This window comes from Simochromis diagramma, unplaced genomic scaffold (genome assembly GCF_900408965.1).
Source record: "Simochromis diagramma unplaced genomic scaffold, fSimDia1.1 OVJJ01000517.1, whole genome shotgun sequence".
NCBI classification, from domain to species: Eukaryota; Metazoa; Chordata; class Actinopteri; order Cichliformes; family Cichlidae; genus Simochromis; species Simochromis diagramma.
In genome coordinates, this window is record NW_024387173.1 from 1253755 (window position 1) to 1379922 (window position 126168).

Sequence of the window (126168 nt, forward strand, 5' to 3'; positions counted from 1 at the left end):
GTACAGTAACAAGTCATTTTCTATACCGGCATTATTGAATGCCTTTCATCTAATACTAGGAATGTTGCCCTCTCTGGCATTATAGGATATGTGCTGTGATATATGATTTCAAATATGTTGCTGTATATTTAAGCAGATAATAACAAGTGCATCTGATCATATCAGATGATAAAATTAGGTTTGAAAATAATCCTAAAAAGTATGGCAATACCAAACAAACTTGATGTGTACACGAGTTTCAGAACTTGAGACAAATCTAGGAACCGATCCATGCAGTCTAACAAAACGGACAACTTTGAGTTAGCCAATCTAACACAAGGCTGTCTGATAGCTGTCTGTTTATCAGACAGTTGTGCAGAGAGCTTCTTGTGTTTTGAAACTGTGCTAAAATAGAGTTTCAAACAGTTTTCAAAAACTCTCAAAATTATCTTTTCGAGTTTTTTTGTTTATTTTTTGTAAGCTGTTCCAGTTATGAAAGACATAATAAGCCATTCCAGCAGTGGAATGCTTCAGAACCGCATCTGGTTAGGCTCAAGTGACAGAATGGTCCAGTGGCCCTAGTAATGATAGGACAAAAGAGGAAATCCATTAACAGTCACAGAGCCACAAAACTGGAATAAGAAGGAGGTCAGGGTGGATATTGAGGCCAATAAAATACATAACTTCATCACAGGCTCTGTGTTTTCTATTTCTAATAAAACTTTCTTTATTTTTAGCTTTCTTCATTTTTGGGTGTCTGGTAACCTGAACAGCATCTATAAATAATATGTCAATCATGAATGTCCTAGGGTCGCAGCAGTGAAACTCATCATACAGTTACTCATAGAAAAGCTGCTCTTAAAACCAAATGTTCAGGTCCAAATGAAATTCAAAAGCTGCACTCATTTACACCACAAGCAGAAGTGTAGTTTTGTTTACCGGAACTGTATACAGAGCAGCCTTCCAACCTGCTTCAAATAACCTTAACATCCTATTATAATAAATAGGTAGGTTTGGGTTTTTTTTGTTTTAAACCATTACAGCGTCACAGCAAATGTTGAAGGGGTTTTAAAGAAAACAATTATGTGACCATTAGTCATTTCAGGAATGCCTTGAAATGATGTCTGGTTTGGCTCAAGTGACAGGACCCTCTAGTGGCCAGGGCAATTTTCATGGGAACAAAAGATGAAGTCAGGTGACTTTGTCTTTAGATCCCCAAAATCAGCATAAACAGTAGGTCAAGGTGGATAGGAGGGTCCATCAAACAACAGTGGATTTGAACAAGAATTTTTTCTTTTGTCAATGATACTATCAGTGAAATGCACCTCCAAGTTTTTTTATTGGGCCTTGGCTTTTTGGTAATTTAATTAGACTCAAAATACTTACATAAGTACATATTTTTAAAAGCAGAGAAGAAGGACAGTTGCATAATTCCCCAAATGTACTATTGACATAATATTAGTATTTAAATAAATATTTAAATTCTTTACCATAGGATCATTTATTTTACAGATTTTTTCTGTTCCCTGCAATTATTACCTTCTCCTATAGAGACATACAACCAATAAGGTGGTTAGAATGGAGGACTTGTTATTATTTATTATTAGATCCCCCTGCTACAGTATTGTTTGCCCTGTTCATGCTGTTAGCTAGTTGATATGCTTAATCACAACAACAAATAAATAAATAGAAAATAGGGGTGGTAGAAATTTTCCAGAATGCAAAGATTATCTCATTTTAGCCCATTACTGGATCTAAATTAAAGGGTTTATCACAAAATACAGTTTTATTCAATTCAATATGTAACTTAGGGGTAATTTCAAACAATTTTATGTAGCAATCCCACTGGTCTCATGTATGGATTTCCTTATCTGAGACAGGCTGGCGACCAGTTCAGGGTGCCCCACCTCTAGTTCTATGGTAGCTGGGATAGCTACCAACCCCCCTGTGACCCTGAATTGGATAAGCAGAAAAGATTATGTATAAATATATCAAATGATAAGCTATGTTTCCAGTGTTAGAAAAAAAAAAAAAACAGTTTGCACAGTAATGTGATACAGATAAAATATTCACTTCTTTGTAAACTTTTTTGATTGCCAGGTTATGAAACTAATTTTGCCGTAGTCTTCATGCATTCAGGTGTGATGTTGTTGTATTAACAAGTAACTGTTTCTTTTTCTACATGAAAGAAGGTTAAGTATAAAACTTCTGCCATTAAAAAGAGTGTTTCATTTTCTATTTAAGCCCATCCCTTTGACTTGTAGGTCAGCAGCAAAGCTAGCGAAGCAGCTGCAGGAGCAGCAATAGCATGACAGTCTTTTGAGAGGAAAGTTTCCTCTTGACAACCAGGATGATAAAAATCCACTACTCACATATTTCACCACTGCTGCTAAGTGGGTGATCTATCACACCTGAGTTATGCAATATCACACACGTACCCTTACACACATACACACAGGCAGAAATCATAATGATGGCAATGGTGATGCAAGAGATAAAGAAGCAGCCCGCATATTACAGCATGGCAGCAGGCCGACAGGCGGTGACAGCCAGGAGAGAGAGATTATTGGAACACACACACACTCTGTCCCCAATACACACATGCAGCCACTCAGAAGGTAAGATATGTCTCCCAGCATCTCTATGCTGGGAGACATATTATTGCTGTAATCTCTTTGTCTACAAGACACACTTAGATGAATGGTTACAGAAGAAAGAGAGATTGTGGGTAACTGCAACCATGTTTAACTGCATGTCGCACAGCCTAGTCTCATAGTTAATATACTTATTATATGGCGATTAGAATAGCTTTTCAGTTAAATATTTTTTAGGATAGTTTGAATTATCCTTCTAGTTCATGCAGTGCTCACCTACTAATGTACAGCAGAAGAGTAAACTGAGAAACCATTCCTTCCTAATGAAGCACTTTATAATAAGTATGCAATGTAGAATGACACATGAGTGAATATCCGAACAGGAGATGAAAACAGGAGTTCCACACAAATCTCCTGCTGTTTATAACCTTTTTATGGCATCAGTATCAGAGGTGGCAAAAGTACAGACACTCTGTACTTACAGACACCCATATTAGAAATACTTTGGTAAAAACTGAAGTACTGATTCAAATTCTTTGCTTAAATAAAAGTGAAAAAGTACACGTTATGAAATGTAAGTAAGAAAGTAAAAAGTAGCTCATTTGTACCAGCAATTTTTTGCAAAGCTAACTGGACCTTGTGCTTTATGAACATAATAATATAATAATAATGGACATGGGAAAACTTTTTGCAGACTTTTTGCAGTATTGCAGACTATAGGAAATGGAGCGCACATGGACCTTACAAAACCAACCAGTGTTTACTTTCAGAAAAAAGAATTTAAAATTGTTGTAAAAACATCAGTAACTAATTCTGAAGGAGGCAAAAGGACCATTTACAATCCCCAGCAGGCACAACAAAACATGCTGCATCTGCAAAGCAAGTATACCAAATTTAAGTTCAGTGGCAATAGCTTTCTAATGTAATATACAGTCTTTACTCCAGCAATATACCTTGACACACTGCATATAGTTAACAGAGCTGTCTGCTAACTATTATTAAACTATTGAAGCAACTCTTCCCTCTTATTTTATTAAGAGAGGAGTGAGCTTGCTAGCAAAGCTAATGACTCAGGTGATGTTAGTAGTTTTAGCTTTTCAGCTACTTATACACAATAGTTAGTATTCAGTAAAAATGCTTTTTTGGATTTACACAGATTCATCCATCCGGCATTTGCCACTATTTTGCTGCTTTTATTGGTGATATATATAAAAAAAAAAAAAAACCACCCAGCACGCCCCTGCGGGCGGTTTATCCTTCAAGCTCGGGTCCTCTACCAGAGGCCTGGGAGCTTGAGGGTCCTGCGCAGTATCTTAGCTGTTCCCAGGACTGCGCTCTTCTGGACAGAGATCTCCGATGTTATTCCCGGGATCTGCTGGAGCCACTCGCCTAGCTTGGGAGTCACCGCACCTAGTGCTCCGATTACCACGGGGACCACCGTTACCTTCACCCTCCACATCCTCTCGAGCTCTTCTCTGAGCCCTTGGTATTTCTCCAGCTTCTCGTGTTCCTTCTTCCTGATATTGCTGTCATTCGGAACCGCTACATCGATCACTACGGCCGTCTTCTTCTGTTTGTCTACCACCACTATGTCCGGTTGGTTAGCCACCACCATTTTGTCCGTCTGTATCTGGAAGTCCCACAGGATCTTAGCTCGGTCATTCTCCACCACCCTTGGGGGCATCTCCCATTTTGACCTTGGGACTTCCAGGTTATACTCGGCACAGATGTTCCTGTACACTATGCCGGCCACTTGGTTATGGCGTTCCATGTATGCCTTGCCTGCTAGCAACTTGCACCCTGCTGTTATGTGCTGGATTGTCTCTGGGGCATCTTTACACAGCCTGCACCTGGGGTCTTGCCTGGTGTGATAGACCCCAGCCTCTATGGATCTTGTGCTCAGAGCTTGTTCTTGTGCTGCCATGATTAGTGCCTCTGTGCTGTCTTTCAGTCCAGCTTTGTCCAGCCACTGGTAGGATTTCTGGATATCAGCCACCTCCACTATCTGCCGGTGGTACATACCGTGCAGGGGCCTGTCCTTCCATGATGGTTCCTCGTCTCCCTCCTCTTTCTTGGGTTTCTGCTGCCTGAGGTATTCACTGAGCACTCGGTCAGTTGGGGCCATCTTCCCAATGTATTCTTGGATGTTCGTTGTCTCATCCTGGACTGTGGTGCTGACACTCACCAGTCCCCGGCCCCCTTCCTTCCGCTTAGCGTACAGCCTCAGGGTGCTGGACTTGGGGTGAAACCCTCCATGCATGGTAAGGAGCTTTCTTGTCTTTATGTCAGTGGCTTCTATCTCCTCCTTTGGCCAGCCTATTACCCCAGCAGGGTACCTGATCACGGGCAGGGCGTACGTGTTGATGGCCCGGATCTTGTTCTTACCATTCAGCTGACTCCTCAGGACTTGCCTGACCCTCTGCAGGTACTTGGTGGTTGCAGCCTTTCTAGCGGCCTCTTCATGGTTCCCATTCGCCTGCGGGATCCCCGGGTACTTGTAACTGTCCTCTATGTCTGCAATGTTGCCTTCTGGTAGTTCAATCCCCTCAGTTCTGACTACCTTCCCTCTCTTTGTTACCATCCGACTACACTTCTCCAGTCCGAACGACATTCCAATGTCATTGCTGTATAGCCTGGTAGTGTGGATCAGTGAATCGATGTCTCGTTCACTCTTGGCATACAGCTTGATGTCATCCATGTACAGGAGGTGGCTGACAACTGCTCCGTTCCGTAGTCGGTATCCGTAGCCAGTCTTGTTAATGATCTCACTGAGGGGGTTCAGGCCTATGCAGAACAGCAGTGGGGACAGAGCATCTCCTTGGTAGATCCCGCACTTGATGGTGACTTGTGCTATGGGCTTGGAGTTGGCCTCTAGTGTTGTACGCCACATCCCCATTGAGTTCCTGATGAAGGCTCTTAGGGTCCCATTGATCTTGTACAATTCTAGGCATTCCAGTATCCAGCTGTGGGGCATTGAGTCATAGGCCTTCTTGTAATCAATCCAGGCAGTGCACAGGTTGGTCAGTCTGGTCTTGCAGTCTCGGCTGACTGTTCTGTCTACCAGTAGCTGGTGTTTTGCGCCTCTGGTATTCTTGCCAATTCCTTTCTGTGTCCCACTCATGTATTGACCCATGTGCCTGTTCATGTTAGCCGATATGATGCCTGACAGGAGCTTCCATGTAGTACTGAGGCAGGTTATTGGTCGGTAGTTGGAGGGGACCGGTCCCTTCTTGGGGTCCTTGAGGATCAGGACCGTCCGACCTTCGGTTAGCCATTCCGGGTGTCTCTCGTTAACTAGCAGCTGGTTCATTTGTGCTGCCAGACGCTCGTGGAGTGCAGTCAGCTTCTTTAGCCAGTAGGCGTGAACCATGTCGGGCCCTGGTGCTGTCCAACTCTTCATACTGGAGACCCTTTCTTGGATATCTGCCACTGTGATGGTTACTGGACCCTGTTCAGGGGTCCAGTAAAGTCTCCCTATATATATATATATATAGTCTCCCTATGTATATATATATATATATATATATATATATATATATATATATATATATATATATATATATATATATATATATATATATATTAATGTAAAGTACATTGTTTAGTGACTGACTACTATTTTTTTTCTATTATTTAATTCAACAAATAAATCTTAGCAAAAGATGATAAAAGGAAGAAAAACACTTTGAGCAAGTAGCAGGATGTCATCTTGTCTGAAATTGTGTGGACCTTTTCTTATTTGTGAAAAGAGTTTCAGCTCCAGTATTCTTTGGGGAATGTCAGACAATTTGCATGGTGCTGGACTGTGAGAGATGTCCCACTAAAAAACTGGCAGAGTTTGCTCTGTTCCTCCTTGCACAAAAACATTGATCCTGAGGCTCAGTTGATGTCTCTGTACAATCCTGTCTTGTCCTGCTTCTTGTAAATGTACCTATGGACATGCCATCCTGGTAAAGCTAGACTACTTGTGCACTGTTTCACAGTAGTAACCTAACAGAATTAAATATTGAGGCACAGGAAGTGTGCTCTCATTGTTTAAGATTGTTTAATTGTTGTCATTCAACCACAGTGTAGTTATGAAAGGTGAAGAATTATATAAAATCAGTTACAGCACCAGTATACTCTTTTTAACTTTAAAAGAAAAAAAACAACTTTTTTTTAACTTTAACTTTTTTTTTTTTTTACTGTGGGTGCCAAATATCATTGGACAAGTAATCAACTCCAAGCTACTCTCCAATGCATCTATTAGAGAGTGAGTATAAAATAGTACATACTTAAACACAAAAACAGTGGCTGTGAATGGGTGAACGAGGCATGTTGTATGAGAGCACTTTGAGTGCTCAGGTAGAGTGGAAAAGCGCTATAAAAGAACCAGTCCGTTTTCTATTTAAGACATAAAGATAAGATTGAATATTTTGACATATACACTATTCACAATATAGGAAGGGTGAGACAAACACATCATAACAACCACACCTACCAAGAACTTTTTCAAGCTGCTCTTACCAAAAACAAACAAACAAAAACCTTAAAAGCACAAAACTCCTTAGTGTGCACATCTCTTAATTTCTTGTCTTTATGGTACAGTGTAATTTAGCTTGTCATAAGGCCTGTGCCTGGTCTTTATACAGCCTCGATGAAAAGTTTAAGACCATTGGAAAAATGGCAAAAAATCATATTTTGCATGTTTGGATCTTAACAAGGTTCCAAGTAGAGCTTCAACATGGAACAATAAGAAATGGGAATGAGACAAGACATTTTTGGAGCACACAATTTACTGAAAACAATGCTTAAACTGAAAAAAGCTGTTTTAAAGCTGATCAGAAGTTTAGGACCACATCCCTTTAAAAGGCCAAATCTGTGTGAAAATGTGGATTCATGAACCTTTGGGGATGGATGGCAAGGAAGGTTTACAAAATTGGACAAAAAGTTCCAAACAGTAGATACCTTTCGTGCTGCCGTCTTCACCACTTGGAGAAATGTTCCCACTCAGCTCATGGAAACGCTTGCATCACTGATGCTGCAATTAATTTTTGAAGTGATCAACAATAATGGTGGAGCTACTCATTAATGAGTTCATGTTTGGAACTTTGATTTCTGGGTGGGTGGGGGGAAGGCATGGGTTTTTTGGAGGTGTGTTCCTAAACGTTTGACCAGCTGTAAAATTATTATTGTTTTCAATAAATTGCATGTTCAAAAAAATGTTTTATCTCACTCCGGTTTCTTATTGTTGTGTGCTTAAAGCGCTACTTGGAACCTTGTTAAGATTCAACCATGCAAAATATGATTTTTTTTTTTTTTTGCCATTTTTCAAGTCGGGACTGTTTTAATGTTAGTTTTTCCTTAAACACTAACAAAACAAAGAGACCAAAGGATTTTCTTGGGAATCTTCTTTTACCCATCTGAGGTCTAAGTCATCACAGATGTTAACCCTAACTCTTTATCACAGAAAACAGATCCAACAGTGTGGATAATTTGAGATTTGTGTCAGAGTGATTATTTTCTTTGCTTGTTGGTTTCCAAGACAAGGGAGAACAATTTATTAAAATGACATTTAATTTTTTTCTGATTTCCTAGGGATATGTTTAGAGTTGGGGTTGGAGTCATTATAGATGACAGTGCTTCTAGACCTCAGAGGGTTAAGCAATTGCTCAATCAAAAAGCTTTTACCACAGCTTTAAATTAAACAATATGAATTCTAGCTGAGTGTCTTAAGAAGTATAGCAGAATTTTTAGCATTGGTATTAAAAGGGTTTGTTTAAAACAGCAAAGCAGTAAAATTAAATTCACAGTGCCTTCAATCAGTCATATTCCTCATGGCTCTATTCTAGCGCAACAAGTGTTTCTTCCTATGTGCTGCTGCAGGGCACAGGCATGGAACTGTGTTTGGGTATTAGTGGTGACACATGTAGACGTTCTGCTCTGGGCAATTTCTGAGCATTAGAAACTAAATTATCTTGCATTCCTGTGGATATCTATGGAGGTTCAAAAGGGCTTGAGAGTTCAGTATGATCAAATAAGAACTATGGACTGTAAGGGTCAGTCCATCTATTAAGCTGCTTCTGTCTATTTTTCAGGTAACCTGCTAAAATGTGCATGTGTCATCTGTTCACACACAAACACACACAGACACACAGGATATGTTCCCATGTCCAACACGTTATGCACATTCTAAACATCTGTATTTTGGGATAATTTGTTATAATTTGTAATTTGAAGCATGGCTGCAGTGTCTGATTCTTCCTCTCTATAATCTAAACCAATGCATCTGGTCGGATATTATATAGACAAACTCTTTACAATTTAACAGCATACTGGAACTGAATGAAAGAAGAAGGGAGACTTTTGTAAAGGTGTTTATATTTATCTAGGTAAGGCTCTAATGGAGTCCTGTTGGAATGGAATGACGTTAGCCAATAAATCTTAAATCTTAAATATTAATTTATTTTTTTTAAAAGAACAATTTGAGTGCTCAGTTAGAATATAAAAGTGCTATATAAGTGTCAGATTCCTTAACTGAGACTTTTGCTTTAATTTAAAAATAAAGGATATGGTGTTTGGATGTGGTGATGTTGAGGTGGATATTGACTGTGTAACGACATTGTAATAACCCCTACATCTTCCCCTCATCATATTTCGTCATCTTATCATATTTGCAAAATAATTTCAGCATGTGACATTGCAGTTTGCGGTTACAGAAAGTGAAAACACAATTGCTACTCAGATCAGTATGTCATTCAGCAGAGTTTTAAGAACAATTTGGATAGCTGATGCAGAACATTTTGATACCAGTGTCAGTGTCTTCACCCAACACTATTGTTAGAAGAATGGTGTTTGTTGTACCTGCTGGTTCCCATGGGAATCACACTTATACATCTATCCATTTTACAACTTGTACTTACATGCATAGACGTCACTTGCTTCTGTCTCTGTTTATTTTATCATTACTAAGACACTGTGAAAACAGTGTTGTCTTTTTGCTGACGGTTACACGCTATACCATTTCCTGTTATTTTTTATGGTGAATTACCTCATTGCACGATTCATGTACATATATATATATATATATATGAATCGTGCAATGAGGTAGAGAGTATATGTTATCAAAGTAAATATAACCAAAGAAGAAAGAAAAAACAGAAAAACAATACAGCTCACCAATAGGAGTTAAGTCAAGGGTTAAAACTCAACAAAAGATCTACTTTATTTAAACCTAGAGTCAAGGCCACTGGTGCCCAAGTGTAACAAATGTGCTGATGGTAAGATGTTAATGTGAAATGTTCTTTACTGACTGTGGCAGGTTAATAATGGACATCAATGCCCGTTAACTTGGGCACATGCCCTGTATGTAAAGTAAAATCTGACACTGGATTTTTAAAAAATTAGATTCTGAAAATTTTTATATTCTTCTAATGACAAAGAAATACAGCTCATACCCACAGACAAGCATGAACAGGACAGTTTTGATCTGTGCAGTTTATTGTTTCAAATAAATAAGCCAAAAATGGTTTAAATTTGGTACAACATATTTATATTTTGGACTTTTTAATTATGTTAGCAACTAATACATTTTATTATCAGATTATAACTTTTATACATTATTATTATTGTGTAATAGAATGCAGCTCTTTTTTTTCTTTTTTCTTTTTTTCTACAATTTTTATATATGTATGTATGTATGATATGCTTTGTTTTCTACACTCAAATAATTATAAAGCTTTTTTTTATTTTGTTGCCATTATCATCTTATACTCTACTTTTTTTCCTTATAAGATGGGAACAGTCAACCATAATCCTTTGTTAAAATAAATATAAAATGTTTCTTCTGTCCTTTCTGCTCGCTGTCCTCACACAAACATCCTGCCTGTCACACTGAGCTGATCATCCTGTAATGGCTGCTACTGCTTATTGTTCACATCCTGCTTTGTCTTCAGCGCCATTTTGACTCCGCGGGAGGAGGAGCAGCTTTGCAATCACGCACACACTAATGGCAGACACACTCATGGTTAACTTCACATTCACATTTTAATAAAGGGACGCCAATCAGGGATTAACTTCCATGTTTACATACTACAGCAGCAGGTGAGCCTTGCTATTCTTCCACTCACTGTCAGTAAAAAAGGCTACATTGTTTTTTAGCACTGCTGTTCTTGCTACTTTGTAATAATAGCTGCTGCTGCTGGTGGTGGTGATGGTGGAGGAGGGCCACGCTGTGCTAACCCTTAGCTTGTACTCAGAGAGCTAGCCGTGCTGAGCTAACACCTGATGAAGGCAAACAGCTCCGGAAAATGTGTTATTTTGCTCCCATTTATCAAGGTTATCTCCATGTAAACACACTAGCTATACATAGTTTCCTAGGCTATAGTCTTTAAGTTGGAAAAACTAAACAAGCATTTTAGGAATTTTAACAGGTCAATTATTTAATCCTTATCTAATAAAAAATAAATAAATTGAAACTGGAATTGAAATGAGAAATTTGAAAAGTGTATTGGATTCAATTGCTTTGGAGGTGGTTATAATGTATAAAGTATCCGTGCAAAAAACACAGCATGTATATAGGCTTTATATATAAAAATACAAATAATTAAAAATAGTTGTAATAAATCAACAAGTAAAAAATTGTGTTGTAAAAAATTAATTTTGTAGGTTGTTGGTCTAAAAACGTTTTAGCCTATTTAGTGTTGTCAAATAAATTAATCCATACTATGTGTTAGGGTTACACACGTAAATGTGCTAATTTATAAATTCAGAGACTATAAAAAAAACATGGGGCACAGTATAAATGTTTGTGTTTTTATTATTATTGTTATTCCACTATGAAAATATATGTACAATAAATAATTTGGATTTCACTATTAAAGAATCTCAATAAATAAACTAGTGTTTAAACCTCCGGTCATCAGCAGGGCTTCCCTCTCTCTGTGTCGTGCCGTTCAAAGAGAGAATTCATTCATTCATTGTCCCATTTGGATTTTGTCAAAACGGTCCAGATATCTGCGCTTACAGACTCCGTGAACAGTTCCTGAGAAGCTTTTAAGAATCCATGAAGCTGCACCAGGATGAACTAGAGGAAACAAATCCACAAACTCATAAGGATTGATTTACACCCCCCCCCCAAAAAAAAGAAGAAATAAATAAATAATAAAAAATAATAAAATTCCAAACCGAGAAAGTCAAGTACAAAAAATACATCCACATATTGTCATATTTTCAAAGGAGGGGAAAAAATCCTTTCGATGTTTTAAAGTGAAAAATTAATTGGATTTCTTTGAAACTATGATGCCCTCCAAAAAAGCAAGAAGAATATGTAAAAAACAACAACAAAAAAAACCCATATTTTAATGGAGAAAGGTTTCAGGAATGTTGCCGAAAAGCTTTAATATTCTTTTATTTCTGTTAAATAAATAAATGTTGTGTCCTCTGCTGGATTTCTCATTAACGCAGGCCCCTCTGCCCACTGCCCCACTCGCTTTTATTTGACCCTACTTTCAATTTGTGTCGAGGTCTCAGAAGTTGAGGTGCTGCAGGTCTATGGTGCACAGTGTGCTTGTGAACAGATCGAAGTCCTCTTCTGAGAAATCCACAGGGCTTTCCAGGGTGCTCTGCAGGCTGGGTGACAGGCAGGGGTCCCCGGCGAAGAAGGTGAGGTCGGGTAGGGTGGACGATGAAGATATGGCAGAAGGAGCAGATGAAGCTGTGGGTGTAATCGAGGAGTCCTGCTGCTCGGGAGCTGCTGTTAATCCAGGCACGGATTCACTCAGCTGCATCAGGCCCGGGTTGTCAGCAGAGTTGGTGACCGCCAACGCCGGCGGAGAGTGACGAGCCGTCGCAGAGTCAGAGCACCCCGATGCCGTAAACAGCGGTGGCCGCTCGGGGATACTCAAACGGTCTCCCTCCTCTGGTGTGGGCTGTGCATTGTCCCCGCTGTCATTAGCGTAGGCGGCCGAAGATGGATTGCCGCCTCCCGGCTCTCCCTCCGAGGCAGTCTCCCCTGTGCCAGATGCTTCCAGAGGCTGGCTTGAATACGGGGAGGAGGCGTCAGCGCCTTCGAGCGGCTCAAAGCCTCCCGTGTCGCTGGATTCATGGCTTCCTCCGCTCCCGTGCGTGTTTTGCCGCTTATGTTTCATCCGCCGGTTTTGGAACCAAACTTTCACCTGCCGTTCGGTTAGATCCAACAGGGCGGCAATCTCTACTCTCCTGGGCCGGCACAGGTACTTGTTGAAGTGGAACTCTTTCTCCAGCTCCAGCAGCTGCGTGTTGGTGTAGGCGGTGCGCAGCCGGCGGGAGCCTGCTCCTCCAGCGTCTAGGCCCGCCTGACTCGGGTCTGGACAGGAACAAAGACAATAAATGAAACCCCATATATATATATTTTTTATTTTTTTCCTGCAAGAAATACGCTACTTCGTCGCCGAGCTCACCTTGGCTCTTCGCCTGTAATAAAAAAGAACTAATACTAATACTAAAAATATACCTTCCACTTATAGTAGCAACCGTCACTCAGAAGAGTGAAAGATATGTCATCATGTCATCAATGAAAGTGTGCTTCTGTGTCTTGTAAATCAGCGAGGGCTATGAGATTCTGCATTCTGTGATCAGAGAGGAACACGAATAAATCACGGAGCTAGAAGGAAATGCTTGTGGAAATGTGGGAATTTTTTTTAAACGAATGTGGTGGTATTTGTCAAAAACACAACTGAAAGCTCGATTTGATTTTTTCGTACTTCAGAAAAGAAGGCAGAAAATTTGCCGAGAAATTCCCATTAAAAATGATACGAGGTAGATTTTTAAATGAGTGGGGATAAGAATGGAAAACTGGAATTTCTTTCTTTCATTATTTCATCGATTTGTTTGTTTGCTTACTTATTTATTTGCAAAATTATTTATTTATTTTGAAAAATGCATTGACTGTTAGAGAGTTCAGTGTGAGAGACAGAAATAACCTGAATCCCACAAAATCAGTGCGTTTCCTGTGGGGACGAAACCTACACCCCCCACCACCACCTCCACAACCAAACGTATTTTGTCCTTATCTCGCCATTATTTTTTCCCACCTCCATCCAACATGGCGACCTTCTCATTTGTGTTATGAATCTATAATAACGTGACCATGCTGCTACTACTGCACATCGTCCAAGAAGGTTGAAAGCGATATAGGCTATAGCAAATATGTAAGCGATGAACATGAAATTAAAAAAAAGAAGAGAAAAAAACTCCCGTGTGTGTTTTTACGCAAGACAAATAATTATACATGGAATTAATACATTTTCGATTCTCGAAAGTTCTGAAATTATTTAGTACCTATGTAAAAGATCTGCCCTCAGTATGGCTAGCGTGCACGTATTGATCCGCACTGACAAGGATTATCTGTAAGACGTTAATGGGTTGTTTAATGCATGATGAAAGAGTGTGCAAAGCACTGCAGCATAATGCAGTGGTCTAGATATGGCTTCCCTGTTGACACAGCGCTGCACAAAACACACACAAACACACACGGAGGGGGGGAAAGACAATGTCATTCAAGTATATCCACGCAGCGTGTAATAACTGTTGGAAATGTGATGCAAGTAAAAAAATAACAGAACATGCCGCACACTCTCTTACTCACTACCACACACATGCATGCAGCTATACACGCTGTTACCCGGCATCCCACCATACCGACCTGTGGGTGACTCGATGCCCGCCGAAGCGTACCCAGAGGCAGTTGACGACGGGGAGGATGAGGCGGGGGGGATGATGGATCCGGTACCGCTGGAGTTGCTCCCTGGCTTGGGGCACTTCTTGTATGATTTCTTCTCCTTCATCCAGGGGAATTCGTGGGCAATCGGGCCGGTCGGGGTGACCGTGGCCGGGGCGGGGGCCTGGCCGGTCGTGTATGGCTGCTGGGCGGCTCGGTGATGGGTCTGGAGGCCATTAGTAGCGGAGGCTCTCCGGTTCTGCTGGCTTCTCGCAGCTGGTCTCGGCTGGCTGGCTGTGCAGGGGCTGAAGCTGGGGATGGTGTGCTCAAAGGGAGGCGGAATTACTGTCGACTCCTTGATTGATGAAGTTTGAAATGACTCCAGGACGGCGGGGAAGGACGTCAGGCACTCTGCTAGGGACGGCTGGCTGTTTATGAAACCGATCTCCCTCTCAAATTCAAAATTCATAGCTCTCTCAAACGGGCTTTTACCCCGAAACGGCGATACCCTCCGAACAGCCCCTTCCCCAAAAATAAAAAAAAGAAGAAACAACAACAAAAACACATACACGCACGCACCCTTGCACACGCACGCAACACACTATGGCTTCACAAAAAAATCAACTGAAAAAAAACCGCACGAACATGTAGGTTCCCGACCGCAATGGCGTAAACACCGTGGCTATATAATAATTGTGTATATTGGTGATATTACTAGCGTGTGGGGACCTGGGTAGTCTAAACTGAAGAACTATGGGGCGAAATTGCAGCCAGTTCCTGGCCACGTGATCCAAATCAGCCAATCCTGGACCCAGGCCAGGCGGCTGTGATGGCTGTGGGAAGCAGCATTATTATTTTTTTTCCATCAAATGTCGTGTCGGGATACTACTTCGCAGGGTAGCTGCCATTGTTGTATTTTAACAGGGCGTGAAAAAAAGACCCGATACGGTGGCCATTCGCCATGTGCGCAGTGTGGGCGACTGGCCGGCGCATCGTGGCCCGGTGATGCTGCACAAACAATAGAGCATCCTCTTCTTGAGCATGTTGTCCCCCTCTTCTGGGTGATGTGGTGACGGTTAGGTGTATGGAGCCGGCCAGCACCGTCTACAATATGTCTCCTGTTTACAACGCGCTGCTCATTAATCTTAGAAGGTGTGACAGAGGGTGGAAATGTCACGCTTAGAACATTCTGAGAGTTTTTTAGATGGCGCAGCAGCGCACGAAGAGTGGACGATGAAGATTTCTGCTCAGCGGTAGTGCAGAGGGAACAGTTTACAAGAGCATAGCTTAGATTTGAGGACAGACAGTGAGGGGAGCCTACTGATGTGTAAGTGTGCGATTTTTATATCTAATAGATATCACGTTTACGTAGTGGTGTGTATGAGAGGGGAGGAAACTTTAAGCAAAGTCTAAATATAATCTTACCCTAAAATAACCTTTCCAGAGAGGCTCCAAAATTCTTCTTGCAAGATACCACGGTTCTTCTCCCACCCTCTCTCCACGGTGTTAAAATGTTCGCCGTGTTTACGCAGAGGGAGAGTTCACAGCGAGGTCGCTTCACCCAGCTGGGAAAAAAGGAGAGAACGCTACTCTACTTCTTGTGATAAAAAAGAATACAGCAGCAGTATAAATGGTAACTGTAAGTGAGAGTGGCCTTTAGACTCAACAGGACGCACATGTAGATTTTGCGAGAGATCAAGAAGTGGTCATTTGTTTAGCTGGGAATATTTTGGGCAGGGCCCGAATAGCCCCGAGTGGAAGAAAACGAAGTGCGGTGATCAATCTTTCTCTCGCTGCAAAGAGTCTGACAGCAGCCTCTCTCCCTCTCCCTAAATAACAAGGAAAAATCCACCCTCACTCTTTCTCTTCCTTTCGGGGCTCGATTCGACGTAGATATGACTGAAATAAAAGACTGAAAAGTTCTTAGCTCCCCCCCCTCCCTGCCCCGTTTCTTTCCAAGTCGCTTTGCCTCACCCCCAGGCTCTAAGAAAGAGAAAAAGGCAGCAAAAAGGCAGAAATGTGTGTGGGAGGAAACGCCATTGAGCGCAGGCAGTGAGTAGGCCGAGGCTGTATCAGCACAGAAAACACAAGCCCACAAGGCAGACACAAGTTGCTGAGCGAGCAGCGTTCATTCTTTCTCTTTTTTAATTTAGTTATTTTTTAAATAATATATATGAATGCACATTTTTACAATTTTGATAAAGAATTGGGAGTTTATATGAAGATTTTGTGGCGAGCAGAAAACGTTTTTCCACATGCCAGTAAAGACCTGAAGAGCGTGGATTGGTCGACTGAAGATGGGAACGTGTAATTTTTATTTTATTTTATTTTATTTTATTTTATTTTATTTTATTTTATTTTATTTTATTTTAATAACGCTTTTGGCAATCGGTTATTTGATTATTATTATCAATTGATTATTATGAAAATACATTTTTAGTTAATCCACTGACAATATTAACATTTTATTCGTTTATCTCAAATACAGTTTTTCATTAATATTATTTGAGATTTTGATTGGCCTAAAGCCCAATTTCTGGTTAAATATGTAACGTGAGAAAAGACTCGTTAACTTCTAATTTTTCATAGTTCACTAATGACCAGGTTGTTGTACTTTTCCTTCTTTTAATACTACCAATACTACAGTAAACACACTTCTAATTCAGTCATGATCGTACAAATACTATTTGCAGTATAGCATTTCTGTAGTCAAATAGTTCAAAACTGGATGATAACACGATAACGGCTTTGTCACATCTTCTGTCTAACAAAACACATTAAATCAAAAGATTCTAAGTGGAGAAATGTGCGTGTTTACGTAGGTGTGAGTGTGCTACACTAATAGCTGTACGATTTTCAGTAGTGCCTGTGCTGCTAAAGCGGATCCGAGCTCTCCGTCTGTTTTTATGAGGCAATAAATTAGATCCAATCTCTGCTTATAGGTGTTTTTATTGTCTGTTAGTCCAACGGAGATGTAAAGGGAAGTGCGGCCATTATTTATGGGAGTCTGATTTATGTCTCAAGTTTTATGTGGCTCTCAGCCCTCCAAGCACGCGGGTGCTAGAGGGAAAGAGAGAGAGAGAGAGAGAGAGAAGAGGGGTGGGGGTCGATCACGTGATAGAGCCGAGGCGCAGTCCTCGGGGCTTTTTTAGTCATAAACACACAGCTGATACATAGCTGAGCTGCATGCAAGATGAGAAATTTTCAAAGAGGAAAGCATTAGCCACAAATGCCTAAGAGAGGATTTGTTGAAAATATTGAAATTGCTCTATGGGTATACATAGCTTGCACAACTCCAGCAACCTCCTAGTCAGCTTCATTGTTCCTATAGCTGTTGTTTGGAGTTTTCACTCACTGGATTTCAGTATTTTTGCACACTAGCCAGTATTTTCTGTTGACTGATTAACATCCTGAGGTGTCAGTGCCCTTATCTGTCTTTTGATTTAAAGCTGGGGGCATTAAATTAGCATCAGAAGATTTCTTCGTCACCTTGGAAAAGTGGTAAGAACAACACTAAATAAATAAGTATATGCATACATACATAAAAGGAATGGAAAATTCTTAGTATTGGTACTGCGTCAAGCCAAATTGTTACTTAATTTGGATAAACACTGATACCTAAGGAGAGCTGCAGTGAAGCAAAATAAATCAAATTGTTTGGCCTGTACAAGTGGCTACTGAATACTTTTCACTCAACTGCCTGCCTGCTATAAAGTGATCTTCATCATTGCAGTAATGACTGGATTCAGCACACCAAAACTGAATGTTTTCTTCACCACTAGTGACAATAATCACTGCTGAACACGAGTCAGAAGCCAAACTGCCAGAGGACAGCTAACTGATCGTGACACCAAAATGCATCTGACTGAAGGGACTGGTGTTCATTCTTTTATTCAACTTTTTGAGCCCACAGAAAAAAACAGCTGCCAGAAGAAAACAAAAACTCAAAACACATTAGTACAGTATCTGGTGCTTATTTTTCAGGTTTTGTAGGATAAGTTTTTGTACTTTAATATTAATCCCAACCCTGATATTAGCAAAAAGGATGGCTGCTGCTGCTATCCCAGCAATTAATACCAGACAACAACTAAATAGCAGAGTAATAGGTGGTGATTTATGCATTTTCATATTCTTACAGTGGTATCAGATAATAAAGCCCTTCTTCTCTCTAGTTTTTACAGCAAAGAGAAGCAGCGAGAAGGTTTTCTGAAAGCTAAAGGTCTTTTCTTTTTTGGACAATTCTGTAAGTTTTCTGACAGTGATGCTTTATCCTCAGACACAGACCCAGTATTCACTACTGGCACCAGAGTCAGGTCATCTCTGAATCAGCGACAAGCTGTTTGAACTAAGTCACAGCCGCACCTAATCTGTGGTTTATGAGCAGCATTTGTTTCTATATTATATCTACATTATATATACTAACTATCTATCAAATTTGACAGTCAAATTTTCAATCTGATTTAACCTTTTGACACTATTATGCACTCTAGAGGCTTTTGAAACAAGTACCAAGTCCTATTATGAGTTTCTGAGTTCAAGTTTTTACTTTCATCTTTAAAAGTATTTTTATGCATATTTATTTCACTTAAAAAATTGGTACTTTTTAGTACGGAATCTTACAGAATGCAAGTGAAAGACTGATGGGATGGTTAATGTTTAACTTCTAATTCTTACTGATTGAGATTATAACTAATGCAACAAAAGTGCTGTTTAGACTGTGTGAAGATTTAGCTATTAAAAGGTCAGGACTGTTGCTCCAATCTTAGTAAAAACTGTTTGTTGTATGGAATGATACAAACACTCATATCACTGTCTCTTAACACATACAACACAAAATGCCTTTAACTAACTAAAAAGTCTAGGCTAATCATAAATACATTTCTGAGTTCATCTTTTATAAAAGCACCTAAAACAATGATTGTATGAAGTGAATTAGAAAGCAAATTTATTTGGAATTTTACTTTTATTTGACACCTTTCCTAAATACTGCACATCTAGAAAAAAGCCAGTAAAATCCATTCCTCTTTTGTGTTGACATTTTTGAGGCACTGTGTTTGCGTTATTTAAGTAAAATAACAAGCATGTCTTTCACACATGTCAGTATCTATAAGATTTGTGTTTTAACTGCTTATTTGTGTGGTGGCTTTAATGGTTTTAGTAGGTTGAAGAATTTTCAATCATACTGAATATGTTGTGATAATCAACATTCTACTTATTTATATAATCATAGCAATTGTAACTTTAGCTTAGCAACAAATCTCCTATTTGTAAATTTGATATTTCATATTAACCCAAGGAAATCCAGCATTAGTTTGACCATAATAATCAAAATAAGAGGAGCAGGATTCTCTGCTGATACCTTCACTGTGATAGTAGTATTTTGCTTGTTTTAACATTATCTGATGCTGACTTTTCAGTCTTTTTTTTTTTTTTTTTACCAAAACAGCATGAATCAAGCTTTACACTCCTGTGATTCTTAAAACACTGAGGCTAGCTCTGAATAACATAACATTTTATTAAAGAATTGTTCAACATTCAACTCTCTCAACAGTGAAAGAAAAAGGAGCTACAAAGGACAAAAGAAGAACTTGTTTTTCTCCAAAAAGACTTGTTCTTTTTTCCATCTAATAGTTAGTCTATATTTTCGCACTATGCATGGGTGGTTCAACAATCCCCACACTTGCCTTTTCCCCTGTACAAGCCAGGACATTTATGTACAAGGGTCAATATAGGAACATAAAAACTACTAATTTTCGTCTAAAATACAAGAACTAAAAAATGTAACTTTAGTACAATGGACAAGAAGAAACAATGTTTTTTTTTCTTTCATAACAGGTAAATACTAAAAAAGTACAGTATTTTTTCTCGATATAAATACATGAAGGATAAATAATAGTCATACAAAACAGAAAGTCTTTTTTTAAACTGGCTATAACAAATAAATATTTTATATGAATGTTCACTTGAACACACATTGGCAAAAGACGCTTTGATTGGAGGGCCTTTCGTCTTCAAAATAAGATTTCATTATTATTATTATTATTATTTTTTTTTTTTTACCTTTAACCATCAAAATGTAAACTCTAAGTGCAACAATGATGCCCAGATGTGGCAAGCTTTTGTGTAAATCATGCACTTTTAAAAACAAAACCAGGGATTCACTTCCTAAACATCAGCAAGTTTAGAGAGAGTCGAGCGCACACTGCTTGTGTTTGTTCCACACTGCATAGGCTCTGTGTGCACTGTATGCACTCACTGATGGTTCAAGCAAATAAACCCAGTAGTTTTAAAAATGTGTTTTACACAGCAGCTCTGACTTCTGGGACATGCATTTCTTGTTCAAATATATACCCTGTATCCATGTTAAAAGTCAAGATATGTGAGAACAAAACAACACAGGAGAAAGTGTGGACTTTTATGCATCGGTGTCCGCTATTGTAAGTTAACTCTTCCAAAGTGATAAAGAGAGAGAAAGAGAGAGAGAGAAAGAGAGAGACAGCAATGATATACCTCAACATAAATAAATAATATTCTCTGCTCTTTCGCATTTACCCTGTGTCAATAATGTGCTAAAATAAGGAATTTTAAATGTTTCTTCCATGTCCTCTCGTGTGTTTGTTTGAAGGTGTCAACAGCTGGAGTACCCTGGCTATGGAGGTGTGTTGATGAAACAGTGCTAGCTTAGCACTGCTGTGTGTGCATGAAGGTGTGATTAGCTAAAGTAGCTTAGCACAGATGTGTGTCGATGAGTACTTTAGCATTTGAGCTCATAGCTTCTTAAACCCTGTTCGAGCAATAGGTAGGCTGTCCATGTGGTGATGGATGTGTGTGTATGTGGTTCGGAAAGGGGGTGGAGGTGGTGGTGGTGGTGGTGGGGGGTAGTCTGTGGGGAACTGTGGGAGGTTTTGCCTCCTTCTGAACCCATGTGCTGCTGCCATAGACAAGAGACAGTGGGTTAGTAAAGACTGGGTCTGAGATGGTTATACAGCAGGAGCCAGAAAGAGACAGTGACCGTCGAGTGGTTTTTGCAGGAGAAGATGTGTTCTGCCAGCTCCAGCTATATATTTCTGCTCTCCATTTCACTCTGTCTCCTTCTTTTCTCTCTCTCGCAAGCTGGTATAGAGACAGAGTCCTCCACATAGCTCAACTTGGCTGACAACAACATGTGTTGTCTGGAGGGGAAGAGAACTCAGCACCATAAATCTAACCACCTTGTTAACTGGCCACTAAAATTTCAACCATTTCATTTAGAAGGGGGAGAGCTGCGTTCATGTATGTGTCCTACTAAGTCTCAAAGTACAATTTTAGACTAAATGCTACCTCCAAAAGAGTCCTTTTAGTACACAGTAGCTAAAATACTCCAGAATTTCCTGTGCTCACGTGCACAACATACACACACACACACTCCTCACCCCACTTCCTACTTGAAAGGCTAAAAATAGAAACATAACTAAGTTCTCAGTTTTTTACAGTATCAGGAGACCTGTATAGGAAAGTCTGGGAAAGCATTATATTAAATTATAAAATATATTAGTTTTAATAATGTTGTACTTATTGCTAAGTGTCTTAAATTCAAAATTTTTAGGGTTTTTTTATGCTGTTTTGAACAAATCTTCCTGTCTCCTGTCTCAATCTGACAAATGACTATACAATGGTGCTCAACGTGGATCCTGTCATACCAAACAGCTGCCAATGTATCTCTGCACCAGTGCCATAAGACAAGCTCCTTGATATGCATTGTCTGCAGCAGCAAAGAGCAGCATGGGGACTGAATGTACGCCTGACCTCTCCCTACAATACACCTCATTTCCCTGGGGCTGTGGAATACTGTGTAGATGGGTTCATTTTTAAAATGACTATACCACTAAAGTAAAAGTTAAATGTTTAATCCAAGTTCAAATATGATTCAATATGGTTTAAAATTTGTGTTACTTAATTTCCTGTATGTGGCACATAAAGTTAGAGCAATAGAAATGATACTAGTTAGTTTAATAAGTTTGAAAAATCTATTTTAAAAAAGAGTTTGCATTATAATACACTGCTGTTGTTTCCAGCACTGGATATGCAGATATGCCTTTCATCAAGTTATTTGACAATATGAAAGGTTTGGGTTCATCTGTGATACTCGATACTGCTGTCTTTTTAAAATTAAATTACCTGCTGTTTCAAGGTAGCACTGAAAGGTCTCGTCTTAATCAGATTTAGTGGAGCTCTTTATGAAGGCAGTGAAAACAGGGCGGTGGCAGAACACTACCCAACACTGGCTGTTCCCCTTTGTGACTTCAGAGCTCAGGACAAACCACTGGACGGCCCCTGTGAGTCTTCTTTTGCCTCTCGTGCTATCCTGCTGCAGCACTAGTCTCCCTATGTGTAAGTCTGTTTGTGAGCCATGATTTGTTCGATGTGGTCTTCACTTTTTTGTATGTTGTCATTTTGTTCCAAACCTGCTACAGGTGAGTGAGCTTGGGTGCTTCCTGGATTCTGCCCTGAGTCGAGGTGTGGTGTGCCGACAGTTCGGTGTATGTCGGGTGTGTAGGTGGGTCACAGGGACCCGGGGGACCCCCTCCACCCACATGGTGCTGGTTGGCAGCCGACATGGGCCCTGCGCCATTGTAGTCCATGGTTTGGTGGTGGGGTGGGGTGGGGCCGAGGTGGTTAAGCCCATACATGGAAGGCCCTGAGCCAGGCATGGGTTCCACATAATTAGCACCCCCCACATAGACTGGACTGGCCTGTATATTGGTGGGTGTCCCATAGCCAGCACTATTAGCCTGCACTAGGCTGTGGTGGGGATGGGGATCACCATAGTCTTGTTCTGGGGTGCCATACTTCTGCTGGGGGGGGCAGCCCTTCATGGGGACATTTGAATAGGCAGTGGACATGGAGTAAGACACTCCCTGGTGGGGCTTGCCAAAGGATGGTGGAGATGGCGCATCATAGCCTGTGCTGCCTCCTCCACCTCCCCCTCCCATTGGGTGCATTGAATTGAGAAAGCTGGCAGAAGACTGCAAGGGCAGAGGAGGAGAGCCTGTTGGTGAGGGCCCTCCAGAGCTGGAACTCAGGCCCTTGTTCTTCTGGTCCTTCTTGTACTTCATACGTCGGTTCTGGAACCAAATCTTGATCTGGCGTTCTGACAGGTTGAGCAGGTTGGCCATTTCCACGCGTCGTGGCCGGCACAGGTACCGGTTGAAATGGAACTCCTTCTCCAGCTCAACAAGCTGGGCACTGGTATATGCTGTTCGAGCCCTCTTAGATGATGCTGACGAGCCACCAGTTGGACTCTTCTCCCCGCTGCTGCCACTCTCAGCTCCTCCTGATGCTGACAAGAGAACAAAAAGTGAAGGTGAGAAAACATGAGGGCATAGCCACCCACAGAAAAATACCTGGTTGACAGTGGAAGAAAGGCAAGAAACCAAGGATATTTAAAAAAGAATGTTGGCATCTTAAGAAGGTAAAAGCTGAGAGATCGAGAAAGGTAGAGAGAATATAACATAATCAGGCTGCATGCTGAAGGAAATTAAAAGCATTCAGGTTCTTAATAAAGCAGAGGGGGGTCTAGCAGGCCGACTGAATCCCTTGATATTAGTTGTCAACACTTCATAACAGTGGCAGTTATTAAGCTGTGGAGGCCCCAGTGCTGGCCGAGAGAAGCCAAATTGCATCTTGACTGGAAAGACAAACCCCCCACAGCAACACCAGCTGCAGCACAAGGACTCATGAGCAGGAACTGAGGTTGACCTGCACTCACTTCAATTTGCTTGCCAGGAAAAGTCAAACTTCTCATCTCATTTATGTCATTATAACAGTGAATTCTAATAGAAACAGAAAGTTGTTTAGAGAAAAGAGATTGAACACATGCATATTTGATAAAGACCTGTTTCCTATCATTTTCTCTCCCAGGAAGTACATTTGTGGATCCAGTGAAGTTATGAGACAACTAGTGATGAAAGTGAAATAGCTTGAGTCTAAAGTTATTTTCTTTAGCTCGGAAGTTTCCATATGGCAATGAACTCCTGTGCTTTTAAAACTGTAGTACCTGATAGTTAAACTAAAACAGTAACACAGGATAATCCGATAGCTTCAACCTCTTTTTTTTCTATCTTGAGTTTTTGATTATGTTATACAGTTGCTCAAAACAATATAACCTCTCTCATCCTTGTGTGCACGTGTGGCACAGTAGCCTCTGATATAAATGTTTGTATGTGCATGCTAGCAGTGCATTCTCATTAGTAACAGCTGATGCAGTACAGTTTAAGGAAACCTAGATCCAGTCATTCATTATGTTTTCTTTGTTATCGTATTTCTATAAACAGAGATGGAAAGAGGAGAGCAGTAACTAGTCTGGAGCAGTGACACTCTCTAAATGATTGTTTGAAATTTTCATTGATAAACAGTCTAATCTCTTTTCAGTTTTTTGTCTGGTCAGCTGAAATGTTTTTGAATATGATTATCACACTCATATTCATTTTTTCTGAATGATAACCACCAAATGAAATAACATATCTGTCTGCCTCAATGACTGTGTTCTTTTCCCGTTATCAGACATGCTGATGGTATTCAAATTTATCATCCAGATGCTAATATCTTCCATTTCAAATGTCTGTTCATCATTCTCTCACCCTCTCCTTGAAAATCTATTTATCTGTTATCATACATGACATTTAAATTCTTCCTGTTAATATCTTTCTACTTAAAGTGGCTTTTCAATGAGCAACAAAAATGAGGAGAAGGAAGAAAGGCGAGCAATCGGAAAGCAAATCATTTTCATGGAGTGATGAAAGGAGAAAGAAGTGCAGGATAGGGAGGAGGAGGTGAAAGAATGAAGAGCGGTATAAGCTACTGGTTGCAGGTTTGTGGCACCGTGTTGGTAGACTATAATTTTACCTTAGTGATGTCTTTAGAGAAGTTTTTAGTCTTACTTGATAAGAAAGTCATCTCAAGATAGCCTGCCAACAAGGTTTATGTAACTCACTTAACTATTATTCTCTTCCTAAGATTTGACACTAATTCCCAGTAAAACCAGGTATTTGTCATCTCTGAATGTCTGCAGAATTTTCCAGTTCAGTCAAATATGAATAAATATACCTTTTGTTATTCTTGTAATTCTATCTATCAATTTCGAAACAGTCAAATATTTAATCTAGTTATTAGAAAATACTTTCTCCGTATTTATGTACAAATTTTGTAGAGTTAGGTAATAAAAATAATTCATTTGGTCTAAAAAATGTCTTGGCTGCCAAGGTGATACATTCTCTCTGTTGAAAGAGTGTAAAGATGTATTGCAGGAATTAAATATATTTCAAATAATTACATATAGTTTCAAAGTCTCAAAACATAATGTTTACAATTTATGCGGATGTACCTGAACAAACAGATTGCTTTTTCATGACTGCTTCACATTTTGTCATTGAAATTTGACTAGCCTAACAACTCCATCCCTGACAGGTTCCAGAAGATCAATGCAAATTCCAACTGTTGTTCATCAAGAAGTAGTTCCAGGATATGACTGTAAAACTGCACAATGTTGTTTTTACCTGTCTGCTATTCAAAACAAAGCAAAATACAACTTATTTCTTTCCTGACTTTTAAAGGTATAGTTGCTCTTAACAGAACCATGCCAGCTGTTTCTTCCTGCTTCAAGTCTTTATTTTAACTACAGGCTAAGTCTAATTCATCACTGGTGTTGACCGTAACCCTATAGCATGCAAACATTTCATTTTTGACACATCACAGAACATGGATTTTCTGCTGCTAATAGAAGTAAATGGGTTTTCCTCCCTTTTCATGTATTTTACTGAACACTTCTTTTAGTTTTCAATATTGGCCAGGCAGTTTTACATTAGACCTTTAGCATCTTTTACTAATGGAAACAAACTAAAGCTGGAGCTTACGTAACCATCCTGTTGGTGAACTGGTCACTGGAAATACTCAGAGATCAATGGCTTTAGTAAACTCCACTTACCAGCTACACTATTAACTACCAAAATTAACTAGAACTACAATAAACTCAGTTACCAGGTACAGAGAGAGAACGGAACAGCCGGCTACTAGTCCCTGTCTCAGCTAGTGCCTGTGGGAACCTGGCTTGCCATAAGAGCCTAAGAAACCTTGTAAATTCTCTGGGGATCTGATGCTGGAAAGAGGATGTTGATAAGAGAGGTGAGGAAAGAGGGATGCGGGATAATAGGAACAAAGATGCTAATGAGGAAGGAAAATGAAAGAGGAAAGGAAGGACTGGGGGAGCCAGGGAAAGCAATAATGAGAGATACAAAGAGGTAGGCTGTGCTGTAACTGTGGTGCCCCATGGGGGAAATCAAAGCAAAGACAGAAAGACCGACAGAGACAGGTGTATTGGAACACACCATTGCCAGAGTTGTTGCTGGGTGAACAGTTTTTCTGCTTAGTCGTCTGACGACACTCTTTCATCCAGGGAAAAATCTGCTTGGCCAGGGTTGGGTTGGGCGGCAGTGAAGAGGATGAAGACGATGTGGAAGATGATGTAGAGGAGGAAGAAGTAGATGACTTATTGGTGCCTGATTTAGAGAGTGAGGAGGACCCAGTACTGCCACCTGGCTGCTGAGCCCCAGTATTACCGTTGCTGGGGTTGGGGGGAAGTGGAGGGGACACTTGGGAGCCAGGGTGGTGCTCAGGTGGCAGACTGGGCCGCATGCAGCTGCCATTCAACTCCTTGGTCTTGGCTAGCTGCTGCTGCTGGTGGCCACCATTACTGCCCAGTGACTGTAAAGAGCAGGCAGAGCGCTGGTATGAATCCACATCCAGATGGGTAGCCGACTGGAAGATCGGCTGGTGGTGAGACGCTGGGACCGGGGCATCATAGCCCCCGAAGCCGTTGGCGGCTGCTCCTGCTCCCACTGCTGCCCCCTGCACTGGGTAGGATGAGTAGCCACCAAAAAGTGTTGAGGAGTTGTCGTAGTATGTTGTTTTCTGCATCTCTGTGAGAAGTGGCGGCGTCTTCTTGTGCTCCGGTCCTTATTGAGAGCCACTGCCGGAAGACCATTTGGTACCGGGGGTCACGTGACGGTGTCTCTCCAACGGTCCCCTGCAACCTGACCTAAAAGGTTAGGAAGAGACAGAAAAAAATAAATGAGAAAGATAAATCCATCTTCCTTGAATGAAAGGCACCATGACGTGAATAGAAACCACTGCTTTTCTTTCCACAGCCCCCATCCCCCTCCCTTTGGAGGCCAGTGCACAGCCTGCAGATGCTCTTCTGATCTCAGTGCACAGCCTTTCTTGTACAAATGCACACACACACACACACACACACACACACACACACACACACACACACACACACACACACACACTGCTGGGTGGGTCCATTATTCAATGTTGCAATTTCTGTTAAAATTGTAATTAACTGCAGTTTTTATTACTGCTGTAGTTTGTTATTATCAATAACAGCCTTTAATCTGTAGTTGTAGATTAATGGCTTTTATTTTTTTATGATTTTAACCAATTATTTTCTGTTTTTATGAAACGAAAATTACGCAATTTACTTAGATTTGTTTTTAAACAGAATAAATTAAAATCCATCATCATACAATTTAAAGATATGTTCATTCTTCTTCCATACATTCCAGAGATATTCGTTATTTTTGAAGTTTTCCTAATAAAGAATTACCCTCAAAAGTGTGCTGTTATTCGGGCTGAACACGACATTTTATGTGTAATGGCGGCAGTGGACACGGCCCATATCTATTTTCCTTTGTGACTGATGTAGGTAGTCTATTTCTGTCAACCTCTACTTTCCGCCTGTGATTTACTGTGTTCTCTCTGCTGTTACCTCACTTGTCTTCACTCACAGGAATCCAAGCGGAAAGGATTTTTGTTTCACTGGGGTTTTTTTTCCCCCATAAAAAAGGAATCTATCTATCTATCTTTCTATCTTAAACGGAGAAAAAAGTAACAAATATTACTAATGACGAAAAGTATTTAAAAGGTGAAGTATAGGTTAGAACTCGGATCTCAGTATACAAGTAATCCCTGGGATAGTTTTATGTATTTACTGATTTATTGATTGATTTACCGTGAGTTAAACAGTAAATTGAAACATATTATAAAATGTAATTGCGCTCAACAATATACGATTTATATTGTTTTATGCAAAAAAAAAAAAAAAAGACAAGAAAGAAAGGAGGCTCCCGGCAGAAATTTCACTAGTCAACAATCCATGAGGGTTAAGCGGTCAGAATGCTCAATCACGGCGCCTTTAGTTAAAAAGAGAGGAAGAGAGAAAAAAGAAAAGGGAAAACAGCAGGGTTAGCCTCCACACACTCTATCTTGCGCTCACCGCTGGTGTGGGCCCGTGGCCGTAAAAGGCCGGCTTGACAGACATGAGAGAACACCTGGCATTCGTTTCTTCTGTGGAGATAAACTGTCTGACGCAGAAAAGAGGAGATGAAGCAGCTCTTCCATTACACACAAGCTGAGCAGCGCTAGCACTAGCTACATCTAAAACTAGGCCTACTGGGGCTTTCCAAGTTAACCCTACCAGTATTTTAGCCTGGTTCCCGGCTCCATATTGCAACAACGGCTCACTATTATTAGCCATCTCTTTTATTTCGCTCTAATGTCGAAGATATTTTTGTATTAGCCCTGCTATAGTGGATCTCGTTTAGGAGAAATGTATAGAAAAAAATAAGGTTTAAAAAAACAAAACAAAAAGAAAAGAATTAGCTAAAGCACGTGCGAAGGGAAGACGATACATTAGAATGACAGATACCAGGCCCGAGCTTCATGAAAGCTGCACCGAAAATAGGATTGTGTGTATCGAAGTCTACTTCATATACTGATGGTTCTGCACACGGTATATATAAAGCACAGGCCTGAATGATATATCGCCAACATAACTGAAGATACTAGAAGAAGGAATTGGAGATAGTACTGCTATCAGCTTGATAACAACAAAAAACATCAAATTTGTTTTATTGATATCTGTCTTCTACCAGTAAAACCAAGAAATCGCAGTTCAGTCACCAATAACTTTATAGATTGGAAAATTGTGCTAAAATAATATAATTCACTTTTCAACTATTTTAAAATGTGTTCCCATTTTTTTTCTCAAAATCAAATAGTCCAGCCTTTCTCCGGCTCTCAGCACGTCACACATGTCACCCATTTATCTTTCTAGTAGACAACCTGGAATCCTAATTATTTACTCTAAGGAATAGTCCCAACGAGAGAGGGAGAAAGATGGAGGCGGGGGGGGGAAGAGTGGGGGGGCATGGCAGTCAGTGTAGGAGGAATATGTTATTAAATCATATCGCTGTTTCGCCATTAAACGGGACACGTAATGTCTCTGCCCCTGGCTTGTAGTGCTACAGCTTAATACAATCACCAACTTTGCTAGACGCCTGCCTGAATAATCTACTTACACTGACAGAGAAACAGCCACCCAAACAAAAACAACACAGGGAGGGAGATAGAGAGGGGGAGAGGGAAGAGAGAGAAGTGGTGTGTGTGTGTGTGTGTGTGTGTGGGGGGGGTAGAGAGGAGGCGGGTCGGCCTTGGTGTCCAGTGTCTGTGTTTTATCCTGGGATATAAAATTACAAATGGCGTCTGCCATGAAGAGCTATGTAGACAGTGAGACAGAGAGAATGCATTAACTTGGACAATCCACGTATTCTTTATCCCATTAACACACACACACAGAGAGAGAGAGAGAGAGAGAGAGAGAGAGAGAGAGAGAGAGAGAGAGAGAGAGAGGGGCCAATTATACAGACTCTAAACGACAAACAATAAAGGATTGGCCATATCTGAGCTATTGTTGCTATGTTCACGGTCTCATTTTAGACTGAAATCGCTAAAAGCGCTAAATATTCATGTGTGATTAAAATTACACCATCAAAATATTTTAGGAATAATTACAATGCATCCCATATACCCACATGATAATAAAACAGGAGCCTGTGGAGGGACAAAAATTGAACGAGAAAAGTGCATCACCCATTACAGAAAAACAGCCGGCCATCGCTCCTAAATATAATTTAAGTGAGGAAGAGGCGTGGAAAGCGTAGTGGAAGAGATGAGGACGGAAAAAGCTGAACAGAAAAGGACCGAGATGGACGGTCGAAAGAAAAAGGGGGGTTGCTTGTGGCGGGTAGCTACGGCAGTTTAAAGCATTGTGAACTCTTCTTGAACCGGGATTGAAGTCATACAGGCCATAAATCACTGAGCCAGCCACTCCGCGTCCACAAACTGCACAGCGAGCAAACACACTATGTATTTCTGGCTTGTTGTTTGAGCTCGCGCATGACCGGCTGGCCTGCTTGCCCGCCGATGATGTTCCTTACCTGCCTTAGCACCGGTGATCCCAGTCCAGTCCGGCACGGACCCAACAGCACCGCATCATAGATTAGTCCTCGCACGCGTTCAGTTGGTAATCAACAATAACAGATAATTAAATAACAAATCCGCTCGTTTGGTCATCCGTTTTGCTCTCCTCTTCTTCTTCTTCCTCCTCCTCCTCCTCTCCTCTCTCCTCTCCGCAAACCCCGCTACTCCTCCGGTGCTGTCTCGAGACTAGCACGGCTGCTCGCGACCACCACCTCAACAACACCTCCTGAAGCCCCAGCAGCGGCAGACCGGGCTGCGCGAACAGGACACCTTGTGGCATGAACGACTGGCGGATGAGAGAGTCGGAGGGATCCAAGACTATCGGCGGGGGCTCAGTGTGCGGGCAGAATTAACAGACGGGCTCGGTGCACGCTACAGGCAGGCTAGTTAGGGCATGAGCTGAACGAGCTTACCGGGGAGCATGCCTGCTACCCCCCCGCCTCCCTCCATCCCCCCACCCCACCCACCCTCCACCCCAGCGCCAGCGCTGCCTGCACCGCTTCTGGCTGATAACAATGGCCTCAAATTTCTTTCTCTTTTAGCCACTGTCCTTCACACGGCTGCCAGTCATTCACACAGCCACAGAGGAGTATGTCCGCCACAAAATGTCACTTCATCTTATTTTAGGTAGTTTTCTATTCTTGTTTTTTATTTCCTTACGGCTCTTCTTCTCTAAGTCTCCCCGAGGCTCATTTTCCCCTGGTATTATTCCCGTCTGCCCCGGGTCTGTGCTCCTTGCTTCGGTCTTAGGTAGGCTATAGGTGTGTGCCTTGCACACGGCTAGCAGCAGCACCAGTTTACAGCCTACAGTCTTCTTTGTGGTTGTGGTAATAGCCTAGATATTCTTGTTATGATGGTGAAAATACGCCCCAGTATCAGAGACCCTCACAGGCCCTGTAACGAACGGAATAACCAGATTGACGGCTGGACGAGATGATTCCCTCATCAAAAAGTCACTCAAGAATTATGTTAATTGAGCTGGATCTAACCATGCAAGCAGGCAGTAATTTTGGCTCTACAACCACACATGTAGATTGTTTTTTTCCACGTGTCACCAGAACTTTAACTCTAATAAAGTCTTTGACTTTTTTGTGCTTTTCACTTTCTGTTATATTGGTTATATATAACCTAAAAGTTTATATTTTAACAAATTGAACTTTTTTGAGGGTATTGAGGCAATACCCTCAATAAACCTATATTTTAGAGGTTTGTATAGAAGTATTTTTTACATGTTTTAAAAATCCCACTTAAAGGCTGTCTATATGCTACTATAGGCCACGTGGGCATTCTCTAACAAGGCCCAGGTTAACTAGTAAATGTCCAAACAGTGTCACTAACGATGTGTATCATTATTAATCATAAATTATATTTTATGGTCTATAAAGTCTTGTTGACTGAGTTAACCTGGTATTACATTTAGCTCTAATTTTTTATTTTTGAAATTGTAGAGAGCATCTGTGTACAAGTCTATAGGAGGCTACAAGCAAAAAAAAAAAAAATCCAACACGTGGTGAGGTCAACATATAAAACAAGACAGTCGCTCACAGTAAAAGGTTTATTGAAATTGCTGACCTCATCTGAAAATACTGCTTGGGACATATCATCGACAAATGCAAAGTTTGTGGGGAAAAGGCTTAAGCTCCTGGGCTAAGCTCCTGTAGTCTTCTCTTTCGGCAGGATGACTTTGCTATGTGTTTTTGTTTACATCAATCCGACTCTTTTAAAGCATGGATAAAATATTAGCATTCATTTAAATGTAAATTTCCTTCATCATAAATAGTTTTCAAGATTTTTTCAGAATATTTTTTTCAATATTTCTGCTGCTGCTTCGCTGCATAAATGTCACTTAAGACGTAAGTAACGGAGGCCAGAGTGAGAGGGACAAGACTAACATAAAAGGTGCACATTACGCTAACATTGTAGCAAAAAAAGATTGTATGTGATCAACTTGGTTTTAAAGCTTCACTAACAGGTTTTTAAAGAAAGCATTTAAAGAGTCTTGCGTTTTGATTTGAAAGCACCGAGGTGGAAGATGAAGCAGCAGTGCAACAACACTTAAAGAAAGAAAACTGAAGTGGGCTTAAAAATAATAACCAACTGTGAAAAAAAACCTGAGAGAAAGAGAGGGGTGAAAGAGAGAGACCTAAATGGAAATGAAAATATGAGGGGTGTCCTATGATGTTGTCATTACGCCCCCTCACCCCCCACCCCCCAACACACACACACACACACACACACACACACACACACACACACACACACACACACACACACACACACACACACACACACTCTTCTCTAACTCTCTCCCGCTCCCTCTATTTTTATTATTCAGGACGCTACTCCTGTCGTTTATGGCTACGTAAGATTTATGAGTTCTCTCGCACCCAGCAGTGTGTGTGCGTGTGTGTAAACAGCCCGACTTTAAAACAGATAGCATTCGCTGTGGGCAGCAGAAATGAGAGGATGAGCTCGGTGTAGGTGGAAGGTGGGAGCCTGAAATGTGTCCATCTGGAACTTTTCCTTTAAACCAGCCTTTGTGTGGACTGAAGGATCTGCTAACCAACCTCATTACACATTAACCAAACAGCTAATCAGCTACTTTTTTGTCTTTCTTTTTTTTTCCATGTGTGGGAGAGACGTGCATGTGGAGAAATAAGCAGAACGGATTACACCTATGCACTGACTTGCAAAAGCACGCCAGTGCTTGTGGAGGACGGCTGTTTTTCTCGGATGGAAGACGCGCATCGACTCTGCATGTTTCGGATTGAGTCACGGATATTGGGTTTCACAACTAAAACGCGGTGCCTTCCTGCGCCATGGAAATCTTCTTTCCTTTTTCCACTTTCTTTCTCCTTTGGGACTATAGATATGTAGGCCACTGAGGATGACACAGGAATTCCCTTTGATTCTGTTTTTCAAACGATTTGAAAAATGCCAATGTGAAAATATCGTGCACAAGTGCAGAATGATTTTCACAGGACTCCAACTGTGAACTATTTAATTCATCCGCTGTCACTTTAATTGCTGTGTTATGTAAATATAGCAGTATTAATAGGCTATGAACAGTGGTAGCATTAATGCCATTACCGCAGTTACAACATGCAGTTTTAATAACTGTCTATCAAATGATGAACTGACCCTCCATGCTTCTGCCTATAACCCGCGGCCATCATACACTTCCTTTCACACCTCAGGATTATATTACATAAGCACGTGTCATTACACGATATTACATCACTCACACACGTACACGCGCGCACACCCGTAGAATTTCAACATTACAATCACTTTCAACTTTATAAATATTTTCCATATATATGTAACTGCATTTATGCTTAAACGATATAAATTAAATTATAGAGAGAATACTTCTACTACGAATAGACAAATCAGTTCCTGTAGAAATAGTATACATTCTACACATCAATATAATATGCACAGGATACTGTTTTTTTCAACATATGCAGCGTCCTAATTGTCTAAAAATAAAGGAAAAACTACCCTTCATGCACCTTCCAGGTTGCAAAATCGTCACTGTCTTCTCATCTTATAATTCTATTAGCGTGTACACAGCACCCATGCACAAACTTCAGACTTCGTTCTAATGCAGGCTGCATCATGACAAATAATGCCAAAAAAAGTCCGAACTTACCGGAATATTTCCTATTTTCCCCTGATGTTTTAATGGAGGGAAACGGCTTCCAGAAAGCTCCTAAGAACTGACGTATATTGCGGGAAAAGGGGCATGCGGAGGGAATGGGAAAAGGGTAGGAAAGAGAAAGAAGACATATGCAATCAAACACATCTCGGTAAAATCAGATACAGAGGTGGGTCACCTCTTGTACTCGAATCGAATGGTTGGGTCAGCAGCAACCGCTTGACTTCAAACCCTAAATAATTCACAAAAAGAAAAACAAAAAAACCCCAAAAAACAAACAAAAAACCAACAACAACAAAGAACGAGGCAATGCTGTGCCTAACACCTTTCTAAAAGTGACCTTTGTGCTAGAGGGTGTGAGATGTTATTGAGTCTGGTTACCACAATTACACATTTGTCTTCTTTCCCTCAAAGTAATTAAATAAATAAATACAACAAACAAACAAAAACACGCATGATTTCATATTTAATAATAATCTTGCTTATCCCGTCAGCGTACGAAAATGAGTTATGTAGGGAATAGAGTTATGGAATATATAGAATGCATTAGAAATGTTTCATTTGTAGCAATGGCCTAGAATATATAAACATAGACTTTGTTTAGGTTAGAAGGATTTGTGCAATAAATAAATACATAAATAGCTAAACTGTATGCGTAAATCATAATTACCCAACAGAAATAATGCTCCAGTTAGCACACACGCGGATTAACACAATTGTATATATATATATATATATATATATATATATATATATATATATATATATATATATATATATATATATATATATATATATATATATATATGAAATCTAAAAACTGCAATCGAAATCGAAAGGCATGCCCCGATTGCATCAAAATTCTGATTCTTGCTATTAAAAATGATCATTAGAATTTAATGCAGGGTCTCGTTTAAAAACTTCAAAGGTTAAATAAACTTCATAAATATTGAACACATCCGAAAAAAACAAATTCCCAAAGTCATAAATTCTGTTAAGCACCAAACGGGGACTTAAGAGAAGCAAAAAATAAGGGGGAGAAAAAAAACAGAAAGAGACAGAGAGAAAGAGGAGCGAACCAAAATGAGAACAGGCCCCATAAGGCAAACAGCTGTTTGATCCACGCGGCCCATAAATAACTCAAGCATCACTGAGTGAGAAAACACTCATCCTGGACAGTCCTGTGGACAGTCTTACTACCGGGCTGAGGACCCACAGTAAGAGATCACATCTAGCTCTGTCCACAGATAAACACATATCCATCTGCTGCTGCGCGGGGCCGTAAACACTGCGTAAAGCGGAACTGTATAATTATATAAGTGGATCACAGGATGAAAAGCGTATTCCATGTTGTTGGCTATTATTTTTAAAGTGCTGCAATAAAATCTCAGAGCCGTTCTCCTTCTGCTTCTGCTCCTGACAACTTCACACAAACACATAAATCAAACGCAAAGGATCCCCCGACCTCCCCGCACAAGCCTACATCACTACTACTACTACTACCACCAGGCTACTACCGCTCCTGCTACTATAAAGTTATTTATCGTTTCCATCCAAGAACTCACGCACCGCTCTGGCTACTGTGCATGCCCATTGCAGCTCCTTCAGTCTGGGTCTCCTCAGTGTGCCCCCCTTCCCCCTCAGCCCCGCCGGTTACGGTCTGATTTTTGCAGCCGCAGAGCAGGCAGGAGTGGACTAGTCTAAAGTTGCCCAGAAAGTGATGCAAGGGCCGACTAGCTTAGCCAGCTAGCTTGTACGCCAAGACAAAGACAGGAGGCCGCCTCCAGAGCCCCTAGAGCCCCCAGAACAGCTGATGAGCGTTTTTTTTTTCTTAGAGGAAGAGGAGGCTGGGGGAGAGAAGGGGAGTTCTGGCTGCAACCAGGACTCAAAATACTACAATATGGATGGAAGCTTTTCTCTGTAAAAGTTTAAAAGGAGCGACAAAGAAGCAGCAGAAAAAGGTGTGCAACAAAGGCTGTTGGCCTATAATTTATAAGAATGTGAAGTGGATGTGAACAGCAGGTTTTAGACTCCAGGGAGATGGAGACATAGAGAGGGAAAGGAAAGGAGGAGCGCAAAATGAAACAAGTGTGTGATTTTCTCTTTCTCTTTTTAATAAATACAGCAATACTGCAGCATATTGTTGGCTGTAAACATTCATGGATTAGGATAACAAAGGCATTTGTTTTTCTGAGACTCCATTGCATCCTACAGCTAACAGGTCTACTACTTTTTACGAAGATGTATTTTTTTTAAGGCTGAGAGGGTTTATGGGACCTGATGCTGCTCACTGCTAGGCTTCAAAGTTTCGTGGTGTGCCAAAAGTTTCGTGCTTTTCGGCTTTCTCCTCTTATCTCTGCCGGGTCTGGTGGTGAAATCACCAGACCAGTCTTGCACCCCCCCCTCCCCCAAACTTACACACACACACAGAGTTTTTTTTTTCAGAAAACATATGCACACACTGAGTCTTTAGAGATACGCGTTTAGTGAGATTAGTTGGACATAAAAAATCTTTTTCTTTTTCTGCTGCAATTTCCTTAGTGCTTGTTTTCCTCTGACCTCGGACATGATTCAAACACAACTGAAACACATCACACTTTGTTATATTTTTCAATCCTGCGCCTAACAGGAAAAGCTGAAAGCTCTCGCTGAAGCACTCATACAGTGACATATTGGGTAACAGCTTTCTAAAAGTGACCTTTGACCCTGGAGCAGCAATGGATAAGCTCTGCAATGATCAACCAACTAGTCACAACTAGAATTCCAGTTTCTGCTTTGAACACTGACTCAGACTCTGATAACCTTTAGCACTCAGCTTTATTTTAAGTTGCAAGCATGAGCAGTCGAGGCAGACTCAATAAGTCAGTAGACTTTTAAAGTATAGGTCTTCAGTCAGCAGCAGTTATTGAAACAGCATATCCATACTGGCACTGGCAAATTTATTTTAGTTAGAATGTCATTGATAATATGCCTGCAACCCACCTGTTTCTATAATTATTCAAACTAGCTTGATATTTATCTATTTAACCACATCGCAATGATTTTTTTTTCCTTTGTCAGTGTTTGGTGTCAGCTGTGAGGTTTTAAATAATCTCTGTCTATGATGTCAGATAAATATAGCTGACTGTTCAAATGAAGTCCACATCATTTGAATAGCTTAGTACACGCTTGTCTGCAAATGCTGCTAGACGCCTGCTGGTAACTCTTTTGTGGAGCTTTCCATGACGAGGTACCTAAGAACTTTAAAACAATCTGACCTTACCTTAAACAAGCTATCTGCTGAGCACATCCCCCGTGTGCATCCACTTTCTGGATTTGACATCTTGTGCAACTTCAGCGGGCTTCCGGCCACTTGCATTCTTTTCAAATGATCATAGTGGTTAGCATTTTATTTAGATAGCAAATGGAGTCACAGATGAGAAGAAGAAGTTCATGCTTTCTAAGATGAAAATATTAACATCAGAATTTTTGCATTCTGATTTCACATGATGATTTACTGTTTGTCGGAATTAATTTATATCTGATTTTCTTCCATGTTTGCTCATTTTACTCTAAAAGATTCAAAGTTCAAAACATTATTTACACACTAAACCCAAAATTAGTCAGTTTTTAAATTTCACACATGCTTTGTTGAATAAAAATACATTTTATCACAATGACACGCACCTTTCTCTAGAACAGATGGAATACCTGTTACTCTATCACTTTGGGATACTTCCATGTCCATAAGGACACCCACTGCCGTCACCACCACCTTCCTCAGAGATCAGTCAATGTCCATACTCTTTGTGTCCAAAAAAGACTTTTTCATCAAGTCTATTTGCAGAGTTTCTTCAAGTGTAATGAGCTCGAACAGCCATGCAGCATTGATACCGACATCACAGACACAACAACAAACCTAGCACTGCAACACATTTCATCTCCTCCCCTCTTGCAGATGACATACCACTTTCAACACCATTTTTCAGAGGGCAGATATGCACCAGGGAAAGAAACAGAGAGAGAGAGAGAGAAGTCTTACATGTTCATCTGCTTCCAGTTTGTTTAACTAAGGAGTGGGTCTCAGAGGGGGTGAAAGGACTTTTGGTTTGTTTCCCATATTCCATTCTAAATTTAATACAAGAACAAAATGCCTGAAAGGTTAAATTAATCAAATTCAAACAATTCAAGTGCATGAACAAGCATTTTTTTTAAACATCTCAGCCAAGGAGCATGTTTGTGTAACTGTGCCATGTGGAAAATTACTAATTCATATCTTTGGTGTTGTTTTTTTATTGGTAAGGTTTACAACCACAAGCCACTCTGTGAGAAAACGCTAAACCTCCATAGGTGTGTACAGCCAAATTTGTAAAAAGTGTTTTTTATGTGTTGTACACCAGGGTGTGAACTAAAAATTATTAGTTCACATCTTTGCTGGTATGCACCTAGTGAATACTTTCTTGTTATTCAGGATTGTGAAATCTGAATAAACCTACTTAATGTCTGTTGCTGTAGACACATAACTGAGGCATTAACTCTTCCTGTGTACAAAAGACCTGTTTGAACTCTATGTAAACCACGTGCTTCTGCTGAAGCTGCTTTCTGCTTCATGGCCCCTCAAATTCAAACAGGGATTATGCACAAACATATCCAACAACAAGAGCTGAGCTTAACAAGTTCTTACATCCCTTATACCCTTTCATTGTATGATTTTTTTTCTTTTCTACACTTAGCTACTTGTCTATCATTTTAGCCCAGTGTTACTCTCCTTTACTGCTCCAGGCAGGGTCGCACAACTTCCCAAAGAACTAACCCCATTTCACTAAGAGTCCTAAATCAGAAACTCATACCATCAACGCCTTCCTTTGACACAGAGTTAATCTTTATCAGAGATGCTAATCTTTGACCTCAAACTAAAAGAAAGCCCTGACACCAGGAGAAGGAAAGAAGGGGAAGGGGGGTTCTTGGGGTTTACCAGAAGGTATGATGTGGGGGTCGAATTGTTCTTTCTGCTCCTGGGCCATGAAAAGTGCCAAGCTCACCAAGCCTGTCAGGCATAGGTTGAACAGGGATGGATGTGATCTCCCATGCACGTGTGTCTGTTGGGAGGGGGGGGGGGGGGGGGGGGACAGGTAGTATTCACAAAGTCAATGGTCAGCTAATTACCTTTTTACCTAAATGTGTAATATTGAACAAAAGCTCATCGCGATAGGAAAAAGCTGGCAGTTAATGATACAGTCAGCAATGTCTCAAAAATTTCCAAGATTTTCCAAATATTTTTTTTTAAATGTAAGATTTCACGTATACCTATAAATATCAAATTGCTCTTAACAGTATGTAGACTGTAGGTACGAGGGAATAAAACCTGGCAGTTATAAAGCAATTACACTGTAAATGTTACTCATGGGGAAGGAAAGGACATACATTACTAATAGTGGTGCGGGCTACTGAGCATATTAAACTCCACTTCTTACATTGTAATTAAGCATTACTTTTAGATGTGTAGACTTCCTGACTTTTATCTAAATTCATAATCACACACCATATAATATAAATACTGCATATTAAAATGAAATTGTTTATCTGTAAATATTACATTCAAATGTAATAGATTTCAAAAGTGACCTAAAATTTGAGTCAGTCTGTAATTTGTAACGTTTTCATTTTGATTCATATGTCTAATAGGTGGAACCTGGTTATATTTCATTTTTAATATTTCTTTATTCACATCTAAGACAGACGCATAGATGGTGATTATATTGGTCAGTATTGTGCACTGCTGAAACCTGTTACAGGTAGTGACATGCAGGTTTGGTCTGCTGCTGGGCTTCTCTCTAGGGAATGCTTCAGGTGGAACAAAAATTCAATAACTGCAAAAAATGTATACAAGACCCACCAGTTAAATAGTGATGGGTGGGTGGTGGGCGGGGATAATGGTAGTAGTGGGATTACACAGTCGGTTCTTTCTGGATCATATGCTGAAGACCAAAAATAATGACATCACAGAGTTTTGTACCACATCAATATTTAACTCACTTTGACATAGATTATTTATTAATGCAGAATAGAATGCTGCCACTTGTAGAGTTCCATTAGATTTGGTGTATTATTATGGATTAGAGGAGAATAAACGTAAGGTCTCGTTTGACCATGTTTTTTGTAGAATTTGTCATTGTTGGTATGTAGGCTTTCTGGACATGCAGCCATTGTGGCTGCCTGTTGGTCAAAAACAATCATTTTCTGCATTTGAGAGTTAGTCCATCTAGGGACAGAAGCATTCAGTGATATGTGTCTATAGTAATTTGTGGTTTGGCAGGGCTTTCAAAATGGATTTTCCTAAGTTGTTATTATATAGCTCTGAGGCCTCATTACGCTGAATGTTGAACAACCTGCACCACTATAAAAGGCCTGCATCCATTTCCTGACAACATGGTCCTCTTATGATGCAAGTTTCAGAAAAAGAAGCCAGTGACTCTAATAGAATCGGGCCACTTGGCCTAGCAGCAGACAGTAGTGTGTTACAGCGGGAGAAAGCAGCTTTATGGATGTCAGCCAGACCTGTCAGGCTTTATACACAGCAACAGTGTTAGTTGTGCTTGCCCCTACTATTTTACTATGATTGTTATTCTGCCCATACTTTGTTAGTGATACACGAGGAAATCGATTAAATCACAGCTGTGCTAGACTTGCTGTGGGTTTTCATAACTTTTAAATCTCTATACCTCTATACTTAGCAAAATACTTCAAGGTAAGTCCAGAGGATCTAACCACTGTTACACGAGATGGCATAAGCAACTCAGATTTAGCCTGGACGATACAGGGTGGGAGTATTTGATATGTTCAGCATTTTAGAATATGGCTGTTTTTTAAACTTGATTAAAATCATATATCAGTTGACATTAGATGTAAAAATACACAAGAACAAACAAGCTAGGATTTTTGAAATAACTGCTTTCTTAGAAACAACAGAAGACAGCACTTTTGCTTTTGGCTTTCCAGACTGGTGGATGTGAGCTCTCAGGAATAGCTCTTCTTATAGTTACCAAACCTTTAAGTGCTTCTCTTTAATAATAATAATAATAATAATAATAATAATAATAATAATAATAATAATAATAATAATAATAATAGCATAGTCTACTAGTGGGCTGTTTTCCTTGGATGACTGCAGTTATTATATCTGCAGTTCATAAACAATATGGAGACTACATAAATGAATAAAGTCACAGTTTTGACTCTGAAATCTTGTTCTTTCGCAATAAATGTGTTAAGGGGTTCAAGAACTGATGGTTGTATGGTAAATCTATATTTAATGCACTTTTTTATGGACCTTAATTTCTCACCTCAGCCATTGTATAATTTGATTGTGATCCAGTTTTGCTTATGGTGTTTTCATATCCTTGTGATCACTCAATAAATGGACCCACGTCTTGGTGTAAGGAGGAGAAAGGCAACGCATTAGACCGAATAATTTCTGTTTGTAGTTATTTTACAATAGTTGCATTTGTAATTCGACGTCTATTGATAACCGTTTCGTTTAAAATTGGTTGGAGCTAATATCTGTTTTGTGGGGCCAAAGGGTGAGATGGGGGTTGATTTTTTGAGTAAGCAATCGTCACACTATCCCAAATTTCGTCGTGGCTAGCATGCATCTTCCTTCTTTATACATAGCAGCCATGTCCCTAATCGCAGAGACTCATTCTCTCTGCCCTACGCACGCATGCTAACATGCACATACTAACACCTCAATTAGTCTAGCAGGTATACTGCTTTCCAAATGTGGGGCGAGTGAGCAGGGAGGTTGAGAAAGTAAGAGACAGAGTTCGCCCTATTTTCTGTTACCAATTCGGATGCATCTGTCTTCAGCTGCCTACACGCACGCGCGCACAGAAAAAGTGTTGGCTAGCAATAGAGCTTGCACGCGGTTTCACCCCATGGATGCCTGTGCGAGTTTGAGAGGGACCGCGGTCACACAACAGATAATTAATGACATGTCGAGCGGTGGAGTGTGTGGAATGGGGACGCCTCGGGAATAAGCACGGGGACACTGAGCAAGAAGCAGCCCGACAGACCTTACCTGCGCTCTTGGCGTGTCTTTCCAGATGGATATCCTCCTGGTGTTCGGTTTTTCCTGGGTTCAGTCTGTTTTGGACACGGACGGACACACTAGCTACAGTTAGGATGACCACTGAATCCTCTCCGAAAGGCTTGGGCGTATTTTCTTTTAATTAATTGTACTTAAATACAAGCAGTCGCTCCTAGAGGTTGGAGTCCAAAATGGCACTAAAACGTTATTTATGCCAATTAAAGCCGACGTTTAAACTGCACCGTTACCTGTTATTATAGCACTGGTGAGCTCATTATGGCGCTTCTGTGACACGGCGTAAAGGAGACGCCAAGCGTTTGCACGACCGGTTTGGGAAAAGACATAAATCTGGAGCGGCTCTGCTATAAATCTCCAGCAGTCAAGCCTACAGCAAGCACGCTGACGGAACCTGCTTGGTCTGGGGCTCGCGGTGCTACTTTACCCTAAACGACACACCGCATGCACGCGCTCACCCCCTCCGCCTTATGGTGTAAAACTCCCCTTGTAGCGGGCTGGTACGTTCCTGGTCAGAGCCACATCCAGGGCTCACGTTTGTCTGTTCTGTCGTCCGAGTTGACACTGTCCACTCGACTAACGTTTGGGAGACTGCTGAGCTCCGGTGGGCCTCTTTCTGAGCTGGACTTCAGAATAAAAACGGATAGAGCTTTCCTGGATTGAGGGTGACGCTGTATTCCCTGGGCTGCTTTTCGCTGCTCCTTCCCTTTCTTCGCTTCTCTTTCGTTTAACTAAAAAGAGGGTCACGCAGTCCTCCTTTGCCATTCTCTATCTTCGTCTTCATCTTCCCTCGCTCTCTTTTGGTGCACGCTAACAAAATTCACCATTATTATTATTATTATTATTATTATTATTATTATTATTATTATTATTATTATTATTATCTCCTGTGCTACTACTAGCAATGAGTAACCTTGGTGAGCTAAAACCTCTGCAGACCAAAGCAATCTACGTTTAAGCCTAAAACACGTATCTTCAGGCGCGTCGTAACTGCTTCTTTGGTTACCGCTGGAATATAGTCTCTTCTCTCGGCGGTCCCTGCTTTTCTGGACAGGCGGCTTGACACTGTGAACTGTTCCTGAAGCAGTTTGCAGTCTGACAACCTAGACAACCTGGGGAATCTGGGAGGGAGAAAAGGGAGTTCTGGTTTTGTTCCTGTCCAATAGGGGAGTGTGGTTAAGGTGCACCAGAAGGGTTAGCGAGGTTCACCGTAACCTGCCTGTTCATACTGCCTGCGCAAAGGCCAGATGTTGGTTATTACATGGCGTCAAACTGAGCGCGATCAGAGGAGAGGAAGAGGGAGAAGGAGGCCGAGAGAGCAGAAATTCCGCTGTGATTTGACCTGCGCGTTCACAGAGGGGAACCATGTCCACCTCGCTTGGTTTTACACATTTAGTGGGCGATTTTAGCCTATGCGCAATTACTTTAAGATCTCCGATGTATTCATTATTAATGTTAAGGTTCAAAAGTTGCATACAACCACGCAACCAAGAGATATATGTCTATTTATGTGTTCAAATCTATGATGTTGATGTGATATACAACGGTGACTAGATGTGAAGCGTTATAGCAACAGTATTCTAATCTACTTTGTACGTGTGGATTTTAAATCCTGTTTATCTTTACTTGCTCCGATACAAACAGATGCACTTGCCCCCCACCACCACCACACACACAAAAGGGAAAAAATTCGTGTGCAATTCACGCTTGTAAAAGGTACACGTGTGTCATCTGCCCACGCTTGTAAACATGCCCTCTACACACACAATGAGAGATAAAGAGAGAGAGAGCGCGAATGAGTACGCGAGAGACAAGTTCAATTACACAAAAGTAAAGCCGGTATTTTTAGTTTTCTGTTATGATAGAAGAAAGAGAACGGAGAAAGGAAATCAGTTCGCGCCTGCTCTCTCCCTCCACTCCTGGTGGAAACATTTCCGCCTCAGCAGCTCGGGCTGTCTTATCGCGCTTGTGCTGGCTCTCCGGCCCGGTTCAAATGGGTGATGAAGGGAGAGAAAAAATGGAACTCTCGGGTTTTGGATACGGTTTCAGCGTCTCATTTTTCACAAGCTTCGAATCACTACCTTCACGCAGACGTTTATAAATTAGCAGAAGGATTCTTACTGATTTATTTTCGAACTGGTAATCGTCTCCGCGCAAGAAAGAGCTCTGGAAGTACCTGGCGCGCGGAGCATGAGAGTGGTTAACTCCGGCCAGTAAGAGATATGGGATTTTAGGTTTATTAATAATAATAATAATAATAATAATAATAATAATAATAATAATAATGAGATATCGTCGTGCTTACATTGGTTAATTGTGTGTTTGTACTGTAATAAATCTTTCATGTTAGGGGTCCTTTAAAAGAATGTAACCGGTTTTTGTAAACATTATTTTTCCCACGCTAAATCTCTCCCTCGTTAACGTCCAGCAGCTGCAGATTTATGAGGCCGAGTATTCCTCGGATTTATGTTTTGACTGTTTTTGAGGAAACCCTACTCTTCTCTGTCTTTCGATTTCCATTTTCGTTTCGTTTTTCGTTTTTTTCCCTTGTTTTTCGCTTTACCCGCTAGCAGGCAGTTAAACTGGGATTTTCTGCAAGCGACTATTGAGCACGATATATTGAAAAATACAATTAAAAATTAAAAAAAGAAATCAGTTTAACTTTAGGCACCAGTCTTCTGCTAGAAGTGGGACACATTTTGAGCACTGTTCAGTTCAACAGTGTTGCTTCTTCATTTGGATTTCATTTGCATGAACAGAGTATTTTAAATACACTTTATGATTATTTTTTTTAAATGTGGTCACAACAAAAACATTTTTGCTATGTAACATACATATGTATAATTTCACAAAATCCCACTGTCTCTATACGGATGTATGTGCCGCACAAAGGTTACATGTCATTTTATTGCGTTAATTTGTGGCTACTATATCTCTAGCTTGTGTGTAAATAGAGAGGGCGTTAAAACTGAACTAAATAATTTAAATACAATTTTTAAAAGAATGATTCACTCTTTTCAGAATGGTCGCTCCCAGGACTGAAAATATTTCCTGCTAGGGAAAAAGAACAGTGAAGCAGTCAATATGGCTGCCAGTCTCAGCAGTGAGTGGGAAGATGCCTTGTGTGAGGTCTTGTGTCTTGTGCCTACTTGCTTTTGCTTCTCTTTAAGATGCGTAGGATTGTACCTTGTCTTTGAACATGTGCAATAAAAGGATGCTTCAATCACAGTGAATATTAACAGAAACGTAGGACGTAAGAGCAACACAAGAAAACAAGCAATGCACCGATAAAGGATGAAAAGGAAGGTACTTCGACAAACTGCTCTTAATGAGAAAAAATACGCGTATCACCAAAACCGCGACCGACAATACCAGTGATATTGAAACATGTACTGTAATATGATAACGTTAGCTTTGAACATCTGTGCCGTCTTTTGTACAGTTGCGGACTCTCCATGCATAGGTATTTCACATTTGGTTAATTGGCCAAAAAAGACAGTTAATAGTTAACATATTATGATCAAATATTGTCTTTACTTTTTATTTTTCTGACCATTGTAATTATAGAGTGGAAAGCAACCCGTGAACAAATGCTTATTTTTTATTCCAATAGCATTTTAGCTGCCTCTTTTATTCTCTGCTAAAACGAGCTGCCAGTGTTACAATTGCCCTGCAGCGGGTTTCGGTGTAAACATTAATTTCAGCGTCAGTTATTTGTGGTCTTTCAATAGAAGGCACGCCTCAGTAACACATTAATGCCTAATATTATCTTCTTTACACATTTGTATTACAGAACATAAGGCTACACAAATACCGGACCGAGTGAACACAGTTCGGTCTCAGAGAAGTTAAACGTGGATAACAGCAGCAGCTTGAATGGATGTCAGACAGGGCGCGATATCATTTCTCAGCACCGTTTCAAACATTTCAATTATTTCAGATGAGTCTGAGCTGGAACTATCTTGTCATACCAAACATACCTAACTGTGGACACATGGCTGAGATAAAATAAGATAAAATAATTCAAGCACTATTTCAATGCTGCAGTTGTGGAAACGTCATCTACATACATGTGTGTGTGTGTGTTTATGTGCGTGTATGCGTGAGGGTATTGGGGGTTGGTGCCACCATCCACCCCCTTTTCTGTCTACAGAAATGAGGCGAGATATTGTTTTTGACAGGGCTGCGGAGAGCAGGAATACACATCTTGAAAAGCACCGCCTTTTGTTGCTGCTGTCGTTATTATGTGATGGGAGGCCGGCGGAGAAGCTCTAATTTGGTTAAGCTAAGGTTTACACTGCTGCTGATGGCCAAGCGGGGAGCGAGACTACTGAGGGAGAGAGAGGATCATGCTGCAAAGGGGCCCGGCCTTAATTGTAAAACGATTCGAGGGGCACATCCATCAGTTCCAATACCAACCCTATTGTTTTGTAATTTGTAATAAAAATATTAATAAAATAATATTAATAGCACTAAAATCTGTAAAAAAGTCTTGCAGTTCGTTGTTTGCAATGTTGCAAATGTATCACACCAAAACAACGCAGCAAGCCTAGTACACTGTGTAGAGCCATTGTGAGCTATGAGATTAGCCGATGAAATTTACCTGCCCTGCTCTCCTTCCCTCCCTTCTCTCTCTCTCTCTCTCTCTCACACACACACACACACACACACACACACACACACACACACACACACACACACACACACACACACACACACCTACTGGCAATGGCAACGACAAAAAATCGGAACATCTCATAGTGTCTGACTTTCCATTACAAGAGGGCACACGAAATGCACCCAGCTTAATAGCAGACACGTGTGAATATAAACATGGATGGGGAAATAGAGAGGAAGGTCCTCCCATGTCTGCATCTTATTTTGCTCACCACATTAGAAGCTCTGACTCACGGTGGAGGATTTGAGCCAAAGCAGAGACACTGAGCTCTGACATGTGTAATGGCGAACAGCTCCATTCCGACGGGCATCCACAGAAAATTGGCAATAAGGAGAAACAAAACTTTATTTGTTGCATTAAGTTAAAGTTGATGCCACATAGCGCCTAACAGTAGATAATTTAAAATGTACAATAAGATGCAGTTAGGTTTGTTGGTACGTAAAAAGTCCATCTTCACTGCAAAGCCTGTTTCAGTGCAGAAAGCAGCCTAATGATTGCATTTCATTTACAAACCAGGGACTTAATGAAGATCAACAAGGTTTCCTTGTCATTTCCATCTTTAGTCCGAATTCCTTGGCTGAGTTACTTGGATTCATTTCTGCCTCCCGGCTAGATAGATGAGCTTTTCCTGGCCCATTGGTCCTTTTTATGAGATTTCATGCCGGCCGAGCCGTGCCCCAGTGTGCCAAATTTAAACAAATCTCCCGTTAATTGGTCGTCTCAGTAATTCAAGACCTGAAAGCTACAGCCAAATACTGTCATACTGAAGCGGGAAAACCCGAAACGCCCGGAGTAATAATTAAAGTGTAAAAACAAAGCTAAAGGACAAAAAGAATAAAAAAGAAAGAAAACACAGGGGCGTGCGTGGGGGCCGAGAAGGACGAGAGAGGTTAAGTGGAAATTGAGCCGGAAGAGGAGGAAGGGGAAAGAGGAGCCAGTGGCGCAGCCGTGGCGTGAACTCTTCCTGCTCTCCTTCCTCTTTCCCCTGTACCGTCGGTCCATCGACCGTCATTTTCCCCCGCCGTCTTACACACAGCGCAGGAAACCGTGATTTATCGTGGGCAGCGCCATAAACAACAGCGCTCCCTCACAAACACACAACGGCAGCCCCGGCCGCACGCTGACACCGAGCCTTACAATAAATCAAGAGAAGTAGCTAGCTGGGAGAGAGAGGGGGAAACGAGAGAGAGAGAGGGAGGGAGAGGGTGAGAGAAAGAGAGAGAGAGAGAGAGGAATGGACAGAGAGTCAGACAGATAGAGAGAGATGTAAAAGCAGACATGAAGTGATGGACGAAAGATGGAGAAGAATATCCAAGTGTTTCTTAAAATATAAACAGCCGTCGGCTAGCATTGCACCGCTCTCTCTCTCTCTCTCTCACTCTCTGGTTTGCAGGCTGCTCGGCTGCACGCTACAACCCATAAACAATGGCTGATGGTGATGATGATAGGTGGGGGGTGATGTGTAAACAACACGACAGAAACATGCACGACATAAAAAACACACGGCGAAAGACGAGTATTTGGGGGGCAATATTTACCACGATGTTAAAGTAGCCTATGATTCACAGAGAGGGATGCGGGAGAAGGCGGCGCAGCGGCGGAGAAGATGAGGAAGGAGTGTGGTTTCCCCCCATGCAGTTCCTTTCCTTCCGCAATACTCACGGTGTCCACAACGACCCGCAAGATACACGCCCGTCCAAATTTGTTTTATTGCAGCCTCCCTCTATCTTTTCTCTTTTTCTCTCTCTCTCTCTCTCTCTCTCTCTCTCTCTCTCTCTCTCTCTCTCTCACTCCCCCTCTCTCTGTTGGTGTTTCTTGGTGTCTCCTCTTTTCCCCCTCTCTCCCCCTCTCTTTCTATTTTTTCTTCTCGCTCTCTCTCCCCGCTGTTTTTTTTTTTTTTTTTTTTGGGGGGGGGGGGGGGGGGGTGAAAGGACAGTTCTACGTCAAGAGCAGCGGCACGTCCGCCGTTATATTCCTGACGAAGACATATCCATTCTACAACCTCTGCATTAATTATTTAATGAATCACGTGACGTGTTGTTCGGGGCGGGAGGTGTTTGGCGGTAGTGGTGGTGGGGGCTCTCTCCGTTTGTGGGACCTACACGGGCCCGTGGTTGCATGCATGCATGCAGGAGTCCAAATGAAGTAAAAAAAAAAAGAAGAAGAAGAAGAAGAAAAGGAAACACTTGTGTTGACTTTTCAGTCGGAGGATGTTCGTGTGTAGGGTAAAGCAGTGGAGGCCTGGGACAGACACACAGAGGGGCCGATAAAAGATGAATTCGTCTTTTAAAAATGACTGCACGCCTCACACTCGTTCTTCGTTATTGCTCACTGTCATCTCTTTCTCAGCTCGCCGTCAGCCGACCAAAGAAGCGGGATTCCTTCCGTTGCTCCGTCTTACATTTGAGCCTGTGCTATATTTCAGTGTTTCTAGAAAAAGGAAATACCCGATGATGGCGGCAATAATTTATCAGATACACAGCGCTGGGGGGGGGGGGGTATTTTTCTTGTTTCGGTGTCATATTCACGCCAGTCTTGAAGCTAAACTAAATATTTAACGGTAGCAAAGACTACCTGCCATCTGTGTCAGTGGGAACAAATTTCCTCAAATCCGTTTGTTTGATAATTAGGACAGACATCCTGTTAGGCGTCTGGAAACTCAAAACTAAATATAAGGCAGGCTTTTCTCCTAACTCTATATGATAATAAAATTCAGAATTAAATATTTTGCTTGGACTCGATTATCCAACTTCACCTTACTTTTTTTAATCCCATTAAGAAGATTTTAGTGCGGTGGCGAAGTGTAATTCGATTAGAATGAGATTTGTATTACTTATTTCGAGTTCGGTAAAGTAGCAAAGAAGAGAAGAGAGCTCTCACAAAAACAAAACAAAAAAGAGAAAGACACCGCAGAGGAAGAAAGAAAAGAAAAGAGTAGATGAAGAAACAGCGAACTGACAAAACCCCCGCCGTGAGGCCGACTGAGCTGCAACAATAGAACGTTGGAATCCTTCTATTGCGTGCTACCAAAGCTCGAGCCGACTCCAGCAGAACAATAGAGACTTGGAGTAGAAAAAAATGTTGAGGCTCTGAAGGCTAACCTAGCTGCTAAGTAGCAAATAAGAAACACTTCAAGGTCAAAGCATGGGCCTCGGGATCCTCAAGAAAGCGCTGATTTTCCCCTCATGGCGATGGAGAGACTTTTAAAGAGCTTTTAGAAAATCATCCTTTAAAACATAAAGGATCCTCTTTTAGGGACTTACCAAAACCGTCAGGGAAAGGTAAAAATATTTCTATTCAAGTGACAAAGGACACAAAAGAGCAATATTGGCAAACAAAGAGTAGCTTTCTCAAAAGTGCAGTACAGAAATGCAACTGGCCAGTTTGCTTTTAAAAATGCAATCTACCCATGACACGTCTCCAAATAATTGGCAAAAGGAAACAAATGTGGCTGTAAACTATTATCAGTGACAGACCTGCTTGGACGTGTATTTATTTCTTCTTTCTGATGCACTAAAAACATGCAGATACTCCTTTAAATTTACGCTGCCAGCACCGCGGAGATTTTTACCCACAACAAGATTGAAATCAAACATTTGCCGTGGTGATGATGGCGTCTTTAATGACGGCCATAAATTATAGCAATCACAGTTTGAAACAACAGCTAAGATAAGCAGCAGCGAAGACCTGGGCCGGCCTGACAACAGCCATACGAATCAGCCCTGTAAACTTGGCACAACCGCATGCAAAGCCATTACCGCAAAACACCAAACCGTTTCAAAACGTCCCAAAAGCAACGAGCGGAGGAATTTTCACTCATCTGCATCTTTATCCATTCATATCATGAGAACAAAATGACCCATGCATTATTTTACATTTATACTCCTCGAATAATTCACTTATACTCAGCATTACAACACAACACCGCGCGATCCACGCTAGCTTCAAATGGCTAGTTTAAGATTTATCAGTAGAACTGAGAGTTGGCACTTGGAAAGACTGAGTTCTTTGAGATCCTGGGGCTTTCTAGGTCAGTGATGGTAGATAGACAGGTAGATTCTTCCTCGTCGTTAATGATTAACTAAGTTTTGAATAAAAAGAGAGAAATCTTTTGTTAAGATGGATAATGGCCTGAAAATGAAAGTGCCGAGATGTGATTTATCGCTCACATATTCTAGGTGAGAAAATGTCTAATAATAATAATAATAATAATAATAATAATAATAATAATAATAATAATAATATCAGTAGTCGCAGTAGTAGTAGTAGTAATAGTAGTGGGAGATGTGTGTGAGAGAAACAGGGGAGACAATGAAAGGGAGAGAGAGAGATTGATTTAGCCTGCCCCGACACGTTGCCTTTTACTGCGCCTCGTAAATCTGTCTCGAGATAGCAGTACGCATACAACCATTTCCCCCCCTAATATTCTTCTGCACATGCGAGACGTGAGGTCTTCCCTCCGCTCTGAGATTAAAGCGGTGACGTCCCCGGGTCAGTTTCACGAGTATAGTTTTAAACATCCTAAAACAGAAGGACTATCTTCTTTTACTCCTCCTTCTTTGTCTTCTTCTCTGATCTATATAATGAACTAAGTCACATTATTATTTATGGCAACATTATTATTATTATTATTATTATTATTATTATTATTATTATTATTATTATTATTATTATTCAGAATCCTGTTCGAACCTCGCCTGCATGGAATAATTAGAAAACACAACCACAACTGTGTGGCCGTTTTTTCATCAGACAGGTGGGCTAGTGGCTCACTTTAGTTCATTTTAAAGGGAAAATGGAAAAAGTATGGATTAGTTTCATATTGTAGTCTGTTATGGCTTCACAGTAATTTATATCGTATAAGATATTAGCGAGCAGCTAATATATCCGCGTACAGTTTATTTATTGTGTTGTAATATCAATAATAGAGCGTGATATAAACTGCAGGGTTGATTGATATGGGGCAGGGCAGTCGAAGTTGGCTGTCAGATTTTCACTTTACAAGATTGTGAGGAACAAATCTGTAAAAACATCAAAATGGAATGGAATGGAAAACTGGACAAAAAAATTAAGAGCAATATTTTTATCCGTCAAATTCATGGCCAACTTTGCTTAATGTGTGTTTGTTTTTTAGGAAAAATGAATTAAACTCAAATTTATATGCACATGATGGTGGTCAGAGAGTCCGTAAAGAAAGCATCCAAAAGGTAAAAACATGCAAAAAGCATAATTAGACAATTATTTATCATATCATTTATCATACACATTTGATTTTTACTATCATCCTTACTGACGATAGAAAGTTATAGTGACCCCCCCCCCCCCCCCCCTTTTAACGGGGTATTTAATGCAGCATTAACCTGCACCTCAGACTTATTTTGGAAACAATGATAAATATTATAGCATGAAAAGAACTGATAATACTACTAAATGTACCTTATTTACAACTATCTTTGTTGCCCCTGTGAAGTACTAGCTGTATTAAAGACACATCATTCATTGAAATCCTCACTGTGAAATTGAGGGCAAGCCAGCGTGTAAATGATTGAGATCTTTAGAACATGCCACTCAGATATCTTTTTTTTTTCTAAAATGCTTGAAAACGATTATAAGTGACTTATAATAAACGTAAACAAACGGCAGATTTGACCAAATCCTCATTCTTACGTGTCTCCGATTTGCTGCTCTCAGTGCACTATTCCAACTATACTTTATATGAAAAGGCAGTGAGTCTTTGTCATTAGGATGCTGCAGTAAAAAGTAAAGAGAAGTTGGTTAATCCAACAGTATAAATAGGCTTGTATGGGCCTAATGCTCCGCCATTAGTCATACAGGCAACAGAAAACTATTTATCACTCACATGTAACGGATATGAGAGCTGCATGCTGTATCGTGCAATGGTAACTTCATCAGATTGCAGGCCTGCTTGTCTTCAAATTTCACTGGAAGTCTGACAACACTTGGTCACAAATTGACACGTGATTTCTTCATTATACATTTATTATCAGGGACGGGAACATTGGAGTTGAATACGAGCCAGCTGCAGAGCTGAAACAAAAACCAAGCAAACAAATGATTATCAAAAGTTGTTTAAACCCCATTAGAATCATCATTCCATCATTCCTTTTGTTCTGCAGTGAAGTCCACTCGAAAGCTCTTCTGCCGTCCTTGCTACTAATAAAGTTATTATTGCTGATAAAGGCAAGACACTAGCAATTTCTGTAATTCTTCATTGCCTGGGTTAATGATATAATAATATTTGAGCTCGTGATTAATTGGCACATTATTGAAAAAAAAGTATTTAATTATTTAGAAAACCCTTTGACTAACCAGGCACGGCCACTGCAGACTGGAATCCACAAAGAGCGTGTATGCGCGTGCTGCTACTTGGCAGCCGCTATTTGGCTCTCTCTTTTTAATACTTAATACGTGTCTACTTTTAAATTGCTCCCCCGCACGCGCTCATGCACGCGCTCAGCCCGTGCAGCAGTAAAAGCCTGGCAACCATATATCTCTCGTGACGACCTCCTCCTGCAGCCCGCGCGCCTACACTGTGACCTCTTCGGCTCCTCGAGCTCTCCAGAATAATAAATTTCTCGGGCAACGTGGATGCTGGGAGATAGAGAGAGAGAGAGAGAGAGGGAGAGAGACAGAGAGAGAGAGAGGACGGGGGGAAAGGAGCGGGCGATTTGTCTGGCAATTAGCAAACGCGGGCCATAGAGGGAGGGAGGGAGGGGAGGAAAAGACAGAAGTTTGTGTAACTTTTGTGTATCTGTGTGTCTTCCAGTCTATGACGATCGCTGAACACATGCGCTCATATTCGGTGCCTGGCACTTGAAAACTGATGTTCCACTGCATGTGTGAGTGTTCTGTTTCCTGTGCAAAGCTGCTGTTGAAACATCAGTTCCATCGGTTGGCTCAGAGCCTCCAAACAGCGTGCAAAGCAAAGAGCTGCTTGTCTGTAAACTGCAGGTCACATCTGTCTGTATGATCCCCGGCTGTTTCATGCTTTTACTTTATAGTTATTTACATGCGAATCCCCCTGACACTACAAAAGAAGTCTTCTTTTGGATTAAGTGAAGCATCAGGAGCAAGTAGTCAAGCTACAGAGAAAACGCTTCACACAAGCGTACAGGTATAAAGTATCTTTCAGTAAAGGAAAGTTCAGCAGACCTTTGCGATATAAGAGAGATACTGTTTGTTTGTTTGTTTGTTTGTTTGTTTGTTTGTTTGTTTGTTTTTCAGTGAAACTGCAAGAGCTCAAAGTAGAAATTACATTAAGTCACTTGAAGAATTGGTCCTTTATGAATCATATTATAGTATTTTAATATCCATTAACACTCAACATTAACATCGAGGGATGGATCAAGTTTGAATTTCCCTACATAATTGTAATATTGTATTATAGATTTATTCACCTGACTGCAGTATTTGTTACCAAAATGCACAAAAACACTTTTCTGTCACATGCTGGAATGGCTTTCCTATTTTTAAAACTGCATCCGTTAGTTCTTACGGGACTTGACAGAAATGTAAGTTAAAACAAAAACAAAAAATCCTAACAAAACAGCTGGTCTACAGCTTTTGTACGTTTTCCCACATCTGTGTCTGTATGTACTGTGTCCGACTCATCGAATGTTGCACTACTACCAAAATAAGCATAACATGTTTAAACATTTCAAACCTTAAAAATTGAAATGGTTACTCTGAATACTTTTATAGTTAACTGTGATTGTACAAACCCTTGCCAACCCTATAAACCTTATGTAATAACTAGAAAACACCAAATCATTTAAAAAGATATATTTTGCTAACTATCAGCTGGGTCACAGGGAAAAACAGATTGTGGAAAAAGAAATGATAGAAATTTCCAAAGATTCCCAATAATACTCAGAAAATCAGAGTTCTATAAACTTCAACCTGTCCTGTCCTAAACTATTTGTAAACTGTGGCATTGAAGCACTCCAGCTTCACATTTGCTGTAAGTGGAAAAACTGTCAATTAACGATCATCTTATCGTTACGCTATAGTACATGGCTGACCTGAGCCAAAGGTTTTCCCGATGCAAGGCAAAGTGCATATCACAGTTTTAAGGATTCCACCACCAGTGAATAAACAGCAGCTCATGTATAAATATCTGACTACTTCTTAGTGGTTCATTTTAAAATGTCCTTTGAAGTTTAATGTAATTGAAATGTCTTATAATTTTAATAAATATACACAGACACTGTTATGACTGATTCCCAACTTCTTGTTCATATACTTGTTGCTTTGCTGAATCAGTACTATTGAAGACACACGCACACACACACACACACACACACACACACACACACACACACACACACACACACACACACACACACACACACACACACACACACAGGCGAGAACGTCCACTAGTTAAAAGACTACTAGCAGCTTTTGCAGCCATGCAGACAGAAGGGGCATGCTGTGTTTACATTATCATCGAGGTCTGTGCAGCATCAGGCCTAACACATCTACGACACAGTTTCGCACTTTAGCTCTCAGGACCAGACGCAGAGAGCCCTGGTGTTATATTCTCTAAACGACAGAGCGTTCAACGAAGGAAAGACATTTCCAGTAGTTTCAGATGACTCAAACCTCTACACCACACTTCAGTTGAAGTCCCAGTCAACAGTGGCTTCTTACTGACCCCTGTAGAGGTGGATGAGTTGTCTGCTGTCTGTCTGTTTGGGTGTGGGAGTGGAGATATCACTGTTGTACCCCTGGGTTACAGTGCCCTGAACTCAGTCTGTTATGACTAAATGGCCTGGTGGCTCTGGAGGTCTGGGAATGTCCGAGGGAGCGCAACCTAGTGAGGTCAAGGGGGACAGGGACTAGGAGGGGGTAAGTGTGGTGTGGAGGATGAAGAGGGGAGCCACAGGTCAGCCTCTGGTTTCAGAGCCACTGGACCTCATCGGTCAGAAAAAAACGTGTCCCCTGGCTGAACCCTCTGTGGCCTTAGCTTGGCCATTCCGTGTATGACCATTGATTTTTTTCCCTCCTCCAACTCTCCTTCTCTTTTTTCTTTCTATTCCGTTTTGTCCTTCCTTTTCACACATCGAATCACGCCGCACCACGCGTCCCCTTGAGAGGTTGAAGGCCCATCTAGCAGAACGCTACCCCTTAATTTGAATCGCTGGCAGATTGATTTCTGAAGGGGTCAAACTGAAGTGAACGCGCTTCTTGAGGCCGTCGCTGTTAGGCTCAGCAGATAGCAGAGGCCCTGAGCTCGCATCGCGACCGGCGATCATTGGCAGTTCATTTGAAAAGCCTCGCGAACCGTTTGTTTTCGAGCTAAATTGTTTTGAAGCGCAACCGAGACAGTATCCATTAACCAGCGCGCCCCCTCAGTTCGCTTAATTCCCCCCCCCCCCCCCCCCACGCCCCTGTCTAACTGAAGGCCGTATTATTCATATTCCCACTGCAGTGTCTGTAGCCTGCACCTGGCAAACAAAGTACACACACACATACACTAACAATATCTCATTATAAGGTATAGGTCCTAAACCACAGAAACACTTTATAACCGCAGAAACGCAGCTAAGAAAAAATGCATAATAAGTTCCAGGAACCAGAAATTATTCTCGTGGGCCTTTCTGTCACATATTAGCAACAACATTTATAATTTTCCTTGAGTAATACGGGACTCCATAGGCATCCTTGTTAAGTTAGCAACTCGATAATATTATATAACCTATAAAAAATTAAAGATCAGTCTTTTGAAAAAGCACACAAAAACTGGCTCTTTACAAATACCATGCGTAAAAGACGCACCGTAGCACGTTCGACGCACAACAGCAGCTGTTTAGGAAGCGTCGGATCTTGTGGTTGACAAACAGACGCAGAGTTGACACCAATGGTTGCATAAACTGAAGGAAAAAAAGAGCACAACACCGGCCCGTCATCTGTGGCCGTATAGGTGGCCAGCAAACACGCACAGGCTCATTCCAACACAAACACTCCCAAAGCGCTTGCAGTCAAAGACCCCACGGCCGTAAATGCTCTTACAGCGTGACCTCGCCAAATGCGCGGGGGGCAATAAAACCATAAAACACCACAACACAAGGCAACAGAAGCCAAAGCAGAGAAAGAAAAGACAAAATTTAGTCTCAGGCCCTTACCTTTCTTACTTTTATCGACCCGTGAGCCATCTTCTGCTTCGTCGTGAGGGATTTCTGAATGGTTTGTTGGAGTTTCTTTGGAGAGATTTTCTTCTTTCCAACGAGGAAGAAAAAAAAGTTTTTCTTCTTCTTCTTATGGAAGCATATTTATGTAGAGTAAAAAATAGCTTGGGTGGAAAGGGGAGGCGTGTGTGTAAAGGAGGTGTGTGTGTGTGTGTGTGTGTGTGTGTGGGGGGGGGGGGGGGGGGGGGTGTCTTCGTAGTGTCTTCCAAGACGTCTCCTTTTTTCTCTTCTGTCTCTCTGGCAACCCCCCCAACCACCACCACCTCCAGAAGGGGTCTTGTGTGTGGCTGCCGGATGACAATAGAGAAGAAGAAAAGTAAAAGAAGTGTTTAAAGAAGAACAAGTGATTAATGATTGTTTCTTGTATAATTTTCGCATTTTTCTTAAGGGGCCGTCCCCTCTGTCCTGTCCAGAAAATAATGGCGGTGAACATTTTTTTTTCCACAGAGATTTGATATGTGTGCGGTGGGGGTTGGGCATCCTCACAAAAATCTGCTTGCTTTCACAGAAGCAGCAGAACGTCCCGGTTGATAAAGGAAGATAAATAAATAAATAAATAAATAAATAAATAAATAAATAGTAATAATAATAAGGATTTTTTGGTGGATTTTATTATGCAAAATTGTCAGCCTGCACGCAAATCATTTATTTTAACTGAGTGCCCTGGGGCTTTAGGTCGTCATTGTGTGTGTGTGTGTGTGTGTGTGTGTGTGTGTGTGTGTGTGTGTGTGTGTGTGTGTGTGTGTGTGTGTGTGCGTGTGTGTGTGTATACATGTGCGAATGTGTTCAGATTTCCAATATGGGACAACTGATGTGTAGCAGATATTACCACATTTGGACACAAATATCATATTATAAGGAGAGGTATACAGCCTCAGGGTGAAGGAGGCGATATTAAACCACTATTGTTCTCACAATATAGGAAGAAAATGTTTGCTTACTTTTAACAACTGGAGATGCAGGCCTAATATCTTTGGATTAAATCACGTTGTTTAATATAGAAAAACAAAAGACGAGATTAAATGTGTCACTAATGACACAGTGAAATGTACGATTTTACTGTTTTGACTACTCGAGTGGTTGCCCGAGCACATCTAGGGGTACAGTTTAATTGGAGGTGGCTTTTTGCGCTGGAAAAACCTCTCATAAATGGGAAGAAAACAGATAAATGGGCAACGTGAGTCTGTGTGGCAAGAAGCCCAGGGAGAAATCAACCAACAAGTAATAGGGAATCTTCTCTGGGCCGAGGAATACGAGAGAACCAATTTGGGGGGCACACTTTTTTTGTTTAAAGTTCATCGAGAAGAATGCTATTTTCTCGTGCCCCCCTCCCTTTTCTCTATATTTTTCGATACCTGTTCTAACAAAAGAAAATGAAAATTAATACGGGAGCCGCGCCTTACAAAAGAAGCCATTCGTCTTGTTGATTATCTATTTGGTTGTCAGAGTTTGAGCTATGGCGCGGGCCCGTTCCCTTTTTGTAATATATATATATATATATATATATATATATATATATATATATATATATATATATATATATATATATATATATATATGTGTGTGTGTGTGTGTGTGTGTGTGTGTGTGTGTGTGTGTGTGTGCGCGCGCGCGCGCTCAGCAGTCCAGAAAACAACGAAAGGAGCAGAGAGAAATAAAAAACAGTGTGGTGCAAAAATTACACTCATTAGTACATTAAGAGACCACGAACCGAGAAACTATTTAATTTTTTTCTTCAGAACTACACACAGAAAGGAAGAAGGGAGGGGAGCTGTCACCTATGGTGTGTCGGTCCGGTGCAAGCGCATCTGAGCAGCCGTTAAATTAACCGGAGGACGGCCGCGAAACGGAGGGACGGTTTGTGATTTAAAACGAGATTACAGGATGTAATGTACCAAGATCACTCACGGCCGGGACAGATTAATCATCGCAGGCTCTTGATTTCGAAAGACAGGTTGCTTTGCCTTTGCAGGAAAAACCAAATTTGAAATTGTATGAAACTGTTGTGTATGGAAGCATTTCTTCTACTACTCAAATCTGGGGAGGTGAGCAGAAACAGTAAAATTCAATAGGACTCCAAACTGTTATTCCTAGAAAACCCATTTTACATATAGAAAATAGAAAAATAACAAGTAATAATAATAAGATAGAAAGGGTACGTTTTCAGTCATTTATTTAAATGTCTATGGACTATTTACAAATAAGAGGACGGAGCAACATACACATCGGGGGATGTAACACATGTTCACCAGCACCATTTCATCAATAACGATCGAAAGGGATCTTTGGAATGTTAAGAAAATGGCATCAGTGGAAAGAAATAACACTTTTAGAATAAAATATCCAAAAAGAGACACAAAGTGAAAGAATAAACGAGGAAGGGACAAAGAGAAAATGAAGTGCGCGCGCATTTAATGCGCGGAGAAGGAACAAAGGGGGATCTAAAAAGAAATAAATCACTTTTCATGCAGAGGATACTTGTTTGTATGAATGTCTCTGTTGCTGCACAGTTGTGGAATTGTCTTTTTAAATGTCCACAAGATTTTTTGTATGGCAGGTACTAATAATAATAATAATAATAATAATAATAATAATAATAATAATAATAATAATAATAATAATAATTTTTCACACAATTTTAAAAATATAGGAGCTCAGAAAGCTTTCACTTCATTAAACGAGCGAAAAAAATTAAATAAAAAAATAAACTTATCAATATCGTCCGATCCAGCGCGTATAGATAGAGACACAAACGCACGCGCGAGCACACACACACACACACACACACACACACACACACACACACACACACACACACACACACACACACACACACACACACAGAACTGAGGTAATAGGTAGTACATCGTATAGTGCTGTGTTTCTGTCATCATTAAAGTATCTGTACCGGGATTTTGGTGTGATCATTAGTGTCTTTTGTAAGTTGATGGAAATTACTTAATTTCACTTTAATAACCCTGTTACACTGTTTGCTTGTATACAACATCATATTACGAACAATCAACTGATCACAAAACGCTCATCGTCACTCTCAGCATCAACAACATTTTACATTCAACACTAAATTCAAAAAGAACTAGAACTAAAAATGAAGAACTATAGTTCGCCGTTTAACAAAACAAAAGCACCAGAAGTTTAAACAGCAAGACGGCAAACTGCCTGGTGTTACTTTGGATCATATCGTGGTTTATATCTTATGCTAAAGTACTATAAGGACACATAGAGGTAAGCGAGCATGTGTGGCTTTTCTATGAGTGTGTATGGAGTGCAAGAATGCTTCACTTGACCAAAGGAGAGTTCAATATATTACACGTGCGCCTTAAGTGTAACAATGGGGGAGAGGGTGGTGGTGATGGTGTGTGTGTGTAGTAGTAGTAGTACGGATGTCGTAGGGAGTGGTGTATTGGGAAGAGCAGTTCACCCTTTTGCTATATACCCACAAAGTAAACATTACAAACGGGGGCAGAATTTGGCATGATTAAAGATGAAAACGAGGATACATCTTTAAATTAAAAGAAGTCTTGAATAGTAAAGGAACAGGAAAAGAACCACACACGCGCTGGGAACAGTATCTTCAGCCTACCGCCCCTTGCTCTGTCAGAGGGAAGGAGAGAGAAAGAGTTAGAAATAGAGAGAGAGAGATGGATAATAGAGAGAGAGGGGGGAGAGAGAGGATTATAAAAGGACCAGTACAGCGAGGAAGGCAAAGAATGAAAGCGGGCGAAAGCAACGTTCTCTTAGTTCTTTCATCTTCTTCGGGTAGTTTTGATCATTTTCATATATAAAGGAAATCTCCCTTGCCATCCCTTTTTACATCATAAGGTCATATTATTGTGAGAAACATCAGCGCAGATCAGGGCCAGAACGGCGGCTATGACATCTCTCTCTCCCCCATACCAAAAACATTCCGGCCCAAAGTGCAGGTTCCGGTGGTTGCAAGCGTGTCAGGCCCGTCTTTTCAGTATGGGATTCAGGGAGCAAAGGGGGAAGGACAAATTGCCTGCATCAGACAAACAGCCAAAGAATGGGCTATAGTGGTCCGGAAGAACGGCTCTGGGATCCGGCTAGAGCCTGGGAGTTTGTATTGTTGCTGCCTGTTCCAGAGCGGACCTTGGTGTTGGGCATCTTGTGGTCCTTTTTCCATTTCATCCTCCGGTTCTGGAACCAGATTTTGATCTGCCGTTCCGACAGACACAGCGTATGCGCAATCTCCACCCTGCGCCTGCGCGTCAAGTACCGGTTGTAGTGGAACTCCTTCTCGAGCTCTAGAACCTGCTGGCGCGTGTAGGCCGTTCGCGAGCGCTTCGGCTCACCCCCAGTGTAGTTTGAACTTACTGTAGAGAAATAATAACAATGAACGTTATAGCATTAACATGTAATAATAATAATAATAATAATAATAATAATAATAATAATAATAATAATTCGTTTGGATCTACAAAATGGGACATGACTGCCCCTTTCATCCTTTCCTGTCAGACGCCGAGCTTACAGCCTGGCTGGTTTATTTTACAGTGTCTCCTTTGAGGGGGAGATTATATTTTGAAACGTGTTGTCAGGTGTCATTCTGGGCCCTGCGGTGGTGGGAATCCTGGCAATACTGCCAGCTTGCAATTGATGTCCAAATGTTGTGATGTAAGCTTGAAAAGCGGCGTTGTACTGACACGTCTGCGCAACGTACGACCGGCATTGCAATACAGGATCATGGCAAGCAGCAGGGCCAATTGCACCGTCCCTTTCAGCATGTTATGCGAGAGATTGTAGCATCGTCTATTACTTGGTGTTTAGGAATAAAAGGTGGTGGTACAGCAATGTTTGCGGTAGGGGTGAAGGGGTGGGTAATATGTACGACAGTCACTGACAGATTAGGTAATGATTCAAAAAATTTCAAAAACTGCAACATACAGTTTTTACGCAGCCAGCAAACAGAGAAAGCAGAGAGAGAGAATGAAAATGAAAGAAACAAAGCTTTCTTCTTCTTCTTTCTTGTCAAGTATACAGCGAAGCGGAGTGAGTGCATTACGGTGCAAAAGTGACTCCGCTTATCCCAGTATGCAGCAAGTATGTTAGAGCATCACAGATAAGCTATAATAGACTGCAGCTATTCGGTCTTGCATTAGTGTTTTACGACCGGATCCATAAACATGAATATTTCAGCTGCTATAAAACTTTCCCTCCCATGGAACAACGACTGGGGAAGGAAGGCTAGACAGAGTAAAGTACACCGTTTATACAACCCGGCCACTTAAAATCAAATTATCACAGCATAAAAGCTAACTTATGGGCTCGGTCTGAGTTGTCATAAGGCGACGAATTAGAGCCGACGAGCGAGAGATCGGACTTCAAAAGGCACCTCAGCGGAGAGGTGTAATAAAAATTTATGGAGGGTGTAATTATATTGGCTCCGCAAACAGACGATCGTAAATCTTGACCCAAAGGCTACTCTCCTACTACTCCTAAGGAAAAAAGGGGGATCTTTTCACGGTGGAAACCTAGCTGACTATACACGGGCACAAAGAAAAAGAGAGGGGGGGAGAGAAACAAGTTTGTATGCTTCTCTTACCGATGTTTACATGAACTTTCTTCATCCACGGGTACACTACGGGGTCCTTACGAGTGCTTGTTGGGGAAGAACTGCTTTGGCTGTGGGGTGTTTGACCGCAAGACGGAGGTGGAGGCGGGCTCGGTGTCACGGAATCACAGCGGTGGCTCTGCTCCGGGAGTGGAGTGGTCTGCAGTCCGGTCGGGGCGACGACATGACCTCGTGGGGACATCACCACCGAAGCGGTCTGCGATCCACGCTGGCACTGTGTGTATGGCGGCTCGGCTCGCTGCTGCTGGTTGTGGTTCTGGTGCGGGTGGTGCTGATGGTGGTGGTAAAGAGAGTCCGGCTGGAAGGGAGCAGGCTCCTCTCTCTGGGAGCTGTAATAATCCGGAGAGTGACTGGGCAAATAGTCACTCTGTGAGTATTCCTCGCAAGGTGGAAACTTGGGGTCCACATAGTTGGAGTTGATCAAATAGGAGCTCATGGCCATTAATTTCTGTCTTTTTGTGGAACTGCACCTACTTGGAAAACATATAACTAAAATTTATATCTCATCCCTTTACTCTTCGGTTATTCCTGTTCCGTTGAACCCTCCTACTTTTCTGTCAAGTGAACAAAGTTAAGACACCACGTGACTACAGTCGGCCAATGGCGCACATCCAGAAGGAACCCCGGATAAGGAAATAGGATTAAGGATAAACACGGCCCCAGCACGCGCACTATTATATGCCCTCAGTTCGTGAGCGCTCAATACTTTTCCCGTCTCTCTCCATATGTCTCCTCTTTATATCTCTCCACCTCAGCAGACAGAGAATTATAAAATTAACAAAGTGCGTCACTGACGATAAAAAATCCACTCTGCTTTGACAAAGTCGAGCAAAAGAGTACTGCGCAGATGAAGAGTACCCCCCCCCCCCCCCACGACACACACACACGATGTCACGCACACACACGCCCCACGCCGCATTGCAACTGAACCCTCTCTGCTTCTGATGCGTCCGATTGGAACTTTAAATAGACAAATACAGTGGAAAAAGCAACCGAAAGAAAGTGCTGGGTAGATTTAAAGTTGATGTGTGTGTGTTTGGATGTGCTTTTTTTTTTTTTTTCCTGCTCTTCGCTAATAACGAGAATTGGAGAGTGGCCCGGCTCTTCTATTGCGCCGCCACCCAGCAGCAGCACTGTGTCAGAGATAAATTTGGCTTGTTTGGGATCGATAGAAAATTCATCAACTAATTCAGGTTACATACCTCCTAAATCACCGGCAGACCTTTGCATTAGAGACGAGACCCACCACCCCCTAAAAAAGAATAGAGAAAAAACTTGCTCCTACAGGCTTCCATTCAACATTTCACATTTTTAACTGGCCTCGCATAGTAATTCTGCCTGGACCGGGATAGCATGAATAAACAGGACTTGTTTCCACGCACTTCCTAATATCAACTTCCGTGGCATATTGAGTCCACGCACTCCATGCGTTTGCCCTTGAGTTGTTACTGAACAGAGGTACGACGCTCTTTGTTTTGGAACCCATCTTGCCAACTTTGACCATCTCACACAAGTTGCCACAGACTTTGAGAGATGTGTTTCCTCGTGTCAGATACTGACACAGTGTCATGTAGCACAGTCTCAATCTCTGCTTGGTGTCGCTTCTTTTTACTTTAACAAAACAGCGAAAAACAAAGGTTTTTGCTTGCAGACAAGGGAAGCAAGTTCCAGCATGCACCACTGATAAATCTGATTATTCTCTATAACTACCTTTTGCACAGAATTGCTTTTTCTATAATCATCAGCATCAAAACGTGGCAAAACACATTTAAAGCAAAAGAAAACACAAATATTGCGTTCGGTAGATTGGAGAAGTTGCAGTCCGCTTTCGCTGGTGTTATACGATAAAAGGTTCATGCTCAGACCCGCACACAAACACGGGAATGATGATGTAGATGTCAAAGTCCTTTGTTTCGAGAAAATTGACCGTCTCGAAATCCCCCCCCCCCCCCCCACCCCCTCACGCCTTCTCGAATGAACAGTGAAGCAGGCAGCATCATTTTTCAACAAGAAATAAAAAGTCCAATTCAGCCTGGAGTTGGGATTGAAGACAGCAAAGCGTTCTGATGACCAGAATAAATAATAGTTGAGTTTTACCACCGAACAGACACAAGTGGTTTTAAATGCACGTCTGTATTTATGTGTCCAAATGCATTTTGAAAATTACAAAACTCCCCTTTCCTTCCTTTCTTTTTTCCCCCTCTTTTTTAAACGAACGAATTTTATAAAAATCTAACTGAACAAAAGCTGTAACAGCCAGGAACCGTAGCTGAAGGCCTCTCCTCACTGTATTGGATCCTTCGACGCCGTTGTGTATAAATCCACTATATACTCCCCTAGAAGCGAATTTGTGATTTTATTAATGATTTTTACACAAATCCGGATCTACAGGGTAGATATAGAAGACATTGACTGACAGTGACGGTGTGGGGGCGGATATCTACGCCGTCCACAGGATTTTATTGCTTAGAGAAATTCCCGTGTGTTGCCACTATAGGACAGTTCCATTCGTCAGTACTATCTCTGACCCGTGACCCTCTCACCGCGGGTGGGGAGTTGGCAGATGAAGTTATAATACTTTCACGCTTCATGTAACTCGACGGTGTCCAAAAAAGCAAAGAAACAAAAGAAGAAGAAGAAGGAAACCCAAAACCAAACAAGCAATATTATATATATATACATATATTTAAATATATATAAAGTCGTGAAATAAGGTATATGTGGTCGGAGCAAGCAATATAGGTGGACTCCAGTACTGAAATTTCACTGTGGAGCTGCAAGCATAGATATGGCCTAAAAAAACAAAAGAGGCCTTACTTTGTTTTAATGGTATGTGCGTTAAATGACTGCACACACACACACACACACACACACACACACACACATATATATATATATATATATATATATATATATATATATATATATATTCATCAACTAAATTTTTTGGTAAATGAATCCTAATTCATTTACCAATGCTAATGAATGCTAATTTTTTTTCTTTGTCTTTTGACTTTGAAATTAAAAAAAGTTTGATTGAATCTCAAAATATTCATGAACTCTACAAAAGTAACTCAAATAAAATTTAATTAGAATTAAAGTTCTAATTAGTCACAAAAGGGGGCAAAGAGGAAAAGAAAGAAAAAAAGAAGAAGAAAAAAGATCCTGGCATCTCCAACTGTGCAGCAACTAACAGAATGAAAACAAATTAATGAAGAAAAGACAAATCACTTGGCACAGGGAAACACAGTCCTATCAGAAATAGTTCTGAGCATCTGACTGAAGAATGAATGGAGTGGTGAATAAATGGATGATTGTCCGTTCACTGTACTAAATGAATTGCAGTCAGTCTTCAAAAGTCTGATTTAAATGAATCAAAAAATGATCTCATCAGCCACCATAGAGAGGATTGCATAGGGAGGACCTATATATATATATATATATATATATATATATATATACATATATATATACATATATATACACATATATACATATATATACACACACACACACACACACACACACCACACACACACACACACACACACACACACACATATATATATATATATATATATATATATATATATATATATATATATATATATATATATATATATACATATATACATATATGTGTGTGTGTGTGTGTGTGTGTGTGGTATTGTATTTATTGTAAATAGTAAACCGTTGTAACTGTGACAATTACAAAATAACATTATTTAAATTGTAGGTATTTACCCATAAACCACAACTAATCTTCCTATTATATCCCAGCAATCAGTTCCTATAAATAAATCATAAATAGATCATAAATAAACAATTTAAATGCAATTTATAAAGGAGTGACATGCTGTTCTCGGTCACATGTTTGTCCTGATATAGTGGTATTTTCTGTCACGCTGCTCCCACGTAGGTTTTGTGACTCTAACGCTCGTTGTGCACCTAATTAAAACAACTGAAATAAGTAACTTATTTATTTATGATCTATTTATGATTTATTTAAAGGAACTGATCGCTGTGATATGATAGGAAGATTAGTTATGGTTTATGGGTAAATACCTACAGTTTAAATAATATTATTTTGTAATTATCACAGTTACTACGGTTTACCATTTACAATAAATACAATTAATATATATAACATAAAGTATATGTATTCCTACATAGAAAGGAAATACAGAATATCTATCTATCTATCTATCTATCTATCTATCTATCTATCTATCTATCTATCTATCTATCTATCTATCTATCTATCTATCTATCTATCTATCTGTGTTTCTTTTTAACCTTGACCTCTCTCTATGCTTTGCAGGTCATCTCAGGTATCGATCAAGGTGTGTTAAGTCTGACTGGGGCACTTCCCTTCCCTCTGTCAAGTCTGTCAGCAGTAGCCATTCAGTAGACGGGCGGCCCATTGTTTGGGGCTACAGGTAAAGGTCAGTGTGAAGCACAGATCCAGACACACTCACAGGTATTAAGATACAAGCAGACAAAAGCAAAGCGATCTTGTTGCCAGAAAAGAGTCTTATGATCTAGACATCATGCTATGCAATAGTAGCAAAACATGATAAGGATCCGTCTCGCCTATTTTACTAGTTGTAAAATACACTGATTTGATCTTACAGTTTAGATAAACATTATAAATCCTAACCTGTCGGAGGCTAAGGGCCACTTCACTTGCTGCGGCACTCCCATCTGAAACAACCAGACCGTCCTGTTTTCAGTCCACACCCGAAAATACTTCATTTAGTGCTACACAGTCAAACAATTAAAAAGTCATGGTGTCTCTCTAAGCTATAGCATGTAAACGTAATATAAGCGCATATTTCAAGAGGGAGAGTGGAGCTAAAGGAGGACAGCACGCAGTAGTGCGAAATAAAGAGAATGGAAAAGGTCAGCGATTTGCATTTCAGCATGTGAGTTTTATTGCGGGTCAATTCCTTTTACAGCTGAAACACCACATAGGCTCAAGTGGTAGCTCAAGAAGTTAGGGGTGAAATGAAAAGCAATAAAATATTCAGGGAGCAGGAGAATAAATACGTTTAAAAGCCGCCCCCATTACAATTTACGACTTTCAAATGTTTTCGTCTCAGAAGCCCACAATCTCAGCTACCGCTGAAAGCTGTTAAAAACACCTGTCGCACAATGCTTGTAGTTAACAGTAAACTGGGATTAAATTCTTATTTGAAAAGAGTTATGTAAACGGACACTAAAGTATGAGTTCACATTGAAGGGATAGCAATAGTGAGATTTCACAGTAGAGACAGATGAAAAAGTCTTGTAGGCTATACTTGTGTTAGAACAAAATCGTGCGCTTCGTATACAATACTATCCTAGCAGAAAACTGCTATTTTGAGAGGGTTTTTTTTATTTACTTTAATTTATTTATGTTTTTGGGGTGTTTTTTTTTACATTTTTATAAGTTCTTAGTATTTTTACATTTTTAAACTACTAAGAACTTTCCCACAACACAAGGTCTTATATGGTTTAAGTCTGGTAAGAGAAAACTAGAGCGAACATACTGAAGGGTTAAACGGCCCTATTATGTGCAGCGACCGGACTTGTCAGTGTTCTGAAATATTACCGAGGCGAAAAAGCTACAGGGACAACGAAGAAGAAGAGAAATGTGCTTTACTTCTTTGTGCAGTTTGAAAAATAAATTGAGCTCCATTCCCCTGGTTATTGTCATGCAAATTAACGGACAGAGAGGAAAAAATGAAGCGTTGCAGCACGTCCCTCCCTGTGGCAAGTATTCGTCTGGAGAAAAAAAAAAATAAAAAAAAAAAAAAAAAAAATATATATATATATATATATATATATATATATATATATATATATATATATATATATATATATATATATATATATTTATATATATATTATGTGGAGACTGGACGCTCGTCTGTGAGAGTAAAAGATAATTTCACAAACTGACGGTAGGTACAACTGGATAGTGCTAAAAGAACTAGATAAGCGAAGTAGGTTGAGCCAGAGCAAATATAATTATTTCCCTCACATTTCCAAAACATCCCTTCTTCTTCCCCTGATACAGCGAAATCATAAGCCTTCTCAATACTCAACATACTAAAAAGACAAGTAATAATAATAATAATAATAATAATTTAGACTAACAGATAAAGCTTGCAGTAACTTAGGCTACTTTTTTGTCCTGTTAGTAGCATATGATATAGGACCAGGAATAGCTTCTCTGTACAGACAGACAGAGAAGCAGAAAAGAAACAAAAGAAACAAATTATGGCTCCGATTATGCTCCCTGCATAATCGGAGCCGTTTTATCCGAATACAAGCTCACAACCAGAGGAAGAGAGAAACAGGCGGTCAGTAACATACACCTGAAAAACTGTGGCATTTATCGGCCCAAGCTTCATATACCACGTGGTCGTAGGAAACAGCATATGAAAAAAACTGCAGCGATGCTAATGGTGAATCAAAATAACTCACATGCATCTGTAGTAGGGTGCAAGGCCTTCACCCGTGATGATCTATCTATCTATCTATCTATCTATCTATCTATCTATCTATCTATCTATCTATCTATCTATCTATCTATCTATCTATCTATCTGGTTGAGAAGAGTAAAAACTGTGCTTCTTGGATATGTAAAACCTCAGTCACCCTAAATTGTATAAAATGCACTCTCAAGTAGGATAGATCCAAGCTTAATTAGGCTAGCAAATTAATAGCCAGGGTATTGAAAGGAAATGTAGCTCTCACAGATGAAACACACAGTTCATGTCCCCGCAATGTGACGTGCACAGCCTCCAACAGTCCAAAAATATGAATTGATAAGGTCACTATATCGTAAAAAAAATTCTTGCGAAGGGTGAGTAGGGTGGGAGGGGGGGGGGGGGGAGAGAAGGGTGGCAGTGATTGAAGGTAAGGAGGGGGTTTTGCACCAACTCTTACACGTGGTCTTCCCCTCTTCCCTCCCAGCGTGGGCAAAGCACCTGCCACACAAATACACGGTGCGAGTAAAATGCGGGCATACACATATGCAGATGTTCTTCTACAGCGCGATTTGTACTCACTCTTCTGAAGCTCGCGGATCCTCCTTTCCGTTCTAGCGTCGTCACGTTAAGCTCAACCATTTTTTATGTTACCATTATCTTCTTCTTCTTTACATCTGCAATAATTCGGCAGCTGCGTTCCACGTTTTTCCCCCTCCATACTGCGAAGCCTCCCTCCTAATTCAGCTTTCACACCTCAGTCTCCCTTTTCTCTCTCTCGCTCTCTCCTCTCTTTCGACGCCACAGATGTTTTTGACCTCTTCGAAAAAGAAAAAAAAAGTCCTTGTCATTTCCGCGGACACCCCGCTCACGAGCGTGCCGGCACACGGGCAGAGATAGACCCTGTGGTGAGAGTAAACAAGGATCTGTCAGACCAGCACGGTTCACAATCCGTGCCTAAATGCGGTGATAGTGTTAGAGCAAGGGCCAGTGTAATGGCGACAATCCAGCGCAAACAACGGCAAAGCTTCACCCTGCGACATCACAGCCAAGCGCTAAAAATGTTCAGTGATAAAGCACTCTTCTTTCCCCCATCACCGGTGGCCGTTCCCCGTGTTTTCCGGTCCTACAGGGAGCTGTTTGGGGCTGAGAGAGCGCGAGAGCAGGGCTTCTGTGAAGACTGTGGGCTCTTTAAGGCATTAAGTGTTGTGTGCGTGTGCATGAACTCAAGTTTTCAAATTAATCTGCCAGTTTGGCACACTCTTTGTTTAACGGGCGAGGCGTGTCACCCCGCGTCCCCGGTACGCATTTTAATATTGGTGAGACGCGCTGACCTCCCGTTCACCCCGAGCAAAGCCAAGCCTCTCCCTCTCTTTCTCACTCTCCCACTCCCTCCCCTTTCCCCACCCTTTCTTCTGCCATTTCCACCTCTCTTCCACTCCTTTCTGTGCCTCATCCCCTCTTTCTGTCTTTCTTCTCCTCCTCTCTCTCTGTCATACTAAATTGAGTTGGAGTCATTAATTCGAAGAAAAATGGCCAGTACATGTGGAGGAAGAAGGGGGGCTCTCTCTCTCTCTCTCTCTCTCTCTCTCACACACACACACACACACACACACACACACACACACACACACACACACACACACACACACACACACACACACAGTCTTAGTCTTTTCTTCCAGGATCATTTCTCCTTTTCCTTTTGTTGCATAGATATAAATAGTGCACGGTGACATGTGGACCCAGATCGTATAACGACACCGCCTCTTCAGAGAGTTGTAAAAGAATATTTTGTCCAAACAAATGCAGTGCACTGCAGCGGGGTTCGTATAAACAGATGCTTGTATTGTGCTCAACTGTCTTGGAACCTGCGGACATGGGTATCAGGTGGATTTATGTTGATATTATTACTCTCTGCAACCCGCCAATAGATTCTTATCGAGTTCACGGCAGCCACATGTCCACAGAGCGCTTAAATTTGAAAATTTTATCGGTAGAATGTAGGTTTCTGTTCGGTACCTGTTCAGTTTGGGTTATATTTTCGTATGTATCTGGATAGATAAGGACCAAGGCAAAGAAACTGGTACTTATAGACGGCCAAATGGGGAAGCTAGATTATTAAAACCGTTCTGCTATAGGCAGACAGGCGCGTGGGCTGCGACAGACACTGAATTAATGAGGTGAACTCTGGATGAACCCAGAGAAACGCAACATTTTTGAACTGAGTTATTCCCCCATTACCTTCAGAGGATGTGCGTATGTGTACTGGTGGAAAAGGCGAAAAGTCAGCCTGTTTTATGCCAAAGTTGATTCATTGTTTATTCTTTAATTTATTGAGAAAATCAGCTGTTCCAAGAGTCCACATCCTTTCCCTCTCTACACTGCCCTGTTCTAACAGAAAAGGTTCTGTTTAAAATTACTTCTAATCATCATCTTTAAGGTTAAATTTATTAGATTATGAGAAATGATTGAGCAGCATCGCCCGAGTTGGACGAATATCCGAATGTAACACTGCAACAATTATTAAATTTCCCTAGATTTTCTATAAAAACTTTAGTTCATTTTATATTATAATTATTGCTGTTATTATTAGCAGCACCGGAAAGAAAGAATGAGAAAATGAAAAAGGCGTCTGGGGGAAATCCAAGCAAACGGGACAGGACGTTAATCTCGCAAAGGAAAAATCAGATAAGGGGAGTAATATTTTTTTGGATGTAGAGCGAGATAAGAGTTTGATTGTTTTTTTGGGTTTTTTTTTACAGGGCTGTGCCTATAAGACTCCGGAGAGGAAGAGCTCTGCTTTACTAAACTTGCATCCTCAAACACACATCAACATATCTTAGTATCAAATATAAAACCACTGCTTGAAGACCACATATATCTAGTTATGCAAGTGAGCGCGCGCATGCACGCGTGTGCCAAATATTCAGAAATCTTTACATTTATTGCAAACGGTATTAAGGGTAATTCATCTCAGTTTAAGGGTGTAAAAAAAGCAGAAAAAAATAACGTAAATACTTAAAACAAACTCTAGCTGGTGTGAACAAAATGTGTACCAAACACCTGTAATCCCCCCAGACATCCATTTACCTCCTCCCCTCCCACCACCTTGAATCCTCCATTTTCTCTACCCGCCCGCACATTATTGTTGCAGGAGGAGCTTTGCTGTTATTACTGGAGAAGAGAAGGCAAGGTCAGGCCTTCTCCTCTCCTTTGCCTCCTGCTATCATTTCTCTCATCCGTACCCCCTTCCCAACCTCGGCTACTCTGACTCCCTCCCTCCTCCGTTTTTGCCTTTGACATACAGCAATTGGTCCAGGATGGAGTGAGTGAGTAGAGACGAGGGCGGAACTCACGCAAGACGGTGAACTTTTGACCCTTCAACTCAGTGACCCTGTCTCTACAGGCTGGGTAGTAGCTCGGACATCCAGTTATGTTTTTCTCTTGATAATAAGACTCCTCGTCTTTGCCCTGGGCCGGAATAAGACGGAGGAAACCTATAGTAGCTAAAGGCTTTAATAACTTGCTTGCTGGACTGAATGTTGCCTGGTTTTGTGTTTTTACCTGAGTCTGCTGCTACTTAGCAATGCAGTTCAAAGGAAATGATAATTAAGTCCTTAAATGACATTTTTTATTTTACTTTTTGAACCTTACACTTAATGGCACAGGCTACTTGTGTGTTTTTATACAATCACCATCAATCAGCTTCAGAGAAGCGCGACCGCTCTGACAGTTGTATATTTTAACTGAGAGAGAGATAGACGGGAGGTTGTTGCAGGTTATCGTCAGTTAGGATTCAAAGGGATGCGTACACGTGCTGGGAGGGAGAGAGGTACAGGCAGAGCAGAGCAGGGCACGTGGGGGTCTTTTGAGCTCATTCTCGTCCTCCTAGTGGTCTAAAGCGGGCTCTGGTGGCGGCGCGAGAGAGCTGCATTCTCAGGAAAAAAATATGACCTCCCCAGGCATGTTGAAACCACAGAATGGAGGTAAATAGAAAGAAGAGTACAACCTCACCACCACCCAAAGCGCTCTAAAAATATGAATTAGCTCAGAAGGCACAGTAATTATTGGAATGGCAAAACGCCATTGTGATGGCAAAACGCTTGATGGTGACACACTGATTGTTGCAACAAGTTAATGTGTATATTTCCTTCATTGTACATATGTTGCATGTTATTATAAGCTACTTCCTATCTGCTGTTATTTAAATGCATACTTCTCCATTATGATAACTATTATGTGACTGAACTATCTAAAATGATCGCAACTTCTATACATAAAACTTTAACAAAATTAAATTATATATTTGAAAAGAACAAATATTGACATAACCTGAACTTTCTCATAACCCATTGCCAAACAAGTCCGTTCTGGTGTTATCCGGGCTTTATTCAAATTGCACAAAGGGCCACTAATAAACGCCTTTTTAGTGCAAACACTTAGGAAGTCAGTGAGAGCATCTTTCTGTTTATTCCCAGCATCCAGCGCTGATTGTAGGTGCCGTTCAGTGACTTAGACAGGCTATTTTCAATTAGCAACTTTAAATCCAAAATAAGTGCTGGTTTTATGGCTATTGTATTATTGGTAGTGTGTTTAATAGTCAACCTTTTGGTGGTGGGTTAATTGAACGGTCTATTTGCCCAGTGCTCCGCCTGAAATTGTCGAAGTTTGACGTTTGGCTTAGGCAAATTTCCCTTTTTTACCATCAAAATGGAGAACACTTTAAAGCAACCACCTGTTCATTCCACCCGCCTACTATGTTGGTGAGGTAAATATACATACACTTGAATTCGTTAAAGGGGGGGCGGGGGTTGTTAACGCCGACCTGCAAGCCTTTCTTCCTCCAGAGCAGAGCCAGGTCAGCAGAGCCTGTCTGCTGACCTGGCGGTGACTTCTTGGTATGCATTATTCATGAGGCTTGGCCGCGTGGTTCACCCCAAGACTATGCTGAAGATATTAAGGCCGCAAATACCTATTTAAATGCAGCGCAATCACACCAAGTGACACGAGGGAAGAAAAGACACAGGGATTTGCGGAAAATGGGCAAAGGTTGACAGTTGGTCTTTGTTGTTGTTGTTTTTCTTTTAGTTATTTATTTTATAACTTTGTCTCACAAGCCAGTGATTTCTTCATAATTTGAAAATTTTCCCATGCTCAGCCCCCCCCCCCCCACACACACACACACATATACATAGCTCTCTCATGCCCTTCCAATAAATCTACCAAACACAGCAAAACACACCCCACTTACTCCTACACAAAGCAGCCGCTCTCACACAGACACACACACACCTTTGCAGCGCAATGGGAAGGAGAAAAAGGGCCGATCGCATTAGTTACTCACCTCACTCATCATCACCAACACAACACACAGGCTGTAAAGCCAAACTCAGCGCCTTTTGACAGTTTGGACAGGTTCAAAGGAGCAGCAAGTCTCTACACATAATACACATATTACACATGATACTGAAAAGAAGCGCGTCTGTACACTGGAGCTGCCCTGTGTACATAAACGGGAAACACACACACACACCAAAAACAAAGGAGCCCATACAAAGCCATTGCTGCGCCTTCCCATGTCATAGCCTCTCTCGCTTACCCGGACAAGAAAAGGAACTACTTTGTGTCACGCGTGTCATGTCCTGTCCCTGCGTGTGTACAGGTTTTGGAGCTATAGGGAGAGTGTAGGCTCTTGGTGCTAAAGGGAGGTGTTCCTGCATCATCACTAAAAGGAGGAAATTGATGAAAAATGAAATAGGGAGGTTTTTTTTGCCTTCCTGTTTATCGAACTGAAACTTCCTCAAGGACCTAGGCCGTTCCCGAAACGCTCGTGTGTATGTATTTATAAACCGACGGGAAAAGGAGCAACATAATAATAATAATAATAATAATAATAATAATAATAATAATAATAATAATAATAATAATAATAATAATACATGAAACCAAATAAAACGGACCTACATTAAATTACATTACATTACATTTAAATAAAATTCTTTTAAAAATAAAAAATCTTCCTTATTTCTCTGTTTTTGGAATTACGTTCGACTGTGCTTAACTGCGCCACAAACTAAAAATGGCTTGAAATAAAAACCATTGCGATTTTGGGAAACATTCTATTATTTTAAGGTAATTAATCAACTATATTTTTTTAATTAAAAAAGGAATTCATTTGTTTTATCAGATAAACGTTTACACTGAGGGAAAGAGCCTTCTTGCTTCACTCCCCTATCCCTGTCTTCCTCCTTCAACCGGTGCCTCAATAATTTATGGCATCCCAAACATGACTTTAAATAACATTCTTGTGAAGCTCATGAAAAATCATTGCGATGGCGAAGGGCAGCGCCAGGAATCCCCAGACTGAAAATACATCGGGCCAACCAGCCAGCCGGACTTACTTCACATGTAAAGTGAACATAATAAATGAGAGTTTGAGCGGAGAGAGGGACTTCCGAAAAGTGGAATTCTCCTCTCTTATTAGAGCAGCACAGAGGCCACAGGATTAACTCTGTGGTGGTGGTAGGTAGGAGAAATAGGCTCGTACTTGAAGGAGCCTTGTATGTATAAATATTGTAAGAATAGGTTTAGTTCAGGTTTACTTCCACTGCAAAACACTTTGTAAAACAGAGTGGAGAATACTTCCTTTGAGAGGTTTTATTAGATTAAAAAAGCAGACAAAATAACTGCTTAAAAATAAAAAAAAAATCAAACTACAGAATAAAAAATCCTTCTGTGAACAGATTACATTTTGTCAGAACATAAACAGCGTATCTTGGCCTTGTTCTGCTTTATTCCAAATTATGGTTTCTTAATGTGACATGTTTCTATTAAGCGTAATAATAACTCTAAACAGATATGAATTTTTTTAGCAGACAGCATTTTCTCTTGTGCCTGGGAATCATCTTCCTCATGTTGTCACCGTCTTCAATGCAGAAATCTGTTCATTTTATGGAGTTATTATGGCGTCGCTGCTTTAACTGACGCCATGGCGATCTAAACCAGTGGACACTGACCTCTCAAAAAAGAAGAACTGATAGAAACAAGCTTGGACTTGATATGTATCGAAATTTGAGCTTCAGTTCTAACATATTAAACAATTTACACGATGGCTCAAAGCAACAGGGTGAGTGCGTGCACGGGACAGAGGATGGCTCGTGTGACAGCTTCAGTCCCACTCTAGACAGAAGAAGAGCTAGATTTGGAGGGTCGGAAAAAGAGCTATACAGTTACCACTCTTCTCCTAGTTTACTCACAACACGACCAGCTTGTATATTTCTTGATAAAATTGTACTGGTGTTCACCAACTAAAGGTTTAAACTACGATTTTCCGTGTCACAAATAAAACAAAAGTACAACCCTGTTCATTTTAGAGGATAAACTATGGCTATATGCTATAGCGTGCTAAATCGATTAGTTCGCGTTGTATTTTGTGTGAATCTTATGTTCTGATAGAATAAATCATGTTTGTGTCATCTACCTTCGTTAACATTTCCTTAAAATATGCAATAATTCTGTTCTGTCAAGGACCCGTACCAGAACTCATTTCTTTACGAGTATTTATTTGGGTATCCGTTTAACTTAAAGACCGATAGAGGCTTGCTAGCTTAAGTAAAGCTATCATGTTTTGGTTTGGTTAAATCTAAAGTTATATTTTCATCAAGGGTGCTTTAGTGTCATGTGATGAACGCTTAGTTCGTATTAGAATACATGACTGATGTTGCATTTTTAAGCGTCTGTATTTGTGTCAACAATTTCACCAATATTCGCTCCAGCGCCTGCACCTGTGAAAGTTGGTAACACTTTGGTCAGAGTAAAATAATTCGTATGGGGTCTGGCAGGTTTGGGTTAATTTACCAGCATTTCCGTGTGTGTGTGTGTGTGTGTGTGTGTGTGTGTGTGTGTGTGTGTGTGTGTGTGTGTGTGTGTGTGGCCTAAGCCCCGGCGTAAAACCAATACCTCTAAGGACTTGGTTGGCGAACCTTGTTTTCATCTACAAAGCTGTTTCACACACATGCATCCCGCATTAAAAACAGAAAAACATGGGGGCAAGGTCTTGTCCCCAAGAACGCCTATCAGCACAGCCTGTGTATACACGCCTGCGTGTTCTTCTCCATCAGTGTAGTGGCTGATTTTTCCAACTCATAATCCTTTACAAAATCCATTTTACGCACACTTTGGCCGTGGGTAAAAATGTTATTTGATCACAGAATGAACGGAGTGAACATATGAGTCACAAGAGTTTTACGCTTTCAAAGATCACATAAACCGAAATCTGCAACATTTGCTGTTCGGTGTGATTTCATTAGCCTTTCAGCTAACGTATTATCAAAATAGTTCAAGTAAATTCGAAAATGCAAAAAGGAAGTGGTAAAATAACGCGCACAGGTTTTCCGTCTTATTTTCCTAAAGTTCAGCATATAACCCACATACACACAGATTTAAAATCACTGTATGAATTTAGTCTCTTTGTGTTTATTACCAACCACCTCTCCCCACAGTAAACCAAATAGTAATTGCCATTCTTACTTTGCGCGTCATCATTATGCACAAAATGAAACGCGTATATGTGAGGATACTGGCACACAAAGACAATTCTAATCTTGCGTCATCTGTGAGGTAATAACTCTCGCAGGTCCCGAACCGGCGACGACAAGGACTCTCCGAGTCTCTCCGAGTCCTAATTGTCGCTGGCAAATACACCGGAGCTTGGCGGCACTCCGCCAGCGCATTAATACCCTAGAACTACATAGTGAGTGACAAGGTAATTATACCCCCCACCTCCACACCCTCCCCCGCTCTCTCTCCCTTTCTCTCTCTCTCTCTCTCTCTCTAACACACACACACACACACACACACACACACACACACACACACACACACACACACACACACACACACACACACACTTTACCGACTCCTCTCCCCACTTAGCCCCCACTTGCAGACAGCCGTCACTACTTACTGTGCTGTGAGTCCAAGCTCTTTCTCTCCGGCGTCCACAGAGCAAAGCAGAGCGGAGATCAACGGTCTCCGAGTGTAGTGTGAACCGGAGCTGGAGTAGCGGCCGGTAGTAGTGGCCTGCTCTCTCTCACACACACATACTCCCTCTCTCCCTTTCTCTGTCTACTTTACTGACCTCTTTAGGATCCCCGCGAAGCAGTTAAACCGTCACTTGCTTTGGAGAATGCGAAATATATAGTACATTGTCAACTCCCCAAAACCATAAAACTAAGCTTATGGGACCCCACGTGACTGCAAGCGAACCAGTGAGAGGTATCAGTCTGAGTCCAGGCTTGACCTTTACGATCCAACTTGGAGATAAAAACCCTTATTTGTTTGACATGTAAATGTCAAAGCCGCCTTCTTTTTTTACAGTTTAGCCCAACGTAGAAGGGGTTAGCTTCAAAAATATATCTCAACACACACAGAGGAGAAGCAGGAGATAGAGGCTGTGTCCAGCCCCCACCCCCACCCCAGCAACTCAGAAGGAAAGCCTTGTAGGAGTAGGGAAACGGCAGCACCATGAGCCGGTGAGTTTAAAAGTTCAGTCGCTTGTTTACAGGAGAGGAAACTTAATTTGCCCGGGAGTAGCCTTCGTTCGGGCGGAAAGGAGAAAAAGTGACCAATTTGTCCACCGCGGGTAGTTTGTTGTCTTGTCAGAGTTGGTCAGCAGAGTCGAGAACTGATTTGTGAGTGTGTGTTCTGTGTATACTTGTATTTGTAATTCTCTCTCTTCTATGTGTGTGTTGACCACTTTTGATGTTCATTACATATAAAAGAAAGAAAAAGAAACTGTCAGTAAACCCAGTGATTCTGTGTGTGTGTGCGTGTGTGTGTGTGCTTGCGTGTGTGTGTGGCCCCCATAGTGATTGCGCGCTTGATGCTCACAATCATGCTTGATGTGTTGCGTCTTTATGCATGGTGTACCTATTGTGCATTATATGTCAGAAAGTGCGTTAAAAAACTACAAAAAGAGGCGAAAATAGACACTTAAACTCGGATTGAAGAGTTAAGCCAGATCTACATAATGTAAAATCAAACAACTTGATTTCAGCCTAAGTCAGGTAAAAATAGGAAATGGTTTGGTATTGTTGGCACAATACATAATACTGCTTTAGTAAATAACCACACACGCCACTCCTAACTATTGAGGCACATTGGTACAGCACCTATGGATATGCAAAGAGAGCAATTTGGTGTTCAGTATCTTGCCAAAGAAGACTTCCGCGTGCAGTTTGGAGAAGCCACAGCCACCAGTGTTTGGCAACTGATGCCAACCAAAGCCCCAGATTTGCATAAAGATATATGATATAAATATGGTATAGATGAGGTAATATGCAAAAACGATATGTGTTCGAATCACTTCTTCAGTATGTTATACAAACACACACACACACACTCACAGACACAGACACACACAAAGCCGGTATCAATCTAGATTCCCCTTAAGCTGTTTGTGGAACTGTTTCTATTATGAGCAGTTGCTTCAGTCTTTCTGTTTAATAAGTACAATGAACTTTATTGGGTTTCTTGTTTGCTTTTTTTGTTTTTGTTTTTTTACTTGAAGCTACAAACAAATACAAAAAGCTCACTGGCAGACAGGTTACAGGCCTTAATGGACGGTAGCCATTAGCCATACACACACACACTCATATAAACACGAACTCGCACACTGCACCTACGAATAGCCAACTGGTCACATTTAAAAATGTCAATATATATATATATATATATATATATATATACATCATTTGAGAAGCATAGAACCGATAATTACAATTATAATAACAATATAATACAGTTCCGCTTTTTTTGAATAGTAGAGCTGTACACAACTTTTTGGATGGATAAACAGATACAGGCAAAGTGATTTATTTTAAGTTTCAAACTCGGACACACGCACACACGTACGCGCGCGCGCGCACACACACACACACACACACACACACACACCTTTTCTGCTTCAAATAGCGCAGAATTTAATGGTAAGACAGCGAGTATAGTGGGTTTGGGGTAGGCGAGGGTATACGTGCCTTACTGGATGTAAATAACTTACAATAAACGCTCACATGCTAACTTTTCTAGAAAGCACTTGGTCAGTTACAAAAATTCACACTTGACACATAAAACGATACGTAGACATTAAACAATAGGTAGGTAGCAATGTTGTAAGTAGGACATAAGGTAGGTAGCATATTTATCCGTGACTCCCCTCCTTTTTTAAAGGAGGACAACATAAAGAAACACTTTTTTTGTTACAAGAGCAAGTACCACAGTCATTATTCTTTTTTACGTTGCCCTAAAACACCAAAGACCGACATACCGAACAAATGAAAAGTGCTGCGCTGCTGTACAGTACTCTTTAGTGTTTCTGATTACATTTTGGAATATTTTTTCTTCGTCTTCGTCTTCTTCTTTTGCTGGCCTCTCTTTTGCTGTTTTCTTCAAGTTTTTTTATTTCTGGTTTGTTTCTTCCCTCCTCCAGAGAAGCGTGTACATGGTAGTATCATCTCTAAAGAGATGAACGAAGACAGATTCTGGTTTAAAACAAAGATATTTCTAGGGTTGGAAGGCGCTGCCAGCAGTGGCGAGGCTCATGCTTTTCAATTTGTTGTCCTTCTTCCACTTCATCCTCCGGTTCTGAAACCAGATTTTAATCTGCCGCTCCGTGAGGCAGAGTGCGTGCGCGATCTCTATCCGCCTCCGCCGCGTGAGGTACCGGTTGAAGTGGAACTCCTTCTCCAGCTCGAGAGTCTGATAGCGGGTGTACGCCGTCCGTGCCCGTTTCCCGTCGGGGCCCGTCATATCTGAGGGTGATGAGAGGACAAAGGGCTTTTAAAGATGCGCCAACACGCGACAGAAACGGGCTGTTATTGAGTCCAAAAATAGAGTGCGCAATATATAGTCAGTATTTTACAGCGCTCTAAAGTACACTCCAGTATAAGAGAACTACTTGAAAATATCAATCTAAAGGCACGAACGCCTCTGTTAGGGTGATGTTTTCTATGATTCAAAGGATTCTCATAGACTGGAGCCACAGGTGTTTGTTTTATTGTATCAACCTCTAACGCCCCCACGCATACACAAGGAATTAAACTTACTGTTTTATCAAAATCACCGAGCGTAAAGGCAGGCCTACAGCGAGTAAAACTGTCCATCATCCTAACCACAACCTTTCTTAACACATTTTATTTCTGCTATTTCCATTCCACAGCCTGGGTTAAAACATTTGCTTTTATCTGTCACATTACTTTTTTTCCCTTTTTAACCACCCGTCTTCACCATCACCTCTCTATATGCCCCATTTTTTTACACCCTTCAGGGTTTTATTGCCCCGTCCTGTACCTCACCTTTTTAATAAAGTTCCCACCCGTAATAAAGCTTCACTTTTCAAAGGAGCAAGCCGCTTCCAAAGCCTTCCTGGCCTCACTTTCTGCTTCTTTTTTCTTTCTTTGCCCGGCTCTGTCTGCAGCTTCCCAGCCCTGCTGAGTTTTTCTTCCCTTCGTCTCTCCCCTGACAGATTTATGACGCTTTTGTGGAATTTGCTAAAATAAAAAAGAGGAGACAGAAGGGGCAATTGTCCGGCGTTCCTGATTTCTAAAACACGAAAATGTAATGGGAATTTTCTACTAAGACGTTTTCTGGGGTGTACTGCTTCGATTTTTTTAGATCTTCATATCAGTATTTAAAACATGAATACATAATTTAAAATGAAAGCATCAATATTAACCCTATGCGCACGATTAAATGGCATTCATTTGAGATTCATAATCTTGACAACTGATTTCTGACTGCCACATGAAAATATGAAATTGACACAGTAGAAAAAAGTCTGGTAGGGTGCAGAGAAAAACGAAGAACCGTGGCTAATTGGGTATCTTCCTGCTGTTCTCGAGCATCCACTTTACACAGAACAAAGCAGCAATAATTCTGCACAATCATTAATGTGCATTTTAAGAAGCCCCGCTATAGGTACAACAAGCACTAAACTGTTACCAGTCCCATGTGTCAACACGGAGGCTATTCTGCTGAACCAGTCATATGAATGTTATCGCCCGAAACTTCTAGGATACATGGTAAATAAGTTGTAAACACAAGAGCAATGTGTACCATGACTAATGTGTAGCTTTCTCATCCAGGGGAATATCTGTGGTGTCTGCGCCTCACTGCCAGTGTTGCCAGAGGCTGATCCCGTCGGACCGCCCTCCTGCTTATGCCCGGTCCTGGGTGGCGGATTGCTGGCGTGACTGGTGTCCCGGTTATGCTGCAAGTCCTCGGTCTCTGGTGACGCGTCATCCAGCTCGGTGAAACGCTGCACTGTGCCGCCACCGCCGGTGGAGGAGGCGGAGGACAGGTTTGGTGAGCAGAGATTACCGCTTCCTGCTTGATCCGAGCGAGGAGACGAACTCCGGGCGCCCAGTTTTGTGCTTTCGTTGCCGGGTGACAGCAGGGAGTCCGCCGCAGAGGCGAGGGAGCAGCTAGATGGTTGTCTGAACCCCCTGTCCGGGGCCGGGGAGCCGAAACCCCGCGAGTCCCCACCAACTGAGCCGCCCCCGAAGTGTCCTCCAGCGTTGGCGGTACTGTTGGTTCCCCCTCCCCGGTTATTGACGGTCAGGTCCATGCCATTGTAGCTGTAGCCGTAAGAGCCCGTCGCAGGGTGCATGGTGGCGGAGGAAGAATCCCTGTACGTCCCGCCGTTCATTGCGCCGCTGCTGCCTCCATAATTTAGCAGTTGATATTCGGGGCCATTTGGGTAGCGCCCCGAGAACGAGTTTACAAAATAAGAGCTCATTTAGGTTGTTTTAGAGACTTGCAGGTTTATAGTTGAGTACTAAGGGGCGCTTGATTTGTTAGATTTCTCTGGGTCGTTATAACGCTGGTACTTTCAACGATTTATGATGTATTAGTGAATTATGGCGTTGCACTGTACTTCGTTTTTAGCTATGTATGCGCCGTCCAAATATGGGGGTGGGGTGGTGTGTGTGTGTTGGATGGAGGGGTGTGTGTGTGTGATGGGGGAGGTGAGGGGTGAGGCGAGGGAGGAGAGAGAGACACACACGTAGTGAGGAAGGAGGAGGGGGACGGTCACGTGCTTTTGTTGACCAGTCGTAAATTCTCGCCGATGACTTTAGAGAGGTAATTTATGCTCGGAGGTTTCAAATGATAAAGATTGGGCGGAGGAAGCTCTCCCTCTCTTTCTCTCCGTCTCTCTCTCTCTCTCTTTATTGCTAGAGGTGTCGGGGGTGAGCTCAGAGCGCCACCTACTGCAGATATAATTTATTGCACAGAAAGAAGTGTTAAGGGAGAAAGGACACACAAGAGTCCATGACAGCTGCTATAAAAAAAAAAACATTGTGTGTGTGTTTGTTCATCACTCAGCTCTGTTAATTGACCTTTTGCTTAGTCTCACAATTAAGCGCCGTAAGAACCGTAAAATCAAACGTTAATAATGAACACCATGGTAAAAAAAATAGTAACTAGCCTTTCTCCACATACATCTGATAGCTGTTGATATTTATCCCGGAGTTCTGCCAGAAAGCGGTCTCACCGATAAAATACACGTGTTTTTTTGTGTTATGCAGTGTTTCGATTTGCTGCACTAATTGTTTGTACCTCAACTTCCGGCACAGGTACAAAACACCAGTAGGAAATATAGTGCAAAATATCACAAAAATTAGGCAAAAACAAACAAATAAATAAATAAATACATCACAGACCAAACTAAACAGTCAACACTACAAAAAATGTTTGAGTTATGACAATTCGACTGGCCTGCGACTGTACATTCTTTCTTTCTTACTGCAAGCCTCCCTTGCAGCTGCAGACGAGGAATGTTAAACCTGATCTGTGACGTCCACACTGGATGGAAATCTGCTGATTTATGATTTGTTGATTCCCGGGTTTGGATGCATTTCAGCCGCGGGAGTGCTTGTGTGTGTCTAAGCGTTTGCGTGTTTGAAGTAGGCCTCAGTGTGCGCTCGGGTGTACACGCTTTGTTGTAACTTCGGCACAGCAGCTAGAACAGGCGACAGATGAAGAATTCCAGAGCTTTGTGTGTATGTGTGAAATGATACAAATGGATGTACTCAGTGGGGAAATGTGTGCAGTTTGCAGGCCACATTTCAGAGTGTCGGCTAAAGAAACCAGCAGTTGGAATGGGATTCATCTTGAATATTACAAAGTAGCAGGCACATTTAAAACACACGGGCAAGCACAACATGGGGTTTAAAGCCACAAAAGACCCAGCTGTCACACTGCTCTCAGCACACTGCCTTTGGTATTTATAGATCAGCACAATCGCGCTGAATTTGTTCCATGAAAGAGCTCACTGAACGAAAAACATTTAAATATTTCAATAAGGCCAGTTTGTAGACAATCATCATTCAGTTTTAGCATAGAATAAAACTATCTGTCCGTCCATCCATCCATCCATCCATCTCTTTTCTTTCGCTCAACCTACCAACCTATCTCTTCAGCTGTACATGTTTTGCGTTTACTTTCTGTTATATTGAATTTGTCGCATTCTGAGTAAGAATAAAGGAGAGTCAGAATTTAAGGTATGAGCCCAGATTAGAGCACATTTTGCAACCAGTGCCTGCGCACAGATGCAGTTCCTTTTATTCTAATAATCTCATTCAAAGAGCCACGCAGATTTCAATATGCTTCATTTTTGGAGATTTTGATATTTTAACCAATTATAGATTGTGGTCTAAGACAAACTCTTTCTAATTAATGTTCAGTTGTCTTAAACAGACAAATAAACAAAAAACAAACAAACAATTTTTCTTCTTCAAAATTGAGACTTTCAGTAGAGAACAGCTTTCAGTAGAGATAGAAAGAACAAAACAACATGAAACATTTCCTCTTCGTTTTTCTCTCCTTAAAATATGTTAAACACAAAGCACGTATGTGCAATATGTAAAGACGAGCCCCCCTGATTCACAGTAAAACCATTTCCACTGTGTTTAACATAGAACATCTGCCAGCACGTAGTCATACAACTGATTCAAAATGGGAACGAAATCGCCAATCGAGTCATATCCGCAACACAAAAAGAAACCAACGTACATTGAATATGTCTGTGCTGCAGAATACGCTTTAATAGATTTTCTCTTGAGGTAATTTCATTGCGAGTCTCACTGTATTCTCAATTTGTCTCTCAAAGTATTAAATTCAAACATAGCATAACTAAAAGTATCATTAATTAAATCATGTGAAATCTTTAGTTCTTCGCCTCGCACAGAGGCGAGGCTGGTTTTTCTAGGTGTGCTTATTAATTATTTACTACCAGCTTATGCCATCTTTGTCTTGGCAGTATTCCAACAGGATTTTTTTTTCTAAACTTAAAATGTGCATGCGTTAGATACATGCTATAATAACAGCACTTGCTTGGTATGACTTAAGACCGTCAAATAATAAATAAATAAATATCTGTTCTCTGTTATGCTTATTATGTGTGTTATTATGCCCATAACTCGAAAATTCAGAAATATATCTGGAATGTTCCGAATGAAAAGCCGGCAAATGAAATCATTCTAAAGTAACTCTGATTTAGACCATATTTGTCTTTATGGTTTTCATGTTTCATGAGATAAGCTAATGTGCAGAATGGTGTGTGTGTGTGTGTGTGTGTGTGTGTGTGTGTGTGTGTGTGTGTGTGTGTGTGTGTGTGTGTGTGTGTGTGTGTGTGTGTGTGTGTGTGTGTTTGCAGCCGCATCAGTGAAACTTCCAAGATGGATACAACGCGCCGGTCACTCAGGGGACAAGTAGAGTTAAAAGGTCACGAGGACATTGTCCACTTTGTCTGCGTGAAGTGTGTGTCTATGTGTAACGTGTCTGGCTGCAGGGCTCGAGGAGAGGTCAACTTTCTCTGCCTCGCTCTGGTCATCATTTAGTTTGAGCCCGCCATCAGCAGCGCACTCTCCTCGTCGCTTTCCTTCCAGATCGTCGCGTGCGCCTGTTTGGCCGCAGCCTCGCGTTTAACACCAGTAAGAGGCTAAAAGGCTCAAGCGTGTTAAAGTTGTCCTCTAAATCATAAAATAAACCAATCTCAAATCCAGTAATGTTGAGTTTGACCAACCTTTACTGCGCGTTAATTAATGTTAGAATAAATGAAAATTCATTTCATGCCCCAAGACACACACAAACACACCCTATCCCCGTTATAAAAATAACCTTTCTCCATAAATTCCTTTACATTTTATTAAACATTTGTCATAGGTAGTATATGTGATTACTTGACAATAACACATAACCAAAACATGTAAAAATCGATAAAATATACACTTTCCTGAATGTTTTAGGTAGTTTGGCGAATAACATCAGTAGGTTAACAACCGCAACCCCACCCAAAGCTTCAACAGGTTTCCCGATATTGAAAATTTCCCCGCAACCGTAGTTACATTATTTTCACCATACAAGGCGTTTTTCCCTTGCTTATTTCTGTACAGTTTAAATATGAACACCATAAGACATACATACCTCCAATAGTTTTTCCTCCCTTCGTGTATATGCAGAGCATACTTGCACGTGTACTTAAAGGTATTAAAGGCTACACACATTTACAAATAATAAGAAACAAAATCGGGAAGGAAACAGCCGGAAGTCAAGTTCTAAAGCCCCCAAAACAAGTTATAAATCCTAAAACAAGTGCCTTACATGGTGTCTTTGAAAGAATAAAAAATAAAATAAAATAAATTAAATATGCATAGCCATAAAAAAGTACAGTAAAAAAATCGGTAGGCGGAATGCAGCAATAAATTGTGTTTCAAAACTACTTGTGGCCTTGTGTTGGTGGCCTTTAAAAAAAGTGTTCATTCATCTATTGTATTCTTTAATTTAACGCCATGTTCATTTCCCCTCCCAGGTTTTATCGTATCTGTCCCTTTCCACAGTTACATAACCCTTGCTGTAGAGTGTTTTACAAATTATTACCAAATATCAGACCACTCAAGTACAGCCTACAGAAAGAGTTGATGTAAGAGGGATAAAAATAAATCCCCCCATTCCGTTGTTTCACCACCGCTCAGGTGAGGGGAGAAAATAAAGAAAGAAAAACAACAGAGGGAGAGAGAAAAAAATGCGGGGGGGGGGGGGGGGGGGGTGCTCTTGAAAAACTTGGAGGCATGAGATTAATCAGCATGTCTTCTCTTTTATTCTGCCCTTCCTTTTACGTGTCTTACATTAGTTTATTTTTGGTCCTGTTTTACTCAGTCCGTTTCTCCTCTTCATCTGCACCGTTCGCCGTAGAGGAAGAAGAAGAGGATGTAGAAGAGGAGTTGATCAGCTTGTTCTCCTTCTTCCACTTCATCCTCCGGTTCTGGAACCATATTTTAATCTGTCGCTCCGTGAGGCACAGCGCGTGCGCAATCTCGATCCGACGTCGCCGCGTGAGGTACCGGTTGAAGTGAAACTCCTTCTCCAGCTCGAGCGTCTGGTAGCGGGTGTACGTCTGCCGACCGCGTCTCCCGGGGCTACTGAAGGTCCCTGAGAAGCAAGGAAAGAAAGAGACAGATACATTTGAACCAAGATAACAACACTGAGGCGTTAACTATTCTGTTAAGAAAAAGTTACCAGAAAAGTTCATCACATGCATATTCTATTCTATTCTATAAGTTTCCACAACAGTGCCTGTTTAGTATTATCAAGGCTATTTGCCCCCCGCTTAAATTAAGAATTAGTAATGTTCACATTAAAGAACAATGCAGACGATGGCTGCCATCTAACAATGTGCGCCATCCCTTAAGGACACTGTTTTAATGTGAATTTAACATTGTTTTACTAAAATGTTTACTTACTCTGACTGCGAAGCCGCGGATTATTTTTGGCTTTGTGAAAAGTGAAAACTTGGATTTCTTATTTTGTTTAATTAAAAACAATAACAATCATTCTACAGGAAAGTTGAACGTCATGGTTTATGAAACACGGAGAGTAACTATGTTATATAATGTTACTGATGGTAAGTAGCAGTAAATTCAGAAAAAGAATTCCCGTTGTGGGGTGTATACACCGATCTTCACTAATAAGGCAATTAAGGCAACTTCAGTTTATGTATTGATTTGAAAGTAAGAGCATGGATTGCATGCCACAAGCTATTCATATCTAAATCCAAATGACCATAAATAACTCTCCCCTCTCTCTGGCTACTATTTTCACCTTTAACTGTCATTTATAACGCGCTCTTTGTTTTCCTCCATATATATTTATTTGCGGCGAAGTATGTTACCACCTCATCTGTCATAACTCGGAGTGTCCTGCAGGGCTTTATAAAACACTAGCTCTGCATCATCTGCTATTACTCATTCTACCCTCAACAGGCCGTTTTTCTCTCTTAAGGATTGTTTGCAGCACAGGACAGTGTTTAACACTTTAGGTTAAATCATGCAAGAGTGCAAAAGCACAAACTTTTAGGAGAGCCGGCTAAATGAAACTATTTCACATTATTCCCGCCACGGTTCGCCTCACTTTCACTTTAAACTTTAGGCTATATCTATATACGATTTGAATCAACAGTGAATAACACTGTCTACGCTGCAAAGTTAACTCCGGAGGCTCAATAAACGATAAGATAGAAAAGGTCAAAACCAATAATAGCAACAGGAAATGTGATATATCTTTATCAGCACAGAAAAGAAACGTTAGCAAAAACAAAACAGTGTTTATCGCATCCTATTGGTCATGTCTCAAAGCAGAGTATGTCTGAGAGGAAAAGCGTTTTCAAAAATAAAAGAGATGAACTATTCAGACACATTTGAATAAACGAATGACTAATAGAGTGTGGATATTTGGACTTATCTCTGTATTTCCTCTATATCTACATCATTAATTTTTTATCTGCTCCTTGTTTTCCCCCACACTTTGCTTTACTTGGTAGCATCGTCACGGGTCACACAGGCTACAGTAAAAGGACCCGCAATGCAAACAAACCCGTTTTATGACGGACAATAAAATACAGCGCACATGACGGACTGACAGGTCAACAAACGGGGATCATAAAGCAGCTTCTGTGGCAGGAGGAGGGAAAAAGGAAAGGAAATCTAACAGAGGCTGACAGAGGAAACAAACGTCATTTTTATGACTGGGATCATAAAATATGCAAGAAAGAGAGGAAGAGGAAGAAGAAGACACTCACCGTTGCAGGCGTTCATCCGCTGCATCCATGGATAAATGGGCACTGACGCCGACTGTTTGTCTTCCATCGTTTCTCCGAAAAGCCCCTTTGCACTGAGCCCTACGCACTCTGTTTTACGCTGCACGCCGTCCTGACTGAGCGCGAGCTGATGCTCCTCCAGAGCGCACGGGTGTTCCTTATCCCTGTAGAAACTCGTGGCTGCAGCTGCGGCCGCCGCTGCCGCCGCTGCAGTGGCGTAGTCGCAGGCACCGGTTCCGGTCGCGCCCCCAACACCGACCCCCGCCGCTGCTGCTGTCGCCCGGTGTCCGGTATATGCTCCATTGGCCGCCTGCTGGTAGTAGGTGGATGCCGGGTACGGTTTGTCCTGGTGTGCGCCGGGTCCGCCGGTGCTGTATGCTACGGCTGCGGTAACGGCTGCTGCCCCCGGGTAGTGCCTAAGCGGGTGGTCGGCGGCGTATCCCGATGAGTAGAGAGGTATCTGACCCAAAAACGACTCTGCTGCCGCCGCCTGCCCGCTTCCACCCGTTCCCGGTAGCGTCACCGGGAAAGAGGAGTTGACAAAATAGGAATTCATCAGGAGAAAGAAGAAAAAGAGGAGAAGCCGGAAAAGAGGAGAAGAGGAGAGGGGAGGACAGGAGGGGACGAAACAAACACAATAACAACGTTCACTCGATGAAGAAGGAGAAGGAGGAGGAGTAGGCAGAGGCTAACGGCTAGCAGCTAACGGTTCTCCCTCCCGTCCTGCTTCCTCTGCCTTCCCCTGCCTGCACTTTATGATTTGTTGTGTTTTATAGCCGACAGTCCGACGGGCTGCCGCTATCACTTAGTGTATCGCAGATTGGGAGGAGGGGGGGGGGGTTGTATTAGGTGGGCTGAGTGCCAGTGTGGGACGGAGGGGCGTGTGGAGGGTGGGGGGCAACAGAGAGAACCTCTCCGTGTGTATGCGATCGGAGAACACGGGACGGGGCGAGAAGGGGTATCGGGTGGGGGGTTGGGGGGCAGACACCAGCTGACCTCGAACTGACCAATGGGACGCGTCTGTGCCTGGCATTCGTTCGCTCTTTTCCTTTCGTTGGAGAGGAAAAAGAAGAGGAAGAGGAGGAGGTCTGGGAACTACCGAATACACCCCCACCACCACACACAAACACGCTCTCTTCCTTTCTTTCCTTTTTAATTCGTATCTAATCTCTCTTTCTAATCTTCCTTCTGTTCCCGGTGACATTGCGCAATCACACCGGAATCCTCGGCGCGTTAAATTGATTCTTTTCTCTCCCCGTGTGTCTTCCTCCGTCTGTTGTTGGACCCATAAAAACCAGCAGTTCTCACACGTATGCGCGTTTTCCCCTTGGGGTCGGGAGAGAAGGCAACCGAATAATAAAATATGTTTCCCGGCGCTTTGGAGATAATACCGACCGCATTAAAATGAATTTGTGGAGCGTAAATCACAGCCGGGAACGTGCGCGCGTCTTGTGTGTGGTGCAGTGTGTGTGATGCTAGTATTAGATTCAGCCTACTATATAATATGGGCCATGTAATTGGAGTGTTGTATATTTGCAATTGGTATATCTGGTGATTGGGTAGTTTATGTCCCTTCTTTGGTCAGTGTGTGTGTCCTACTCCTATCGCAGGCTGCTATTTTCTAAAGCAGAAGACTAATTTAGTAATTTGGAAGGGATTTTCGGCACATAATCTGATAGTTAGAAATGTTATATATATATATATATATATATATATATATATATATATATATATATATATATATATATATATATATATATATATATATATATATATATATATATATATATACACACACACACATATGCTGCTATATGAGTACCATAAGACTATTCAGTCAGAAAAATGTAACTCCTATACTGTGCCAGAGGGTGCTGGGTTTGATCAATGTGTGCAGTGATTTATTATTTTCCTTTTTTCTTCTCCGGTGACACTGATTAGCCTGAAATGTAAAACAGGAAAAAGAAAAGAAGTATTTTTTTTTTCTTTCTGCTTTTTTTCTTAGCGTCATCTTGACACTCATTAGACCCACGCACCTGAAGCTCTTTCATTATATATATGGCCACGTCCATGTTTATATTGAACCGAAATATATTGCATTGTTTAAAAAAACAATTAGAATGAAAGTCTTCGAATAAAAAAACAAATAACAACAAAAACGCCGTTATTATAGATTTGTTAGTTTTACCACTAACAAAAAACGTACTGCATTACTACTGTAAAATTAAATTATATTTTTTCTCAGTTTTACACTATATGGAACGATAATTATAAATGTAGAACGATAATTATAAATGTAAAAGAAAAAAAACATAGCTAATGGGTACACTAGTGTCACAAATTATTATTATCATCCCTTAGAATAATAAAAACTAAATTTACACAGACACATTTTGCACTCCTTTTGCAAAGAAACATTAGAACCTCCCTTTCCTTCTTCAAAATTAGAGAGGAGAATAAATAGGGTCGAGCTGGGTGGAGGGTGGGGGTATTTCGGCGTGCTTTTCATTCGCGGTCACAAACGGAATATGTGTCGCTGAGGTCGTAAAATAACCGCAGTCATAAATAAGTCCCCCCCCCCCCCCCCCCCCCTCTCGGTGTCTTTCTGTGCTTCCTCTACAGGCTCTGACTTGTCTGAATGGCCAAACTGTAGACAGTTTGACTACCGATAGAGACAAAGCCTATTTTTACTTTTACTTCACCTCCCCACTTCATCAGTTCCTCCATCTCTTCGTTTTAAAGTAATACTGTTCGTCGTAGGGGGACAAATATGAAATTTAATCCCCGAGCCGCGCGTTCTATGCAGGATTACACAAACTGATGGAGAATCTGTCTTCTGAACTTTTATTTTGACCTCTCGCTCTCTCTCTCTCTCGCTCTCTCTTGTTGGCAGGACGCTCCGTTTCCTCTCCACTTTGTGGGAACGGGAAGCAACAGCATTGTGTTGGAGCTGACTGTGGTGTAATCATTAATGAGCACTAACAGTCGGGACAGGACAGGCATGGCCTACAGCCTGGGATACACACAAGACGGTAATACTATTATTATATATACAGCCTATTTGCATTAGCACGGTATTAACGTGATTGTGGCTTTGGTATTATATCTGTGGTAGGCCTATACCAGCAGCAGCCCACAGAGTAAATATGAAGAAAGAACTTTGAAAAATACAAATAATAATAATAATAATGATAATAATATAAAGGCAGAATCATAGCTTTTCCTGATTCGAGGTACAGCTCTGCTTAAGCTAAGAATATTGTCAAGCCAATTGAAGTGTTGGTATAGTAACATACCGAAAGTTTTGTTACGAAGCATCTATGTATTTTATATGACAATTTTGCAGAGATTAGCAGTTTATTTAAAGTATAGATTAATGTAACATTTTAAGAATAACTTCAGAGGAGATCTCATGAACTTGTAGTTTGGTTCTAATGCTGGAAAAGCAACATGAAATATCATCATCTTATCAAGTTATATCATGTGACTGCATGGAAATATTCATAGGCAACACTGCATGATGACATTGTCCTCCATGTTGCAAGTGGACATATATTTATGTGTCATTGCAGATGCAATTGCAGTTGGGAGAAGCGAGCGGCAGACGACACGAAAGAGCAGAGCAAAGAAAAGAACGACCTAAACTTTGGAAATATTTTGCTATTTGAGAACCGGATGGTTGGTCCCTGTGCGAGTGTGTGTCAGGGAGAGGAGTGGGGTGGACATAAAGGAATAGCAGAAGGACATAGTCTGCTTTAAAGCTAGTAAAGAAGTCACATTTTATGTCACATGACCTTATGCTTTGTTGTGTTTTACTGCCTGATATTTCCTTGTGTCGATGGGGATATTGAAGTCTACCAAACTTTAACTTGCCGTCCACCAGTATTGAAAAAAAGGGAACGGGGCTGTGTACCGACGCTGCTGAGAGCATTACCATGACATTGGGTGTGCTAGACCTTTGTGCCGAAATTCAACGAATTATTTATTTGAGTAACTACAATACAAAATGGGAGACTTAAAAGACCACAAATAACATAAGCTACCTCGGATGGCCTGTTAGCTGCTTTAACCACCCCAAAATCAGTAGGCTAACAGCCTTCCAGTCATTAGCTATATAGTTATTAAGTTTTTACCACTGGTCCAACACTAATAACAGGGTAATGACAAGAAGCGAAATCTGTTTTAAGTATATGAATCATAATGACACAAATAAATAGAAACTGTAGAGAGATGGAATGGTCTGGATTATATCAGAAAACAAAGAAAGAAAAAAGTTAATATTCTGGGACATTCTCCCACGTTAAAAATTGGTTGGATGACAATTACAAATCCCATCTTTTTTCTAAACGGATATGCGTTTTAAGCCTGCTGTATTCCTGCACAGTAAATTTACTGGTGCAGCTTCAGAGTAAACAGCCGAGAGGCGCTGAAGGAACTCCAGGAATCCGGGAAACTTCAGAGATTATCGACAATTAAAGCTGAAAGAGTCAGGCGGCTGCTTTATGGCTTTATGGGTCCCTTTCACCTTTTGCGTGTGTGTGTGTGTGTGTGTGTGTGTGTGTGTGTGTGTGTGTGTGTGTGTGTGTGTGTGTGTGTGTGTGTGTGTGTGTGTGTGTGTGTAAGGGGGGTATGTGCGAAGGAGAAAGAGAGAACTCAGGACTTTTATGGTTTTATGACTTTTTATGACTCCTTGTAAAGTCCGAGGAATGGCTACGAACTGAAAAACAGGCCCGCAGCAAAACAGCAGATGAACAAATGTGCTGTTCTCCGCACAAGTAACGAGCACTGTGCAGCTCACCTGTGGTTTATTTCAGCCGTGGCAGTGATAGGATCGAGTGCATTTCACGGGTTAAATAATTAACCGTCTATGAAATTAAAAATTCACTGCTTATCCTACTAAATTACTCTTATGTGTCATTTTAGTACGAGTTATTTACAAAAAGGAGTTCAAAACTCTGCGCGCATCAGACTGGTCCTTGTCTGGCAGAGCAGACATTTTAAGTAGGTGGTCTGTTATAATGTCATTCATTTAGATATTTTATGGGTTTTACCCATGTCAGAAAAAACGGGGACATTTTTTGACATAAGTAGAATACTTTCGCTCTTAGGATCGTATAGAAGATTCCAGAAGTTGCGATGCTTGGGGATAAAAAGTTCATGTGTTCAGAGTTTAGATACATAGAGTTTCTATTGCTAATTCTCTCGCTCTGTGTGTGTGTGCGCGCGAGAGAGAGAGAGAGAGAAAGAGACCTCTTCTGCTGCACCAGTTAATGACAAACTCCAAAAAACTGCCTGACTAGTACTTTCTCTTGTTTAATATATTAATCGTTTCCAGGCAGCGCGAGTCGACTCGCCGCGTCCTTCAGGGTACTGTGAGCACGCGCTCCAGGTCAGTTCACTGGACTATTACCGGTGGACGCGAGCCCTCAGCCACAAAAGGCCTCCGGACCAGTTAAAGTTTAACGGGTGGGTGAATGCAGCATCAGAAAGAGCCGCATATTTTTCGGCTAAATAAGAAGACTCGAGCTTGATTATTCAAACTGTGTTGTTCGACATCATTTGGTCAGACGAATAATAATAATAATAATAATAATAATAATAATAATAATAATAATAATAATAATATAAAGGCACTATCTGGTACTATCATCCTGGCAATCGTTATTCTAACTGCACAGAAAATCCTGTCGAGGTATTTATCCGCTGCGCAGACCACAAATAGGTGAAGCGAAAACAAATGTTGTATCTGATCTCAATACTCTGAAGTTGAATACTCAATTTAAAGTGAGACTATGCTAAAGTCATAAATTAAACAGAACGCCATAGTTTTCCCTCCATGAGGGTCTTTCAGATGATTACACACACGTTCACAACTGGAAACATATATCTGAGTGGGGCTGCACAACAGATTTACAGATAAGCGCAAGTGATAAAACCACAAAGCAAGGACGAATTAATATGCTTACACACACACGAACACGGTGAAGCACATGCACTCACATTCCCTGCTTGCTGCTCTATTCCGAAACAGCCCTCCTGACCAATCAGCATAAATTTTGCATCCAGAATTACTTTTCCTTGAGCACATCCAGTGCTCGTGCGCACGCGCAAACACGCACACAAACAAGCACAGCATTCTTCTGGGATTTTGTACACACACGGTTTTCTCCACGTTTCATTCACCAGTGTAACAGCACCCAGCCTAACCTTGGCAACAAAGCAGGACGGAGAGAAACACCCGTTTCTCTACCTCAGTGCTACAAGTCGACCTTTCCAACCCTACATCAAAGACAAAGAAAAAAAATCTTCAGCATACACTCTTGTGAAAGCACACAAAAGCTTTTTGTGCCACTCGCTGGGGTTGACCTGGTATTATTTTTCCAGAGGTAATACATAAGTAAAATTGCGGGCATGGTTTTTGTAAATCGCATTGACACTGACCCAGGGATGTATAACTTGTGTTTCCGAGTCTTGAGAAAGAAGAACCTGTGTATGTGTCTATGTGCTCTTTGGTATTGTTGTTAACGGAACACTAGATGGCACCAGAGTGTCTTGTTAAGTGCGGACTCTGGGCTGCTCTGAAGCTTCATTGTAAGGACTGCCGTCGAACACAAACAGCCTCCGGATTGTGTCTGTTTATAACCGTTGCTCCCAGAGCTGTGTGATCACAGCTTTACAGGAAAACAGACTGTTGGCTTCAACTTATCTACCAAAACAGAGAACACAAGACAGAAAGACACACATTGCTCGTACCTTATATACCACTCTCTAAATGTTACTGTCTTCATTTAGTATTATATAACAATTATATTTGTGTTAAATTATCCATTTTAGTTCCAGAATTTCAAGACATACATTAACATCTGTATATGATCCAAATTGTTTGACGGTTAAATATAACTACATCTGTAGTATGTGAAAAATGTATAACTAAAAATGACACTTCTAAATATGGTAAATAAGACCGTAAACATCTCTCGAGTCCGTGATTATTACACACACACATAAACACACACGCATACTGCTGCTCTAAACCTAGTCAATGATTATAATAATAAAAATAATACTACACTGCTGACAATAATGAGTGTCAATAGCTGATTTGAGATTCTGCGTGGTCTTTCTCTGTTCAATAATCTCAATACTATATTGATATCTGCGACAAAAATATAAATATTTTAGCATACGTGTTTGTTAAAACCCATAAGTATGCTTAATGCATTTCGGTAAAGTCACGTTTTTAAAGCAACTGTTTCACGGTACCTGGGACCAAAAAGAAATTCAATTTCAAATTTAATTAAATTTTATCTATACAATGCCAACTCACAACAGTCTCATAAAGGCGCTTTATATTGTAAGATAGGCCCTACAATAGAAATCCCTTCTAATCGCAAACAGATTTAAAAAATATACATAATTTATTATACATTTTATTTCTCTGTTCTATGTTTGCGTTTGTTTTACTTATCACGTTCAGCGTACCCCGTAACTTAACGAATGCATGATTAATTTATGTTCCGTTTACCACTACAGACGGAATAAAGAATTTGAAAAGTGCCGCAGATCTGTAGCCACGATTTAGTGTGATCGTGGCTTTAGAAAGTCCGGCACGGCGTATTGCATGTGGCTCACAATATATCCCTAAAACGAGGCAGTGACTTTATCTTAAAGAACTGGTGTTTATTGACAATACTGAATTTCTCCCAAAGCAAGACTTTTGATTCTAGGATATATGTTCATCATGCTACAGCTTACTATTAGGCATATCCTTGTGTTTACTGTGTGTTTTAAACCATCCTGCATAAGAATGATTGTGTTAGCTGTTCATCTACAAAGCGGAATTGGAAACGACTCGAAATATGGTTTAACTGTAAAAATACATGTGCATACATTTCTATGAATGGTTTGTGAATAATTTGACAACAACCAAATAAATTACTATATGGTAAAATACAAGTTGTTAAAGTGTATATTTGTCCAGCGAAAATTTCCACAGCCGTTTGCAGACTTGCAATGTTCTTAGATAATCAGTCAGACCCTGTTTTGTATGAGGAGGAATATCAAGGTTACATATGAGCACATATGAGCGTTAGTAAATAACATGTTACAATAAGAAAAACCATATAAGCTTTAAACATTGGGTGATAATGATTTGTCAGACAAGGGTAAAGATAAAAATTAAATCTTCTTTTTTTGTCCTTGTGATCAAGTGTGTGTGTGTGTGTGTGTGTGTGTGTGTGTGTGTGTGTGTGTGTGTGTGCTCTGAGATGAAAAGTCTGGCTTTTTGATATTTGAGACGGCAACAAATTGGAGACCAAGGAGATGACACCTACAGATGTGTTTGTGACTGTGGGGTTGTGATTGCAGGGAAAGAAAAAAAAACGTCTGCTCCAGGGAGGAAATGAGAAGGGAACCAAAGTCATAAAAGTGAGACAGACAGACATTCCTGTGCTTGTAAACTATCTCTCTCTCTCTCTCTCTCTCTCTCTCTCTCACACACACACACACACACACACTCACACTCACACACTCACACACACACACACACACACACACACACACACACACACACACACACACACACACACACACACACACACAGACTCGCGCTGTCAATCTAATGAAAAAAAAATCGAAACAGAAAAACCTACACGCTGGAAGTAAAACACTGACAAAAACCCCAGAAGCTCATTTCAATTCACCTGCAACCAGATGCAAACCCCCAAAACAGAAAACTGTTGCTTTTATCTTTAAAAGTCATAGTAAATGAGGGACTTCAAATTCTGCCAAAGCCATCAGATCAAAGCCAGTCTTTTTCATGTGCACATTTGCCCCCTTCCTGCAAACACAATGCGCAGCTTTTGGAGGAAAAGCTGGAAGCTAATCTTTCAGTTCTCAAACAGCCGAGTTTCGAGCAATAGATGGCTCCTCGACAGCTAATACCACTATTTAAACTAACCAATATATCTGTATAGATCCAGCTAGGAAACCGTTTATTCTGAAATGGCGGAGCAACGCTTCGTTTAGAAAAAACAAACAAAACAAAACAAAAAACAAATGAATCAACTAGATGCTGCAGAATTGAGAAAAGCTGCACTGACTCATTTTCTCTGCTCCTTTAACAATGCGCATCATGCAGGGTTGCGTTAAACGTGCGTGGACGGCTCTTACCGTTTGTTGATAATCCGTCACGAGCCCACACACCTGCCGGTCACTTCCTTGCGTTCGAACAAGTCAGGCACTCTGGAATGGCACGAGACAGCCCTGCACTGGGTGGTAATTAGGTGGATGTAATGTTGAGGAAGTGCAGGAAATGGGGATGGGGGACTGCTGTCACCCAGGCGTCAAACCACCACCGTAGTCTTCATCATCCTTGCAGTGACAAGTTACAAATCAAATTGAAATTAAAAATGTAAATCATGAGGGCATGCTTTCTCCGGGTTGGGTCCCACTGCTCGCCCCTTCTTTGTCTCATCACAGCGGAACTGTCCTCATCCAGATCCGCCAATTTGGAATAGACAGCAGCGGCACGAGACCAGACGGAGCAAGAAGCCATAGCGAAGCAGGAAGAGAAGAAGCAGGAGGGGGAGGGGCGGCTTGTTGTCGGCGTCTCGCCGTGCCGGTTTCCACAGTCACAACAAATATTCTCATTAACTCGCCCGTTTAATTACAGCCGGGTGTTCATTTCCTGGCGGTGGCCGGACTCCGAGTGGAGCCTTGCAGGAGCAGGGAAGGACAGGCGGCAGCTCGGGCCGGAGCGGAGTGCTGCAGCAATATAGCCACTTGGGAAATCATAAAAAGTTCATGTTCACGTTAAGCGCGTCCACATGACCCGCCCGTCGGCCAATCCCCGCGCGCGGTCACTCATAAACTTGTATCACAAAGTTGTAAATTTTCATAAAACAACAAAGAATTTATTGCATTTCTTCATGGAGTGTTGTTAGAACCGAGCTGCTCCTTCTCTTATTTCATTCTCCAGGCCGCCATTTTCTTCTTCGACCGCTTCTTAAAAAGCAAGCTAAAAGCTTTCAAAGCACTGGAGAGCGTGAAGAATTTTGCCACGCGTTATTGTGGATTTTTCATGTCATGCTTTATATTTATTTGATTTTTGTTCGTTTTAGATAATTAGACAGAGCTTCCTTATTATCTTCACTGGCATATTTGCATCATATTTTCATTAACGACACGTGACAATATTTAGACCCAAAATGTTTCAGAAACCAGATGTAGCTATATAAAGACAAGGTAGGAGGAATAATTTGGAGCAAACAAGTTTCTGTTTCCATACTGCATTTGAGATTTTTTTTAGTACAACACCAATACTCAGTGTTCTGCTGTTGTAAGACCTGGTGTCAAAACACAGACAAGTTTTCTTTTGTGAAAGTGCACGAACGTAAAGTCTGCGTCCCTGGTGCTGAAATATGAATTAGCTGAATCAACAGAAATTTCTCACCTTTTGAAGCCGCCTATGCGACATTTTTTAATCATTAATGAATTAGTTTAAACGTCATTCTTTGCGTTTAAAGTGTTATGACACAAGGGATTGAACGCAGTGTATCGTAGCCTACTGTGGAAATGTATAAGTGAAAATCAGTTAAATGAGAGATCCCTAGACAAACAACAACAAAAAAAAAAAAAAAACAGCAGTGGAGTGTAGTACCTGTCCCGGCTTGAAACGTTGTGAGTAAAAGTGGTTTCGCAATGCGGCAAGGCGTCACCATTTAAAACCTGCAGGCCCGAAACCGAGGATAGCCAGAAACTGCAGCGAAAGTATATTAATGTTTTTACAGATATACAGTTAGAAATCGGAAATGTTCAAGCACATCAGAGCTTCATTTCAACGACGAGTGTCTGGACTACACCTGACGTAAAGTCTTTGAACGCATCATTTTATTTGGTAATGCAGGTCTTGTTCTCCCACAAAGAAGTCCAAATCCAACGCTTCCTGAATCTTAAAGAGGTTGCAGTCTAAATTGCTGCAGTATGACGAACCATTCCCCCATCTACTACAAGAAGATCTCTTCAAAGAATATAAGACCTTTCAAACGTTTAAATTAGGTTTCGTTGATATTAAAACCCAGCTTATAAGCGAATTTGCTTTGACAGCAGACTGGAACCACATCACATATGATAAAAAGCGCCAATATTAGCAGAATTAGTGTTTTCTGTGTTGTTTGTCAAGTTAGTCTGCATTTATCGCTGTCATCCTCTGTATGATGCGTCCTATTTACAGGCTCGACGTTTGGCAGATTTCAGATTTGCTTTTAAACCCTCACTGACCCATGTGTGACCTTTCCAAACCAGCACACTGTCTGGTTAGCAGGAGAAGAGGATCCGATGCTTCCTCTATCTGAATAGCTCGAGTTAAATTTTAACTGAAAACAAAACAACTGCATAGAGCAGATAGAGCAGGACGAAGAACTAGTCCATCCTCCCTCCCATCTGCTTTATTCGTCTTGTCTGATGCCTTTATTGGAGTTTTTGGCCTCTTCATGGATGCAATCCCCCCCCCCCCCCCCCCCCCCCCCCACACACACACACACACACACTCATGTTATGATACTGGGTGGCTTTTTAAGACGAACACTCCTTGAAATGTCTGGTGATACTAAAGGCGCACACTTGATATTTTTGGCCGAAGAACAATGGATGTAACAACAACACAAGAAAGTCCGTTTTTTTTCTTATCTTAAGTAACAAAGATTTTCTGCTGATGCTAAAGGACTTGGATTATTGAAGCACGTTTTTGTAAATAACACCCTTTTCTTTAGTAACATAAAAAAGATTTTTAAATATTGAAATGGTGATGAATAAAAAGCGTTAGCCTTTATTGATGTTATAGATCGATGTATAGTCAATAATGTTTGGTTGTTTGTTTTAAAATCAAGCAAACAAACAAAACAACTGAGTTTTGTACAAATATTTGATCCCACTAGATACCAAATCTTGTATTTTATTACATTATAATTCCATCCTTTAGTTTTACAGGGCTCGAAGAATACTGTGCTAGCATCAATTATAAGCACATCTTTCAAAATAAGCGACTGTTAAAAATTAAGTTTAGGGGAAAATATTATATTCAGTCTTCATTTGTATAAATATTTGTCACTAAAATTATGTTTTCAGTATATAAAATTACTCAGTAACACACACACACTGAGATATATATATATATATATATATATATATATATATATATATATATATATATATATATATATATATATATACACACACCCAGCACGCCCCTGCGGGCGGTTTATCCTTCAAGCTCGGGTCCTCTACCAGAGGCCTGGGAGCTTTAGGGTCCTGCGCAGTATCTTAGCTGTTCCCAGGACTGCGCTCTTCTGGACAGAGATCTCCGTTGTTATTCCGGGGATCTGCTGGAGCCACTCGCCTAGCTTGGGAGTCACCGCACCTAGTGCTCCGATTACCACGGGGACCACCGTTACCTTCACCCTCCACATCCTCTCGAGCTCTTCTCTGAGCCCTTGGTATTTCTCCAGCTTCTCGTGTTCCTTATATATATATATATATATATATATATATATATATATATATATATATATATATATATATATATATATATATATATATATATGCACTAACATCACTGGCGTGCACAGATAGAGACGAGGTGGTGCTGAAGCACTTGCCCTTTTGCCCTCAGTCCAAAAAAGTGCCCTTTTGAAAGAGGTGATTTTTTTTTTTTTAAAGCTGCGCGATTTAAAAAGGTGTGAAAATAATGGCTTGATTTGTGCCCCTTCTTCAAAGACACCCGAACCCTGTCGCTTTTTCACTGTCACCGTGTCACGTGAACACGCTTGCAGTTCATTTGTTGTGAGGCGTGTAGCAGCGGCATGACATAGGACTACTTGGAGTAGGAATAGTAGGCTAACTATAGCGACTGGGAGCCACGGCAGACAACACGGCAGCTCTTTCCCTTCCCAACCAGTCAGGTAACCCATGAATCGAGTGAAATTATTCTGTTTGCCCTCTAAGACCAACCTGCAATTGTTTTGTTGTGAAGTAGCCTGTCAGAAACTGCACATGACAAACTTTGCCAGCTTGCCCCCTCCATCCATCCATATGGATAAACAAAAAAACGACACATTTAAAATGTAACCTAAACCATTTAGGCAACCCCACTCTCCATCAATTCCGACCTTTTTGCATACACTATTGAAAATATCACGTTATGCTATAGGCTACATGCCGTTAGGCAGAGGGCTCTTTTGAGCCCATTTTTCGTTACAAATTTTAGGATGATCTCACGGAAATCTGTGAATAAATACAAAGTTTTCAAACTGAAGTCAGTGACGGGAAGACATCACACTTTTTAGAGATGGAACTGCAGAAAAACCTAAAACCTTGACATGATTATGAATAATAGAATTATGGACGTTTCTCCGTTTTTGTGGATTAGCCTTTCCATAACTAACGTCAACTACTGTCCTACTTTGGTAAGATTGAAATTAATGTCTTTGACTGTCTTTAGTAGGTGTCTCCTGTGAGAAAGTTAGAACACCGTCCAACTGTCTAAAGATGCAGTCTTTAGCCTAACTGGTTGTTACTGACTCAGCGATGCTCGCAGACATTTACGCACTGTGTTGTGACCTGATTGTGACAGAACAGTGACGTTGTTATTGGTAGTTTGAAGGGTACGGTGTTGGGGGTGGTGCATGTTAAAAGTTTTGAGAAGCACTGGTTAGACATGTTAATTTTTTTTGGTGTAACATATTGGCAACATTAACACATTAATTTGCTAAAGGAAAAATAGGCAGTTCCCAATTGCCTGTGAAAACGACCATTCTGCCCTGTTCTTGTAATGACCACAGTCAGTCTTATTCGTTCTCATACATTTTGGTCTATTTATTTACTAATTTCAGCAAGCATAATGGAAAGAGAGGCTGAGAAAGGAGAAAATAAAAGTCAAATTGCATTTAACCTGTGCGATTTTTTTATTATAAAAAGAAAAGGTTTTCCACATATGCAAAAAGTGCCCTTTTTTCCCCCTGGAGCACTTGCCCCCCAAAATGTCTGTGCACGCCACTGACTAACATAAACTGTATATGAGCAACTAAGTAAGGAAGCACTGGTGCAAACAGTCGATTAATTTTAATTTTATTTTAAAAACGCGATCATTTAAAATAAAAATCAGCCTTCTGCTGCAACGAAATTTGTTGGAGCACCTTACCACATGAATGTTTCATATGAAATGTCTCTGTCTATCTTCATATATTTATGGTAACAACGTCTTATAAGGTAAAACAGAACTTTCAGACACTAAATAACACAAAACAAACAGGAGTATAATGCAGTACTGCTCGCGGACAATTCTTCCTACCGTAGATCAGTTTTCCCATTAAGCAGAATACCTGCTGAGTCATTAAAAAAAATAAATCTTACTGTTTAATCTATTAGTAGCATTAATATATGGGGCGCGGGGTGGGGTGGGGGGGGATATAAATTAACCTCTTCCGCTAAATATTGAGGGGACAAATCAAAATATTGAGGAGGGGATTGCCTACTTTCGCTTTGAAGTGATAATAAGAACAATAATAACAGAAACAAAAGGCTAGGTAGGTATAGCTCTTGGATTTTGATTTATGGGCTCAGACTTTTTCAAACATAAAAATGTATACATACATAATTGCACATGGAATAGATATTACTAACACGAATCCACAGAAGTCACAAGTGCTGCTGTTTCATTCATTGCATCAACAACCATCTCGTGCCTTTCTGCCGCAAATCACTTGAGGCAATAACACGAAGGAGTCTAGGATTCTTGAATTGTAACAGAAGAGTTCTGTGTTGAAAATGGTCCTATCCTGTAAATTCTGGTACATTTTTTCTTATCTCTTAAAATCTATGGTCACACATCAGTCCTCCTCATCGACCGCCTCCTCTTCTTCTCGACTCACTGCTGTGGGGGCGCCGCTCTTCGTCACAATGTTCTCCTTTTTCCACTTCATCCTCCGATTTTGGAACCAGATCTTGATCTGTCTCTCTGTGAGGCCGAGCGCGTGCGCGACCTCTATCCGCCGTTTACGCGTTAGGTACCGGTTGAAGTGGAACTCCTTCTCCAGCTCGAGCGTTTGATGCCGTGTGTACGTCTGTCGGCCTCTTCGTCTGTCAGAGCCTGGACAGAAGAAAGCACATTCTCTTTCAAAACAAAATCTTCCTACTCGAAAGATTAGGAAATATGATGTAGGTTAAAAAACGCTTGTTGACTCGTCGGTTAGTTTTCGACTCCACTTTCTGGCAAACCCGAAAAACTTCTAAATGATGGGGAAACGCGTAGTTTCAGCTTCTGCCTGTCTGAGATATACTTCTATCCTTTTCACCTACAAAAATAATGAAAGAATTTAGAAAAACGGGCATAATCAGTCTGACTGTGATTACTGATGTGTATTTTTTAACTAATTAATACAGTCAGTGTAAACGGACACGTGCACATGGCAATGTTGGTAGAGAACTGTTAATTCAATTGAAAACTAAAGAAAAAAGCCTCTTCTTGTGAAAAATGCATGAATCAGTGAAACTACATTGACCTCCTGTGTTTATGAGGTCACACGTCGCCTGAAGGTTAAAAAAAAACTAGGTCACATTTTTAAATCTCAAAGGTCATTTGCCGGCCACAAAAACGTCCAAGCGCATTTCCTCTGCACATCTCAGTAAAAGAAAGCTTCTTGTATTGCACCTATGACATTTAGAGATCAGTGGAAATCTATTGTGTACTGGACGATTTTCAATTGGGATCACAGTGAACGACATTTTTAGGTGTACCCAGTGAAAATCTAGGTATAGCAACCGAGAAGGTATTTTACATGATTCCTGTAAAATATTTACACATGATGGACGGATCACAATCTGTATCAACATCATTGTCTATAAAGACATCATTAATGGGGCAAATATATATTTATCATTAGGAATGACTGAGTATTTATATGTACTGAAAATATAATTTTTGTGAAAAACCTTTAGACAAATCTAGTCCCCTTATTGTAATGTGTTCTGTACAGCTTCAAAACAAACTATTCAATTCAATTCAATTTTATTTATATAGCGCCAAATCACAACAGTCGCCTCAAGGCGCTTTATATTGACAGTAAAACTACCTCTTCCAAAATGATCATACAAAAAATAAATAAAAGTTGTATTGACTAAACGTTTTCTTCTGCTATGTGAATTGTAGGTGAACCCAATAAAGTTTCCAGCTGTAGCTTGAATACCATTCAAGACAATGAAATACTTTTAGTGAATATATATAGATAAAATCTATTAAAGGTTAGTTTTTTTTTAATCAGAATGTCTGGCCTTCTGATGAAGGTGTTCTTATTCTGCCTAAATGACATTGACTGTATGACATGGAAGCACAGCTCATGAATCTTTGTCTGTTGTACTTGTCACTATACAAGAATCATATATCACAGATGTGCAATCATAAAATCTATATCAAAACCAAAATTTAAGAAATTACAATAAAGGATTTGCAGTGCCTGCCTGTGATTTGCCATCATTCCTTTCTGTGTATATAAATTTCACCAAAAAGCAAAAATTAAATACATACTTACGAAAGGTAGGTGTGTGTGTGTGTGTGTGTGTGTGTGTGTGTGTGTGTGTGTGTGTGTGTGTGTGTGTGTGTGTATGTGTGTGTGTGATTATGCATGATGTGATTTCATTTCCTAATTATATATAATTAGGAAATAAAATCTTTTGGGTAAAAATCAGTCTATGAGCTTGTAAAAGAATCTTGACTCCATCCATTTCCTTCCACTTATTCGATTTCCAGGTCTCACAGGGCAAGAAGACGGATATAGCTTGGAAATACTGCTAATCTGTGACAAGGTAACACAGACAAATAACATATAACAATTCATGATCACACACACCTGTGGTCGGTTTAAAATGGCATAATGCCATGCACTGTTTTAGTATGAAAGAGTATCTGAAGAGAAAGACACAGAGAGTACACATCACGGCGAATGTCCCTAGAGGAGATTCAAGCGCAGGGACATCTTGTTGTGAGACAACACTGCACCACTGTGAATGTCAGCTCACTCAGCCAAAAGCCCTCAATTTCTTTTTTTTTTTTTTTGGTTTGTTGTTCTTTCTTTCTTTCTCTTCTCTCTCTCTTACACACACAGACACCAACCTTGTCACATTCAAATGCTAAAATAGAATATGATGTTCTGATGTTTATTTCCTGTCCACGGTTATTTGTTTTTCCACCTTTTTAGATGTAATTATTAAATACACATTTTAGGGAATGTATTTATGAATGTAATCAATACATTTAATTAAAAAAATACTTCCAGTTACTTCCATCCTTGCAGCTGCTATTTGTATGTGAGGACATTGTAATAACTGGCTGGTTCATGTGTTTATCTGTTTATTCTTATTCATGTCAGTGGATATCTCACTGTTTTCTCCTGTTTCACGTATACACGTTATATGGTATTTTTCCCCCTTAACTCACAGTCCATATCAATAATTAATAATGATTGAAGGAGAGTAATTACAAACATAAACTCATATTTGTTTACATATATGCCTACATACACATTGCTCTCATTGTCCTTAAAGAGAAAGTCGATTACCTGCATTTAAAGGCTCACCAAGAATATTGTCGAGTATCTCAGTGTCTGCAGTCTCCTCTGGGTTTGTGCCACAGATCAGTATGTGTAACTGTCAGCACCTAGACGTGTTTTGCTAGTTTGTGTGTGTGTGTGTGTGTGTGTGTGTGTGTGTGTGTGTGTGTGTGTGTGTGTGTGTGTGTGTGTGTGTGTGTGTGTGAAAGTGAGAGTGAAATCCATTTTCGCTGGTAATATTTTCTGCTCAGCAGTGATTTGCTTGAGCCAGATTTGGAATTCTCTGGCAGTCAGTGCCAACAACAAGGGGATTTGCTGTTGCTTACTCTCTCTCTGGTGCAAACACACACACGGGAAACCAAAACGAAGTAATTAAAAAGAAGTCTGTTGGTGTGCTTGTGCGCACATACACAGTCGAAGAGAGAGGCCAGCAGTCTCCTTAATCAACACTATCAACGGGAACATCCGGGTCTTCTCTGTCCAGTCATCTTCGGATGCCTGGATCTAAATCAACATCTATAAATTGATTGGCTGATTCGACCTCAGAACACTCGGTCTCTCAATACACATTAAATAAAAATAGAGAAGACTAGGAATAACAACAATACGGATTTTGCAGTGCCTCTGCAGTACCTGCCTGTGATTTCCCACCATTCCTTTTTTTAAAAGATTTTTAATTAGTCTTGGTAAATTATTCTAATTATATTTGTAGGCCACAATATGTGGGCTAGTATTTTATTTGTCCATTACTAAGTTTTTATAATTCTATATGACACATGTTGTTGTCACTTTTCTGCCTGAAAACGTGAAACTCCAAAATAATTTCTTCATTCTTTACAATACGAATGTCAGTTTAATGTTTATACATTATGGAGCTTTTGAAATGAAAGACACTTCAAATTTTTTGTTATCCTGTCAGTGAGATAAGCACCCACACGGGGGCTGTGGGACAGGAGGACTGTATGGTGACAATAAATAATAGTGAAACCTGGGTCCCCTACACACGAAACTTGTCTTTGCTTTTTTCTTATCGTAAAAACATAAAGTAAAGCACAGAGTAAGTGTACATTAATTATTTAACAAATACTTGGTTATAAGATTTCCTTTTATGACAGCTTTGACCATACATCTTTATAATAGTGCCACTTAAAAGCGCAGGAAGAACCTTCAGGTTCTCACCTGCGAGGCAAGGCAAGCTTTAACATTTTTCACTTCTCTCCTATATGATTCCACGTGACTGTTTACTGTGGGGGGCAAAGATATCTTCAGCGCTTTTACGGAGGTTTTACGCAACAGTATTCCTAACCTACATCCCATATTGTATCACATGTTCAATTTTACCAGTTATAAAAACAAAACATTGTATCTTTGTTGTAGTTCGAGACTCAGTATCCATTTTGCATACAGCTCGATGTCGGCATGCCAGATCAGTCGGTGGAAAAGAGCAAGCATTCAAAGATCTGCTAGTTTATAGTGTTTATAGTGGTTAGCTTATTGTGTGACAGTACAATAGCACAATGGGCTTTCAGCGGACTGGTTTGTGCAGACAGTGAAACATAAGGATGAGGTGAGCTGAGCCAAACACTGACTGTGATGATTCCACTCGTGACGGCCAGGTGAAAACTATTTTTCTTCATTTTCAAACAGTCAGAATAAAGCTCCACCCTGCCCCCCTTTTAAACACAATATCACCTCATGAATATTCATAAAGTCTTAAATTCTGGTTTTATGGCATTATGGCAGAGCCATAAAAGAACTGCAGAGTGGGTAGGGGTGCTGTAAAATAGTTGCAAAAAGACCCTGACAGGCATAGTTCATCAACCCACAGTGGCCGCTGCGCAACCGGGCCAACAGTTTAAAGACCGTTTAACGAACAAGGACACACACACACACAGCTTTCTTTCTTAGTTCACCTCCCTGTGTTCCCAGCTGACGAGAGGGGAGGGCGCCTCATCACCTCTCATAACTTTCTATCCCCATCTCTCCTCACCTGAGCTTTTCATCCAGGGGTAAATACGCAGTCTCTCATGGTTTAGCCTTCTTTGATCGGGGCTGCTCTGCCTCCTGGAGGTCGGCTCAGGAAGCCTCGGAGCCAGCGAGCATAACTTAGTCCGATTGAGTGGGAACAGCTCTGCGGGGAACCTCAGCGGCCGAACTCCCAGTGAGTTATAACCTCCTGCTGAGCATATTTCTGTAGGCTCAACACCCCCAATGCTCCCGTTTAGTCCCGAAAGAGAAGACCCAAATGATAAAGGAGAAGAGGAAGAGGGAGGAGAAGAAGAAGAGGGAGGAAACTGGACTCTGCTGCTGCCTCTCTCACTGGATGCATAATGGTGGCGATATCCTCTGGACACAAAGGCGCACGAAGAAGACACGGCGGGAAAAGGAGAGGAAGACGGACAGTGAGAAGTTGAAGTGTCCGCTGAAAGCAGTCCACAGCTCATTGTGGATTGTTGGTGTTTGGTAAACAGCGCGTTGGCGAAGTCCAGCGAACTCATAATTTGGCTCCGGTGATTTGTGGGCCTGGGTGGTTGAATGTCGATCTTTTTAGGAGCGACAGTGAATTATTGGTGGGGTATTACTGTCTATAGTTTTACACACACACACAATCACCCCACCCTGTATTTCTCATCCCCCACCTCCCATTGCCTCCAAGAACACGTGACGGAGGGTCCATGTGATGTGAAGATGTCCAATGGCGGACGGGGTTTCCCTCCGGATGCAAAATCATAAAGGGATCACAGGGAGTGACTCCTACAACATGTACAGCATTATACAAAAAAGTCGGGGGAACTCAGAATGTTCACCAATCACCTAGAAACCAAGAAGACTGAAATCTGATAAATATTCAACTCAAAGTTAAATCATTAACTGCCATACTTGAAATGGGCTTCAAACAAACAGCAGAGGACACTATTAGAAGAAGAACACTGGTTTAATTGGAACGTATGCGAAGCAGCCGAGCAGACTCAGTGTCTTGTCCCGGCTCATGGTTTGAGGGGACCACACATGCAGAGAGCAGAACAGACGAGCTGTTGTGTGCCTGCAGTGGACCGCGGCTGTCTGGTCAGTACAGGCAGAGTGATAGACGAGGATGTAATGCAAACAAGAGAGAACGTTTAATGGAAGCAGTCCAAAGGTGTCACTTTGAAAATAATTCTGTGAGCCCACGGTGAAAGATGAAATCTCTCCACTAATATATATAAAAAAATTACGGGTTAATATTGCTCATACCGTATCACGCTTCTTAAAAATACTCCAGCTTTAAAGCAGGCAAACAAAAGTTAACGAGTAATGGATATGGTTTCAAGAACAAGCATACCGAGTCTTGATCTTATACAAATTCACCGAAGAACACAAAGCGCACCTCTCTAGGCCGTTTCATAAATCACCTTTACTCGTGAATTCAGCTTTAATGAATCCTGCGCCCTCGTAGATTCAGAGAAACTCACCTAGCGTGCAGGTGCTCTGCTACGTCCTTAGATGTTCAATTTCCACGCAGCATTCAATTCAATCAGGATCAAATCTGCGCGTTGAGTCTAAATAAGAGTTATGAACTGGAAGAACGAGGGAGAGTTTGAGGATTGAGAAAAAGAAGATTTGTTTTTGGTGACTAGTCAGACATAATCGGATGTAGTACGCTTCAACCTCTGAAAAAAGGTGGCATCTGTCTCGGTTTTAACTGTTCATATAGCAGGACAAGATCGCAAAGCATGGCTATGACGTTTGCATGGGCAGTTGTTTAACATCAGGAACCCCCCGCCGAGATTAGATATTTTAATAGTATGCTTTGATCATACTTAAAGTGCTTATCAAATCAGAAATATATCAGTCATGATTACTTAGCTCACCAATCAGATCTGATAAAAAAAAAACTCCTTGGAAATGTTGTCCAGTGTGCCCCAAAACATTTATATTTTGACAACTACAACTGCCACATCCCTCCTTTACAGTGTGTCTCTATCTCCTGTTGGTAAAATATTATTGGACATAAAATATCTGAATTTCAGAAGCGGGACCACATCATTATCCCAGTTCCACAAGCCGTTCGTTCTCGTTTTGGTGCCCCACTCTCCCTCCCCTTTTTCAATTCTTTCACGTCTTCACTTCTCATTAGTACATGAGTATCTGCCAGGCCCGGGAGCCGCCACGGGTGCCCTCCAAGGCCTTCTCCAAACCGCAGCTTAATTCATGTTTGAGCCGTTCGCCTTTATCTACTTAAACGCTGTCAAACCTAAACTGAGGACATAAGCCCAGCTAGTGAAATGAACAAGTGCAGTCTGTAAATGTGTACTCTGAAATTATATTTTCAAGTACAGGCTTCTTAACTGTGGTTCATTACTTTAAAACTAAAAATGACAAACAGAATGAAATATTTCGAACATTTAGGTATACATTAGTGCATGTACTTTTATTGTGGAAACTGCACATGTGGTCCACTTTGCCTCAATATGTCAAAGCCTGTTAGATTTGTGCAATTATTCGAAGCCTATTTGTCTTCCTATTAAAGCTTTACTCTGAATCTGTCTTCCAGCCAACGCCTGAAAACCCGACCAGCCAAATATTCAGTGATTTGATAGCATTCAAACCCAGACTTCAAGGATACGCTACAGTTTAGGGGAATGCGGACAAGCGCATGCTCCCTGAATTTGAGCTTCCCATATGGAAACAATCGGATCTGAAGTATCACCGTGATGATGATGGAAGACGGTGTAATGATAACTTTAGAGGTCTCTAATAATGTAAATGCAGGTGGAGTGGCACGCCATAAATAAAGTAATGTTTGGAAGGATGAGGATTGTGCGCGAGTGTGTCACTGTGAGGGTATAAGAGGGTGGGTGTCTGTTGTTTTAAGAAGAGATTTCCGAGTCAAGGCTAAATGTTTGGCCTCGTGAACTGAGCGGTCTGGCAAGTCTGCGTGGTGATAGAGTGAAGAGGGATAAAAAGGAAAAGGATGGAAGGATGCAGGAAAAGATGGAGAGTGCCACACAAAAGAAGAAAGGCGGGGATTATACGATTATACGAAGACATAAAAGGAACCCTCAGCTTCGACTTTTTATCACATTTTCCCATTTTTATTCTTATAAATGTTCTTGCTTTTGAATCTGCACTGCGCGCATGCGTTTAACCCCCCTCCCCAAAGAGAAAACAACATAAGACAAACACCACCAATCAAAAAACAAAACAAAACAAGAAAACAAACAAATAAACAAAGGGGAAAAACGACAGTTAGAGGGTGTAAAAAAGAGACCCGACCTACTAAAACGGCATAAATAGGCAGTTTCATGTTGTTGGAAATTTCATTAATTGCTACGTCATCACCATCATCATCAATCATTGCCATAACAACAACATAGAAGTGAAAAGTACAGTAAAAAGTGCACCATTATCATCGTCGTCATCATCATCATCATCATCATCATCATCATTTTAACTTAAAAACTATACAGCTGCCAAAGATAAAATTGTTAATGATTAACTTCTAACAATATAGAAATGTTTCCACGATAATTGTTCCACAAAGAAAGAAAGCTATCTTTTTTTTCTTCTTTTTAAGTTTATTTTAAACACTAGTGTAGACTATGTTTTCTTGCTTCATTGTCACGTTTTTTTCCTCTCAAGTCCATCTAGTTAGCCAGTCACCATTTTTAGAAACTCACGTTCCCTTCCAACGATTGAATCGTGGAGACAGCAGGGGAGTCCAGTGGCCTCAGTTAAGAAAAAACAGCCCATCCCTCACCCCATCCTGCCTAACATTTACACCCACCCTGTCCCCATTTACCCCATCTTCTTTCTCCCCTACATTTGCTTGTGGCTTTTCTCGCAGCAATCGTCGTTCACAGAAGCCTGTGACCCCGCTGTGCCTGCCACTGAGCCTCCTCCACCACCTCCTTCTCCACTTCCTCCTCCTGCACCACCGCCACCTCCGCCGCTGACGCCATCCCGCAGCTCCTTCTCCCTCCTCTCCCTCTCTACTGCCTCCTGTTCGCTCTTGCTACTGGGGAACTTGTCCTTGTTGTTCTCCTTCTTCCACTTCATCCTCCGATTCTGGAACCAGATCTTCACCTGCCTCTCCGTCAGCGCCAGCGCGTGCGACACCTCGATACGGCGTTTCCGGGTCAGGTAGGGGTTGAACAGGAACTCCTTCTCCAGCTCCAGGGTCTGGTAGCGACTGTAGGTTTGGCGGCCCCGCCTCCTGCCAGCAGCTACTGGGGGAAGGTGGGAGAGTGAAGAGAGAAAATTGTTAGACACAAAACTTCATTCTTCCATGTTTAATAATCAACTTAACACCACGCACACACGCACTCAAATGCACTTGCGCGGAAACCTTCAGAACTTTCAGGTTTTCGTGAAAATTTACCTTCGCCTTCGTGATATTTTTGAGTGTTTCTTTTTCTTATGGATTTGGTAATGCTCTCATTATTTCTGACATATTACTGTACCTTTACCAATATCAACTGACTGCGAATATTGTAGTGAGTGCACCGTGATGTTAGCAAAGTCCCCTCGGTCATTTTGAAACGCCTCTGATTTTAATACACAAAAGAGTGGTGGATGTGGATGAAATTTAATTTAAGCAAACAAAAAACGTTTGATGACTTTGCCTGAAAATAAGTTTCCAAAGTGTTGCTAAATTCTCCCATCTAAATCAGTGCTTTTTGTCTACTCGCTATGGCTCCTTTCGTGTTGACCTTTAACTTATAATGTTTGCATGTCTATATTTCATATTGCTCTTATAACAATTTCAACACTATACACAAATTGCCACCTTGTACGTCTAAACCTCACCTTGTTGGAGGCGTCTACTGGCATGTACACTCCCAGGTCATCGCTTTTCCTCCAACAAGTTCTTTGTTCTGCTAATGATGGGGAATTAGCTTTCGTGCCAATTACAGTAGGCTCATTTACAGACAGAAATGAACACGACTCACAAAGCGAGACATCGTCCAGTGTTATACAATTTGCAGTCTGGATCAAATACGCATGTGCCAAAGGAAAAAAAAACAGTTTTAATACAGGCGCTGTGAAATTATGTGACAGCCGTACGTGAAGTTACAAGAGCACAGTAAAAATGGACGCACGCGCTCTTTGAACACGAGTCTAAAAACTGAAACTCTATACCGCTCAGCCGCTTTTACTGCAGTAATTAAGACGTCTCTTATGTAGACAAATCAACTGAAGACTTCCCCTTGTGCATATGAATATTTAGTACTATAAATGCATCGTAAATGCTTTCCAAACGTGAAAAATACTCAGCGTATTTGAGAGGAGCCTAAAGGTCTTTTCTAAGGACTTTAAAAGATGCCCACAATGAAATTTTGGAATAAGAAGGAACTATTTCTCAAAACATTTGCTAAATGCAGGTCCGCATTGTGCTGTAGTCTATTGATATGGTTTGGTTTTTTTCTGCGCATTCATATCATTTTATATAAACCCTTGCAAGGTACATTTTTCAACAAACTGGGCGATGTTTTAAATTGAAATAATGTCTAAAGGTTAAGCTAAAATGCATCCAACATGACATCTCGGGGCTGTTAATAAACTCCAAGTTGTTTCAGCGTAAAGTGGACGATTAAAACGACACATTTAACCATGACAGCCTGGCAGCAGTATCTCCACGGTTTATACAAAGAGGACATTTGTGTAAGTGATTATATTTCCATAAACATGTTTGTCTTTCGCCTTTATTATTATGTCATAAAAAGGGAGCGCCGTGCCATGGACAAAATATGCCAGTGGCCATAAAAGCTTTGAAGTAAAAAAGGCTGGGTCCAAATTATTGCTCTGAAGGGAAACTCAGCTTTTACAAGTTTTGTATTGATTATCGCTAATCGTGCTCGAAGACCATCGATCTGGGAACACGTTGAAACCTATGGGACTAATAAGAATGTTTTATGAGAGAGCGAGAAAATTCATATTTGGTGTTTTTGTTTTTTGGGGGCGGGGGGTCGTCAAGCCTCTAATGGACTTCTAGTGGACTGTGGGTCTACAGCCCCCATTTCACACGCAGACAACTATCTCTCCGCAACGCTAAAATGTAACGGTTTAAGTAAAGTTTGAGGGCATAGTCTCATGTAGTCGATCACTCTGATATAGGGTGACACTAGGGGTGACTAGGGGTGGATGTAAATGTTGAAATTTCCTGCACTGTATCAAGAACACATCTTACCGAAACAGTAGTACAGGTTGCGGTCTAATTTTTAAAAAGGGCACAAAGTTTACATGTCCACAATATGGGAAGAAGCCGCGGGAGAAGATTAGACATGGAAATGCAAAAAGTTGTAAGCGGTTTAGAGGTCCTCTGTGTGTGTTGTCAGAGGAGTGTGACAGTAGCCGTGCTATACAGTTTCTTACGACGCAACACCACGAGGAACTGAACCTTCAATCCTCGCCGTTTACGTACAGCCTGTGTTCGAAGAATATATGTGTCTATATGAGAAAGATGTGTCTATATGAGAAAGATAAGTAGAACAATAGTTCTACTTATCGTTCTCATATAAATGTTAGCTTGTGTTTTTTCCATTAAGAATATATGCTACCTTTGTGGCATGCTGTATTGTTGAAATGTTGTTATAAGCTTACAGTAATGAAACAAATTTAGTTGTTTTCTGCGAAACCTTTACAAAGCCACTGGAACAAATACTAAATAACTGTACGGGAGATGACATTTGAGGAAGGAGACAGCAGATGCCAGTGAAAGCTGGGCCAACGGGAGCTAATACCATTACACATAGACATTTATTAGCTGGCCTAATCACATTTCTGTTCTCTTTGTGTCATGTTTAAGGTCGTACAGAGAAATCATTTATCAAGACTTCCAACCACAGGGGTGAAGTCGTAAAACTGGCTCATGTTCGCAAGTTTACAGTCAAACTCTGATATTACACCCCTCCTTTGGAATATATATATATATATATATATATATATATATATATATATATATATATATATATATATATATATATATATATGTGTGTGTGTGTGTGTGTGTGTGTGTGTGTGTGTGTGTGTGTGTGTGTGTGTGTGTGAAATGAAATGAATGAAATGGAAGGGGAAGAAGAGTAAAGAGACTAAAACCTAAAACTTTACCCTCAGTCCGCTCGGTCTCAGGTGCGTCTCCATTTTATCATTATTTTATTTTGTTTCTGTTTTTGTAAAGTGACTTTACACACACAGTTATGGCAAGCCGGGAGTCAAGCAAGTACAACGTTTTAAGATGTAAAATACCAGAATTTACACTAACGCTGAGGCGGAAATGTTGTAGGAAACGCTTTACTAAATCGTGCGTAAATGTGAATTGCCCGCTATTATTATTGCTAGGTTCTTTAGCAGCTGGGTAAAAAGCTGCATCCTGTAAGGATGAAGAGAAGGTAGCTTCAGATTAATACACATCTGAGTTGTTGTTTTATTTATTTATTTTTAATTTTATGATCATAAGCTTGAAGTCACAAAAGTTCAGCACAGGTCATAACAGCGTCTGCAGCCCTACTTTGAAAATACAGCCGAGAACATAAGCCATAAAATAAGCGCGCGCGCGCACACACACACACAGACTCACACACAGAGTAGGAGAGAGAGATATGGACTCAGACAAAACAGGCTACTATACATGCCAGTCCATTCACTCTCTCCCTTCAAAGCACAAAAAACAAAAATGCCAACTTGCACAAGTCTTTAGGTCTGACTGTGGTGCTGCTTTACGTTATAAATTAGAACCCGGCTCTGCTTTAAAACAGTTATTTCAAAGAAAGTCACATTTATGCATCTTACGTGATTTATAATGTGAAGGAGTTGAACCAATCCGGCCTCATCTATATATCAATGGCTTTTTGCACCACAAAACACAAAAGCGAATTAAATATGAATCCGAGGGACTTCTGCTGGGGGATAATTGTGTTACGCGAGGTCTGTGAATTTAGAAACCACAGACGTTGTGCAAAGGCAAAAAATGCTCTCTCTGTTCTCACATGCATTCTCTGAGCTCTGTAGACAACTGACCACCGTGTAGCCAAATAATCCCACCACAGGCAAGTCGTAAACCGAAAAAAAAACAAAGCCCAGTAAAAGTTTAACCGGGGTCAGAGCTGCATGTCCAAAATGTGTCGGTGAGGCTGGAAACAACTACCTTCAACATCTCGGTATCTTCTTCCCGTCGGTTGAAACTAAGATTTTCTGCGTTTAGTTCTAACTGAAGGCACTGAGGTTCAGTTCCCCCTCGTCAACCACCATTTCTCCCCGTTTCTTGTCTATTTTCCATCACCCCCCTTCTTATCCCGGGGCTTTTCCTCTCTCTGTTTGGGACGGTGCAATTAAACCCTAAAGTCATTCACACATGTTTTGCTGCTACCAATAAAACCATAAACGTGCTATTGTTTCCCCACTTTGAACGCAGGAACCTCTAATTGTTCTCCCTAAATTGCTGCTTTCAGAACAACTTCTCCAACTTTCCCCCACTATTTCCTGCTCCCTGTATGATTATATTTTCTGCCTTCGTTTCCTGGAGGACAAGCAGCTTTGCTCTTACTGCAGACTGCTTTGTAGGAGTGAAGTTCTATGGTTTGGAGGGGGAAAAAAGAAGAGAAAAAATTTACTAGCCTCGCCATTTCCTCACCTTGCGGCCTCATCCAAGGGAAGAGTTGCGTCGGCGAGGGACTCTGCTCGGTGCCCTCCGCGTCCTCGCTCCCGAGTCCGGGCGCGCCTCCCAGTTTACAGTCGCTGTACTGAACCAGATCCGCGTCCTGGGCGCCGAAAAGTGTCTGCCGCTGCAAGGCGTCGTATCCGTAGAAGTTCCCCGGTTCACCGTGGCATGTGACCGCGCACGGGCTCTGCTGGTATGGGTTGCTGGGCAGCGTCGAGGCGCTGTGGTGGTAGAAGTCCTGGATTTGCGGAGCGTGCTGGAAGGTGGCGCCGGAGCTCGGGCCGTACACCACGGTGGGCCGGCTGCCAGCCAGGTCCTGCGCGAACCCGCACTCGTAGTAGTTCGGACGTAACGAGTCCCCGCTTTTATATTTGGAGAAGAGCGAGTTGACGAAATATGAACTCATCTTTTGTGTTGTTTTCTGTTTTAATTTGTGTTCGGCTCGGCAGAGTCAGAGTGAGGGTGAAGGAAGAGACCAGTGGCTTTCAACTGTTTTCTTTTTTTCTGCTGCTTCTGTGGTACGGTTTGAGGCAGACACACACACACACACACAGATAGCGAGCAGGGAGAGTGAGGCAAGTCCGCCGCCGGTGTAAGTGACCGTTGTTGTAGTGTTTTCCACCTCACGGCGGCAACAGACGAGTCGGTTGCGGTGTGAGTAACGGTGACGGCAGCCGGAAATGTGAGAACCACAACCAGCACCACAACAACAATAATATAACAATAATCACAGTGATTCCATAGAATTTCCAGCCCAGAGGAAGAAAAATAAGAGGAAGGAGAAGAAGAGGATAAGGAAGGGCTCGTGCGCATCACAATTCCGGTGTTTGCGCTGTAAGCCCTGTCGCGCTCTCAAACGGCTTTTCCGTGATTTACTCCCCTGCAAATGAGTTGTTTCATATTTTTCTCCTTCTCTCTCTCTCTCTCTCTCCCTCGCTCGCTCTCTCTCGCTCACACACCCCCTCTCTCTCCGGCTGTGTCTCACGCGCCCTCTCTTTCTCTCGCCTCCTGGGCCAGGGTGTGTGTATGTGTGTGTGTTTCAAGGATAATTTGCATCTGTTATCAGCTCTTCATCCCATTGGGTTTTCTAGGCATACAGACAAGTGTGCACCAGCCCACGCGCAAACCACACACACACAAACACATGCGGAGTCTTTTTTTTTCAATTTCCCCCTTTCTTTTTGCGCACGCACGCGCTTATAAACTGATAGATGATAGTTTCCGTCTGACGGAGCCTCTGTGCGCCTGTGATTATAAAAATGTAATGAGAGAAGGAAAAAAGATGGGAGAAGAAACGGGGGAAGGAGAAGAACAGGATGAAGAAGGTGAAGAATATAAAGCAAGAAAAGAGGACACACACACACGGGCGCGCGCACACACCGCTCCTCTATCCAACCAAAATAAAAAGCGATGCCTTACTTGAGTTTTGCACAGGTTAGTGTTGGCTGCACCGGTGCTGCTATGTTTATGTGTGTCATTAATGAATCGTTCTTATTTCTCACCCTGATTCCTTCAAGTGGAGTTGCAGTGGAAGCGAAGGCGTGAAAATATCAGGGAACCCGACAGAGAGTGTTTAACTCACAATGAAACGAGAGATGGGGAGGGTAGATGGGGGGTGAGTAGACCAGAGTTTCCCTATAAATTTAACTGAGGTTTTAGAATTATTCTTTCCGTTTCGACTGCTGATGTTTGCGTGTGGCCAGAAAATAAACACGTCTTCTTATCATCATGTGCTTGTATAAATATGCAAGGATGACCAGCAAATGTAACAGGCGAGGAGAACGTGGCTGCTAACGCTGAGACAAATTATAAAGCAGAGGGGCTTGGTTTGCTTGTTTATGTCCTTTCAGCTGAGAAACAAAAAGGGGGCTTTACGACGCGCCCTTTGCAAAACTGGAGGCAATAAACGCCCTATCCTTGCTACGTATCGTAATTTTCGTCTCGTCTTCCTTCAATTCCGGCACAATAATAACAACAACAACAATAAATAAATAAATATTTGATCTAATTACCAAGACTCATCCACATATGAGGACTTTGTGATGGGAGTTCCAGTACAGCAGCTGCTCTAAAGTCGTTTTCAGACTCGGTTAATATTATTTTATTTTCGAGCTATCGCTGCTAAAAGCAGCCAAAATAAACATTAAATGGATTAAAATTACCAGAATTGATTTTATTTAGGTTTCACTGCCATGACACAAGAGGCCAAAATTCCGGCAACAGCCCGAATTACAGACTGGGCTCCTTTAAATCAGCTGATTGTCTGCCTGACTTTACGAGGAGTAATTGCTGCCATATTTTATTTCCCGAATATGATCTTATTGAAACTTCTTCACTCCGTGTTTTACACTTCCAATAAAGAGTATGATTATGAGATTTGTTATCTACATGGTGAGATGAGAATGTGGTTCTCAAAAAAACCAAAACCAAAAAAAAAAAAAAAAAAAAACAGCTAAATGTTCACACACTGTGCAAAACAGCACGAGTGCTCAAAGAAAAATAGAGTTCAGTTCTGCTGTAAACATCTAGACATATGCGTTCACACTCACAGCAGCGCATTTAGAGCGGGATTAACTAAATGAAAAATAACAATGCTAACAATTCCTACGTATTAAATCTACTCTGATCACAATATCAGAGAATGGGTAGAAGAATATGATCGCAAGAGGTAAGGCCTTGATGATATTTAAAATAAAACGTTTCCATTAAGACAAACATATATATTATATTCACCTTTTACAGCAAACCTTTACAACCCCGCAGCAAGGTCTTCAATGAGAATTCTGAAAATACATATCCTGCATACCTATGGGTTATTAGTTTTTTCAAGGCCTCAGCCTCTTCCTCTTCGCCCACTGCGCTGTAAAACGCCCTACAACTACTTCAGATTTCACTATTTGTTCTAAAGCAAAGTGAAAAAAAAATGTCTTCAGGTGTCCGAATTTCCTAAACCAAAATCAAAAAGTATCATCTTCTTCTTTAAAATAAATCTTTACAAAACATCAAAATGGAATAGGCCCAGTTTCGCCCCCTTCAAATGAATCCTTTGCCCGTCAAGGCAGGGAAAGCCTCAGGGAGAATTGAAATATCCGTGAAGCAAGAGTGCCATCAAGCGGTCAGCTACAGTAAGGCCGCAGGGGAGGAAGACAGCCTCTAATGTGGCTTTATGGTTCTATTATGTCGGCACATAAAGCTAAATAAGCTGCTTTAAAATAAAACCCTGCGTCGTAATTGTGAGTCTGATGCGAGGGTCGATTTGGGATTTGTGGCGAAAAAAATGAAGTGAAATGAAAACAGATCCGTGGCACGTTAATGTGTTTCTGGAAATTAAAGGGGAAATAATCCGCTTAAAGCAGCCAGTAGCTGATATACTTCATTTTTTTCTGGCATTATGAAATTTACTGTACTTGCCTTACTTTCATACCACAAAACACTGCCCCAAAAGCAAAAGTGAACTAAAGATAATAGATTTATTTTTCTGTCCCAAGGACACCTCTTTAACCAACAACAAACGAATAAATTCAAACCAGGAACCTCCACATTAAATGTAACACGAGTAAAAACTATAATTTTTGAGATTGCAGCTTTTGATCTGTGCTCTTTACGCCACACTACACTTTTCTTTATGTAAGGTTTTATAGCCCACCTAAAATAGATTACGTTTAATCCCAGGACGATTAGCTTCTAGACTTTATGTAACGGTTTGCATATAATAGATTTACTAATGTACACATAAATATACAGTTTATGTGTAATTTTTTGTAATATAGTTAGAGGGTTTTTTTTTATCATAACCGCGATATATAAAAATACAAAGGCAACTTGCCAAAAATGTGCATAAGATAATGTCATAAGTAACTATGTATATATATGTTGTACATATAAGGTTTCAGACCTTCTCGTCAGTTATAGATTCTCTCAGATTATAAATGAATGACTGATACTATATGGATCGTAATACTATAGTTTTGTGACACTTCAGTCCACTATTTACAGTTAGTTAAGAGAGGAAGTAAGTAGGTTAATGATGAAGCGTCAAAGAAAATAGAAAGCTATTTTCATTTTTAATGGTATTTTGAAATTGTGTTTTGGTTACCCTGATTTTCTATTTTCAAATGAGCAAAGCCGCAGTGATGTAAAGTGAACAGTGTGTTTCCCACTCTGTATCCAGTTCAGTGCAGACAAACCGGTTTTATTACAGCGCATGATTGCTTCTTTAATGTTTGGCGGGACCTGTGGCGTGATTGTGTGTGCGCGTGTGTGCGCGGTGGCTAAATTGCAGGTTGTAAACAGACTGTAAAAAGCAGTTGTTACCATTATCTGAAGAGACTGCCGCCCAGATCCTCAATTTCACCTCTGTGGAAATGTGAACACTATAAGCTGCCGAATGGTAAAACCACAGAGAAATGAATAGCATAACATTATTACTTAGCATAAGTAATAAAAGCATAAGACTCTGTCTCTGAATATAACTTAGCACATGTATCACAGGTTTATAATCCCCTTGAGGGAAAAACAAACAACGAAAGAGAAACAAACAAACAAACAAAAATCCTCTTGCAGCTCAATCCATCGGTTCAGCAACATGCGGAGATTGCTCTGCCCTCCCACCCTGTACAGCCCGAGCTCAAGCCCGATACTTGGTCAGCTCTCAATCTGTCTGACGGAGTCTGCAGTCTGCGTTTTTTTCTTTTTGTTTGTGGTGGTGGCTTTTATGGCTTCCGCTGTAAGTATGCATCTGAGAGAAACAAAGGGAGATGGGATTGAAGACAACACACACACACACACACACACACACACACACACACACACACACACACACACACACACACACACACACACACACACACACAAGGCTGCCAGAATAGGCCCATAGAACCAAACGGCTACAGAACCATAAAAGTCCTGAAGCTGAAAACTAAAAAGGAGAAGGAGGTTGTTTTTATTTTTATTGTTTTGTCTTTTTTCTAAGTTTTTTTCTCTGTTTTTTATCTATAAGCCAGGAAGTCTTAAATATAGCTACAATTTTTCAACGTTTGGACTAACATTTGCCTTCATCTCATGACTCCAGCTTCTATAAGTTCACAAAAGGCTTCAAATAAATTATCAAGCAGGGAGATTTGAAACTTTCCTTTCATATTTCCTCCGTCTTTGTGGCTTTCCTTGCTTCGCTGTTCTTCTTCTCTAGGTGTGTTTGCTTTACAGCCGTTTAGTTCTTAACTTTCAGAAATTTATAAGCTATAAACTTTTATTGCCGTCATATTCTTTTATTGCGCCGCACCGCCTTGAATCTTTTCTCAGTGTCTCCCGCCTATTCTCCTCTTTTCCATCTTCTTCTTCGCTATTTTTACGACAGTCGGTGGCGGCTTCTTCTAACGCATCCGTTCCCATTCACCCCCCCCCCCCCAGGCACACACATAGCACATCCTGCTCCTCTTTTGCTGCTTGTTTCCGTGTTTGAAGATAGGAAGTGTGTAAAATAAGTTATGTGACAAACAAGAAAAAGAGCCGCAATAGAAAAACGCTGCTCGGACATTATTGGCCTTAAATGAGAAAATACCTTACGATCAGATATCTATTTGTCTATCAGACAGATATATGCACATCATTCAAAAACTTTTTTTTTTTTTTAGTATTATTACTGCTACTACTACTTACTACTACTACTGCAACTACTACTACTACTACTACTAATAATAATAATAATAATAATAATAATTATTATTATTATTATTATTATTATTATACAGTGGGTGTTGGTCTAATAACTTTGTTAAGCACTGTATTTTTTTTAAATACAGCTTTTTTAATCGAGGTTAAAAATTCAGATAATAAATATTATTGAAAATATATTAAATGATGAAATCTGCACATGAAATTTGTCCTGGGAAGTTTGATATGAATGACTTATTTTTCTCAAACTTTCTTTTTCAAATCTTTCCTTATTTATGATGTAAGAGTTGTAAACATAGCACTAGTATTATTATTGCTCTTTGTATTCTTATTGTTACTTTTTGTCGAAACAGTAGTAGTAGTATCAGTAGTTTTGTTATTTTCATTGTTCTTGTTAATTAATTTTTGCCCCAGTCCTATTAGTTCTTTAATAGTTTTGTCAGTAAGAAACAAGCAGCATGCTCAGCTTTCTGAGCAGTTCTTAATTCCTCTGTCCTATATTCTTTTTCTCTACGTTTTAATAGGCAGTTGTCACATGTGCACATACTGTTATTATTTCTGTGTTTGATGTTATTATTATTATTGTTGTTCAGCATAGTCAAAGACAGCTGTGACATGTACGATGCAGCCAACAGCACTTGGCTTGCTGTCCAACTGTTAATGAGTCCATAATGGCTGATACGATGTGATCCATATAGTCATTTATATCAGCAGGACCATAACTCTTTTTAAGTAAATTTATGAATATGAATGATTTCCTCTACAGCTTGATGAATTATAGAAGAATCTCAAAGCAGGGGGGGGAGGCAGGTCTGCTACACGTTCAGATCCACCCAGAATGTGTCAGCAGAGGCAGTTATTATCTGTGGACTTAATATGAGAGGATAAAGTGAAGATGTACTGGATTGGCCACATCCACGTGGGCTGAAATATGATTTCTTGCCAGCAATAGTACCACGTGCTTTGTCTTGTTCAGCCCATTTAGTTCCTGAAAATATCACTGAAATGATGAGACCTGTGCCTACTTTCGCCACACAGCTAAATCACTGCACAATGAGCAGATCTGAATCTCTACATTATCTAACTGCTGGGATACATTACAGACAAAATAGTAGAGTTAGCAGTGGAATTTTATGGTGGAGTGGATGGCTTTTGGATTACAATTCAACACCATGACCAAGATTGACTCCAGACCAAAGAGCTGGAATTTTATTAAAAACAGATCAGTAAGAAAAGGAATTTCTTCTGGTGCACAAATCTACATAGACAGTGCAAATTTTAATGAATCTCAGAAAAAAAATTGTGCTACTGCAAATGTTTTGCTTGGTACACTACCTGCAGTTTATTCCTTAAAAAGTCCAGTTTTGCTACTAAGTCTCTCTTATCCGCAATAACTGTACTGCTTCCTTCTTTAGATGTAACCATAATATCACCCTTGTGTTTCTGCACTACTATTCCGAACCTAACTCGATCTTTGTGCATGTTGTTATGGGGGACTCCTGCTTGGAGTATTCTCTTAGATTTACTGTGCCATGTGTCACAGTTCTCCCCTCAGTGTGCACACATACACACTAGGTTGAAACAGTCTGCAATTGCCTTCCCCAGCAGGCTAAGGCTGGAAGGAGGCCTGATGCAGGAGACCAGGCGCTTCTGGATTTAATGAAGCTCAGACCCTGCCAGACCTCAGAGAAGTATCACAATCATCTGCTGTCGAGTTCACAGATGTTTTATGGGTTGTCTTTGTTGGGGCCAGAGTCTAAATCTGCTTAAATCCCCAGGCTTCATTGGTTGGGCCAAGAGGAAGCAGAAAGGCTGTGCTCAAACTGCAGTCACCATCACAGTTCTAACCCTTTCCAACAAGCTGTTTCCACTGCTCCTCCTAGAAGCCTTTCATATTAGAACTATCACAAAAATATCAACAATTATTACCATTCTTCATTTTTATTAACTAAAAATGTATGTCATAATTTAATTGGTGTACTCAAAATTAAATGGAAAATATGTTAATTAACAAAAACTCAAATCTAATGAATGCAATCAATATATAAGAAATCAGCAGACAGAAGATTGTTAATATATTTATTATGCTGTGTTATGTTTCTTTTGATAACTATAAGCTGTCATGCATTCTATTTGCTGTTAGCCAATATTATAGGATTATAATTGTTATCATTTTGACTAACTCATTTAGGCCATGAATTTAGTTCCAGCACAGCAGCTAATTTCACTGCCAGCTAAAACCTTGGGTTACGCTGACATTCAAGCTATTTTGTAACCTACCTTCCTCCAAGCGCTTCCTTTTTGTCTTAATCAGTGTCATATATATTGTCAGTTATCCTGCTTTGCACAAGGATTCTCGCTGCTGCTCCTCCAGGATTCACATAACTCTGCAGAGTTCCCAGAACTGCCTTTTATTTAATTACAGGTAACATATTGTGTTCAGTGGTGTTTTAAGCAATTTAATATCTTATGAATGCTTTAGCTAAAGTGTTAACATTACATATGTCCAGAAGCTGTGCTGAGCTTATTAATTGTCCTACTGGTTACAGGTTAGGCAGTTGGGTTTCTAGATAATTTGTCCTATATTTAAATTTGTCAGTGAGTTTCGAGATGCTTTTAATATTATATGACTCAATAACTTATACATTAAGTTATTACATTAAATTAAATCTAATCCCTATTTGTTCTCAGTAGCCATTTCCTGTACAACACCAATGCGACTTAGTACACTTTTTCAAGGTGCCTTGTATTTGTTTAACATCTGACCTTGCC

The 126168-nt window shown here is 40.9% G+C and overlaps 7 protein-coding genes and 1 long non-coding RNA gene across 20 annotated transcripts; 1 reads left to right on the forward strand and 7 right to left on the reverse strand.

The window, feature by feature from the left end:
- Nucleotides 1–11352: 11352 nt before the first annotated feature.
- On the reverse strand, nt 11353–18741 carry hoxb2a (homeobox B2a). The gene is made up of 2 exons (XM_040049269.1): nt 14236–18741; nt 11353–12897 (listed from the first exon to the last, which is right to left on the reverse strand). Exons 1-2 carry the CDS (start codon nt 14717–14719, stop codon nt 12080–12082), a joined length of 1302 nt encoding a protein of 433 aa, XP_039905203.1. The 5' UTR covers nt 14720–18741; the 3' UTR covers nt 11353–12079.
- Nucleotides 18742–20299: 1558 nt separating this feature from the next.
- Nucleotides 20300–99281, reverse strand: hoxb3a (homeobox B3a). Of its 12 annotated transcripts, none has more exons than XM_040049258.1 (5): nt 98656–99281; nt 57177–57526; nt 34265–34331; nt 26613–27322; nt 20300–23569 (listed from the first exon to the last, which is right to left on the reverse strand). In XM_040049258.1, the coding sequence occupies exons 4-5, from the start codon at nt 27199–27201 to the stop codon at nt 22698–22700; spliced, it is 1461 nt and encodes a 486-aa protein (XP_039905192.1). In that variant the 5' UTR covers nt 27202–27322; nt 34265–34331; nt 57177–57526; nt 98656–99281; the 3' UTR covers nt 20300–22697. The 12 variants fall into 12 exon arrangements, with proteins under 12 accessions (XP_039905192.1, XP_039905190.1, XP_039905194.1 ...); XM_040049256.1 differs by lacking the exon at nt 98656–99281 and adding an exon at nt 69912–70714; XM_040049260.1 differs by lacking the exons at nt 57177–57526; nt 98656–99281 and adding an exon at nt 69912–70714.
- Nucleotides 59396–65722, reverse strand: hoxb4a (homeobox B4a). Its single transcript, XM_040049278.1, has 2 exons — nt 62824–65722; nt 59396–61594 (listed from the first exon to the last, which is right to left on the reverse strand). The coding sequence occupies exons 1-2, from the start codon at nt 63293–63295 to the stop codon at nt 61290–61292; spliced, it is 777 nt and encodes a 258-aa protein (XP_039905212.1). The 5' UTR covers nt 63296–65722; the 3' UTR covers nt 59396–61289.
- On the reverse strand, nt 80756–86281 carry hoxb5a (homeobox B5a). The gene is made up of 2 exons (XM_040049272.1): nt 82446–86281; nt 80756–81142 (listed from the first exon to the last, which is right to left on the reverse strand). Exons 1-2 carry the CDS (start codon nt 83125–83127, stop codon nt 80895–80897), a joined length of 930 nt encoding a protein of 309 aa, XP_039905206.1. The 5' UTR covers nt 83128–86281; the 3' UTR covers nt 80756–80894.
- On the reverse strand, nt 87471–91185 carry hoxb6a (homeobox B6a). The gene is made up of 2 exons (XM_040049273.1): nt 89467–91185; nt 87471–87821 (listed from the first exon to the last, which is right to left on the reverse strand). The coding sequence occupies exons 1-2, from the start codon at nt 90038–90040 to the stop codon at nt 87541–87543; spliced, it is 855 nt and encodes a 284-aa protein (XP_039905207.1). The 5' UTR covers nt 90041–91185; the 3' UTR covers nt 87471–87540.
- On the forward strand, nt 92079–97437 carry LOC120744733. The gene is made up of 2 exons (XR_005698446.1): nt 92079–92516; nt 93057–97437. It is a non-coding gene; the product is annotated as an uncharacterized LOC120744733 (long non-coding RNA).
- A 4165-nt stretch (nt 99282–103446) lies between the features above and the next one.
- Nucleotides 103447–111394, reverse strand: hoxb7a (homeobox B7a). The gene is made up of 2 exons (XM_040049279.1): nt 109075–111394; nt 103447–104629 (listed from the first exon to the last, which is right to left on the reverse strand). Exons 1-2 carry the CDS (start codon nt 109580–109582, stop codon nt 104370–104372), a joined length of 768 nt encoding a protein of 255 aa, XP_039905213.1. The 5' UTR covers nt 109583–111394; the 3' UTR covers nt 103447–104369.
- A 107-nt stretch (nt 111395–111501) lies between these two features.
- hoxb8a (homeobox B8a) lies at nt 111502–118644 on the reverse strand. 2 transcript variants are annotated; one of them, XM_040049276.1, is made up of 2 exons: nt 117697–118644; nt 111502–113293 (listed from the first exon to the last, which is right to left on the reverse strand). In XM_040049276.1, the coding sequence occupies exons 1-2, from the start codon at nt 118127–118129 to the stop codon at nt 112884–112886; spliced, it is 843 nt and encodes a 280-aa protein (XP_039905210.1). In that variant the 5' UTR covers nt 118130–118644; the 3' UTR covers nt 111502–112883. The 2 variants fall into 2 exon arrangements, with proteins under 2 accessions (XP_039905210.1, XP_039905211.1); XM_040049277.1 differs by having other exon boundaries at nt 111502–113290; nt 117697–118643.
- Nucleotides 118645–126168: the final 7524 nt, after the last annotated feature.

What these genes read in the sequence shown, in the direction of transcription:
- hoxb2a (XM_040049269.1), bottom strand. Translation starts at nt 14,719, where the DNA reads ATGAATTTTGAATTTGAGAGGGAGATCGGTTTCATAAACAGCCAGCCG. An exon ending in GGGCATCGAGTCACCCACAG is followed by an intron (nt 12,898 to 14,235) that starts GTCGGTATGGTG and finishes GTTCCTGTCCAG; the next exon opens with ACCCGAGTCAGGCGGGCCTA.
- hoxb3a (XM_040049266.1), bottom strand. Translation starts at nt 27,201, where the DNA reads ATGCAGAAAACAACATACTACGACAACTCCTCAACACTTTTTGGTGGC. An exon ending in CAGCAACAACTCTGGCAATG is followed by an intron (nt 23,570 to 26,612) that starts GTGTGTTCCAAT and finishes TTCTCTTGTCAG; the next exon opens with CATCAGGAGGAGCTGAGAGT.
- hoxb4a (XM_040049278.1), bottom strand. Translation starts at nt 63,295, where the DNA reads ATGGCCATGAGCTCCTATTTGATCAACTCCAACTATGTGGACCCCAAG. An exon ending in GAAAGTTCATGTAAACATCG is followed by an intron (nt 61,595 to 62,823) that starts GTAAGAGAAGCA and finishes ATTTCTCTACAG; the next exon opens with TAAGTTCAAACTACACTGGG.
- hoxb5a (XM_040049272.1), bottom strand. Translation starts at nt 83,127, where the DNA reads ATGAGCTCTTATTTTGTAAACTCGTTCTCGGGGCGCTACCCAAATGGC. An exon ending in AAAGCTACACATTAGTCATG is followed by an intron (nt 81,143 to 82,445) that starts GTACACATTGCT and finishes CATCACCCTCAG; the next exon opens with ATATGACGGGCCCCGACGGG.
- hoxb6a (XM_040049273.1), bottom strand. Translation starts at nt 90,040, where the DNA reads ATGAATTCCTATTTTGTCAACTCCTCTTTCCCGGTGACGCTACCGGGA. An exon ending in GCGGATGAACGCCTGCAACG is followed by an intron (nt 87,822 to 89,466) that starts GTGAGTGTCTTC and finishes CTTGCTTCTCAG; the next exon opens with GGACCTTCAGTAGCCCCGGG.
- hoxb7a (XM_040049279.1), bottom strand. Translation starts at nt 109,582, where the DNA reads ATGAGTTCGCTGGACTTCGCCAACGCGCTGTTTACCAAACACCAACAA. An exon ending in CCCCTGGATGAAAAGCTCAG is followed by an intron (nt 104,630 to 109,074) that starts GTGAGGAGAGAT and finishes TCTTCTGTCCAG; the next exon opens with GCTCTGACAGACGAAGAGGC.
- hoxb8a (XM_040049276.1), bottom strand. Translation starts at nt 118,129, where the DNA reads ATGAGTTCATATTTCGTCAACTCGCTCTTCTCCAAATATAAAAGCGGG. An exon ending in CCCTTGGATGAGGCCGCAAG is followed by an intron (nt 113,294 to 117,696) that starts GTGAGGAAATGG and finishes ACCTTCCCCCAG; the next exon opens with TAGCTGCTGGCAGGAGGCGG.